At 36.3% G+C, this 144179-nt stretch overlaps 3 protein-coding genes across 7 annotated transcripts in view; 2 read left to right on the top strand and 1 right to left on the bottom strand.

Moving 5' to 3' along the window:
• LOC139145705 (calcium-transporting ATPase sarcoplasmic/endoplasmic reticulum type-like) overlaps positions 1-53205 on the top strand; it is a 77446-nt gene extending 24241 nt beyond the window's left edge. Inside the window, exons 5-26 of one of the 2 annotated variants that reach the window (XM_070717017.1) lie at positions 6405-6543; positions 17533-17613; positions 25636-25721; positions 26987-27053; positions 30355-30443; positions 33993-34170; positions 34781-34911; positions 35451-35539; positions 36083-36185; positions 36693-36938; positions 37457-37574; positions 38265-38365; positions 39162-39345; positions 39841-39992; positions 40258-40351; positions 40786-40912; positions 41714-41916; positions 42308-42393; positions 43207-43340; positions 43784-43901; positions 45842-45959; positions 49936-53205. In XM_070717017.1, coding sequence (XP_070573118.1) covers positions 6405-6543; positions 17533-17613; positions 25636-25721; positions 26987-27053; positions 30355-30443; positions 33993-34170; positions 34781-34911; positions 35451-35539; positions 36083-36185; positions 36693-36938; positions 37457-37574; positions 38265-38365; positions 39162-39345; positions 39841-39992; positions 40258-40351; positions 40786-40912; positions 41714-41916; positions 42308-42393; positions 43207-43340; positions 43784-43901; positions 45842-45959; positions 49936-49970 — 2679 coding nt within the window. In that variant the 3' untranslated portion in view covers positions 49971-53205. Of the gene's footprint in view, positions 1-6404; positions 6544-17532; positions 17614-25635; positions 25722-26986; positions 27054-30354; positions 30444-33992; positions 34171-34780; positions 34912-35450; positions 35540-36082; positions 36186-36692; positions 36939-37456; positions 37575-38264; positions 38366-39161; positions 39346-39840; positions 39993-40257; positions 40352-40785; positions 40913-41713; positions 41917-42307; positions 42394-43206; positions 43341-43783; positions 43902-45841; positions 47749-49935 lie in introns of those variants that run through there. The other variant, XM_070717016.1, reaches the window with a different exon arrangement.
• Positions 53206-60769: 7564 nt separating this feature from the next.
• Positions 60770-69065, bottom strand: LOC139145704 (GTP-binding nuclear protein Ran). 3 transcript variants are annotated; one of them, XM_070717014.1, is made up of 7 exons: positions 68755-69065; positions 67260-67342; positions 66727-66811; positions 65664-65789; positions 63462-63649; positions 62712-62882; positions 60770-62020 (listed from the first exon to the last, which is right to left on the bottom strand). In XM_070717014.1, exons 2-7 carry the CDS (start codon positions 67305-67307, stop codon positions 61976-61978), a joined length of 663 nt encoding a protein of 220 aa, XP_070573115.1. In that variant the 5' UTR covers positions 67308-67342; positions 68755-69065; the 3' UTR covers positions 60770-61975. The 3 variants fall into 3 exon arrangements, with proteins under 3 accessions (XP_070573115.1, XP_070573116.1, XP_070573114.1); XM_070717015.1 differs by having other exon boundaries at positions 68759-69062; XM_070717013.1 differs by having other exon boundaries at positions 68696-68882.
• Positions 69066-69293: 228 nt separating this feature from the next.
• On the top strand, positions 69294-143109 carry LOC139145703 (syntaxin-like). Of its 2 annotated transcripts, none has more exons than XM_070717012.1 (10): positions 69294-69514; positions 69648-69731; positions 70014-70113; positions 115431-115505; positions 115958-116025; positions 117025-117133; positions 117834-117907; positions 118350-118487; positions 119135-119245; positions 137965-143109. In XM_070717012.1, the coding sequence occupies exons 1-10, from the start codon at positions 69485-69487 to the stop codon at positions 138046-138048; spliced, it is 873 nt and encodes a 290-aa protein (XP_070573113.1). In that variant the 5' UTR covers positions 69294-69484; the 3' UTR covers positions 138049-143109. The 2 variants fall into 2 exon arrangements, with proteins under 2 accessions (XP_070573113.1, XP_070573112.1); XM_070717011.1 differs by lacking the exon at positions 137965-143109 and adding an exon at positions 122185-127920 and having other exon boundaries at positions 69310-69514.
• The last annotated feature ends 1070 nt before the right edge of the window (positions 143110-144179 follow it).

Here is a 144179-nt window from a genome sequence, read left to right as displayed (position 1 = left end):
AAAAACCCTGAAAATATCAGTTAGCCCAGCTTATTGAAATCCTCAGAGCATCTTAGCTTTTTAGACAGCCAATAATTGATGCTATCTGTAGTAAAATCTGCCTGTATGCTTTCAAGCTGAAAACTGAATGATATCCATTCACTGAAGGGGAAGAGTGGTGAGAGATTTGTCAGCATCAACTTCAAAGTGGGTTTCAGGATGTTTTTTCTGTGAATTTTTCTCTGGAAAACTGAATGGTTCTTCTGAATTTGGGTTAATAATTACAAGTTCCTCGTTTAGGGTTAAAGTGTCTTTTTCGCCATTAGTAAAAGGAGTATGCAACCCAAGTGTTTTTCATCTCCACTACCACACAGTATATGTTTATACATTGGCATATGAAATAACACTTTCTTCAAGGTTTAAGTTATCTGTTTTGGCTCACTCTTAATGTGTACTTAATTGGATAATAACGAAGTAGTCACTAGGCACAGCATGTTTTTCATGATCTTATTATATAGTCTTTTGGCGATAACCTTTACTAATAATGGGTCATCACTATGACAACCTCATCGCAGCAAACAAGTGAGTTTGAATTGTCCTAACTGGTAGTCAGCCTGACACCATCAGTCAGAACTATATAAATGAAAAATTGGATATACTGTTTGTGATTGATGTATGTTATTTCTTTTCTCCCTGATGGCAGGTAATACAATAACAATATGCTCCAGTTTTTTAGCAAAATGTACCAGCTTTATTTAATTGGCCAGGCATCTTGCATAATTTAGCAATCGTCAGTAGATTTCATTGCATTAATTTGCCGGTTTGTCTTGGCTATTTTGATTTGAACATTGCGTCTTATTTCACATGAATTATCCTTCATTATGTTGATAGACACAGATATTTTTGGCATTTATATCAGTTAATTTGTGCCATTTTGTATGTCCATGAAATTATTAGCAGATGTGGAGTCCAAAGCTTTTCCCATGGTAGATCTACCATATTCATGTACTGTGTGTAGCCCATTTTTAAAACTCAAAATGATGTAGTTGTGAGTTTGAAATTTTGGCTAGATATTATGCCAGACCCGCGTCATAAAATGTCTGTTGGTGTCCATAACACTCAGAAAAGGATCATCTCCAGTTAAATATAAGATTTAGTTTTGGCCAATGTGCCTTGAAAGTTATTACCATACAAGCCCAAAATCTGTGACGCCAATTCAAATTCTGTTATGCAGATACTAAATAATTACCTTAATAATTTGTGGTCTTTGGAATACCTAGTTTCCTCATGCATCATACTCAAACTCAGATTTCAAAAAATACTAGAAAAGAAAGCATAGATTGTACATGTAAAGTAATGATTGTCTTGAGGACCTTACGTTCCTATTGATTTTAACCTTTCCAGTGTGCAATAATGTCTCTTTGATCCAGAGAAAAACAGTGATTTATACGTCTTTTCATATGCTGTGATATATCTGTTGGCTGTTTATGACTGGTACTCTTCCTGTCACACTGAAAAGGTCAGCCTTACTGTACTATTCATTGTGTACATATATATTGCTTCACTGTGTCTTTCTACACAAATGATTTTGTGTGGTCATGTTGTTCAGAGTGTCAGGGGAAAACTGGTCTTCACTGTATCTTCCGACACTGTGATGTTGTGTGGTCATTTTGTTCAGTCTCAGGGAAAACTGATCTAACTGTATCTTCTGACATACAGTGATATTGTGTGGTCATGTTGTTTCATAGTCTCAGGGGAACCTTGTCCTTTCATGATCTGCTGTATCTGTTGGCTGTTCAAGGCAGGTACACATGCATGTATGGCACTCCTGTCACATGCAAGGTTAATTGTTGCTCTGTGTATTCCGCATGTGTGTGTGTATTCTTCTCTGTATCATCTGAATCAAATAATCAAAGTGGACCAGATGTGACAGCGATAAAGCTTTGCTGATCCTGTTTTGAAAACGAAGGTGATTGTAAACTTGCTAGCATTATGAAGGTTGTGGATTGAGAAAAGTGTTATCATTAGACAAAGTGGACAATTGTGTCATTCACATGTAAAAATATTCTCAGTCTTTTTAACTTAAAAAAAGAATGACTGGACTCCCAGTGGACAACCTTGAAGAACATGCAATAGTAATCACTTTATACTGGCTGATTGGTACCTGTGTGCGGTACATGTTGAATCGTAAATCTATATTTAAAGTCTGTTATAAATGTAAAATGGTAATCGTGACAGGTATGAATACTTGGCTATTTATACAGGATGCCAATATAACTGAAGTGAGCAAACACGTATGCGTGCCTGTCAAATGGTGCTATGAGATGGATTTGGTAGATTTTATGTTTCACACTGTATTACTACATGCAGCAATTTTTGATTTTATCCAGTATTGTTTGTATGAAAGCAAGTTACATGTACCTTTGTAAATAACTGGGGAAGACCAACTTTGCAGTCCTCCAGGGACTGTAACGAGGCCAAAAAAAATTGTATGAATTTGATATTGTTCAATAATATTGAACAGATACCGTTCATCTGAAAGTTCCCATACAATAGGGTGTAGGTTCTTAGAGATGACCTCATTCTGATATATTGAGATTATGTGTAAATTTTTGAGCCAGTTGTAGGTCAAGATTCATCTTCATTTTGAAATCTGTTCGAAATTTTTCCACCAAATATAACAAAAAAACAGCTTACCCAGATATTTTCATGTTTGATCTCGTATGTGCTATGCATTCATTTATTTTCCTGAAGCCATACATGCACAGTGTATTGTTATGAAATCACTGTCTTAAAATTTTAAATACAAGTTGTGAATATTAGGCGCCGTTTGGGACTCATTGAAAACTACAGAGCAGCTGTTTATTTTCTTTTTGTTTCTATAAGAATTCCAATACAGCAGTAACAGTTTGTAGGTCACTTGTTTGAGCATTGACTATATTAACATGATCAGAAAAAGTTTTGCTTTCTGAAGGTGGCATATTCATTTCACCTCAGCTATACTGTTACTGGGTTGCTGTGACATATTCCACGCTCTGATACAATTTTGAAAGCGTTTCTCAGAACGCTAATATATCATGAATGTCAGTCCAGTCATTGAGAACATCATTTCAAATAGTTTCATTTATCATTTATTATTATCGCAGCCATTTCATATGTGTCGTGACTATAAGTATATTCACGTTCATAATGCCCAAGGGTAAAACATCTCTTCCTATGCTGGAAAGTCACAGATTCTGAATACTTTCTTTTGTCCAATTCAGATGGCTGAACAATTCCATGCATTAGACAACATGCGTACGCACTATATGTAGCCATGTATTTCCATGGCACTGTTCTCAATTATGTATTGAATTTTAACATTGCATGTGTTGAGTCATACACACAAAGTCAAAGCTTTCTTTGATGTAGGCATACAATCTATTCTGTTCAAGGTTTTGTACGGACAGGAAGAATTGGATTTGCAGCCAGTTTCAGTGAAAATTTGATGATGGGGATACAGAATGACAAATCTAATCACTAATTTAGGACCTTTTCTTTGTTTCCAAATGTGTATAACTATAAGTTGATTAAATATTGCCTGCTAGTTACAATCTTCAAAGACAAAAAATCCCATATCAAAAATGTTGGTTAATCTGAGTACATTGTACATGCTGACTTGGTCGCCTTATCGGCTGACCTTTTCCAATTTCTGAAATAACACATAGTGACACTGTACCATATTGAGAGTTGTTTGGCTTAATTATTTTTCAATCTTGAGGGACACTAATGTGAAATGATTATACGCAGAATGTTTGTATATTGTGAATAAAAATGTCTTGTTGTGTTGTCATTCAGTGTGAATTGCTTCATGTGCTCTTGGAGTTGCACTTTATAGATGAGAACTAAAAAGACTCATTTTGACCAGAGCTGCTTTCTGTATCAAAATAGCTGTTTTATTTTCTGAAATATTGCCATGGAAACACACTCCATTTACACTTGCAGGAATACACACACATGATGTCATACCCTTTACAGTGTGTTGCTATCACAGCATTGAGTAGCTATACTACTGAAAAGAACCATTCTTCTCTCTGAGAGTTAGTATGCCTTATGATATACAGCTCTGGTGATTGTGTTTATGTTAAGGTGAAATTACAGGAGCTGAAGGTTTTTGATGCACCTGATTGTGTAGGGACTGTATGATACCCAATGCTTGCCTGAATCCACAGAGCTATTGTTAACTCGCTCACCTATGAAATGAGACTGTTACTGTAAATGTCGAAGTTTACACTGTCCTAATAAAGTATGAAAGTTCTTTTGTTCTCACTCCTGTAAATTTATGGAAAGATGTGGTGTCCATTTCCCTCTTGGCAAGGTTTATTTCATGTAAATTTCACACCTCTGTGGTGTTACATGTAATGTTTATGGCAAATTTCACCTTGCCCAAAGTGTTACCCAATTTTATCACTCTCACTGCTTGCATGATGAAGTGCTTTCCACATGCATGTGCGCTTGAAACTTCCGGGTCATGGCAAGGCTTCTGCTGTGAACAGATTTCAGGAATTACTGAAGAGAATGATAATGAATTTTTTCCATGTTCGCAGTGCACTATGTGTGATTCTGCAGTTAATAAATATGAAATACAAATAGTACCAGTACTCTGAAAATTGTATTCTCATGTAACGCTTGCATAACAATGAGTTTTGAAGTTTTAGTTCATGTTTTGTTACCTCCATTTATGCTGAACCTGTATGCAAATTGTTGTGACATCATTTTCTCACAGATGTAAAATGTTTGACACTGTGTCAAATCAAAAGAATGTGGTGTTTGAAAAAATGTCAAATGTTTTACAGCGCAGTGTCACAAGGGGTCAGAGGTCAACAGAGGCAATAAACCATTCAAAATTGCATAGCCATTAGTGACACCCAGGGGGATCATTTGTAAACAAGGGCTTTGTTGAGGTTAGAAGCCAACAGCTCTGGTTGCATTTGTAAAAATATGAGAAATAAAACAATTTTGTGGTTTTGTTATGTACAGAAAGGAAACGTTTTTGCTGTATTTTATAAGCAAGGCTACAGTGTTAATACCCTGCTGTTGAATAGAATCTTTCATTCGTGTAACAGCTTTAGGTGAAAGCAGGATAGCATAGGTGGCTTGTAGGAAAGAAGCTGGAGATTATGTCACCCTTAGTATGTAAATCAAGATTCATTTCAGGGTGCTTGAATACCTTCTTGTGGTGGCAATCCCTTTAAATTCCTCCTTGACCTCGTATGTAGCTGTCAACATGAATGCCAGATCCCTGGAAGCATTGCATTGCTGTTGTCATGTTAGCTACTTGAAATGCGACCAGTGAGAAGTGTAAACCTCAGAGACATTTTTCAAAGTGCCAAGCTCTGTTTTACTGTTGACAATCATAGTGTGCCATGAATACTGGAATAACAATGTATTATGCAAAGAATACTGGTAATCACCCACAAAGTAAAAGATAATTACTTGACAGCAGCACTGTGCCAGTTCATAAATCTGAGTGAAATTAGTACATCAATTAATTCTCATGTTTGCTAGTTAATTAAAAAACCATGTTGTCAACCCAAACTTGACATGTAATTAAAAAGGTGTCCAATACTATTCCCTTGCCAATTATCTGTCATCTCACTGAAAAAATTTGTGATATTTTTGAAAAGTAATCTACGTGTATGATTACTTTAATCATATCAATATTCAACTGTGCCACAAACACATTACTGTACATGTTATGAGATTGCAGAAATCGCTTACCTTTTAGCAGCATTGTAGAAATGATAAATTGTATAATATGTATTGTGCCTTGAATGCTTTATTATGTTATTGAAATTGGAACTCAGGAGAATTTTTCTCTGCTTGTGTACAGTTGGAATTTTATATTTGGAACAGTAAATGACACATAAAATGAAAGATTTTATGAGAAATATGAGATGCGTCAACAAAAAGGTTTAAAGGACGTTTCTTGTATGAAAGTCCTCGTAATGAACCTTACATGTCATGTAAATTCCCTCCAAAAGTTAAACAACTGGTGTTTAATCGCTGTTTAGATCAATAAATTGTGATTTTATGTACTAGAGATCACATGATACTTTCATACCCCGTATAACTGTACTCAGATCTGACTGCCCTGTTGGAAATAACTTGTCCAACCAAGGTCTGACGGCTTTACAGTAAAAGTTGAAGAGAACATGTTTATTCCAAAATTGATACATGGAGTGCTAATTTCCATTGAACCATAGAAACTGTATACCATAAAAGATTTTTCCAAGTTTAGTAACATAAACACATTCTGTCATGATTATCTGCAACCTCAATGATAGTTACAGTTTGTAATTTCAACAGTGTGTTCCTTGTTTTAATATGATTGAAAGTTTTGGTGTTAAATTAATTCCCATGTCAACACTTCTTTTCTATCATAGGAAAGGAATGCAGAGAGTGCAATTGAAGCGTTGAAGGAATACGAACCGGAAATTGCCAAAGTGATTCGATCAGATAAATCAACAGTGCAGAGAATTAAAGCCAGAGACCTTGTCCCTGGCGATATTGTTGAAATTTCAGGTGAGTTCTCCTTTCAGTTAAATTACCTCAGAAACATTCCAACAAAACACACCAAAGATTCACTTTACACATTGCCAAGTTTTCTACTAAGATGGGTGTAGATGCAAGCTAAAAGTATAATCGTTACACTGTTGTTTGTCAATGTAAATTTAATGCAGCAGGATTTATTAGAAGGTTGAGCTTTCTGTAAACAAAGAGCAGTTAGAGATGATCACTGCCCTACTTTCTGAGGAGCTGGTGACGTCAAAGGTATGAGCAAAGTGGGACAACACAGTTTGACCAAAGCAGCCGCTATCTTCAAGCATGACAGTGCCCCATGTGAAGGGAATATTAAGAAAAACCTGTGTATTTGACCAAACAGTGTATTCTAGTTAGGAGTAGGACTGTGTTATCCCATTCTTTCAGAAATTTTGATTTATGTCTGACTTGTCCAGAGGCAGAACCTTACACCCATTGCCTGTTCACGTATACATGATAACGTATTCCAAACAGAAAGAATCTCTTGAAATTTGGGTAGCAGAACATTTGTTGTCGGTGTGACTGCTACACAATGGCTCTAACAAACATCAACTGGTAATCCTCTGGAGCAAACAGTTTAATTTATGCCCATGGATTGAAGTGGTGTGAAACGTTGGGCTTTAAAATTCCCAACTGTGTAACTTCATGTTGATAACAGTAATGAAGGTTATCCAGGATAGAAATATTGGACCTCTTTGACAACCCTTCCTTGGCCCAACCCTCCAATAATGACTTTCAATGGTTTGACACAGTAAAGTGTGTGAAAATATTATTTTAATGGTTAGTGTGGATGGCTGGTGTGTTTATGTATCTAACTGTAAGTGGAGGTTTCCTGTTTCTGTCTCTCTGCACTTTTTGAGTGACTGCTCTTTGTTCTTGGTGTGAGTATGACCTGCTAAGGGATCAACCACCAGATGTTGGGAGGGAATCATGTTAAGGGGTCAACCATCAGATAGTGGGAGGGAGTCATGTTAAAGGATCATGCCACCAGATCTTTAGAGGGAGTTCTGTTAAGGGATCAACCAGCAGATAATGGGAGGGAGTTCTGTTAAGGGATCAACCAGCAGATAGTGGGAGGGAGTTCTGTTAAGGGATCAACCAGCAGATAGTGGGAGGGAGTTCTGTTAAGGGATCAACCAGCAGATAGTGGGAGGGAGTTCTGTTAAGGGATCAACCAGCAGATAGTGGGAGGGAGTTCTGTTAAGGGATCAACCAGCAGATAGTGGGAGGGAGTTCTGTTAAGGGATCAAACAGCAGATAGTGGGTGGGAGTCATGCTTAGGGATCAACCATCAGAATGTGTGAGAGAGTGGTTAGGAGATGGAAGAAAGTCTGTACAGCTCTTGCTAAAAAAATTCCCTTGTAGGGTCAAGACATGCACACAATGCAAAATTCATTATCAAATCTATAAACACTTATCAACACCAGATGTTGGGAGGGAGTCGTGCTTGTAGGGATCAACCAACAGATTGTTGGAGGAGTGGTTAAGAAATGGAAGAAAATCTATACAGCTAAAGAAATTTACTCGTGGGAATAAGAAATGCACGTGATGCAAAATCCATTATCAAATCTAAACTTTATAAAATTACATCTCTGTAATTTTGACCAAAGCCTATCAAGATTGAATGGTGCATCGCTAAATTTCACCATTGGTAAGATACTTTTCACATTGAACACTTGGCTAGAACAGAGTCATCACAGCATGCTACTAGGATTTGGTAGATCCACTCAATCATCATATCTGATACCAGTCTGTTCCTAAGCCCAAAGAGACTGTAAACCCAGTTGCTATAGCCTCTTCCATGTTTTTTAGGAAAACATGACAATTACAAGACTCAAAAACTTCTTATTGAATATTAGAAAAGCCAATCAGAAACTGTATACCACATGAATATTTTCTATAGTTATTTCTGACACTCCTGTCAGTACTGATGACCATAAAATGACCTTTGAATAATGATGCCAAATGTTTGATATCATGAATCCCTGAAACAGAATACTTTATTGTCTTCTCAGGATGTATTCACAATTCACATCTGTGCAGTGCTTTAACCCTATGACCCATGTGCTGCATATGTTACAATCATTGTACACAATTTGGTAATTCGAAGTAGAGTTCATGACAGAATTACAGTGAAACTTGTTTTCTTTTACTTGTGTATTCAGGAAATGTTTAGTAATACAAAAACTGTTCTCAATAGTAAGGTATCCTTAATACACAGATAAAATTTATCTTTTGAAATTTTGTATTATTTATTATAAAAAGTCTAGTTATAAAGTGTCCTGATAACACAGATGTCCATGATGATTGGTTTCATAAGATGAAATTCCTATAAATGGTCTAGTTTGATCTGTTTTTCGGAGAATGTTGAAAAGTCAGAGTTCAGTTCAAGAAAAGTGCAGTGCCTGTCATTCGCCCCATATTCTTTGTCATACCCCAGAAATGTGAAGCCTTACAGCATGCTGTAATACGTAAAAAATATGAGAGGAATGCCTTGGTGTACATTACTCTAGCATTGCTTGTAGCTTCAAGACTCCCTAGCATATCAATACGTATCACTCTCAGCTATTCCTGATTCCCCAAGTTGATGGAGTTCTTAACTGTGAATACAGCAATCCATGTCACTGAAAAACCCTAACCCTAAAAAATTGTTATGGAATGGCTGTTTGTTGTGCCAAACCAAAAAGTGTATAGCCAGGTTTTCAATGAAGCTTATGTACAGGATAAAGCCCGAGTATGAGAGTTTTATCCGACTTAACAAACTATCGCCCCTAACTGATATATTTTCGTTTTCAATGTGTTTACGTCAACCGTCCCCTTTGTCAATGTAACATGTTTAGGATATGAATTAAAAACTTTTATTTGTGAAATAGCCTTCCAATGTAATGGAACATCCTATAAATGCCCTAGGGCACATTATATAAATGCCCTAGGGCACAGCAGATTTTGTGTTGCAGCTGGTTTCCGCTGTGTTACCAAATTTGAATATTAAAACGTACCAGATGTCTACAGAATATGACATGTTCACTTTTGATTGGACAGTACCTTACTACGGCGCTGTCATTCGTTTCTGGAATTTGGTGACCAAGGCTTTACGAGTAGATAAAACACCCTGAATTGAGCACTCTGATTGGTCAATCAACAGTAGATAGTTTTATTGATGTTTATGTCATGAAATTTACAGGCACAATTTAATGCCATGAGAATCTCAAAAGAAATTTCTCTTTTCTTCTTATGGTCTCAATAAGATGTGCTACTTTTCCTAACATTTTTCGTAAAAAAGACAAATAATAAAGAAAATATTGCATTCACCTGTTGCACTTTTTACTCCAAGACACAAGTGGAATACTCAGTGACCCTTTAATAATCAAATTTGATGGTCAAATTTATTGATATCCTGTCACTTTAAGAAAGCACCCTTGGGAACCTACATCTATATGCTATCATCATATGCTATATGTCTGTGTATCTCTGTGCATATGAATGTGTACATTATATGCTGGGAATGTATTTAACTCAGGTGAATCATTATCACATGAATTTCAGATCGATGTGAACATTTTACAGCTCTTTGAAGGCTTCCAAGTGGGACTTTAAGGCAAACAGATGATACAGCATGAAAAATACAGTTGTCAATATGTGCTAAGAAATATTAGTTCTGTATTAAATGTGAGTGAACAGGCTTCAGTGAACATTTCCAGCCTGAAATCTCATAGTCTTACACTTAATTTCTGTCTGTCTGTTTTAAACTCAGTACTGATGAAGGAAAAAATATGGATGCTTGTCTTTGAAAAATTTGTCAACAAAATAATGTTTTCTGCCATGAATTAGAATGTGTTTTCAAGCTCTCTAATGTTCGTAATAACTGTACCCTGTAGGTGTTCTGGTTATGAATGCGGTAATGTTTAAGGTCTGTCGTTAATGCTAACTTACCGATGTCCTGAGAAATTTTCACTACAAACTGGTAATTGATATGTCAATGAGTTTCTTTTGTCTTCCCTGATACTTTAACCCTTTCACCCCCAGTTCCCTGTATACAGGTCCAACTTTACCATAGAAAACAATGGATTTGGGACAAACCATGGTGGTGAAAGGGTAATGGTGGCTCTTGGGAGAACAGTTATAGAGTACTCCATACTGCTAAAAATTCATACATGTACATCATTAGGGTTGTTTCAAATGTACCACTACCAGTTGTCATTTTCCACACAAAAAGCAGTTTATTGAAACCATAAAACACTACATGCTTACTCGCCTTAGTAACAGTGGCAGCTGTTTTCTTATTTCCTCACCGATCCTCCAATAAAGAGAAAATGTTGTAATTTTCGGTGTTTTTAATTTGCACACACATGAAGAACGTGACTACATCTACAGCCTGTGTTATCGGTGAATCCCCCCTGCTTGATGAAAATGCTTCCAATGTTAAGTACAGATTCTTGCTGATTAAACATGTCATTAGGTAATGAATCCATGGTTGGATTACAGGCACAGTAATTTCAATCAGACCACTTCGATCCCAACCTTCTCGATAATCAATCAAAGGATTAAGTTTTTAAACCCAGTTTCAAAGATGACTGAAGAGTTTCATCCTCTTAACGCACATCAGGCTACCAAAACTACATCACATTGTGACAGCACAGATTATTTCTCAGAAAATGTATGATTTTGCATCTGCCAGCTATGTTAGTTAGCACTTTTCATTTCATTTCCAATCATACACCTAGCAAGAAAGAAAAATGAAGCCACGTTTTCATGGCAGTCAAGTTTATATGCCAGTTTAATCATGTCATTCTGCCACTCTGATGGTGACAAATTTTCAGGTATTGGAATGACACCTGAATTTGTATTCTGTGTGGAGATTCCTCTGTGATTACAGTCAGTGTCAAGACAGTGAAGCAGGGATTGGCGCTGTGATTTTGTACCATCAGTCAGATTTAATAACATTTTATCAGTGTAGTCTCTGATGTGACTTTGTCTGAAGTAGGTAGCAGCATCATCAAACAGTATTGAAATTCCCTGTCTCAATACTTATCAAATTATTGCCGGCTCCATATCCTGATGGCATTGCAGCCTAGGTTATGCACAGCTAGGATAGTAGGTATAGACCTACTCTATCTGTGTGTATGCATGTTGTAAGCCTAAATAACTATAGATATCTCATCTGTAGTATGTGATCATCATGGATGTCCCACCATCCAATAATTATGGTGGTCTCATTGATATTGGCAGTACTAAAATCTGTACTGAGACAGTGTTATGTGGACATGATTATGTTACTCTGCTTTCTTTAGTGGTTTTAAGAAATGTAAGACTGTGAGAATGGTTTTCAGTTAGTATGCTTCAAAGGTGAAAGACTTAAAACTTTTGCTCAAAATTTCCTCATGGAAATTGGCAATCATTCTCTGTCAAAAATCAAGAATAAAAATCATGGGTCACCGTGCAAATTCTGTCAAAGAGAAACAAATTACTTTACTTCAAATTACTGATATTTATAATTCAAAATGACTTCCATTCCTGTGATAACTCTGCGGGGAAGAAAATTAAATTTTTGATATTCACAAAAACAAGAGAAAGAACATCTTAACTTCATGAGCTTCAAAGTGAGCAACAAAAAACAGGTGCAAAAGTATTGTATAAATTTTAAAGTCAGAATATCAGTCGTGAGTTGCATTCTACCTTAAAAGAAAAAGTGAAGGGACTGGACAGTGATGAAAAAAGGCACTTCATTTGCCAAGATGGCTATTATTTTCTGAGTTCTTTGATTTATCTTTCCATTTAAGAGACTATAGGGAAAGCTACATATCCTCTTTACGATATTAGACTTTTCAACAATATCCAGTTTTAAAACTAATTGTGCAGAAAATATCACAATGTAGCAGCCATCACTTGGGACCTATAAATTTGTTAGCGCACAGATACTTTTAAAGAAAAACTACATTGTACGTAAACAATCTCATAGTTCATCAAAGCCTCTGAAGATTATGTTTATATTACTGATGACTTTTGCTCTGTTATTCATAGAAAACCTGTTGTTATAACCTTAAAAACAAGTCTTAGAATTTCTAATAGAATAAAGAGATGACAAATAGGTCCTGCATTGCGATGTCAGTTGAACTTGTAAATAATAGATTGATTTGAAACCTGTTCTGAGGCAGTGAATATCTCAGCTACATATTGATTGATTTCCTAAACATATTTTTAGCTGTTTTTCCGTTTTCCTGCAATCAGAGTGCATCTACTGTCGCTGTGATAGATGGCTTCTTGGACCACATACTGCGTGCTAAGTCATGCAGAAATTCCTTCATGTAAGTTATTAATGCTTGAGATCCAGCGGACCACACCAATCTGTCCCAATGCTCAGATTAATAATCTGTAAAATCTGATAGATTGTTTGTGCTTCATTTGTGAGATTTACTGGAAGAGGAGGGGGCTTCCAGATTTTGCTCTTGTGTTTTCTTTCATGATAAAAATCCCTGGTAGGTTGAGTATAGTCTAGCACTGTGTTATCTGAATTACGAACGTTTGTGACACAAAATGCAACAGTAGTCTTCTTGGAAGATTACTGAACACTTGTATGATCAATCATTTCTGAAAAATTTTAATTTGTATGGTTCATGCCTTAAAGTTGATATCCTTGCTAACCACCCAAGCTAGCTACAGCATGAAAAAATAGTTTTCAAACGTTCATATATTCTCCTAGGTCAAGTTTAAATGTTGTTAAATATCAGTTTTGCTGATCAAGACACAGAAAAAAAGAATATTATCAATACATTTTAAAACAGCGTAGAATAGTATTATTTTGTTGAAGATTGCTTATTGGTATTGAATATGGTACCCCTTAAATCAAATGGGAGATGTTTTGGACTCAATGTTTGTACAGTATTTTGTTTTTTTCAAGCTAAATTTGACCCAGTAGGACTGAAATAAGCACAATATTTGAGCTAATGTTCATGAATAATAAACAAGCAACCTACAATAATCCCAAAGGTATTGTAGAAAAGTTGATGAAAAACATGTTGCAGATTTGACAAATACAGTGAACAAACGTATTGAAATCAGTGAGAAGAAAAATACCTTGAAATTACCTAATTTATTTATCTATGAAAAAATTACGGTAAGAGATGTCAGTTTTACAAAATAAGATAGCCATAGGCCTCTGTCAGTTAGCAATGATGGTATGATTAATTCCTGGGATAAATCTCATGGGCAACTTGACAGCAAATCTTATCAAGATGAAACCAGCTGAAAATTGACTGGGGAATTATCTTGCAAATGAATATCTGAAAATCATCATCACTTTATCATACGGTCTGTAATCTCCAAGGAGACCCATTTTTCCATTGAGTCCATTTTACTTGCTTCTTTGGAGAGAGTTTTATTCTGGAAATACCTATGTTTGTACATCAGCCCCCAATAAAGATTGATTCAGCTTTTCACTATCACCGAGCAGAAGCTGGTCACCCGTGAAATGATCCATACTGTGTAGCCAGTCTGCATTTAATTTAGCAAATTCTGCTGAATAGCCTGTAAGTTTTTAATCTGGGACATGATTTCATCCAATCTGTTCCTGCTGTGACAAATGGTCCTCTTGATGTTCTGCTAGGGCGAGAAACACTTCTTCAGAATTGAGCATTTCAGGATTGCCAAAGCTTGATGTGCATGTAATTTTGTACTTGTGTGTAGCTGTGTTTTGTTCTGTCTACAACTGTACATCCTCCGGACAATGTCTTTTTTGCCCCAAATCTAGCAAAAGTACTTTTGTATCGTGTACAACCACTAATTCACTTAGTTGTAAACATATGGGGCTCCATCACTGTAAGTGAGTAGTATACAGTCAGAGCTATTAAGGAAAGTAAGTATAGTACCATATGTACTGTATTCATTTAATTATCTTTTTATGCATTGGTGCTTTCTGCAAGACAAGGAGATTTCAGATTTTAGTGTTTTCAGTCTTCATTTGATGGAAAGATCCAACATTTCAAAAATGACAGAAAAAAACAAGGCTTTAATTGGGCTAATTATCCTATTGAGGTGGGTTCCCATCTCATATTTAAGTGAGAAAAATAAGAAGGTCTGTCACCACAACGATATGTTGTGTAGGCATCACCATGGCAACAGGCAGATAAGTGGTTTCCCAATTTGTAGGTGTAATCCTGGAGGATGGCAAATGACCTCCTGTTGATGCTGACAAATCTATTCATTCTGATTTACATTCAGCAGCTGAGCTTGCTATGGATAATGTGACCGTTCTTACACACTTTTCAAGGTTATTGGTGATGTACCTGTTTACATGTACACATACTGAGTTGTTGATTTCAACATTCACAGATCTGCAATATTTTTTAAAGTCAGTAATATAAGGGAAAATTTGTATTGTATGAGCATCTTGTAATTATGTGAAGCTGTATAAAAATATGAAAATCTTGCCTTCTTCCATGATCCATACATTTTGTTTCTCATGAATAAATGTATGACTTACTTGATTTTTTGGTGCAAATTTCGTTGTTGTTTCTGCTTTTTACTTTCATTTTTACAAATGGTTGGTAAGCCCAATAGGAAATTTTTCAACAGATTCACATGTACCATGTAGCACTTAACTATGTTATATACCTCCTGTGGTAAAAATGCATTCATGTATCTTGAGAAAAGGATCAAAGACGTTGGGTCAAACTTCATATCCAAACCATAAAATTTTATTCCATCAAAATGTATGATACACGTTTACACGTGCAAGTGTGGTCCTATCAAATGAAATCAAAGTGCAGTTCCTGTATTTCTCAGTAGATAGTTCCTTTCACTTTCTGCATATAAAATTAAAAGGAGATGAGTTCTATTCTTGCATCCTGCAGAAGCGTTTGTGAGTAGGCGTACAGCCTGGTACAGATAATCTCAGTGATTCTCATTAGTTCTTGTAGTCATTGTTGTGTAGTGAACTTTTCCGCCTCTGACAGGGCTTGACATTTTTTTTCCAGTTCACTTGTCCGTCGGACAAGTGGATTTTCAATTTCACTTGTCCTCTCAAAAATTTTACTTGTCCTCCATTTGTAATAATCAAGACCAAAATACTTGCGACGAATTCCGTAGCGGCTTTCAGGGCTTTCTTATTTTGGTAATTTTCGCCGATGTTGACGCCGATTTTTTTCAAAAGTTTACATTGAAGTAGGCCTGCGTACGGTCTGTGTGTTCTTGGCGTTATACGGCCTCCACCACAAGAGGCCGTATAACGCCGGGAACACACAGACCTGTACGCAGGGCTAACATTGAATTTGAAGGTACATATCATACATTGGCTTCCCGTGTTTGGCAAGCATAAATGCCGTCGTAAAAAGATTGGTCAGTTTCTGTCGCTGGTCCTCGTCATTCGGTTCACGCATTGCGAGTGCATGCGATCGGATTGTTGGCAAGTGAACCGTACTATCGGGCTCAGCGGGACCCACAAAATTTCCACAATCATTGTCCCCGTCACGATCTCATCTGCGATGTGCCAAACAGTCCAAATGCGGTTGACTAAACTCGTGAGACCTTATCGATTCAACGCGAAACATGTCGTATCTGTCAAGCAAAGCATTTCGCTTGGTTTGACCATGGAGGTAGTCTCTTCCTACATCCATGCTTTGGCAATGGTGGGGTATTTGAGACACGACGTACTGAACATTTGGAACCGTCATTTCACCAAGGCCACTGTGCTTTCCAAATTCCATTTCGGAGATAACATCTACGGCGTTTTTCCTCATCATAACGCTTATGTTTAGATCTTTTGTCAGAAACATCGTTCTAAATCATCACATCGAGTCGTCGATCACGCTGGCCCTCGTGGCGCCGTCGTAAATAATCACAATGTCGTTTCTCAGAGTTACACAATGCCCATCGTCGTAAACTACGTGCCTCTTTACGGCAACAACTTTGCTTGATTTTTGCGTAGGTCTGCGGAGCGGAAATTACGTCTCTGGCTCGCGAAAATGCACAATGCCTTGTTTGCATTAGTGGAGATATTACCGTAAAATACTCATATTTACAGCGATCACTCCACAAACTATCTGCCAACAATGTTCGTCTACCTCGCGAGGCCGCATAAATGATTTTTAAGTACTGCACGGTCGATTGCCAATAAGCGCTATGGCATTGGGTTTTGCAATTTTTTACCAATTTGTTGGGGCGGAGCAGTCAGCATACAACAAAGAAATGCTGTTTACGCCAAATTTTAAGCGACTTTTTAATTGGACGATGAAACAATTTCATGTCGATCATCGAAAAATTGCAACATTGTGTGAGTCGGCAAGTGAATCGCAGAAGAACGTCACAATTGTATCTAAAAAGTCAGTGATTGACATTTATTTTGTGTGAACGACAACGCAAATCGGGCGACACGTGCACAAACCTCAACTTAGGTTCGCGTTGATTGCGCCAGAAGTTGTATAAACAACTTGTCCGGCGGGCGACCAGATTTTATTTTTGACTTGCCCGAACGTAATTTCACTTGTCCCGGGCGTCGGGCGATAGGAATTGTCAAGCCCTGTCTGAAGAGGACACTGTGGAAACTTCAATGGTATCGGCAGTTTTTCATCGGCTGCCTAATGACCGTTTAAGCACCAAAGGTTCCAAAACCCATCTGCTCACACTCACTTGGGCGTGTTTTCTTCAAGCATGAAAAGCTTCAGTGTTCTCAGTTGAGATGTTTTCCCGGCTTTTCTATATATATCAGTCACGATTCATCCTGCAATATTAGCAGAATGGCACACCATCAAATGTCATGTACTGACACCCTACTGTGCAAACAATACTGTAACATTTTTTCAAAAGTCAGGTCAGAAGGTGTGCATATGTTATGCACACATTGTGAAAGCTCTCATGGGTCTATTGAAATCATTAATACACATTCACAGTGAAATGAATGAGTAAGGCGTTAACTGAACATGACACAAATACAAAATTTGAAACATTTCAAATATATTTTTTTCTCTTACTTTGCAGTTGGTGACAAGGTTCCAGCTGATATTCGACTTACGACAATCAACTCAACAACTTTACGAACAGATCAGGCTATTCTGACTGGTAAGTCCAATTTCAGGATGTACTTTTGGTGTTCAGGTTGACTTTGCAAGCTCTTCATTTTCCATACCATACAATATAGTAAAAAGACATAGCATTCACAACCCTGTACACAAATATGCACCAGTCAAGTAAGCCATACAGAAAAAACAAGATTATGGTAATTTTGTACTGTTACAGTAAACTTACAGTATATCCCACATGAAACCTCTCTCTATCATATTGCCATAGATGGCTGTAGATCGCTTGACATGAAAATTCATAGCTATGTTTAATGAGGATCTCTCAGCTGCATTTTATAACTATTTGGGTTGACACTCCAACAGTAAATTTTAATGTCATGGTCGGAAGCCTCGGTTTTTTCATTCATATTTGGATAACAAATTTTCATGGTCTCAACATGCGACTGGTTGATCCCTGTGAAGCATTGCTTTTTCATTGCCTTGTGTATAACCTCCTTGTAAACAGACATGAAATGATTACATTTGAAGTGTGCTTTATAGTCAAATGATTGCAATATCAAAAGTTACAAAGCTATAAAAAATAGAAGTTAAAGCTTTGCTATGGAGTTTTATTGATGGTTACACAGCCCCTCAAACATGATGTGTACAGAGTTCTAGCTTGTTTGCTCTCAGTGGTGGTTGAATCAAGTAGGGCCTGCTGTTATCTTTTCTCAGCCTTGTGCTAAGAATAGAAAAAAGCAGTAGTTAAAATCAAACTTGGACATTTCCTGATTTCATGTCAGACAACATTGCAAGATGCTTCATCTATCGAATTTGGTCATTTTCACCGCTAAATACTTGATAATGCAAACTTTGGCTGAATTTTAACCCTTCAAATATTCTGTATATGAATCAACCCACTCAGTTGAAAACTTACATTTTAAATCTCCATCTCAGTATCTCTCAAGAACTGCTTTCCTGGAGAATTATTACCACCTGGCACCAAAAATCATCCATATGGATGCACTACGTAAATTTTAGTATGGCGACTGCTGTCTGGACTTGTGCATGTACGTTGCATAGAGAGTCACCCACTTTTGCACGAAATGTCAAATATTGGGTGATCCGTCAGTTTGATTTCAAATGTCACTTCAAACAGCCTCATTAGAGGCAATCCAGCATTGTCAACTGTCAGTATTATGTTATTGAAGTTAGCTAATGCTATCTAAAAGTGTTCAGTTCCTTCAGTCAGACATCCAGGCTCAAGTTTGCCCGACTGCCTAAATGGCAACAAGGTTCTCTTTCAAATCTTCTCATCTTTCCAATTTTTCAAACTGATGGTCATATATCATGCAGTACTGTACCTGCAGTGGAGAGAAATGAAATCATATCTATCGTCATAATCCTGCAGATCAGTCAAGTGCGCAGTAATAGCTTGTTAAGGGAAAAATTGATGTCTTTAGTCTTATCATATCTTGCTGTAGTCCAAATCACTTCTGATGTACCTGCACTGTATGGAGTCATGCTGGATTGGCTCAAAGTTGTTGGGTAGGGGTTGTCTTGCATGGATGGAATTGGGAAAGTTTGTTGTATGAACATTGAACTTCACTGGCCTATCAAATACAGCACCCAGTCAGTGTAGGATGAAATCAGTGCATGTACTCTTCACAAATTGAATTCATTTTGATGCACATTTTGATGGTGATTCACTGGCTAAGTAGGTACGGTGCTTGAATGGGGATATGCAGACAGACCTCAGTAGGTACGATGCCTGAGAAGGCAACATACATCTACAGATACAGGTCTCTGTAGGTGCAGTGCCTGAATGGAGTTCTAGCAAACATAGACCTGAGTAGGGATGGTAGCTGAATAAAGGGACAATGCAGACACACACCTGAATAGGTTCAGTAGAGGACATGCTTACTTACCTATGTCTATTGTAGGTAGATGCAGACAAACACCGATATTGTAAGTAGGTACGGTATGGCACAGGAATAACTTCATAATTTCTGATATACCTGCATGTCCAGCATTTAATCCAACCTATCATTTGTGGCGTTTTTGCAAAGTTAACAAGGCTTTGTGATTTGGTCTCAGTAGAGAAATGTGATATTTCTTATTCATAGGAGCACATCCATAGGATGGTGTTGACTTTCAGTAATATGTTATGAATATGTTATTGTAATGCCAATGGTCAATATTTTGACCTTAAATTATGTTGGGATCTTGCCAAAATTAATGAAAAAGCAATCAATGCTTTTTTCAGGGAAGTTTGTATTTCCATGGCCCTGTGAAATATTAGATCTGAAGATCAAAAGTAACTCTCTTGCATTTTTGTAATCTGACCTAGGACATGTTCTAAATCTAGTGAGCATATTGTATGCCACAGGGAAGTGGCATGTGCTGTGCCTCTTGTGTACTCATGAGGATTGTATCAATCAAGACAATCACACCATCAGAGGGGTCTACTAAAAATTAGAAAGGGCCATAAAAACATGACAGTCTGAAGGTCTGGCTCCAAATGCATATCTTTTTTCTGAATTTCATGTCAACTATCAATGTAATGGTCAAATATGGAACAGTGGTGTTGTCGAGAATTGTAAAAATTGAACTTGAGATAATACTACTTTGAATAGCCGCAATACAGGACATGTGGTTTAAGTTTGACAGCTAGGAGTGTGGAAAAATTATGAAGGACGATTAGGGCTCTGCCGTTGTCATTACATACGGAACAATTTTTAGCTCCCATAGCCATATGTATATATGGCAATGGAAGCTATTCTTATAGGCTAGGGAATGTCTGTATGTATGTATGTCTGTATGTCTGTATGTCTGTGTGTCTGTATGTCTGTATGTCTGTATGTCTGTCCGTCAACATCAAAAACTCCAAAACCGCTGTACATTTCATCTTGATATTTGGTGTGTACATGGATGATGGGCTGTAGATGAGATTTTGTTCAAATGAAGTTGTCATTGCCAAAAATATGCAAATTAAGTGAAAAAATGTAAAAACAGTCAAAATTGAAAAAACTCAATAACCACTGAGCAGATTACATGAAAAATTAGCATGTAAGTACTTTGGGCTGACATGAAATGATTGTGCACATCTTGGGTCAGTATCTTGGACTTGCTATTTTTCATGAATTTTTTTGTAATTTTCTCCCCATTTTTGGTCAAAAAATCTGCTTCTCTGAAACCAGAAGTCCGATTGATTTAAACTTGGTATGGAAGTGCATAGGAGTACCTTTCCCAAATTTGGGCAAATCGTGGTGAAATTTGCATATTTTTAGTTTACACGTCCATAGACTCCCATGTATAAGGCAGATCTCCATAGACTCCCATGTATAAGGCCACGAAAAATAAAAATGTAGTTTCTCATCGTATTCATATTGCATAAAGGATGCAGTGACACAATTTTTAGTCCCCACGGATGAAGTCCAGTGGGCTTATAGATTGGGTCATGTCCGTCTGTTCGTCCATCCATGAGTCCATCCGTTCACCGCAGATATCTCGGATATTTTGACAAAATGTCATGTGACCTTGATGACCTTTGATCTCAAATATACATATTTGTCCATAACTCAGTAAAAAGATAACACAAACAGTAAACCACAAGTGCTACCACCCTTCATATATGGTATGATGGGACAGCTTATGACGCCACATATTGTACCTCATTAATTATGCACATATCTAATTTTGAGCGAGCCAATAGAGCTAGAGGTCTGATTTTTGGTATATAGGGATAACTTAGCAATACATTTTTTTGACAAAATGTCACGTGACCTCAGTGACCTTTGACCTCAAATATACATATTTGTCCATAATTCAGTAACCACAAGTGCTACAGCCTTCATGTATGGTATGATGGACACCTTATGAGGCCACATGTTGTACCTATTAATTATGCACATATCTAATTTTGAGCGAGCCAATAGAGCTAGAGGTCTGATTTTTGGTATATAGGGATAACTTAGCAATTCAATTTTTTTGACAAAATGTCACGTGACCTCGGTGAGCCTTTGACCTCAAATATACATATTTGTCCATAACTCAGTAACCACAAGTACTACAGTCTTCATGTATGGTATGATGGGACAGCTTATGACGCCACATATAGTATTCATTTATTATGCACATATCTAATTTTGAGCGAGCCAATTGAGCTAGAGGTCTGATTTTTGGTATATAGGGATAACTTAGCAATACAATTTTTTTGACAAAATGTCACGTGACCTCGGTGACCTTTGACCTCAAATATACATATCTGTCCATAATTCAGTAACCACAAGTGCTACACCCTTCATGTATGGTATGATGGGACACCTTATGACGCCACATATTGTACCTCATTAATTATGCACATATCTAATTTTGAGCGAGCCAATAGAGCTAGAGGTCTGATTTTGGTATATAGGGATAACTTAGCAATACAATTTTTTGACAAAATGTCACGTGACCTCGGTGACCTTTGACCTCAAATATACATATTTGTCCATAATTCAGTAACCACAAGTGCTACACCCTTCATGTATGGTATGATGGGACACCTTATGACGCCACATATTGTACCTCATTAATTATGCACATATCTAATTTTGAGCGAGCCAATAGAGCTAGAGGTCTGATTTTTGGTATATAGGGATAACTTAGCAATACAATTTTTTTTTACAAAATGTCACGTGACCTCGGTGACCTTTGACCTCAAATATACATATTTGTCCATAACTCAGTAACCACAAGTGCTACACCCTTCATATTTGGTATGATTGGACACCTTATGACACCACATACTTTACCTCATTAATTATGCACATATCTAATTCTGAGCAAGCCAATAGAGCTGGATGTCTGATTTTTGGCATATAGGGATAACTATAGGAGAGAAATTTTTTGATCAAATGTCATGTGACCTCGATGACCTTTTACCTAAAATATATGTTTATGTCAATAAATAAGTAACCACAAGTGCTATGTCCTTTGTATTTAGTAGGATGGGAGACCTTATGACAACACACGCTTTACCTCATTAATTATGTACACATCTAATTCTGGGCAAGCGAATAGAGCTAGAGATCTGATTTTTGGCATATAGGGATTAATTAGCAATATAATTTTTTTTCTCAAAATGTCATGTGACCTCGATGACCTTTGACCTTGATTATACATATATATGCATATCTCAGTAACCACAAGTTCTATACCCTCCAATTTTGATAGGATATTAGACCTTAAGATGTCACATCTTGTACCTCATTTATAATGCGCATATGTATTTCTTGGCTGGCCAATACTGCTAGAGGTCTGATCTTTTTTCCCGATTTAGAACCATAACTTAGACATGCCTCATGTGTTTCAAATTGGGAACAACGACATAGACCTATGTGCCCATAGATCTCAACATATACACTCCAGTGATACTTCTTAATGACCACATTTTCCTGCCCCATCAAGACTAATACTCCTATTACAAGTGGGGACTATGTCATTGTAAATGCCTTGTTGAGTTAATGGTTGTATCACAGTATTCGATATATCTAATTCTGTATTTTTTCCATTTTATATTCTGAATAAATACATTAAACATATTTCACTGTCTCCAGTACATTTCATTTAAGTATTTTCACTTCATGCACTTTATCCCTTTCACACATGTTCAAATATCTGACCAGAGAACAAACACTAAATAGTCCAGGATGGAGCTACAGTGTCATTGACGCTATTTTTTGAAATTCTTGCAGCAGTTGATATTCAGCAGTTATTAGTTGGTGTTATGGTGTAATTATCTTTGAAATATTTAGATATCCTAAATAACCTAACTGTATGATGAAAACCATGCATTCAAATGTGTTCATATGAAATATTCACAGCAGAATTGTCTCCAGTTCCTTGCAAAACGCTGACAATGGCATACATACCATGGTATTACATTGCTGTGTGTGCACTTGAATATGTAAAATGATCCTGAACAAATGAAAGTCGATGTTTGCCATTGGTTCCCTTTCACTCTAAGAACTTGATTTCCTTGCATGGCACGGAATGTCCATACAAGGCATCCAGTTTTTCCATTCAATGAATGCATTGTCAGCTCCATACATGTATCAGGCAGATAAGACAGCGCATTGTCATGGAAACGCTATCTGCCATTGTCAATACCAATATTCAACATGGCCAATGTTATCAACAAGACGTTGAAACCTTTCATGTTGTGCAGTCATATTTGGGGTGGGATCTGGCATTTCCTTATTGGTTAGAAGCATTTAGGCTATCAGGCATTTCAGGTCACTCTTTATCTGTCTTCCGGATCTTCCCGGTGCTCTTTGTGGACAGTGCCACATACTGCACATAACAGACTGTTAATGGCTGGGTGGAGTTGGTCTGGTCTAAATCATCACTGAGTAGATCCAGGTTTCTCTTGGTCACAGATCTGGGGAATATGTCGGTAACAGTGTCAAGTTGACATTGGTAGACAAGTCAAGTCAAACAGATTCTGATATCCAGAGTTAATATTTCCCATTTTGCAACTTCTGCTTGATGTAAAGGCTGACATCATTTGACTTGTGGCAACGTTAATGAAGAGTTTTAACCCCTGATATTGTGTATAGAAGTGTTGTGGCACAGATTTCAAGTTCCTCTCGTGTTGTAGTTACTCATTAGTTTTGTGTGTAATCTTGTTTTGATTCCAAAGTGTTTACCAATTGGAATTTAAGGTGAGTTGTACTTCTCATGGACACAGCTGTAGCAGTTTGTTTTTATAGTGGTCCTTCCTCATGTACCTGACATCTGCAACTTTTACGTGCAAGTCACAGTGATACATTAGTCCTATTAATTGGTGTCAGAGGTCACATCATTTCAAAATGACTCCTGTAAACACAGCTGTAGCATGTCAAATCATCATTGGCATGACTCTCAATCTCTGACGTCATCCATGTTGAAGAATACATCCCAGTGCTCTGAAAGAAGAAGCCTGCTCTCAGGCAGTCTGTGAGAATTATCTAAGACAAAGACCCATCTAATAGTTACATGTATCTGCAGATAGCTGTGTCTTTCAGTTGTAAGACACTATAAGTGTGAAATCACACAGCTGAGTCTCAATGAAAATCCCTGGACTGTTTGACGTAATGGCTTTCTAAGGTGATTCGGGATTACTCACACTCCAATTCATTTCTTTAAACATTTGTAATCCCCAATTTTAGCAATCCCGCAACCTATTTCTTCACTGTGTGGTTCAGTACCTATTGTGTTGATTATCTATGGTGCACCAATCTGTTTGTTTCCATTTGAGGGGTTCAATCAAATGTAGAGAACAAAAGTAATGGCGACTAACGAAAGTAACCGCTTGAAAGAACTGTAACCACTGCAAACAAGACACAATAATTAAATGTTTGTATGCAGTGATCTGTCTGTGGAAAGGGACTCTGATGAGTTTAACCTGTAAAATGGCATGCCAGTCAGTCCGTCTGTTGATTGGTTTTTGCTGTGGTAATTAGATCTGAAACCTCCTTCCTTATTTGGCCGCTACCATCACATCTTTCAAAATAAATATGTCATGTACCAGTATTATCCTGTGTCCTCAATAAATAATATTCAATACTTTCTCTCACTGCTATGTTGTCATTTGGACAAAAAAATTCAAGTTTTTTACAAACATACCCAAGGAACGTACAGTATGACTATTACAACAACAGTCAAGTTTTGACTTTTAAATTTATATATCACCGGATATCCTTCTCTACATGTACAATCATAGGAAGTGTTGTGTTAATGTTTCAAAGGGCTTATAACACCCACATAGTGTTTAGATTCTTATTTGACATACCCCCGGCACTTTATTCCAAATACTACATTTGAAAGTAGTATTTTGTTTTTACATGCACAGTATTATCCATAAATCGGTTCTCATTTTATATGCGAACAAATTGTGTTCAGTCAGTCAGTATCTTACAGGAGTATTGTTGAGGTACCAATTTTTTGTGCGTATATGGTACTAGCAGTCTATCTCACTGTATCAAAAACATATAAACATAATAAAAAATTCATAATGACAATTTTTCCTCCAATTTTTTTTCTGTCCTATCTTCAGGTGAAAGTGTTAGTGTAATAAAGCATACCCAGCCCATACCAGATGAAAAAGCAGTTAATCAAGACAAGAAGAATATCCTGTTCTCTGTAAGTATTGCAGTAGAGTCTTGGCTGATACTCTGATAGCTTAGTGAATATGAGCACAGTGTGCATGACAAACTCTATTCAAAAGCCAAAAAATCATAAACAACATATTCATTGGTTTTTCTGCCAAAATGCAAACCAATCACTCATTTTGCCAGTTGTGTATTATAGAGCCATTATATAGGGACAGGGCCTGAGTGTTTACCTGATCTCTCAGAGGTCTAAACTTTAACCCTTTGAGGGCGAAAGTCAATTTTTGTCACATTTATGAAATATAGCCCAAACAATTGTTTCAAGTGCAAAGATTTTTTTTATATTTTTCCAAAAATTTTGATCTAAAACTGTAAGCTGCGTAAAGTGATGTTCATTTGGTCCAAAATTATCAAAAGAATCACAGAAAAATTCCTAAAATTGGTAAAATGTTGCACTAAAATTTTGGTGGGAAAAATTGAAGTACTCAAAGGGTTGTGTCATTATGTGTGCTTCTTTATAGTTGTGTGGTACATACTATACTAGCATATTGCAAATTTCCAATTAAATATTTGCAAACTTTACACATGCACAGACACACTGTACACAGAAGTGTGGTATCTGTAATGAGTCGCATTTTGATTTATGAAGGTGTTGACAATATATAAATAGTGGTTTTAATTTTCCAGTGAGGATACTGAAAGAATAACCCTTGGCTTGCAAGTTTTCACCTGAAATGTATGGAAAATGCATTCATTGGAGCACTTTCCCACAAGATAATTTCATTCTGATGAAAACCAGATCACCATTCTATGCTTCGTAATAGTTTTCACTGTGTATTGAAAATGTTAAATAATACGTCACATTGCTTTATCACTTCTCAATGCTGTAAGCCTTGAGATATGTTTTGTCAGTATCTTACACTAATAACAGATGTGATAGCATGCAGAATATTCTACTATTGCTGATATTTCAAATATGCTCGGTTGTGATGATCAAAAAACAACATTATGCAGCTGCCAATGTAGCCTATGGCTATACACCAAGAGGTGTTGATTACAGTCTCTTAGCGACATTGTCACTGCTCTCATCTCTTAAAATAGCATCTTCTGTGAAGTTCTTCACAGAAAATACTTTATGGCAACCCTCAGGCGTGTTAAAACTTAAGAAAATTCCAAGTTACCATAACTTCAGAAATCCATGTCATCCTATGGATCATTGGCACTTGTCGTTTGTATTCAACAATACTTTTGTAACCTATCAGAATTTAATAAAGCTTTTTATTTTTTGAATTGAAGGGTACAAATATTGCACAAGGTAAATGCAAAGGCATCGTCTTTGGCACAGGACTCAATACAGAAATAGGTAAGCGGTAGAACATGTTGTTTCTAGAATTACAATATGGGGTGTTTGAAAAATAGCAAGTATTCAACATATGTCAACATGAAACATATGTGAATGTGTTGTTAATTTCTCATCAAGTGTGCAGGCAAATGACATAATGAGAGACGCCTGAATATAATGGTTATAATCACGAACACAGACTGTCATTATCATCTCATTGTGTTTGATTGCTTCCACCATGGAAGGTTTACACTGATATTCCCCATACGCACCATTCATGATGTGCAAATGCTACGGTCTAGGATGGGAAACACACTAGTAGATACAGTGCCTTACATTGTGTCCGTTTGCCATTTGAGTATATATGTAGCAAAACTTGGCCTTTAGTTACTTTTGTATACATATTTATGTACATATGTATGTGTGCATATTTTAAACAAATGAATGAAAGAACATGAATATGTATGTATGTATGTATAAATGTATAAATGCAATGTATGTATAATGCAATGTATGTATGTGTGTGTGTGTGTGTGTGTGTGTGTGTGTGTGTGTGTGTATGTATGTATGTATGTATGAATATGCATGAATATAAGTAATATTTAAGTCCACATCAAAAAGTGTTAAAACAGGCACACCTATCATAGTCGTGTACATGTCATTATATTTAGGAGTCAGGATATCATTTTAAAATACATGAGAGAATTTCAATTTGAAAAATTTTGAAATGATATTAAAAGTAGTATTATGGTGTTGATTTGTCTTTTGAATTTATGCAAAGTTAGACTGTGGAAAAAAAAAGATTGTTTGCCATGAAATGATCATGATACCTCTAAGAAAGGTTGGCGATCTTTTCAGCGTAATTTCTGTGTTGCCAACATTCCTTGACATTCTCCAATTTCCTCATTAATTGTTCTATGGATTGCAAAATGTTTTTGCTCAGTGTTATAAAGCTCTATGACAAAATATTGAAACTCATTCAAGTTGTTGAAATTGTATGGTATTGCTGGAGTGATTTTGTCAGCCAGAGAGACAAAACGACCGTGAAAATCATCAAGATGAAAGTTGAAAAACAAACCGCTGCTGTATTCCCTCTGACATATGTGCTGCAACTTTTGTCATGTAAATTTATTACCTTGCGCATGGCAGAGGTGGCCCAGGGTCACTTCAGATGCCAATGTGAGTCCACTGTGTTGGTTTTGGCCGTGTGGGGGCGCTTTTCAGAAGGGTGATTTCTGAAGTTAATGTCAGACCAGACCCCATCACAACACTAATACTGTCCAGATAATGTTGTCAGAGGTTACTAGGGTGAGGTGGACTTATGTTAAAGATCAGAGTAAGGTTTGTTGTTTGCATTTATATGCCAGTAGCTGAAAGTATGCAAAATAATGGAAAAGGAAAGATCAAGGCTAACCATTTGATACAAACCACTCTGTATCGCTGCAACAATCTGAGGAAAGTCTTTAGTCAGTATTTAGCATACAGGTAGAAAGTGTGATAGGCAGACAGTGTGTGTCTCTGTTTAACTGCAAGTGACATTCAAAATTGGTTCAAATTTTGGTGGACATGAAGTTAATTCCATGCAAGAGATTTCAAATTTACAGTAGCTGTTTTTACAGTCTGAAAACAGAAGAGGTGTGTTCAGGGGAGGAGCTATTTGAAAAAAGAGAGACATGAAAATGATGTGGACAGATGAACTTAGATGTAGATTAGTTTATTTATGAATATTGCCACCACTGACATTTATCTGTCTTTGTGAAGTAGCCGACTGTACCGATAAAGATAATACTTGCAATCAGTGCAAGCCATGTAGAGGAATTTTCAGTGCCAGTACAGGCACCTGTCAGTGTCAAGCAAAGCTTTGTCAGTTGTAAATTAAAACTAGTCAGGGGTCACAGAGACCAACCCACTACCTCACCAGTTCATATGTATATACGCTGGTAGGGATTCTGTTCAGCAGCAAACAATGTGAATTGTTTTTAAATGAAGTCTGTTTTCGCAGATCACAGCTTTTGTGGATTTATTACTTTATTAAGACAGGGTACATCTCCAGGTGGGTACTTTTAAAGAATGTGAAATTCCATATGCCAGGAAAAAAATATTTTCCTTAGATTTTTTGGCATAGCTGCAGAGGTGGCAAGTGAAATTGTTTTTAAATATTTTATGAACCAGCAAAATCTCCCACTAGTTATATTGTTACTGATGACTTTGAATCTAAATTTTACAAGCTGTCCACAATAATAGAGGCATTATATATACAAGCAGTTTTGACAGAACAAATTCTTAGTGATTCTACATGGTCCCAGAAGAAAAACAAAAACCTGTAAAAATATGCACCACAAAAAATGCCCTACAAGTTGCAATAGGAAAGTATATATTTTCAGCTTTTTCAAAATAATTTCCAAATTAGCTAAATTAAAAGGGCCTTGGGGTCTTTCTTTTCTTCTTCGCTAGCCCAAGTATTGTACAGAAACATTTTGAAGGTGAAAGTAATATTAATAATTGCAGCTGTTCACATCTTCTTACCATTTAGTGTAATAACTGACTTTTTCCATCAAATTGTTCAGTAGCCAATTTGAAAAAACCCTAAATGATATATTCTTGAGGCAGATTTGCTTTAAAGCACTGATGCAGCAACTAGTTTTGCCTTTTTTATTTTATAAAACATTGATACTTTGACGTTTCCCCCAAGGCACAGGGTTAGCAAAGGATGAACCTCCATATTCAGATGTGAATGTTAAACAGAAGGAACAGAGAGATTTTAAACAGATGCTATGGCTTTGCTTTCAAGGTTATATTTTGAATGAATTTAGATATTCACCACCAAGTTCAAGAGTAGGTCTCTTACTTGCTGTCACGCCATTATGCGACAAGAGAGCATTTCTCAGTATCCAGCTGGTCTACATGTATGTCACCATCCAACGTGGAAGCCCTGTGCTTTAAAAATAACAGTAAGCTAAGTGGTCTGAACAGTAGCTGATGATAAGCTGGATGTCAGCTGGCGATGTTCTCAGTCTGTCTGATCAGGTTACCCCCGGGCACATTTCTCTGAACTCTTGTAACCTTGCTGAGTATGTCTATGTCACTGTCCTTATTTGGGCACCTCAAAATTTCTTTACACAGATTCACAAACAGAACACAAGCATAACACACAAAACATTTCAATAAAACTAAAAGGAAGATAATTAGGATGTAGTTGTACGCTAAGCAATCATGTATGAATATTCATAGTTATCAAGTGATGTGATTTGAATATTTATGTTCTGTTTTGCATATTCATTGAGCAAGACTAAGTCTTTTGTATTATAATTTCTTACCACAGGCAAAATCAGAACAACGTTGACAGAAACAGAAACAGAAAGGACACCCCTGCAACAGAAATTAGATGAGTTTGGAGAGCAGCTGTCAAAGGTATTCATGGCTAGACAAATGTTTAAAATTTAAGTCAATGGTGGATTTGGCAAAACTGAAGCAGAATGAATCCACACTTAGCAATTTCACATATAAATTTAACCCTTAGGGATTCAGTCACCCTATAGGACTATGGGAGGGCCTCTTAAAAAACTAATTGCTTTCTTAACCCTTTCACCACCATGGTTTGGCCCAAACCCATTGTTATCAATGGTGAATGTAGATCTGTTTACAAAGAGTGGGGGTGAACAGGTTTAGGCAGATTTGGCCAAGCGTTCTGAAAGATTTTGTTCATTTAAAGATTTCTATCAGGATCGTATCATGACAGCCGAATGTTTAAAATCAACATGTGTTTAAACGTTGCCATATTTGGATTAATTGAGTTCTTTAACCTAGAGGGGTTGTGGAGTTATAGTTTTAAAAGATGCCATATCAAGTATTCATAAAGTCTACCAAATCACGCCATTATCTAATACTGGATGGCATACATATTCACATACATTTAAATAGCTACTTGTTCAGGAATCTTGTATTTTGCTTTTCACCTGTTACAACTGAACTCTTTTGAAGTTTATAGTGATTTTTTTCACTGACCATCTTTACGAAGATAATAGGCAGATATTGAAATTGTTATGGCAACATCTCTCCAGAATTGTAGTCATTCTTGTAAAAATCTATGACCAGTTGTTTCAAGTCCAGTGTGTTTCTATCAAATATTCCAATTTCCCCAGGATATCAAATGGTCCATGCTAAATTTAGTTGACAAAAAAAGATACATTGTTAAAACGTTTACCTTTTTGAAAAACTATACATTAGTTATCCTCTGCAAATAAAAATTTCAACACCAGTGCATAATTGTCCTATTTACAAAGAAATTAAAGTAATATTACAGGGCTGTCAATGCTTTTCAGAATAGAAGGGTACAAGTGAAAGAACAGGAGGGTACAGCCTTGTGCGGAGCGAAGCGGAGCAAGGCGTGCGCGCAAGCGCACGCGGGGGGAGGCCAGGAGGGGGGTGTCCCCCCTCCTGAAGCTGAAGCTTTTCTAATTATTCATCTTCAATTGGTGGCCTGTGGTGGCACTTTTGAGGGCAATTTACTGTCAAGTTTATTGTAACTGAAGTATCAAAAGTAACATGATATTGAATCTTGTGAAATAAATTATGAAAGACAAACAGAAGTATTACAGAGTTTATATGTTTATTGATACACCAGGTTATTATTGTTTGCATACAAATTCTGTTGAATTATAACCTGCTTAATAAAGATCATAATCTGAACCATAATCAGAATCACTGGAGTACTCATCTAAGCCCAAGGCTTGTATGGCAGTACCAGCTGACAATACCTCAATATTGTGCGATTCTCAGGCTGATGAAACAATAGCTTCAGAAACTACATCTGCAAAAACTATTTCCTCAGATGTAGCTTTAGAAACTACACCTGCAGAAACTATTTCTTAAGAAACAACATCTGCAGAAAGCAATTCAATAATTGTAATACGTTCCCATTCAAAAACAGCTAATCGTATTAGAATTTAAAAAAATCTTGTCCCCACTGCAAAAATGTCATAACGTCACGACAAAAAATTCCAATCTACGTCTGGTTGATACTGCTGTAATTTTATTTTGTCTGTTTCAAGACTTCTCCTCAGAGTTACCCGCTATGAATTTCCAGTGTGAAAATTTACAAATGTAATGGGGTAAATACGAGACCATTACCTGAGACAATTTGAGTAGACGCTACGTCATACAAACAATTACAATACTCAAGTTTACATCCGCTGATGACATTGCGTGGCTTCGTTGTCCGTCGGCCTCTCAATCGACAAGATTGAGAATATGTTGATTTATTTACGTAGTAAATCCTTGCGCGTGAAAGTTAACGATCAAATCTTTTCTCCTGATGATTATCTATTCTGATATCCCTCACAGTAGTCCGAGTTTTGTCGAAACCCACGCCGGCCAAGTGGGTATAGGCTCACTACATGCACGATATATCCATATTCAAAAACATGGTTTACCGCCATACGTACGTGCAAGATACCGCGAAAGTATACAGTCAAGCAGAGCTAAATTTTGCGATTGCCCTAAACATTAAAAAATGTTGGTCTTGGTAAATGAGTTTGAAGGATGGAATACCGATATTTGCTTTTGAGGAAAGATTTCGGATGTCGGAAAATATTTATCAAACTTCAACACTCGGGCCTTCGAAACAACCACAGTACAAAGCATGTACTACCGTAAGAATACATTTCATAGAACGGCGGCTTGGTGCAAACAAATTCAGTGGTAGTCAAAACTCACTAAAAATTATGTCAATCCCCACAAAGTTTTTTTTTTGCGCTGAGTAAACGATTCTTACTCATTGTAAAGTGTTCACGATCTGCAAACGGGAAAACAACCAGTCGCTAAATACACGTAATGCTATGGCACTTTGCTCACACGCGGCGTGAAATCTACATTGCATGCTATACCATGGATGGATTGAACCCCCGATCACTGAAATTCTTCAGGAAAATAAAATCATTTACAAATATGAACGTTACTTTTATAGCCAGAGCTAGTGTAAGCCTCTTGGGGTCTTTTTTGGACCCATAAATTCAACGTGGCTGTCGTTCTTTTCGTAGCCATATCGATGTGTACGTCCGAAAACCAATCAGAACACGCAAAGCTTTTTGACAGTACCCATTGAAACCAATCAGAAATCGGCTACCAACGAGCCTTAGGGGCTGCGCCTCTGTAGCACAGCGCAGCCAACGGTAGAATTGGGACAGGAAAGAATTCATAACGTGTGTACTGCAGGCCTTGAACAGGGAAAACAGCCGGCGGCAAGACCCGTGTCAGACGGCGATTTGCCGCCGGTGACCGGCTATAATTGACAGCCCTGATATTAATGTTTTATTAAATTAGTATTATATAGCCTGCTTTATGCAAATTACATACAGGAATGAACAAAGGTCACAAAATTGATGGGTATATGGGAGAATTTAGACGCCTGATTGGTATTTATGTAGCCCCATCAACCAGCGGTATTGCCCTGTTTTGTTTCCAAAGTAATAGCCCTGGCATACTTTGCAAAAGGAAATGAAAAATAAGTGCCGCTCAATTTACCCTAAGGATGTTATCGACAAAATGAGAACGGTTATATGTCAGAATGATTGTGTGGTCTTTAATGTCATTTTAAACTGTGTTTAATGTAAAATTCACCAGTACAAAAAGTGCAGATGGCCTGTTCTGTGAGGTGTATTTAATGGAGTGGAATTAAATCCGTGGGTGAAATTTGTTCAGGTATACTATCACATTTCCAGGGTTAGATTACAAAAGTACAGTCAAGGGCCATTTTCATGCTCTAGAAATCTCAGATGCAAACAACTTCCAGTGTTTACACATGCCTGCCATATATAACATCAACCTCTATCACTTCACCAATACTATTTTTCCTATTGCTTTTTGTGATGAATGTAGACTGAACAGTTGTAGTTTAAATTTGTTTAACACTGTACATATTTGTACATATTTCCTAATGCATCTCTACTTTCATATTTCCAGGTAATTTCAATAATTTGCGTGGCAGTATGGGCTATCAATATTGGACATTTTTCGGACCCCTCACACGGAGGCTCTTGGATCAAGGGTGCTATCTATTATTTCAAGATTGCTGTAGCTTTAGCTGTAGCTGCCATCCCTGAAGGCCTCCCAGCTGTCATTACAACATGCCTTGCATTAGGTATGTGTATGTTTTACCCCTCTGTTTAACAGTAGAAGGCTTCACTCATTATATAACAAATAACAAATTCCATATGAAGGAGATGCATATTGCTGTTGGAACAGAATATGCAATATTATTGACTGCAGCTTGGCAGTGTCTTCATAAAAATAGAAATAATGGCAGAATTAAAGTCAGAAATTTCATCTCTGTTGATCCTACTGTATCTTTTGTTGCACTCTGTAACTACTGTTCATTGTACCAGCTATAGCTATTTTATACTGCCATTTTGTCTTCATCACATTCCACACTCTGCAGTGTTTTCTGTGGTTTCCAGAATCTACTGACTTGTTTAGCCTGAGAAATGATTATGTTCTGTACAAACAAGAGTAATTGATAGACTTATGCATCATTTCTAGCTAAACCACACAACTGTCATAGAAAAAAGTTTCATTTATGTCGTCCTCATCATAACTCTCCCTTTTCTTCATCATAACTCTCCTGAATAATTAGTGTGGATCAAACATCTTAATGTGACTAAGTCTTTGAAATATCATGTATTTCAACAAATTTCAAAGTTTTTGGAATATTTTCAAAAGTAAAATTAACACTGACAATGCTTTCATTGCAGGCACACGCCGTATGGCAAAGAAGAATGCCATAGTTCGTAGCTTACCATCTGTAGAAACACTAGGATGCACCTCAGTCATCTGTTCAGATAAAACTGGTACACTTACCACAAACCAGATGTCAGTCAGTAGGGTAAGTCTAGAGTGCTGTATATTAACCTTTCTAAGAACCTCAGTTCAGTTCCACTCCTGTCTCAGGCTGAAACAATAAAACTTGTCAATTGAGAACATCCATGGTAATAGCTAGTGTCCTAAATATACTGTTTCCATTTGCCATATAGATCGGTAAATTTCCATTCCGCTTGTGATTTTCAGCTTGGAAAAATGTCCTTCACATAGAGATGTCCTGAAAGGAGAGGTTTTTGTACAGGACTGGTTGCTCTGTACTACTGTGTTGACAGTGCTAAGTACAGAGAAATGAAAGTGTCTTGATGAGATTACCTGCTGCATTTCATGAAGTAAAACTTCTTCATGAAGAGGAAATACTTGGGCTTAGTTTCTGTCAGGTCAAACAACACCTGTTTTAGTAAAATGTTATGAATGTGCTTTGAGAATGCAAAATACTAAAGGGCTGAATGTCTATGGTAAATATACAAGTGAATTTTTTACAAGTTGTTTTGACAAGTTCTGGTCACTTGCAGAATTTGATGAATGTGTCCATTTTGCCCACAGATGTTTGTCATTGAGCATGCCAGAGGGGACAAAGTTGATCTTTTAGAGTTCAACATCAGCGGAACGACATATGAACCCAAGGGAGATGTGTGAGTAGAAAATCAATCACTGAAATTACTCATGCCATCTTTGTATGAACAGTTCTTTATCCATACTGAATTCTCATATTTATTTCACAGTGAATTATTATTCCACATTGAATTTACTCTGCCATATTGTCTTTAGTTGGGCCAGGGTTTGGCTAATTAGTTCATAAGTGCTGTGTTAAGGATATTAATATCCTAAATCCAAGCTTGAATGCATAATCAAAATTGTGAAAAAACTATATTTAGAGTGCTTCAGGAATTGTCCAGTTGTTTATTAGATGAATTTATTTGTTTGTTAATGTGTATTTTTGTTTCCAGTTTGCAGTATTGACATCAATTCTTATAAATTATATTTGCATTTGAAGTATCACAAAATTTTATGGAATTGAATATCTGTTTTATGACATCAGAGTTGTATAACAACACTTGAAAAGACTGTTTCTCTTCCTCTAGTCTCTTGCACCGTGTGTTGTGTGTACAGATTGTATGATGATAATGTACAATTTTACCATGTGTATTTTTTTTTGGTGACTTTTTAATTTTCAGAACATTGAATGGATCTAAAATACACACCCCGAATTATGAATCCCTGATTGAACTTGCACAGATTTGTTCACTCTGTAATGATTCAAGTGTGGATTTCAATGATGTAAGTCTTTCCATATTGTTCCCCTAGAGTTAAAGAAAGAGGCCCTTACCAATGCCAAAGTCCAACATACTTACGTTAGACAACATCCTTTGTGTCTGTGTACCAGCTGACATGCCTGTCCTAACCGTACATTTGATACCATAATAGTGAAAAATGATATTTCAATGAGACAGTATTTCTATTCCTTTGCCATTCATTTTCTGGTCATGTGACAGCTGTCCTCATTTAGATGTGAGTAATGTATGAACAGACAGATATCAACAGCCAATAAATGTCCAGATTTAATTTTACTGATGTTTATCTTTGAACTTCTGTCAAAAAAGTACACAAATCAAATACCAGATTCTTCATCAGCCTGTGGACAGTACTGAGGCAGAGTACTTTTAGCTACTTACGACAACAATAATTCAGATGAATTACCATAAGGTCACAATTGAAACCGCATAAGTAGAAAAATAATATCATATGTGTGCTGTGATATATCTGATATTTCATATGCATAAACAGGCAAAGAATGTGTATGAGAAAGTTGGTGAAGCTACAGAGACAGCCCTCACTGTACTGGTGGAGAAGCTCAATGTTTTCGGTGTGGACCTCAGTGGCATGGACAAACACCAGTTGGCCAGTGCCTGCAACCAGATGTTCAGTAAACGATGGACAAAGCAGTTCACCCTGGAGTTCAGCAGGGACCGTAAATCCATGAGTGTGTTCTGTGTACCATCACAGGGAGGGACACCCAAGATGTTTGTCAAGGCAAGAATTTGTCATTGGATATGTTCAGAGATACGTCAGGATGGTATTCTTGCCATCTTACCGTCCTTTGTTTTGCGGATATCATGTTTGCGCATCTGAAATGTATTTCATAGTTGATACTGAAGTGAAACAAAAAGCTAATGTCATCAAACACCCACATGATAGACAAACAGTATTTCACGTAAAGATGGTGAAATTGATAAAAGTAATGTTTATGTTATCATGAACTATATTATGTTTAAGTTGATGTGGCACAAAGTATCTGATACCATGTTATAAATCATAACTTGGCATTTTTTTTACCCTGTAGTTCAAGGGGGCAGTGATTTATGAAACAGAACAAAATGGTACCATCAAAAAAAATCACATACCTTTAACATATATTGTAAGTAGTGTGTGGCCCTCCTTTGAAGACTGACACCAGTCAAGAACCACAGACATGTCAGCACTGTCAATGATTCTAATTTAGCTTTACTGTAAAAGTTAACTCCATATTGTGTCTGTGTCAAACCTTGTAGGGAGCTCCTGAAGGCATACTTGAGAGGTGCACTCACATCCGTGTTGGTAATGACAAAGTTCCCCTCACCTCGGCTATCAAACAACAACTGAAGACAACCATTGAAGGCTATGGCACAGGTAATGCCTATGGACATTGTGTCACACCAAACATCCCACAAACACAACACCCCCCCCCCCCCCCAAAAAAAAAAAACAAAAACAAAAAAACAAAAAAAAACTGTTCTTTGATTCCATTGATTACTAAAGCATAGTTAGGCCTGGTTACCAATTGCATAGGTTATGAAAAGTTAGAGGAGTGTGTGTAAATGAAGGTCACTAACCTCAATAGTGGTAATATATAGTCTTTTGAATTATTTTGGCTTTACCTCTATGCAGAGTAATGCATTCATTGCATCATGGCAATGAATGCATCTCCCCTGTGTGCAAGATGTAGTTTACTGATTTGCGAAATCTTTTACAAAAATTAGCCATAAATGGGGAAGTTTATTTAGTTAAAATGTACCTTTCTGTGACAAGTTTTGAAATCAAATATGACTTTTGTATTTCCATATAAATTATTGGTGAAAGATGGTCAAATTTTGAACTGTTAGTAGAATACCTACGTGTCTGACCATGGTGATATGCCATAGCCTCTTAAATCAGAATAGTTTATATCCAACGCTTACAGCAAATTATAAATTTAATCTCTGTAATATAATCCATACAAACAAGACCAGATTCTGTTATGGTTGCTTACTGAAGAGGGGCTTGAGAGAATATAATGAAAGTTTACATTTTGCAAATGAAGAATTGTTTTTCTACCGATAGGACGAGATACGTTGCGTTGTATCGGACTTGCGACAGTGGATAACCCAGTGAAGAGAGAAGATATGGACCTTGAGAATGCTGCCAATTTCATTCACTATGAGGTGAGATGTCACGACAATGATGACATCATCAACATTGATCATGATCAGCCATTCGTTTTTTGAAAGTAGCTCTTTTTTTACAAACGAGGCGTTACTTTTCCATATTTTCTCTCTTGTATTTTGTACAAACTTTACATAGTGTAAAAGGAGCTGTTTCACATCCTGTATCACAATCTGTCACCTTGAGAGTTGGATCAACCAAATGAGCATTGCATTCATCTTTCTTGCATTGACTATTGTCTAAAAATTCTACATTTCTGAGCATAAGTTGATTTGATTTGCGTCTTACCAAAGTGATATTCAAATTTAGGAATCAAGAAAGGAGTACATGTTAGAGACAAACAAAAAAAATGTTGATACGAGTTATGCTCCATTGTTTCGCTCAGTCACTGTAGAAGTGGCCCTTTGCAGACTGCCACCAGTGCTTGCAGTGTGTGAATGGCCATAACATGATTTTTGAAGTCAACTGTAGAGGGAGCTGTAGCTTAAATATTTTCTGTATATCATAACTATGTTTTCCCTTTGTAATATCATGAAACAAATTGAGGAAATTTCAAAATACTGTAACTGTTTTACTGCCAGATTTTTGGACACTTTTATTGTCCTCAATGATACACTTCAACCTTTACTCAGAAAGACAAGAGTGTAAGCAAACTCTACCAAAAGATAGTGTGACAGGTTAAGCTGAAATCTTCCTAAAATCATTTCACCATGATTTTGCCATTGATGGAGAGCATTTTCCATGGATCTGCAACTTATACACACATTTTATGTTTCATTTTCTTCTAATACACAGAGCAATATGACGTTTGTTGGATGTGTTGGCATGTTAGACCCTCCCCGCAAAGAAGTGATGGCCTCCATCAAGGCTTGTCGTCATGCTGGTATCCGTGTCATAGTCATTACTGGTGACAACAAGGCAACTGCAGAGGCCATCTGCCGCAGGATTGGGGTCTTCACTGAATACGAATCTACTGAAGGTGAGATACCAAATGGCCTAGTTGATTTAAACCTTTCCACCCCAATTCCTTGTAAACAGGTCCGCATTCACCATCGATAACAACTGGATTAGGCCAAACCATGGTTATGAAAGGCTTAGTGAACTAAAGATGTGACTTGTAATTTCAGTAACTATTAAGAGGAGTCTGATGCAATACTGTGTTGGGAAATACCTTTTGTGTGGCCCATTACAAGGACAAGGAGCAACAGAAAACATTGGGAATTCTTTCCTGCTACCAGTATAACAGCAGTGTCATGTTGTCGAACAAGAGGGGTTATAGATGAACAACTACGTTGGTAGAAATTTGGTTGTCTCATGCCTTGAACTGCTTGATTGCTCAACCCAGTTTCCAGTAGAAACTTTCTCAACCCATAGATGAGTTCACCCGCAGAAATTTCATTCTGGAGGGTCTCTGTGGATCTCAGTGTTCTTCCCATTGTTTTGCCTCTGTTAAAAATATTTCCATTTCTTACAGGGCTGTCCTACTCTGGACGAGAGTTTGACGCACTGTCCCCAGTTGAACAGAGAAATGCCGCGATGAGAGCTCGCCTCTTCTCTCGCGTGGAGCCTGCTCACAAGAGTAAGATTGTGGAATATCTCCAAGGAGAAGGAGAGATCTCAGCTATGGTGAGTGAAGGCCATCTCTTATTAACAAATATCAATAATTAAACACTGTGACAATTGCTATGTTGATAATCAGTCTTATTGCAATTTATGGAGTTAAAAATTAGATGATATTTTAGTATTAGGAAGAGGGTATTTTGGTCATCTTGTAAAAGCAATTTTTTTGTGTAGTAATCATGTAGAGTTACAAGAGAATACATAGAAACAGCAGTGATTGTTTTCTTCTAACACATTCTTTGTTTGTTGATTCCGTCTGATGTTTGTATAGACTGGTGATGGTGTGAATGATGCGCCTGCTCTGAAGAAAGCAGAGATTGGTATTGCCATGGGATCTGGAACTGCTGTAGCTAAGACAGCTTCTGATATCCTTTATAGTTTATATGTACACTTTATGATACTCTGTGTGTGTGTGTGTGGGAGTGTGTGTGTGTGTGTGTGATACTGTGTGTGTGTGTGTGTGGCAGAGAGAGAGAGATGGCCTCTAGATCTAGAACTGTAAATAAGACCACTTCTAAAATCTAATATCTGGAATATATACATTTCATAATACCATCTTTGTTTTCTGTGTCTGTGTTTGTCTGTGTATGTGTGTGTCTGTATGTGCTCAGAGTAACGGAACAAGAAATAGTGTAGTTACCCCTGCAATGACTTTGAATTCACAATATGCAAATCAAGTTTTAGAAATAGTACACAACCGATTAAAACTTTAGAAATCCAGAACAGCCAAGCACTATTACATAGAGAGAATGTTGCCCTTGTTAGTTTATTTGGAAAAAAGTCCTTTACTCTTTAGCACAAATGGTATTGGCTGACGATAACTTCTCTACCATTGTGGCTGCTGTAGAAGAGGGACGTGCCATATACAACAACATGAAGCAGTTCATCCGATACCTCATTTCATCAAACATTGGAGAAGTGGTCAGGTGAGATAACAGACATTACAGTGATATTTCAAAGTAGATGTCAATGTCTTGAAACCATTGTTTGATGTCTTCCTTTTATGTTCCCATAAATGTTTTAATCAGAGAGACAACAACTCTCAAAGTGTTCCTCAGTTTTACAGAAGGTGCAATAGATTAATTGTTAAACTCTGTGTTTACTGAAATTTTCATCGTGTCCATACAACTCAGAAGTTGGCAGCGATAAGAATGAACTCTACCCAACAGAGGTGCACAATAGCGTTGATCGCGATTTCGGGTTGTTACTAAATATAGCTACACGCGCGCGACTTTCGGACAAATAAGCTGAAATTCGGACAAGTTTTGTCGTTGTATGCGCGGCTGCTGTTGCAGCTTGTAGTCTCAGTCATCAATTCATACGAATATGTGTGTCGCTAAATAGCCTTTCTAACACTCGCAGGTTTTATTTTCGTCGTTTATGCTGAAAATGCGGACAAATGTTTATTTATGCATATTAATGAGAGAGAACAGTGACGTCATTTGCGATCAGCGCAATTAATTATATGGAGTATGGTGATGTGTTTCCAGGTGGAAGATCAAACCTATCACAGCATACTGCATGTGAAGTCACATCACACATGTGAAAACACAAGCCAGTATAGATCAAACGTCTTACAATCAAAGACATTCAGAGTTTTATACATTCGCTCTATTCTCAAATGCTGGGCTCTACCAGAGGAAATTTGGAGTTGTGCTAAATTTTATGTCAAGCTAGTTAAAAGAAAATGCTCGACATAGAGACTGATCTGTTTTGTGTGTCCACAGCATCTTTTTAACAGCTGCATTAGGTCTGCCAGAAGCTCTCATTCCAGTCCAGCTCTTGTGGGTCAACTTGGTAACTGATGGTCTTCCGGCAACAGCCCTCGGATTCAATCCTCCAGATTTGGACATCATGGAAAAGCTACCCCGTGGTCCCAGGGAACCGCTCATCAGTGGATGGTTGTTTTTCAGATACATGGCCATTGGAAGTAAGTGATCAAATACTAGAAATCTTTTGGTTCATGGTTACAGGCAGCATGTGTATGTCACTTAAATTGATTTGATATGTTTCCACTGGGTTTGCAACCAGGAATTATCCTTGATGCTTGTGTTGTCTTCACAGAAACTTCACATAGATTGCATCTAATACAGCTCTTACTCTATAATACCTTATGCTAACAATACTATGTTCCTTTCCTTTATTATCCACTTGTTTTCAACTTCCTTCTGTAGTGAGCAGGTAAACCATTAGTCAACTGTGAAATATTGAAGTTGAGAATTTTCAATAGGATGATGATACAGTCACTTGTTCTATGGCAAGATCTTGAGGTTTTTTGTAGACCATGAGATTGTACCAACATATTTTGTTTTAATCTACAGTCTATGTGGGTGCTGCAACTGTTGGTGCTTCAGTTTGGTGGTTCATGGCCTATGAAGGTGGACCCAAACTCTCATACTGGCAGCTGGTAAGTCAGTCAGGGATTTTTATTATTCCAACCCAGCCATCATGGCAAGATGGTTGGGCCCTATTGATTTCAGAATTGAATCAGGACTCTGAGATGTAGAATAGGATTGAAAGGGTGATATTTCAGTAGTTACCCTATTTGATACTATTGGTGGACTGTCATACCTAAGATGTACCATTTTGTCAGCAAGGTAAACCATAGTAGTGGATATTACATCTCTAATGAATCATATCGGTATTCCTAACATCTGTATAAAACACTGACGTCAAAACGTGTCAAAACAGTGCAGCATTTCATGTATCAACTCAATAATCTAAGTATGAAATTATACCCAGACTGACAAAGCTGATATGTTTTCACCATCGTATTGTGTTGGTACATCATTCTTTCATTTTCTATTGCTCTGAAATGCCTAATTCCATATATTATACAAATGAGTGAATTCAAGTGTGGACCAAAATTCATCTCTCTGCAAGGTGTATGTACTCAAAGAAAATGTAGCAAGTCTTTCATAGTGAAGCAATCCCACACATTTCAGGTAGCTTGTCACAATAAGTTGGCAAAAAACAAACTCCCCAGAATAATGTTCTATTCTGATAAGTCTGATATGGCTTGGCTTGAACACAGAGTTCTTTAGCCTTGCTCTCCATAAAAAAATATATTACTTTAAAAATTAAAGAAAAGGAACTAACATTACAACAGCTATCTCTCATAATGTAACTTAAATTTTGCTGTTTATAAAGAATAGTGAAGGTCTTGTTGACAGTTGCATGACATATGGTCGTGTGGTGTTTTATTTTCTGTTTCCTTCAGTCACATCATCTGCAGTGTCCTCTGGAACCGGATAACTTCAAGGGCTTGGACTGTGAAATCTTTGAAGATCCCCATCACATGACAATGGCGCTGTCTGTACTGGTCACCATTGAAATGCTCAATGCCCTGAACAGGTACGCATGCAACTCCTTTGTTTTTCCATTTCAAACTGTAGTATGCAAGGTTTTATGTATATTATTTTGCTTTAGAAGACTATGTGAGGAACTTCATGATGGTACCCCATTTAAGACTATTGTTTCTATGTTGTCAAAGGACAGAGTTAATGCCCCGTGACTTTATTCTTGACGTCTTTGTTGTATTTTGGAGGTTATCATGTAGGTAAGAACTTTTACACCTACCGATAGAGAGGCCAAAAAGGATCCATCTTCAAAGCATCTTCTGGACAGAAAATAGAAAGAAAGTAATGACACGATATCCAATATCTATCATAAATGTTTACTACCGTAATAACTTAATCGCTGCTTTCATAAAATCCTAACATCAGAATATGTAAATTCACAAATTTAGTGGCTCTTTTTGTAAATAGTAAAAAATCTGGTATTTTTTCTTTCCCTAGTTTGAGTGAGAACCAGTCATTAATTGCTATGCCACCATGGTCCAACATCTGGTTGCTGATGGCAATTGCCCTCTCCATGTCACTACACTTTGTCATCCTGTATGTTGACTTCATGTCGGTGAGTACTCTGGGTTTATTCTATCTTGCATACCTAAACTTGCCAATCTTCTACTATTTTAAGTACTGTGGATTTATCCACGCAGCAACCATTGAAACAGACTAATTGTATCTGACAAGGTAGTTCTGGGACAAGGCCCCCCCCCACCGGACATCTGCACAAATTTTTATTCTGCCTTATTACTAACTGTCATGGCCACCAAAGTGTGCACTGCTTGAAAGTGACGGACAAATTTAATCATCCCAGGAGCAGTGTTGCGGTTTCATTGTCTGTGACATTATTCACAGTAGCTTCTTCCTCCTAAAAAATGCCTTGTGCATAGTTGAGTGAGTTCCATTGTGGACCCCAGTTTCCATTGCAGTGTGATGTCAAAAATGCTGAGCTTTTATAGCGACAGTCACATTTCTCTACCGTACTCGTCCGAGTATAAGCCCCTGCTCGTGTATAAGCCCCCCTACTGATTTCAAAGGATTTTTGAAAATGCATTACATCCGTGTATAAGCCCCTACCCTAGTGTAACTCAAATACAGAAAGGTTAGGAGAGTATATTTGGTCATTAACTTGGTAAAATTACTTTTAGATGATAAAGAAACTATTAAAAGATGTTAAAACAACGGGAAACTGGATTTCCCTTGACAGCGTCGTAAGGAAAATGACACGTTTTTCCAGTACTTTCTTGAATCTTTGACCCTGCTCACCCCCGTTGCCTAAATGGAATAGTCTCACTCACGTCCGCCATTGTTTATTTTCATTCACGACCACGATATTTTCATCCTCTAAACATGCAGTTTCATTTGTTTGAAGCAATTATCCTTTCATTTGTGAAGACTTTTTCCTAGTGACTATTACAATTTTCACTGCTATGTTGTTGTTTTCACAAGATGTAGACAGTTTGATACTGGAATATTGAGTTGCCTTTCCGTGTAGGCAATGCATGCCAGTTCACATTACTGTTGATCAGCAGCATACATGACGTCTTTGTTTCAAGTTTGGGGATTTTCTCGATGCTGAAATTTCACCAAATTGTCACTTCTGTATTCAGAGATTTTGTAATCACTTTCTTTGGATGTGTAAGTCGATGTTGAAAGCGATAGAAAGATCGAGTGGTGTTGAAAAAATCGTGCATAAACTTAGCATAAATTAAGCGTCCATGGCGGATAACATGGGGTTGCTCGAGTATGAGCCCCTCCCCTAGTTCTACAGCCGTTAAGTGTTGCCGAACACCCGGACGAGTACGGTAATTTTGGCAAGTCCTCTTTTAGGTAGTTCAGGCCTCAAAAATTTAAGACTTAAACTTTTGCTCAAACATTCCTCAAGCAAACATTCAACCCTTCTCTTTCAAAATCAAGAATAAAAATGGGGGTGGGGGGGGGGGGGGGGGGGGTTGGTCACTGTGCAAAATATAGTGCTAGAGAAACAAATTACCCAATATTTACGGATAGTTGAAATTCAATATGGTCACTATGCTTGTTGGGACAATAACATTCATGATTTTCACAAAATTAAGGTTGTGAAAACTTTATTGACTTCATAAGCTTCAAAATGATCCCCAACAAGTGGTTGGCCAAAAAGTGGATAAAATCCATGCCAATATTCGGACTCATCTTGTACCTGAATAATATGCCTGTAAAAGACACTTGTAGTCCGTACCAATCAACATACATGAAATAAAATAAACTTGAAGAATGTATCTGTTGAAATTTGCAATGTTTTACTTATATGACAGAAAAAGCATTGCCTGTTGACAAACTGGTAAAACAATTTTCAAAATGTAAGATGAAATATAGGTAGGTGCTAATTTGTGCTGATAACCATGATAAGATTCCCCGTCTCAGACTCAGACTCAGATGCGGTATTTTGATCAATTCAGCCTTGAAAATGTTTGTTCCATTCCAATGCAGTAGATCTTACATGTATTTTTCTATTTCTATCATAAAAAGTTGGTGTTCCAGATCACGCCACTCAACCTTGCAGAATGGATGGCTGTCATCAAGATATCCTTACCGGTCATTCTACTGGATGAGACGCTCAAGTTTGTCGCTCGTCGTATTGCAGATGGTAAACATCCTTTAGCCGATTTTTATTGGATAATAGCCATCATGATTCCAAGCGTAGCTGTATTGATTTACTTTCCATACTAGTGTCTTTTTATTTTCTCTGTGGCCTTTTATAATTTAACTGTGGTAGTCATATCTTTTGCCAGTAGCAGTGTCAAAGTAGTGACCTTCACTGCCTGAGAAAAAAAAATTACTGATTTTTCATCATCTGTTTTCTGTTCAATAACTTCAAGAAAAGTAATCTTGAATCTAACACTAACTCAAAACTTGCTCATTGTCAAAATAATTTATGATCTGTCTATTGGCCGAACCAACCCAATGAATTAAAATGGCATCCTCTATTAGTTAGTCTCTATGCAGTTTTAAACTCTCTTTATATAAAAAAAAATACAAATATAAAAATATTTCTTTATTTTGGAAAAAAAACGCCAGATTTGTCAATTCAAATGAACTGGACCAGAGAAATGAATTAATTTAAATTAGTGTGATAGGTCTGAGATACCACATTGAAAAAGAAAGTAAATTTCAAAATTAATTGTTTGTGGTGAGTTTTGCAACAACATTGCGCTTACAAAAAACCCAAAACTTTGATCAAGGGGTTCCAAAGGAACTTTTGAAAAAAACTTTTGATGATAAAAAGATTCAGTCTGCAAAACCTGACATTTGGTAGCAAGTGTCATACTAGTGCAATTTTATGGACTGTTTTTAACTTTTCAAGGGCATGGCTGACAGGTCACCATGTACGTTTCATTTCATTTTGGGGGAAGTTGGCCAACACAAAATGTATCTTTTATTATTGTTATATTTGGAACTTTGTAAAGTTGTACTGACCCATGAGGTTATATTTCTTCTAGTTGATAAATATTATTGAAAAAAAAACCTGTAAAGAAGTTTAGGAGATCTTTTCTGAGCTTTTGTAAAGTAATGACTCCAGAGATGAAAGCCCAATGTAAACATGGCAACTTAACATATTGCCAACACTTTCCACTGCAAGCGGCATGTATTGTGTTGTATGTTCCACTGAGATCACGGCAATTTATTTTTTTATTTTCATATCACTCAGATCATAGAAAAACAGTTCACTGCATTTATTTTTCATTGTTGTTTTCACTTTGTGTTGTATGTTTGTAATCCACAATGAAAAAATTGATTCCCGGATAAAACAAAATTTTAAAAAGGCTAAAAATTGTGAGGGTGCATGGGTTGGGAGCTCTTTACAGTGCCTTTTCCCTTGTCAACTTTGATAAGACATATCACAACATCACCTTCTAAAAATTTCTTCACAGAAACTAATTTTTTTGGTAAAATTCACACCTTTTTCTTATTTTACCCCTCCTCCATTTTTAATTATCAAACAAGGCAATATGTTGGTTGTGCATGCCGGATTGATCAAATCTTTTATAAATATTAAAATGTAAAATACTATCAACTAAGCAATCACAAAAGAATAAGAAACAGATCTTTATTACAATCTCTTCTAATTGTCTTATAGATGTGTGTAGATAGTAGTGATGTTGTAATTTCTTTATGTTCCCATCATGCACCTGAGGGTTTGATACGGGCATGCTCATTGGAATAATACATAGTCTGAGCATGTGCAACCTGACAGCTGCATGCTGGGAATTTGTGACTTCTGTAGTTTGTAGAACCTACTGGTAGCTTTCAATTTACAATGTGACAACAAAAGACACTCACTGTTTCTTTTTACAACCCCTGTATTTCCAAACTTTGAAGAAAGTGTAAATAAAAATTCGGGATGGGAACTGCTCATCCGTTGCTTTCTCACCTAACCATATGCTCTCTGTGTTGGCTGTGTTTATGCTTATTCAATCACATGCATCCATGGCTTTGTCTCTGATATCAGAAGTCATTTTCAAAGCATGTCAACATTAACAGATTTATGAACATTTTTGCAGACCACTCACCGTCATGGGATGTGGTTTTCCCTTTGACCCTTGACCCCCCCATGACCCAGTCGTACACCCTACCCTGTGTCACATCGCAAGCGACTCTTCCCCTCATGGACTCCAGGGTCTGTGGGTTCCTGTTTTGTTGCCAGTGTGTGCTTTCAGCTTGAGATGTATGATCTTTTTATACTTTGTTTGGCAGTAGTTGTTGACAAAATTGCCAAGTACAAACAGTATAACTCTGGTTATTCATAATTGTAGGTAGATAAAAAACTTTTTGATGTGTGTCAAACTAACAGCATGTATGATAATCCTGGGTAATTTTTCTCATAACAATAACAACTAGAAGTAACCCTGTGCTCATGGGAGCGGGATATTAAATGTTCTTACCCATCATTGTCTATTGTTGTCACAATGTTTAGCCAATCCAGATCTCTGACAACGACCAATAAAAGCATCAGTACGCTCTCAGCATTCTTGAGACTTCACTGACAGACAAGATGATGACTGATGTCGTTGCCCATTGGTGTTGTCAAATCTGTTAGCACATGTCACCATTGTGTGGTACACTTCCAAGGCAGTTTGGTACTTAATGTCAAAGCATGCTGTTTATTTTTGTTGTCATTCGATTCATACCAGCCTGATCCTGTGCTACAGTTTAGTTCCGCCATGTTTATCAGCTCGGCCAATCCTGTTTGATGCTACAGAGCTGAAACCGCATAGAAGGATCATTTAACAACTGCTGTACCTCAAGACAGTGAATTCAGTGTCTCTTTACAAATAACTGAATAACACACTGGGGGTTAAAAGTGACTGAAACAATGTATATTGCAAAATGAATTGTATAACAAAACTGTAGCACAGGGGGTAACAGACCTAAACATCATTCAAGCACTTCTGCACATTTTGCTCACCAAGGTCATAGGTCATGCTGCATTTGCATATGAAAGTTTCAGCCATGGTCAACGGGAGATACATACACAAATGCAGTATTCTTTGCAAAACGACATCTTCAAATTCTAATTTTCCCGGAATGCCCAAAGTCTGAGTTAATGCCCAATAAATTGGCTAAATCCATGTGCAGTCTATTCCCTTACTGAAGTGAAAAAGGTTTGTAAGAAAGCATATAAAATTTAACAGTACCGTGATTAGGTTGGCCAGTTTAAACGATCAGACATGATCTCAGCAGTCTCATCAGCATAAAATATGACAAAGACAAGCTTTGATTGCAAGAACAGAATGACCTGTATTTCATTGTTGTAAGAATCGTGTCAAATATACCAAGGTTTGTATATTGTGAAATATTTTTCTTTAATTTTTCATAACTCTTTCACAGCTTACCAGTTCTGTCTAATATACTTTGCACTTGTGGTTTCTTAATTTCATCTTTAATTTCTCAGATACTTTCTTCTTTGTGTTCTTTCAAATCTCAGATGGACTTTTTTCTTTCCATTCTTCTCTTATCTAATCTCGTCTGTGTATTTTACATATTTTTGAGTTCTTTGCATCACTCTGTGTGCTGTCACACTTCTTTTGTTTTATACTTCTTTGTAACATGGCTGTTTCTCTGTAAGTAAAAAACCTCTCTTCACTTCTATCAACTTTCTTCCATTAATTTTCATTTATTTTTCAAATAAAGAAACACACTGACTTCCTTCTAAGACTCAGACCTTGAGCTGCTAGAAAATGCAAAATTTAAAAATTAACTGTGGAAAGACATCCCTACCCCCAGTCATTTATGATTGCCCATTATGGCTTATAAATGATACTTACATTGTGATAATTTTTGCATATTTCCATATCAAAAACATAAGACACCGTTCAAAATTTTAACAACTATTACTTTACAGCTGCAGCTCACGGTACTGACTCCCAACACGCGTTCTTTTTCTTCATGAATTATAATTTCCTAGGGATTTTTGGTGTTATTTTTCACTTTTGGTGTAACCCTTTCTCATTTTTTTATTTTTTTTGAACTCCATTGGTTTTGTGTTGTAACTCAGAATTGTATGGTTTTTTTTCTCTCTTTCTTTTTTTTTCTTGTGCTTTCCTTGTGTGTTATATCATCAGTGCCAAGTCCAATCTCGGATAAGAAGTATAAATAAGACTGGTCTGTTAGGCTGAAGAGATGTGATTTGGATTCAACAATAGATGATGTGTGTCAATACGAATGGACCATGGATGGAGAACAGTAAATTGTGGTGTAGGAACGAGTACTGTAGTTCATGAAAACAACAAATACAGGAACTAAGTGTAAATAATGTTTTAAAAAAATGGAGACAGAATGACACATCTTTTAAAGATTTCTTTACTACAATGCAAACTTTCAGCAATAAAGAAAAATTCTACTTACCTGTTTGGATTGTGGTTCCAAATTTCAGCAGCTCTTTTACACAGCTGGTCTTCGGACTAAATGCATGATGGGAAAGAAATCCTTGAAAGTCTGTGACCTCTAACCTTGAAACCAACAATACAATACTGAGAGTAGCAATAGTAGATTATTGAATTATCATTTGTTTGGTTTCTCTAATTTTATTTTCAAGAAAGGAAAGAAGAGGTTTTGTCCTATTTATTATGTGTTGTACCATTTTGAGATGCATTTTACAGGTTATTTTGTTTTCTTTGTTTTTGTTATTTTGTTTTGTTATGTTTTTCATTGTTCCATCTCACAGCTACTTAGTGCCATAATGTTACTTAATGTAGTAATTGACTCCCTTGAATGTGATGTTTGCTAATGGTAATCTTAGAAACAAAATGTTTGGGCCAGTGAGAAGGTCAAAGACAAGATGAAATGCTTTGCGGAATTGCACTACGTAACCAGTGTCTGTAGTCACTTCACATCATATTTCAGCACCCATGATTTGATTTCCAACAATAATTCCTTGGCAGATTATAATCAGTTCATTCCTGGTGTAAGTAAACAATTATGAAGGGGAAAATCATGCATAAAATCTCAAATTGCAATGCGAAATACTACCTTTTCAAAGGCACTAGTCATGTGTAGAGGCGGCCAGTTTAATGCACCAAATCCTATTCTGTTGACTTCTTTTTTTCTCGAGCTGAAATATTCTTGTGTACGTTTAGGGCTTTTGCCTTATGGAGGCAGCCATTTTTTCTCTCTAGTGTGCAGATCATGGATTTTCACTCGTACTGAAATAATCTACTCCAAGTATAAGAGTATGGCAATCAGCTCATGTCAATCGGGGACATAAATGATTTCCACCACAGACTGTTCTGGAACAATGTCTGTGTCCCTTCATGTAGCCAGACTATCAAAACCCAAGTCTGCAGAGCCAACAGCAAAATCACAGCTCACAAAAACTCATAAACTCATCAGTGAAGAGAGACACCACAAAGTATGCCCTGATAGTGTCCAAGCCCAAATACCATAGGCTGGCAGTTTCATGATGTTTTGGACGGATTCATTACCAAAGTCTGAGTCTGAAAATAACATCAAAGGATTCACAAAGACACAGAATTGACAGGAATCTGAATCTGAAAATAGCAGTCAATCAAGCAAACTTTTGACTTAGATTTTTACTTTTCCACTGCCCCCAACATTAGAGTTGCGTCCATAGAAAGGCTTTAACTTAGGAGAAAAAAAGAGGAAACCCCCTCCCCAACTTGAAATGGTGCCATGGAACAATCCAGTTTACTTTTGTTTCCACTCATACACCACTACAACACACAAAAGTGGATGGCAGGGTAATCCTATAACACAGCTGTGTTCTTTTGTATCATAAACTGTACAGCAAACAAGAAAGATATCACCTTGTGTAAATGACATAGTCCATTCCTTTTACATTCATGCCTGGTAATTTTACCTGAAAATAGTAAGTTAGAGATAAAATCGCAAAAAAATTTTAAAAATAGGAAAATTGAATTGATTTTGCTGGGATTGTTTTAGGTGTAAATGATGACTTTTCCATCAGTATTATTATTATACATATGTGTTGTATAGTGTCTCTATTGAAACCGAATTTTTGTAGGAATTTTTAAATGATTACAAATTTGCTTATGCGGATAGTCTTTCACCAAAGTTGTGTCAGGTATGGTAGGTGTAGGTACCATAGGTGTTTTTTTAAATGTAGTTTTCTTCCCTTCTGTAGACGCCAAAGAAAAAAATTCGGGTTACCTATCGTTGGTTTTGTAAATTCCAGAGTCAGTGCGAGACACATTTGACCAGTAGATCACTCGAGCTTGCTTTTACTTCCTCGATATGTAAGATCGTATGGAAGTGAACTTGACCCAAGTTCAGCAACAGAGAAAACTTGCGGCTCAAAAACCCAAACCTTTCATGAGTTTCTACAACAAAAAAGGCATCCTTGAATTTTTTTTACATTTCCCTCAATCATAGCAAATCTTGTTCAACCAGAGTTGTACAGGAGCTAAGCTTTATACATGATCTTGGAGAAAGTGCTGTCTTGAATTCAATTTTCACAATGTACAATTTCAAGTTATTTCACACTTTTTTACAATCTTAAATTAACTGGAAAAATCACTCTTCGATGTTATTTTTTCTAAATATTTTAAATTATTTGTATTTTGATGATGCCTGTAGTTTTATGGAGTAGCTGGCGTGTGTAAATTATTAATGAAGTAGGGTTGTTTGACAATTTGTTATTTTAGTGTAGTGCAAGGGCAGGTTAAAAATTTGTTTTCTTCCCAAAACCTAGATTGTAATCATCGACCTGGTTGAAATATTAAAAATTTCTAGAAATTTTTGCACAATTTTTGTGCAATCGAGTTTGCTGGAATGCTGTTTATTTTTATATTGTAGGCCAGTAGGGAAAAAAAACAATCGTTACCTCAGTGTGTACCAACTTATGACCTGATCTCATTGGTTGTCTTGTAGAGCTACAGGTACAACTGACCAATAACAGACCAGCTTCTAAGCAGGTACACGAGTGTTCTAGCAAAGTCTTCGAATTTTCAAATCCATATTTGACTTTCAACTCAATATAAAGAACAAGTTTCACTCTCAATGTTTCCATTTATAAAAAGTTTAAACTATGACTGACTCCAGTAATGCCCCACTCTCTGCAATAAATGTTTTGGAACAAAAGTTAATTATGTAGGCTGCCACAGAAAACCTGCCACTTGAACCTGAGTTCTTGAATGTTAGCATATACCGGCAATCACTATGCAATATTCCATAAGCCTTATATGTTGTTTCGACTACAACACTCCACCATATCTTTTATTGGTTGGTACCACAACTTGCTTTCCAACACGAGTTTTGTTCGATTTGCGTGTTTGATATGATCTTTGTCTGTAATTGATGCATCAGAACGTGTTGATTTTTTTTTCTCTGTTGTAGAATAAAATTTCTCCTTTGTACATGTTTCGAGTATGAGTGTATCTATAGTTTGTGTTTGAAGCCATGGTCGAACGACTTGGACACAGGGCATATTAATATGCAAATATTCTCATTAATATTCATTAGTCGCTGTCATACTTAAGGCACGCTGCCTGGCACCACAACCGTCCTTCCATATTAAACTGCAATACTACCTTACGGGTCTGCAGTGCTACAGTGCTACTGTAGAAGGTTTCCATTTTGAAGTCGGACCTATGAACAGGTAAATTGAGATAAAAAAGGTTAAAAGTGCAGTTTTCTGGTTTCTCATTACACCCGGGCCTCTCAACATAAGGTTGAGACCATCTACACCTCCCCTCGCCAAGAAGAACGTGATTATGGTGTTTTTGTGTGTAAGGGTTATATTCGTACGAAAATGAAAATTAAGTACGAACCATAACTTTTCCTAGATCCTAAATCTTAGTATTCTTAACAATCTCAAGAAATATTTTTCGAGTAACGATCCCAAAGTATCGTGAAAAAGTTGTGTTGGTGTACACCAAAAGTGTACAGCCCAGCGGGGAACGCTGGGATGGCTGAGAATCAATGCCCGCTTCATTAACCGTTTTCCTGCCAAGTTCATATTTCACCATCCGGTCAAGAGGGTTAAACTAGTGAAGCACAATATGCCCCTTTCGGTGCATTTTAACAAAAAATTGAACAATTGAAGGCCCCCGAAATCACAGATAATGTAAACGCTCGGGTTAAATTTCTGGATTTCATTGACAGGTTCAGAATAAAACTAGTGTTCCATTTCAAAAACTAAGATCATGAAAAGAAAAGCACCGCCTATTCGCAGGAAAAATGGGAAACGTCCAGCTGTCCTCTCCCCTACTATGGAGATGAGCAGTTATTTAAATTTTCTTTCTGCCGATGGGTGCGCTGTCTACTTGTATGTTAGCAGTGAGAGATCGAAGGAGGTGCTGGGTACCAAACAAGACCAGCAGTACGATCAAACAAAACAAAACAAAAAATGTTTGTAATGTTGTACGAGACGATAAAACACAAATATCTTCTTACTTCAGATAAAAAGGATGGCAAAAGAAGGTTGAATTATTTTCCGTTGGTTGCCGATGAAAATTTCCGAGCTTCAATGAATCTCCTGCGCGTTTTGAATCAAAGAAATTCCTACGAGGCCCGTGACTCATCAGTTTTCGTGGAAGAAGGTGTCCAGCCAGCCGTTATTTGTGATATCTGTATCAATCAGTATCTGTTTTAAACTATGCCAGAAAGTTTAAGCCTTAAATCTTACTCACAGAGAGTACACAGATGTTATTTTTAGTACAAAAATGTATGCAAACGATGATAGCGTCCGTCGGTCTGGTGTACGGTATAGCAAAGTTGACACCTACACAGGCGACCCTGAGCTTTGTGCAGGTCATGGTTTCCACTTGCTGCGGTTCCGTAGCCCTACCACTCCCTGGCTGGCTGTTGTGGGAGTGGTAGGGCTACGGAACTGCAGCAAGGTTCCCACTTGATTTGAGGAAATTATTGGTAATTCTTGCGCTTGGCTTTATGGTCAAACGTGGGAAAGTCCTTGAATATATTAAACCGTGCAGTTAAAATTTGAAGACATGATGAAAGTCAAATCGAATAGAGGCGACTTTCGGCCGACAAGACAGCAGCGTAAATGACATGCGACACATTTATTGTGGAAAATCCATGCCAAATCCAAATACAACCCGCCGGACTAGCATGCAACTGACTGCCTGGATGGCACGAAGTCTCCTTTTCTAAAGCAAATATAGAGCATAAAATTAAATCAAATTAAAATCACAGCAATTGGACAGCAAACCTTAAGAGCTAGAGACTGTTTAATGACACCTTCTTAAAAATGAGAAAGAGGCAAAAGTAAGAAATTCTTCATTTTGCGTCCAATCAAAATTCAATGAAAGAAGAAAAAATTAACAGACAAAATAAATTTTCCGTTGTTTGGCAGTTTTCTCATACAATCTCCACACACCTGAAGCTATCTGCTTCGAGAGAATGCCGTTTTACTTCACCACATGGTTTAAAATGGTTCTTAATCATGGCTAATGTTAGGACGCTTTTGACGTAATGTATTGGCATGTTCGGCGACGCCAACGATGGAAAAAAATGCGAAAAATGTTTATTTTACCAAGGAAAAACCCCGATACCTCTGCGCGCGTTGATGCGACCAAAAGAAACAATTTACAAAAAAATTGGCCTCATAATATATCTCAGAATATTTCAGAACAAAATGAACTGACCACGTCAGCTTAATGGGTAAAGAGAGAGAAACAGACAATGTTACTTCAAACCTGTGAGCGGTATTTAGCTTGACAATAAAATTTATCACCAGGAAATGGTTTTGGACTTTTAAATTTTTTGTATTTTTTTTACAATATTCAAATAAAAATTCATGAGAACTGAAGATACCGTACAATCCCTCCGGTCACTATCAGATCACCTGACGGAACAGACAGTATTCTAAGGGGGTTAAAACAACTCTTGCTTTAAAAACACATTTTCGAGGAGTGCTTTGGAGCTAGCACACAACACAAAATGACCATATAATTTGGTATATATAAAAAATGTGTTTCCCGGTAGTACCTTTGGAAATAAATGCCATCTACAAAGCCTAGAATTTATTCCTTCTTTTTTTATTTCTCTTTTGACCGAAAGAAAATGTAAGGAGCAGTACGATTTTGAACCTATGCTAATCGTTGTGCATGGCCATAACCCATATATTTTAAGGAAAAAAGTTCACGGTCATTTTACTGCAAATAATTTAAGCTCTTTACGACCTACAACTGGTAATGCATAATTAATTTGTCTATTTATAGCAGCAACATCACCGAACACACCTTCCTTGGAAGGATTCCTCCTGCCATGCGCTGGTATTAACAGGTGTCCCTAGTGTAAACTCACTAGATAGCATATGTAACCTCCACAAATGTAATAATCTCCACAAATGTAATATCAACCACAATTGTAATAAAATCAACCACAAATGTAATAAAATAGTCAACCATTAATGTAACAACCCGCAACCACAAATGTAATAAACAAATTAACCATAAATGTAATAAAATTCAACCATAAATGTAATAAACTTGAACTGGCATATGTGATCATTTGTTTATCAATGCCATGAGCAATTAATAACTTTAATAAGACTAGTATAATGTTATTGCATACTTTCCTGAAACTAGGTTTCCTTTCCCAAACACAGAATAGAATACTTTGAGAACGCTATCAAAAACGGCGAGGTACTGATCAAACCGTTAGATGATGGAAGTGGAACAGCAGTTCTAGACACTGATAATTACATAATAAGGAAGCGTCAAAATAACTCGGGACGTCAACCAGTGATACCACACAAAGTTTATGACAGATGACTCACAACAAATAACAGAGAAAAAACTATAAAACCTTATAACAGAAACTTACGAATAAAAACATGTTGACGAGAACATATATTTCAATCTTGTAAAAACAATACGAACACTACCTTGAACACAGTAGAACAAAATCAGACATCCTGGCATCCCTAGTGAAGGAACAAACTTCAAGTGGGACAACATTGGAATACAGACAATCTATCGATTATTCACACAATTTATCCACTGAAGACGAATTTGAGGCGATCGATTAAGAAAGTACGGCAATTTTCGAAAAAAAACGGCGTTAAAGGATCGTAGTGTTATACAGTCTTCCCCACTCTGGAGTAGAGACTGACTGCACTGACGTTCAGATTACAGCTGTGTCTAGCCATGGCCAATCAGTTCTGTACACAAAACAGGGAAACGTAAAATACACTTTCAAATATGCAAAACACACTAAACACAAACAATTAAGAAATGAATAATGTGTGAAGTTGCTTTCCTTATTATATAGATCAATATTTAGGGGCTAATTCCTCGATTGCAACGACAAAATAGATTTATTACATTTATGGTTGATAAGTATTACATTTGTGGGTGTTTTTTTATTACATTTATGGTTACCATTTATTACATTTGTGGTTGGTGTTTTTATTACATTTATGGTTGAATTTTGTTACATTTATGGGCGATATTACATTTATGGGTGCATTTTATTACAATTGTGGTTGATATTACATTTGTGGAGATTATTACATTTGTGGAGGTTACAGCATACACTGTTCGGTCCGCACGGCTTGGTGAGGTCGGCCCAGCATAGTCTTCCTATGGAGAGGGTCCCTACCCGGGGAAGCACGAATTTGACTAGCATAGTCCGGACAACGGAGACACGTGATCTTGGCATACAATAAGTACAGTCATTGATGTTCTGACAATGCCCGTCCAAGTCATAAGTTCACCGCAGAGATCATAATAAATGTACAAATAGTAAATGTACAAATTTACAAGTCCAGAATATAGGCCTGGTTCTATGTCAAGAACATATTTCAGCTAACTTATAGGACTTTACTCGGTATTATCCTCAAAATTTTGCACATTTAATGAATCAGTGATGTTAATGTAGATGACTTCCTCCAATGTCGACCATTACATGAATTAATGTCAACTTTCTGATCGATATATTGAGTAATTCTGACAGATAACACTTTCACGAGGCAAGGGGTCTAGCGATTGGGCATCTTACGATTTTTGGTACATAAGGTAAGAACAGATGAGAGTAGATGGTTCGTATTCTATGACGGACGCAGAATTACAAATAAACTTATTACACTAATGTAAGTATCGTGCTCACTTCATATGCGCTGTGTGAAAAATGTAGAAAGCTAACGAAAATGCAACTGAGATGAATCAATAGCTTGATAGATTAAGGTAAATTCTAAAAAGAATGGTGCCAATGCTGTAGAGATGTGGAAAATTGACATGCCAGAAAACTAAAACAAATTGACGGTGAGGAAAGGAAAATGACAAACGTTTAGCCTACTGATGTGTAACATGGGAACTAGAAAATTGCACTTGCCAACGAAAAGGCTGCAATGGTACAAATGACAGTAACATTTGAAGAATGGTATAATATGGTTTTGAATAAAACAAAACAAAACAAATGATTGGGTGTGAAGGATCTCATAACCGCCACAAATTTGCGCATTCGGTATTCTCTTGTGGTGCATCATAGAGAGTCGAGACTTTCTCGACTGTCTATGGGTGAATAGTGAAATCATTAGAGATTTTGTCTTGGCCACGTACGTATCTCTTAATCGCAGCGAACTCGCAAGGAACCGAAGTATAATTTGTTTAGCGGGAAGGTTTGCAGCTGAATATCAAAGTGCAGGATCACCAAGATATTAGTGGACTCACGCTTGAAAGTAAGATATGCAAAAATTAGCCACAGGTGGCGCTACGCATCACCCTTACCTACTATACAAAAGCATTTGATGAATTTGGTGGCACAGTAGTTTCATTTTCTCCCCCAAATTCATTGAACACAACAGTCAGCGTGAGTCGGGGACAGATAGTCGGACTCTCAAATTTCTACAGTTCTTTTTTAATCTGCCACTTGTGAGGGCTCATTTTAAAGCTCTTGGAGAAAGAAAAAAATTTCACCGGCTTAGTTTTTCAAAAGTCCAAAATTTTATTTTTCTTCCATAGAGTTAACACAGGAATGGCGGCCATTTTGAATTTCAAATATCGCAAAATGTTGGGTAATTTGTTTCGCTAGTTCCAAACATTGCACGGTGACCCCTGATTTTTATTGTTGATTTGGTAAGAGAATGGTTGACAGTTTCATTCAGGAAAGTTCGAGCAAAAGTTTAAGTCTTTCACTTTCAAGGCACAAGCTACCTTAATTCCAGAGTAGGCTTATTGAATTGGTCCTATTGGGATACCACTGTCAAAAATGTTTGCCTTCACAATTTTTTTAAGTCATACCAGCTATTCATTCCGTATCTAAGAAATTCTCAACATTTATCGTGTATTTGTCCCGTCAGTCTTTGACAAATTATTGACACAGACCAATTCTCTAGCATTGCTATTGTATATCACACAAGTGCACAATGTTTTTTACTTTATTAGTCCTCATTACTACTAAATATCTATCTTGGTTTGCCTTAATAATATAGTGGCCCTGAGTAGATAGGGCAGCCTGCAGTGGTCTCACAGGTTGACTGTGATTGGTCCATTTCTTTCTTCCCATAGTATGTAAATTTGTTGTGCAGAGGTGTATCATTACATACACTCACACACTATAACTGTATCTGCCAACATGCTGTAAGTCATGTCAGCCCTATACCAAATTGGCTATGCAGAACTAAAAGCTTCCAGAATATTCTGGGCATTGGGGCGCAATCCTAAACTGAACTCTAAAATTGAGTTGGGTTATCAGCATACATTCAAGCAAACTTTGCACTTGGTAATGTACTTTTGCTTTGCCTCGCACCACTTTTCTTGCATCCATCATGGTACAGGAAGGGCGACATTGTGTAAATATTGGGCAATTTGTTTCTCCAGTACCAAAATTCACATCGTGACCTAATGTTTATTCTTGATATTGAAAGAGAATGGATTAAGGTGGTTGGAAAGGCTAGAGCGTCAGTTATAAATTTCAACAAAACTATTGAAATATAAAAGTAGTCAACATTCTCTGTGGAATAAAAAACTAGTCATTTGGGCACAAAGGCATTGCAGAGTTATAGCCTGTTGAAACTTCTGAAAAACTGACCAAATAAGAAGAAGTTGGGGAGTCCTTAGTGTATTAACTATGGTAGAGGTCCCCTAGCTTTTAATAAAATGTTTGAAAAGGGAAAGTCATTATTTGCTGTTTTTCAGGAAAGTTTGACAAGGCGGTGCTGGCATTCAGAGTGAGTGACTGCTATTGTAAATGCATTTTAGATTCTTTGAGTGTCAAAGAGGTGTCAAAAGTGAGATTAAGCAAAAGACTGCTCTATGACTTCAAAAGAGGGGTGCAAATATGGCTTGTTTTCTACATTTTTGACAGAATAAGTTTTCCTACATAATTGTATACCAAATTAATCCAACTTTGAAATGAGATATGGACATGGAATTTTTACAGCCTATTAACAAGGTTACAGATAAGATTTGTACGGCACAATTTTCCTGTATTTGAAGTACTTTTTGAAAAATCACATTTTGAAATTTGAAAGAATTTTAATAATTTTTTGATATATAAACCCATGTAAAATCATAAAAACAAATTTTATTTACAAATCCTGCCGTACAAATCTTACAATAAATAGTGTCAACATATTTATAACTAATTTGGTAATATTAATACTATCCAATTATTATTAAATTCAAATATGTAAAAAAATATATGAAAAATTAAATTTTAATATTTACTGGTGTCATATTTCAAAATCATGGCTGCAAATATACAATTTTTATTTTCTTTGGAGAATATATTAACTAAGGGAGTTATCCTGAAAATTTGAACGAAATATCTTGATTCTAACACTTGAAACTTGACATTAACTCTGAGAAAAGAATTGGTGCAAAATAGCCTTTCCAACCACCTTAAGTTTGCTTGATCAAAGTTTGCGCAAAAGTTTAGTCTCTCATTCGAGGCAACTACTTTATCACTGAACTCTGCTACATGCACACTGTAAGACCACAGACATTGACACAGTTGTAGAATAACCATACAAATGGATTTATTCAGTGAATTAATAACACTATTCACCTTAATTTTTCCATGTTATCCAAGACAGTTGAACACAAAGTTACAAAAGTAATCTACACAGAAACCAATGGTAAATAGTCAGCATGACTGCCTCTCATTTTTTCCTTTTTAACTTCAGACAAAAAAATATGAATTCATGAAAATTCTATCAGTTTTCTTCAAATATCCTTAAACAATTCCCGGACCAGCACATCAGTGGGTCATATCTTGCGGACAAAAAACAGTGACCAGAGAAAGACTCTGTCACCCTTTTGTACTTGTACATACATACATGGCAAGGATTTTGCGTCCTGTAAAAATGGATGAATTTCAGAAAAATACTACGATTTCACTACACATAAAAAAAATCCATTTTAATGTGTGGTTAAACATGGGAAATTACCGCTAAAAAATCCTACATTCACCTCACTTGCGAGTTGCAATCATTCAACATCCTTGAAAATATTCTCAGACTGAAAACATTAGATACAGGTTTGTAAAATATTTTTAGAGGGTTCTCAATGCTTATTTGAACTTTTGCGCCATGCAGGCAAAGGTTTTGCTTCAAGCAGCAAAAAAGTATCAGAGATTTTGTTCAATCATTAGGGTTTGCAATTCAAAATAGGACAAGGACACAAAATCCTGCTCTGAGAGAATTCTCTTTCCTTCCTGATATTTTTTTAAATAACTAATCTGAGGATTGTAGTAGAAATGCCTTAACTAAGGTACATATAATTTAATAGTGGGATGGAAAAATCAGTTTAAAAAAATACAGGGGCCTTTAAGTGTATCTACTTGTACCTGTTATGGTACTTTTCTGCCAATATGCAGATTACAACTCAGGAGTCAAGATCTTGTCCAAAAATAGCAGTATGATTGTGCCAATTACAGAGCTTACAAAGGTTTGAATCAGACTTTTCATTCTCTGGTCTCCGCCAGACATCTGAAAAATACCGCCTCATTAAACTCCTTGTTTGCTCATATACCCTTTTAGACAGGTCTTTTTTACACCTGGAAAAGTTGTTGCGCCAAATGTTATTAATTAATCAGTCTTAAAAAGACACTAATTCTGTCATACAGCAAAGATTACAGCATGGTGTGTTTTTCCAATACAAAGGGATCTTTTGTGTAAATACAGTGACGGCAGACTCAAAATACAATATCTTTAATAATTTAGAGCTCTTCATCTTCGTCAGGAAGGGCTGTGTCTTGCGCTTCCTGTATGCGAGAGAAAGAATGAAATAACAAGGTTAAAACATTGAATTATTTTGCACCATCAGTGGTTCAAGTGACAGTGAATCTACATAGTTGATTCCACAACCTGTAAAAGTGATGTAACACAATACTGGTGATGAAATCAGGGCTACACAACCTACTGAGGTCTTGACCTCTCAACTTTGATCCCATGTCTACAAACATTCCACATGGTGGTGTACTGGTGTGAAACTATTGCATCATGGCAGTGTGCATTAAAGATAATATGTGAAAGTTTGCCTAAATTTGGCATTTTCCTTCTTTGCATACTGTGAAGTGATTTGTTTGATATCCTTACAGATAGTTATTCTTGAGTGAACAGACACTGGTGCTATCTGCTGACTAAAATATTCTTCCCTACCAACTTAAGAACTTTTACTCCTAAGGCCTTGCTCTCTACATGGATTAGCATGACAATATTTGTAGAGAATGTAGTTTCCTGCTAGAAATTGTGTTTCACGTTTTTCGTAATACTAATGTGTAGTGTACGTGTACTTGGTAATCCTCCGTACAAACTACTTCACATATGTATGCTACCAGAATAACACGCCCTCTTGTTTGAAACCACAAATACTGACACACATTTGATCCTATGTGCAATAAATGAAAACTTCACTTTGCAGGGCTTTGAATGGTAAAAGACATGAGTACTCACTTTAAGATCATGTTCATATTTCGCTGCCAATTGGGGATCCATGGGAACTTCTGGAGGAGCCAGCGCTGGCATAGCAACAAACTCCAGGTTTGGTTCTCCACTTAGTTTCCTTGCCAACCACAAGAAAGGTTTCTCAAAGTTGTAGTTACTCTTCGCACTTATATCGTAATACTACAACATACAAAGAAAGATGTGCTTTAATTTTCATCGCAGAGCAGAAACTATTTGTACCATGGCAAACACAGCCCTTCACAATCTGGTCTCTGAACATTTATTATGAAATTCATTTTGTAAAATTTATTAATTAAAATCTCAGCTCAAACACTTTTTTCCAAATTTTCTTCTCAACAGCAATCAAAATTTCAATTAATAGGGGTTGGGGTGAGAAAGCAAATTCATCAGAAAAGTTTTGAAATGCAAGGAGCAAAATACTGGGAAACCAATGGGTATGGGAAATGTTCTCTAACTCCAAGTATCGGTACAGGCACTGGCAGAACTTCATCCCCTTCATTCCTGTATGTTGGGTTACATTTACAGTTATAAACAATAGAGTTGGGCCAAACCATAGTGGTGACGGCGTCCCAGTTTGTATTTTATAAATCCTACATCGAGGTCTGTCATGTTGATCAGTACATCTTGAAACATTCAGACATGATACAGTGAAAACGTTTGTGTTGAGACACGAGTACAGAGATAAGCTGAAGGATTGAATGTTCTTGTTATTACTTGCACAGTAAATCATACACGTACCTGTAAATTCTTCTTTCTGTGGAAAGTTATTGCTTTTGCTTTGACTTTGCGGTCTTTAATGTCGACTTTATTTCCACACAATACAATTGGGATGTTTTCACACACACGCACCAAATCCCTATGCCAGTTTGGAACATTCTTATAGGTTACTCTTGACGTTACATCAAACATGATGATAGCACACTGACCTGAAAGACATGAGTATTTTGTTAAGAAACTTAAACCCAACCAGTGTTCTCCCTAGGCCCTTCAAGCATCACGTCTCCGTGACGCTTGCCTTGATCGCCGTGACGCTTGCTACAATGCCGTGACGCTTCAGATTTTCCCGACACCCTTGATTGACAGCCCCACTTGACAGCTCAGTGTATTCATTGGCATGGGACATCTGCCAAAACTAGCCTTATCAACATCGTTTTTAGTCCTGAATAGACTTTTTCATGTCGATTGACGAGTTTACATTAGTCAATTGACACGTACATAGGTGTTGAAAAAACACCGGACGAGCGGCACATCGGTGTGGCCGTGACTTTGATCATGTTGGTCGAGCGCCGTGTGAATGGCCGTTTATCAAGTTACGTGGGGATTTACAGTGACATCGACGCCGTGAAAATGCTTGTGGTCAAAGCTATCGGTCAAAAAGGTTTATAAGGCGTCTATACCTGATGACGGTTAGTCTACATGAAATCTCCATGGCAGCATTGCGAATGTAAATTTGTATTTTAATTATTTTTCTGTTCTTGTTGTTGAGACAAACGGTGAAAGTATCAGAGCAAGCAAACGGTAGAGTTCGTGGGCTGCAACGTTACGTGTACGTCATATTACGCTACGCTGACTTGACCTAGTTTCTCGATGTTGGGGTCACTGTCATTTTACAAGTTTTTTTTTTGCTAATTCCGCAATCGTTCTTTTGCATTCTTGTCATCTTTTTTTTTATTTCACGCAAAGTTTTTAAAAACATGAGTTCGGATTAACTTTTTGGTCGCGAAATGATGTCTACAGTGCCATGTGACGTGAACAGGTCGAGCGATTTCCAAGATGGCGGTCGATGTGTGGGCTTTGAGCGTTTCGCGCTGTTTTCAAGTTCAGGTCTCGTTTCAGGTTCGCTAAGGAGGCAAGTTACTAAAACGACAGGTGTTTCATAATTTTGGTGACGATCATCCGTGTAAATACGTCTGAATATTCTGTTATGGTAAACCGTAACAGTTCCTCTATTCATTGGGACCGTGACTGTAATTCCGCGTAACGTGTTTATGTGCTAAAAAACTCGCTGGGGTACACAGCCCTGATTGTGTGGCTTTGTTGCTCTGTATAATTTCGTAAACAAGTGACGCAATGTTTCATCGCAAATGTTTCTCCATGCAATGAGAGTATGAGTTGAATTTTTACAACTGAAGTTGGACTGCTGTATGAATTTATTGCAGTTCATGGTGCCCCTGATATGTATGTTCATGCAGCAGTGTGTAAGTAAATAAAAGGCATATTAAATGACTACAATTTGCAGTGACTGTTTTTATGTTTGTATGTATGTATGTATTTAAATATATGTTAATTTATGCAAATTATTATGTAAATATTATGCAAATTTCCGACATGCTTGCCCTTGATCCTAGGGAGAACACTGCCCAACCATTCTTTATGGCTGACTGCCAGTAACATTTTCGGGATGATTTTCTTACTGAGGTAATGCATGCACATAGATTGTAACTTTACCCCTGCTGACAGCAGTGGTGATAATGGTTATCATAACAACTACAATTTATCTAAACTTTCTGTAATGAAAATATTTCTTGTAGAAACAGTTACTGAATCTCACAGTTGAAAAACATATTACCCGCATAATTATTATAAATTTATTTTGTTTCTATACTAATCTGGGTCAGTGCACTCAAAGCCACTTACAATTCACCAACTTTCATGAACACTTTCAGCAATTCTCAAGGACTTTTTGAGGTCAAAAAATACCATTTTCCAAGTAGAGTCATTTTGTATGATATATCAATTTTACAACATCAAGACCAATTATTTTGTGAGTTATGAAAATCACAGGTGGCTTATCAATACTCTAGGACTTTATTTCATTTTCAAAGGCTTTCTTCCAGGCTTTAAAATTCACGGACTCGCCTCAATCTTAACAGAGAATTTGACAACAGGCCATCTGCTTGGAAAAGGAAGAGACACAATCTTTGCAATGACAACTCTTACCTTGTATATAATAACCGTCACGTAAACCCCCAAACTTTTCTTGTCCTGCAGTGTCCCACACATTAAATTTAATAGGACCATGATTCGTGAAGAATGACACTGGATGAACTTCAACACCAAGTGTGGCTGTAGAAATACAGATAATAAATCAATTGTTACAATGTAGGATATTACAGCATACAATGTATACATATAGACCATTTCTATTTAGCCTTTTGAAGCAAGTTAAATCTGGTCAAACTTGAAAAGTCCATTTTCTGTCCTTGACAGTCCCTACAATGTTACAAATTTAAGTTACAGACCATAGTAAACTTTATGTTGATATTTCAATTATAAATATCCATACTCAGGCTACTGAAGGACATTGCATTGATGTAATGATAAACTGAACATATAGCACAGAGTTTGGTTTGCAACTTCCAATACATTATTACAGAGTATCTAGTCTCAGACACATACAGTTAGTGACGATAGACCACCACCAACTTTTCTTTTGCTGCCTGTAGAGCACAATCTCTAACATTTATAATAGACCACCACTAACTTTCCTTTTGCTGCCTACAATATACAACACACAATCTCTACCAGCTACCATGAATGACCGACAACTGATGCAATCCCTGCTGCAATGATAACACTAAAATTCAAATGCCAGGATGTGGTCATTTTGGCACATACACTCTCATTGGTGGGATGGGAACAGAGGGTATCTGAAGTCAAATGTAACTAGTTTGGTTTGTCATGTCTATGAATGGTGCCTAAAAAAAAGAGTGTGTGTGATCTATGAGAATCTGGTTCTCATTTTGATATAAGAACCAAAAGGAGAGTGATCACAGTGGTTTGTTCTAGCAAACAGTTCCACTTGAAAAGCAACTTTGAAATGCTCCCAAAGTGATCAGGTTTGCATGGTTTTCCTCGAGTTGCTGCAAAGATGAAACTGACGTATTTTCACTTGCTATAACAGAAGTCTTTATCATCAAAATACATTGTTTGAATTTTCATAAATGATTTTTATAGTCTATCTTTCAAGAAAATGCTTTGTAAATACTTAGTTTATACTTACCGATATACTTTTTCTCAAATTCTCCTGTCAGATGCCTTTTTACAAATGTTGTTTTCCCAGTACCACCATCACCAACTAGAACAAGCTGAAAAGATCAGAGCGATAAACATTACATATTGCAACAACTTTCACCCGCAACAGTATGCCTGCGTATTAAGAATGTCAATGAGGCTTCCATCAAAGAAGTGGTAAAAAAGACTACCAAACAAACAAACTCAAACTGAATTCTACTACTGCACGAGCATTTGGATAACTATCGCATGTGCCTTACCAACTCATGATTGTAAAGTGAAGCTCTTTATTTACAGTAATGGACATGCAAGAATTTGACTTGCAGCAATCCTTTGCATAAGTACTGTCACTTACACACTCTTCCACGGATAAATTTCTCATTGAAAGGATAAGTGAATCTCCCTGACTGATTCCTAATAATCTTATGAACCATGCAGCTAAGTTGGACATTGTTTTCAACTTGAACTTGTGCACTGGACTATAATAGCATTGTGTCAAAATGTAAGTGTTTGCTGGTTTACCTTGAATGTTGCTGAAGGTGGAACCTGAGGAGCTGCAGGTTGCGACATATTGTCACTCTGATTGTTTTCCAAAAAAAGGTACGCTGAAATTGTAAAAAGACAGAAAACCTTTCATTAGAAACAGGTGAGGATAATGCCCCCAAAGCACAAAAACTAAATTAATTACGTAAACAATAACATACTGCTGACTACAGTTTTGCATGTTTACATTGGTGAAGCAGGTACGTACAAATAAATACGGTGTGGTTTTATTTCACTTGCTGCTATTGAACTATTAAGTTAGGGTTTCGGTTGAAAGTGTCATGACATACTAATATATGTACAGTTCTAATGATACAGTGTTAAAACTGCACAAAATGTACTTTTCCTCCCTCATAATGATAACAAAGATTACACATTTTTAAAAGGTTGATGGATTTCAATAATACCTGGCTAACAATGCATGGGAAATGCCATTTTGCTTTAGTTCCTGGTGTACAGCTTTGAAGAAGGGATCTAACTCTGGCCAGCTCACAAGCTAGAATGACAGGAGTTTACAAACTTCTCAATACTACAGTGAAGACTTCTCCCTACACCTCAATTGGGTGCCAACAAAATGGTAGTTTCAGAAAACTTGACAACAGAGTATTCAGATCAGTTCTACCAAACCTTCAAATCAAGGCACGTGTTGTAATGTATACTGATGTAAATAGCACAGCTTGCCTTAGTTGGTAATTAGCAGACAGCAGTTTCAGCGTCAAAACCCTCAAGAACGCCTATGATCAGTACATCAACATGTACAATCGACAGTCTAGTTTTGTGGTTGCCAAAGGTATATCATAAACAAATGGTTAACGTTCCCTTTTAAGAACTGAACTGGTCAGTGTTATCAGGCACCAACTGGTTTTGGCGAGTTTACATGAATGAAAATTAGGGTTAGGGGTTTTAGCTGTCTCAGCAGGTATACCCACGATAGTGGACGTCTACGCAGCGTTTTCAATATATAAATTTAATGAAAATCATAAAATTCTCACAAACAGGACATGTCCAAGAAAAGCAGTTACGGCATAGTTATTCGTAGCGGTCTCTTGGATGCAAACATTACCGGAAATGAATCGACTTGACGGTTGAGACTGCTATCGTAAACGGGCGATGATTATACATTATACACGGTTTGCTTTTTTATAACAACAGCAAAATAAATTACTTTGGTCCTCGATACCTGCAAACGGTTCCATTTTCCGATAGGAAGTCGGTGGAACTATGAAGGATCAACATATATCACAACTTTACGGATTTTCGAAGAAAAATGGCTTCATTGATATTTGAATATCATGTCTTCCTCGACACTCTGAGGACAATGCACAGTGTCTGGCTATCTTTTTCACGAGAAAGGAGTGACTGGAGTGAAAAATGTGGCCACACATATATTCTTATACATAAACTCAATACTATACCTTAAAAAATTATCTGAAATGCATAGGATGGCGGAGATATTTTACGATGATACACTTACTCACCACGCTGATCTGACCACAAGATGGCGAAGTTCTGAAAGGCGAATATGCAAACCAGTTTGATCTAGCCGAACCGCGCTAGCTGTCACCTGACAAATTTAGGCGCGCAGGATTGCAAGTGAACTGATTTTGCAATTACTCTCAGACGTTAATTTATAAAACGCGTGCATAAAGTTGTGGTCTTTACTTTAGTATCAACTACGTCTATGTATGAGGAAAATGCGACTTCTTCGGTGCAAAAACGACTCCTATGAAGATTCCCGCAAAAAATGTTTTTCAAATTGTGACCCCAAATGTACACATGATACCCACGTGATAATTGTATGACGTATTACAGTTGTCTTTCATTTCGACTCTTCTTGATGTTTGGAATAATTGAATATTCTCTTTTGCACTTTTTGTTGTTTTCTTCACGTTGTGGATGTTTAGTTTGACCGATTCAAGTCTTTTTGGCAAATAATGTAATATGACCAACACTATGCAAGGCGGTTTGCGGCAGTACGTTAATTACGACAATTTGTCGCAACGGTTGTCCTGCGCACTGCCTAAGACTGACTGTGAGGGCGTCTGGGAAAATTGGTTTTGAGAGATTGGTTTAATTTTAATGGGTGTAGGGGATTTGATGTGGAAATATTACCGCGATTTGGACGATTCTTATTGAAAACCACTCCGACTTTCATGTGTCACCAGTCTTATAGGATATAAAGAGCAGTTAGAAGGACATACAATATGAAAGACCGTCTGACTGCGCTCAAAGCGGTGAGTGTGATTACCGTGTACAGATGTGAACTGCTGAATCGGACTCAAACATCCAAATGTAGGGAACTTGTCATTCATTCATTTCAGTGGAATACATTTTTTTACCAGTTCCTATCTGCCACTTTTCTCACAGGCGCAGAGCGACGATGATGATATGCCAGATGATGTCGCCGTCAACATGGACAGTACCGGCTTTATGGACGAATTTTTCAAAGAGGTAGGCCAGTGGCCAGGTCCGTTTATCGTGCATGACTCCCCCTTTTCGAGGGACACGTTTTCGTAAAAATTACATACACACGGAGGGCCTCTCGCTCATTATCATAATTTTTGTAAGCGGTTGACTATGTGTAAAAATGTATTTAATGTACCTTACTCATTTCTACCTTGATCGTCCCGAGAATTCCCCCTGCCGCCGCTCGTTTTATTTGTGTCCCACGGACGCTTTGAGTTTGAAACTGTGATACGTTCACTTTTTATAATATTTTGTTTTGTTCTCCAGGTTGAAGAAATTCGTAATCATATAGACCATATACAAAGTAATGTCGAAGAAATGAAAAAGAAACACAGTCAAATTTTATCATCGCCACAGACAGACGAAAGTATGTACTGTATATTATTATTGTTTAGTATAAGAAAATGAAACCTATTCTTGTTTACATTAATGAAGAGGATTAAAAAGGGCCAATATAACATATCCTGAAAACCATGATCATAATTATTTCGGTCTCCTGACAAATAACATTAGTTTCATTCACAATCTCTGAATTTATGTACATTTCAGTCAGAAAGTGACACTACATGAATGTTAATGACTACTATCTTGGGCAAAGTAAAAATTCCTGAGGATGGTCAGTGTCTTATGTGCATCTCGTGGGGTTGTGGCATAATATGGAAATTTCATGCTTTCTTTCATAACTTTGAAAGAGAGAGAGAGTTCAATGGTTACAGGAAAGTGATCACTTCGTCACAGTATTAACTTTTTTCCATCCAGAAATCCTTCCCTGAGATTTAAATCAGACCTTTACAGACACACCCACATTGTTTGAAATGAAGTGAAACAGACAACATGCAGACACATTTGTGATAACACATCAGATTTCTCAACCTGAAAACCATCATGTCAGCTTTATTGAAATGTACACAAAAGCAGCTGGTGAATCTTAAAATGATGTCATAATTTATACACAGGCTTGCATTTGAGATGACAGTGCACAAAACTCAAGCAGACATGAAATGCAGAGCCAGGCACAAAATAATAACACTTGTACTTTTCCATCCCAAGTTTATTATTTTCCTGCCCAATAATGTGTTTTAGTTCTGTAAAGACTTTGAGTACTAGTGTATAATAGAACATTGATTTGTTCATTTTACATTATATGCCGCTATACAAAAGCAACAATAGTATATTTACATTAGTTTTGCTGTGCATATTCCTGCGTTGTAGAGACTACCAGCTGTCACAATGTGACACAATTTCGTGCAGAAAGAATGAAATAAACCAAAGAATGTGACCCTGAAGTTGGTTTTGAACAACATTCAGAAAATATCATTTGATGTGGATGCATATTTATCCTGTTAATATATAAATGTCTCATATCTCTGATTACAAGTGACCCTTTAAAGTTTTTTTGTTTGTTTTTGTGCCCATTTTTATTTTTCACAATTTTCCATATTATTGCATTTTTGATTGATATGGGCTTTGAAAATTTGTTCTGAAATTTGTGATAACACATCCAACACATCACAAATGAACATTAAGAAGATTAGTTGTGTATTCATGTTTGATATTATCACTGAATCACATCCTGCCATTATTCATGACAATTGGTCCTGTTATTTGCCAGAAATATCTACATTAAAAAAAATTATATCTCATAAATATCTCATGTAAAATTACTAAATTATGTTGCTCATGTGTAAATCCTGCATTAGTTGTTACCTGTGTATTCAGATCAGTTTATTTAGGACAAACATTCTCCATGGGAGACATCATTGATATTTTGCATAAAGAGCATAGCAACAATTATTAAGAAGTTAATCATTATAATTTTTTTTCTTTTCAACCCAGTTCATCAAAGAGGTCACAGTAATAATTTTGGAAACTTCTCTTAAAAAAAAAATTTCCTCAAAGCTTTCAACTCTGATTTTAACACTGTTCTATAGACTAGCCCACAATTTTTTTTCAGCTCAAAATGGCAATCTGTTAATTAATGATTTGTACAACCACACCAGTAATTTGATTTCACAAGCTCTTCAGAGCGATACTTTCTACACTCAACGTGGAAAGTTAAAATCTGGTAGCTACTCAGCTACTTGTTTTATTCCAATTACTCTACACAATAGGAAAGAGATCTTTATGATGGTGAACTTTGACCAGCGCTACTACTTCTCATTTTGAATCACATAGGAATAGCAAAACAACACAATTTAATTTTAACCTAGTTATTCAGTGAAGAACGATAGCATGCTATAATGCAGGATTGTAAACTGCAGCTTTAAAACTTACAAACTCAATTTTTCAAATGAAGAGTCATTGATGCAAACTGAAAATATTCATTTTTATTAGGTCTCATTAATTTGTTAATATGCCAAGTCAAATCCATGTAAAGTTTTTGTTTGTAGTACATGTGTAAATATGTTAAAGGATAATGGCAATATATCAGTAGGACAAAGTTCAGAAGCCATTTAAAATAAATGTTGATTTTCACGTGCCCATAAATATAATGTACAAGTTCTTTTTTCTCGGAAAGACGTGTTATTGAACAACTCTTTTTCAGCTTGTCATGTCATGTTCTGTACAAGACACTTCTTAACAACACTGGAAAAGGGCCCTACCAAGTGGCTGGGCCTAGGGAGGGGGCACCCAGTGGCTAGGCTTGCAGAGGGGTTAGGGAGAGAGGGAAGGGTTTGAAAGGTTACAATAGTATGTACTACTGGTACCATTTAAAATCATGTCGATACCTGTATTGGGAAATTGGAAAAGTTTGATGCTGTAGTACAATAAAATGCTTGGTGTACTTGTTGCAGCTTGTGTACAAACCTTAATTGTCAAGTTAAGATTGATGAGTTTCATATCAGGCTGCACATTCTATGTGCAGTGTTTTTCTCTTTCATCGTCAGTTTGTTTGTACCTTTGGTGATTTATGCACGTTTGTTGACGAGGTCCTCCATTACAATGAATTGCTTTCATGGGCATTATTATTATCAGACAAGTTTTTTTGGCTACATAATACATGATGGTGCTTAAACACAGTGTAGTTATAACAAGTTTACCAGATATGAACTGAATGGCCTCGCGTGCACATTTTGTAAAGTACTTCTTAGGGTATTGGCTTTTATGAAGAAGGAAAATGTGTCAATAGATGACAAAATTTGTTCCCGAATTTCTCAAAATTAGAATAGTTGGACGATAAAATGTTTCAAAGTTATAATATGAATATAGAATGTAAAGTACAGCTTATAAACATTGGAAATTTACAGAATTAAAACTTTTACAAATCTTTTACATTACATTGTTTTTATTCCCGAAATTAATCCAATCTATCTAAATTTGACATTATCCCCACTGTATTACGCAATGAAAAAAAAGAAAAGAAACCATTTGAAAAATTATGATCCACCAATATCTGTCGATGCAAGTGCAAATGGCTGAGCAGGCTCTTGACTGGCAGAGGTCGCGTTTGCGTATAAATTCTGCATATTTCACATAAAATTGCCATGTAGAACGAGTTGACCTACTTCACAGTATCTCAATGCGCCCAAAAACGATACAATCATCTGTGCCGCGCCGTGTAGCAGCAAAATGAGTTCGTGACCTTTGAAGGACGCGTTTCAAAAAATAAATACCCATGGGAACCTGCTCACCATGCCACGCAACTCATGTACAGCTGACTATGGTGCACTTGTCAGGCGATGGTCGATGATTCTGGTTATTGCCTATATTGTCAAGTTCAATGCCTAATTTACGGAAACACGAACTCTGTCTAGTGTATTCGAAGCTCTGCGTACAGGTTGTGCACACGGCCTCTACCACGTGGTGTCCTGTGGACAGTGTGGTACAAGCCATCGGCCTACCACCGTACCGCCGGGAAACGCAGACCTATTGTACGCAGGAGGTAGCCTACTGCTGCTGATTTAACATCAATGCCAACATGGAAATCTCATGAAAAATTTGTCATTGTTGGTTCTGTAGCTAATACAATCTTGAAAAGCAACTTAAAAGACACAGACTGTCAATACATCGCCATAATATTATGCTGATCTCAGCGGAACCATGCCGGAATATAAATTCGCTGACACACACACAAGATTGAAAAGTGTCACTCTACATCTCATTCTCAGAGAAAAATGCATTGATCAAATATTATGACGCTTACCTTCGATAATCTAGCTTTTGGTTCGCTATGTCCAGAGTAACCCACACGATTCTTAAAGTCAAACGTCGACACGACGACATCAACAGTCAAAACTCAAGATTAGCGATCAGCGCGGCCGAGTGACTGGATTCAGAAATCACTTTGTGTAAAATGTTTTAGTATAGCGCCCTCAAACATACTTATTTAGCCTCCCATAGACTTATACAGGCCACAAATTTTCTTTTACTCATAACTTGATAAATTCGCAAAGCACAACCACCAAAAACTAATCAGTTCTTGCAAATTTGAAGAACAAATTGTGTGCGAAATGTGATCGGAATCTGCCAAGCCGTTTTTGAGATATCGTGCTAACAGACAGACACACACACACACACACAGAAACGCCTAAACCATAACCTCGCTGCGCGCATGCGCACGCGAGGTAAAAATAGCACTTATAATGTTGATGCAGTTGTTTTCACAGTGGTTGTGACCAATGCCCCATAGCTTGTATGTGTGTGAGCATATTTGAAGTCTCTCGAGTCAATTTTCAGGTAACACACAATTGCATGAATAATTCACCACGGATTTCTTCAGAAGTGCCATTTTATAAACAAGACCACCAGGTCGTTTCCCACTAACATGGCATTGTCTAATTTTAGTTTTCCAAGAGATCAGAGTGAAGATGACTCATCTATTTAAGATAGCATTGAACTTTACCAATACACTTTTTTCAAAGCAATATTTCTTAAGAAAGATGATTTTAAAGCCCCCTCATACTATATATTTTCTAAAAGTAGAGAATCTTAAGTTTTGTATGGTAGCAATAATTTACTAGAAGGATGAAAGGAGAGTACATATTTTTGGTAGAAAATCTCAATTTTGGTATTAATGATAAAAGGTAATTTAAGTCAAAAACTTGATACTATATGAAATTTAATGTCTCATTTGAAACTGGAGTATATGTAGAAAAAACGACAATTTTTCTTTTGCTTTATCTATTCTCATTCTGTAAATGGCAAATATTGAAAGACTGACATTCAAAAAAGTGATTAAAATCATCATAAGAAAAATTGAAATGGCTCCTATTCAAAATATAACAACTTTACTGCCAAACACAGGTGTTGTTTTGGTATACAATATTTAAAGAATAAAATGTGAAAATGTCACAAAATTTTATCCAGCCAAAGAGGAGCTAATTATTTTTGAATGTTGAAAATGGGAGATTTACACTACTTTCTCACCCAACTTATGGTGCTTGTCATGCTAAAAGGTGAACCCAACCAATATTTTAATCATTAGTAAACAAATTAACGAAAATTGAATGAATCTTTGCAAAATATGTTGTGTTATGTACACCACCTTTAGATATCATGTTCATTGATAATTGTAAAAAAGCAACGATACAGCTGGGGGTCTATTACATTCTTTTGATAAGGTCACCAGGTCTTCTAGGATTAATTAGAAATGAAAGATTGAAATTGCAGGGATAGGTCAGTTGGGAGATGTTGCCCCATTCATGTACTGCACATAGATGAACACCTCCCCTGGTCAGATCACTGATTGCGGTGTTGTAAGTAATTTATGGCGACTAAAACTTTCGTTTGTTGGGTACAAATATGACAATGACAGGCCAGAAAATTTATAAGATATAGAAATGGCGTTGATTGGCATCTATACATATATGCCTGGTGTGTTTGTAACATGCTTCTTTCAAAAGTATTGCATGTTCACCTGGTGGTCTCAGCTAGGCAAACTGATCTGTCTCAAGCTTTTCTCTGCATAATCATATTTCTTTGGCTCTGTCCTCAGTACATGTTCCTGCTTTGAAATTTTGGCCTCTGTGGATTGTTTTCATGGCAATATGGGTCACAGTTACATCAATGATAATGGTGATGACGATGATGATGATGACGATGATGTCAGATGATGATGATGGTAGTTGTTGTGATTATGTTTATGATTGTATGTACTGTTTTAAAAGATGATAATGATGATGATGATAATGACGATGACGATGATGGTGATGATGATGGTGGTGGTGGTGTGATGATTGGGCTGTTATCGTGAGGAGGAAGGAAGGGCCTTTGATGAAAATCATCCCACCTTTGCAAGAAACAGCAACCGCACAGTACTATTAAAGAGTAATCTATACAGACATTGTGCCCAGGCAATTTTACCCCAGTAAGGCTTTGTACTGTACAGAGGAATCTATACAGATGTTGTGTCCAGCCAATATTACCCCAGTAAGGCTTTGTAAGGATGATACCGTGCCCCAGGAATACATCTCAGTGAAAAGTAATTATGGATTTTGACATTTGCCAAGTTGTTTGTCAGAAAGTTCCTCACCCCAGGGTTGGAGATAACACTCATCCCCACTCCCTCTCCTAAGAGCAAAAAATACCAGGGGCAAATTGACTGTCCTGACTGTTGAGTACAAACAAATACATCAAAGTATTCATTGATGGTACTGTTTTAGACAAAGCCCTGTTTTTATCCCAGAAACGTAAATTCCCATCTCTTTCCAGCGGGTATCAAATTCTATTCATAGCAGTGTACAGGTCTTTTTATCCTTTCTTATGAATATGGGATGAATGGTTTTTGAAGAACAAACCCCTAATACCATCTCGAGGGCAATAACCACACATACTGCAAATACCGCTGTTTGGTAGATCAGCTGTTCCGGAAAACTGTGTGCTCTCTTTCAGATTAAATATGATCCTTATCATCATCCTGCGTATTAGTATATAAAAAGTCTATTTATTTTTTTTGCTTGAATCAAGTTACCAATGACAATCATAATATGAAATAATATTCTGATGATCAAGGTAACAGATAAAGAATAGTCTAGTTTACACCTTGTCAGCCTACACATCATAGATATTGCCCCAACTCTGTATACACCAAATGCACTGAGCTGTTACTGTGTGTGGTAGGCGTTTCAGTCCGAGGCAAGTTTGGGTTGGGTTTTATTTATCAGCGTGGCAGTTCAGGTGTGGCATGAACTCTGGACTCTGTCCGTAAAATAGAGATGATGAAAGTGACCAGCAATGACTAGCATCTACAATAAAAAAACTGACCTTTACAGATAACCACAAGTTCATATTCTCTTTCCCCAGCCTCAAAGACATGACATTGATACTTGTAATGTGTGTTGTATCAGTCAAGCTGAAAACAATGGTACGAAATGTTAGTGGTTTCCCATTAAGGCCATTTAAATATTGATTCCTTTCATAAAATCATAGAAGAATCGTCCTGTTCTATAGCACTTTTTGAGCTTGCAAATATAGTAAATTTTTAGCTTTATTGTTTACATATGGGAGCTGTAGTTCTACCACTAGTGTGTCTGTTTATCTCTCAACACAATGTTACAAAAATTGCTTATCAGATTCAAGTGAAGTTTGGTGTGTGGATGTAGATATCAGGTATAAAGAACTAGAAAGAGTTTGGACACTTAGGCTTGCATAATTAGTATTGATTTGCATAATTGCCAGTTTTACATCTGCTGACATCCTGTCAATCTGTATCCAAAATTTTGATGAAATTCAGTTTACGTCTTGCAAGTGATGGAGCAAGTATCTTAGGTATCTTTAAATGATTGCAAATTAAGGAAACTTTTTTCTTTTTTGGTCAAAATGTCTCCAGAGCAACTGGTCCGAGAGCTTTCAAATTTGATGGTTGGATGGTTTAGATGACTTCAATCAGATGTTTACAACAGATGAAAAAATTTGCATATGCAGATTTCTGTGGCCAATGTTCTTATTTTTGGTCCAAATATCAATTTCTCTGAAATCATCTTTTTGAAATTTGCTTTATGGGTATCTAGGAGTGATTTTATTCAGAGATTCTAAAATGATTACAAAATGTCCACATGAAAAATTCTTTTGGCCCATTTTCTCAGGTTTTATTGAAACATTTCCTCTGAAACTCTTGCTCCTGAAGCACGCTCAGTCTAGATCTGGTCAATTTAGCTGTTATTTCCCAGCTACTTTGCCTGTTCTGTCCACAATTATCACTTTTAATTCGGAAACATAGAATATTATGTATATTAAAGGTGGTTATTTAAGATTAAAATGTAGGGACTAATTCAATGCTTTACAAAAGAGCAACTTACTCGTAAATTTGCCGTCTTATATGGTAGGAATATTTATCCACAACATAAGAGAGAGAGAGAGAGAGAGAGAGAGAGAGAGAGAGAGAGAGAGAGAGAGACAGAGAGAGAGAGAGGAGAGAGAGAGGAGAGGAGAGAGAGAGAGAGAGAGAGAGGAGAGAGAGAGCGTGAATGACTGAACAAGATCTGAAAGAAAAAAGATATATTTGTAATTTTGTTCCTATGCTGTCAGTAGTAGTGCGGATTTTTCCCTTTACAATTATTTCTGGAAAGTACACTTATTTTTTCGAGGATATCTCTAATGGAGTCCAGAAAAGGCTTTGTCTATTTTAGCAACACCAATTTAGTGAATTGTCAGCTGCTTGTAAGTGCATAAGTCAACTGATAGCAGGCCATCCCCAAGGGGAGAGACTCGGGGTACATGTCTTATATATGCATTTCTCTGTGAGTGACCTCTTTTTATAACTAGAATGGTGAGGGGATGGGGAAGTAGAGGAGAAGCTGAACATGTTTCCTGTTTCTAATCCCCTGTAATCAAAATGTGAGACTCGAGGGTACAATATAAGCACATCTTTGTGCAAAATAATGGAAGTTCCTCTGATTGGTTAATTTAGAATTTGTTGAATTTTCTAACTGCCAGCTTGCAATTCTGGCAACTATGGATGAGTAATAAATGTGGTTAATAATTATGAAGTCCTGGAGTGTAATTAAAAAAAATATACAATTTGTATTACAGCAAGTGGCATAAAATTATGTTACAGAGGTAACTTACATTTGTGCTTTTAAGGAGCTCATGATATGAGCGGAGATTCTGTCGGAATTTATCGTAGACAAAACATCAGCTGAGCATAATAATCTGCTTGGAATATTTTGCATCGATATAACAGCAGTGAACAACATTTTGTCATACAAACCAGCAAAAACATACAAAGGAAAGCAATTTGGTTGAGTTCTTTGTCCGCAAATTTGTGGGTCGTGAACTTGTGCATCTCTATACAAAATATTTAGTGATAAACTCTGCCAGATAAGACACTCAAAACACTGACCTTGGAAATGTAATAAGGTTATTCAGGGGGTTGCTATGGAATTTGTAGGAACAACTATGGACTCAACATATTGCAATTTTCAGCTGCAATGTTTCATTTCTCATCCAAAATCAGTGACGGTAAATCTGTTTCAGTGTTTAAAATTTTAATTAATTGTCCCTTTAGTGAAAACCGGAGTGAAACATAATTCGCATATGTCTGAAACCGTGCTTAATTAAAACAAAGCTTTCATCGTAGGCTCGTAGCTCGCTGGCTTTATTGTTTTGTTTTTGTACAACCGAGTCATATGTTAAAGGAAACGCTGAGGTGTACATGCCCTCAGTCACAGAGAAGGAAAGAAAAGGAAAAAAAAGAGCTCAAATTCCCTTCTAGAGGGCCTCTTCTGTTAAAAGCATGATTTGACTAATGATTTTTTATGCAGTTTACATACACCCAGCCCCACCCTTTTCTATATTTCACCCGATGATTCAACGCAGCCTCTGCATAAAGCATCTAGTGCTAGGCCCCTGTCAGTTTTGACATTTTCAATAACTCTTTGGAATAATCTCTACCTTTTCAGAAAGGAATCAAGGTGTTGGCAGATGGTGGATTTTGATTTTGTTTTAAAAAAAAATTTTTGTCTCTGTACTGTGTGAGTGTGGATGCAGTGTGCCGGTAGTAGTTGAGCGTAATCCAATTACTACATGTTAAGTATTTTATTTCATGGATATATAGAGAGAGCCTTTTTTAAACCAGCGCTAACGTAATATTGACACTGCCCCTATTGTACATACATTACATCACTAGTGTTTGAAATGTCAAAGACAATTAAAAGATGGGACAATGTAATTGAATTTCACCTAATGATATCAGTATGACCAGCACAAGACCCCGGTTTGTCTTCTGACTGTTTTGCATATTTGTGAGTAAATAATAATTAATGGTATAATTAGAAAATGACAAACGAGATGCATGTAAATAATTACATATACTGAGGGAAATATTGGCTTGTGCATTCCACACAATGTAGAGTACCTGAATTCACCTTGCCTTCATTCCATTCATGATGGTAGCTTCTGCTGGGCATATGTAATTTTGTGGTTGGGTAATTCCATTTCTTCCTCAGGGGTGGTAGCTGCACACATAGTGTTAGAGCTTTGCTGCTGTCTGCGATTGCTATGCCGTAGCTTAAGCCATGGTTGGGGCTAATTTTTGGCAATCGTGCAATGACTTTGTCCTGTTTCCATGCTGACATTGACAACATTGACATTGACAGTGGAATTAATATTTCAATCCCAAGTATTTTCACTGACTGTCACATAGTATCCCCTCCTCCCCCGTTAGTTGTCAAAGCAAATTTCTATGTTTACCTAGCAACATTATTTCAGAGTTTTTTCTAGCTCGAAATGTTAAACAATCTTGTCTGGTTGTAGAGTCATTTATAGAAACAGTGTAATTTTTCCTGTTGAGAGGTTACCTGTTTTATATACCACTGGAAAACATTCACGGAAACCCATTAGAGACTAAATGGTTATTTCCCTGAATAAAATCATTTTGAAGTGTAAGCCTACATAGTGAAATGCCAGACAAATAAATACAGATGCAGCATTATTGCCAATGGGACAGTAATGTACACTGTCTTTATCAGCCACCGTCATCTGTCTGACGATGAGAGAGTTGTCTATTTACTTCAGGTTGGCCACACCCACATCATGTAAACTACACAAGCTCATAAGTAAATGCAAGTTATGTGAATGACTATATACATGTAGATGGTTATCACATTAGCAATGTCACTGGGTCAAAGGGGAAAGGTTGCCACATTGCTTTTAGAACAAGCTTGAAACATTAATCATGGCAAATTCAAGTATATTTATTCCCTGAATCAGCAATTCGGATTTAATTCTGTTATGGTGGCAAATTTGTAACCCCCCACTGTAGTTTGGCTTTTAAAATTTGTAAAATTTCCAACATGGTGGCATGTTTATTTTTCCCAAACTATTTTATTATGTGATTGCAAAAATTCTGTAAATTTTCCATGTCATATTTGCCAAGTCAGCATTTTTGGTGTTTTGAACCCTTCCACTGCCAGGCATGTCACTTTCCAGCAACTGAGTCAGTGAAAAAGCAGTATTGAACCAATAGCAACGCTTATTTTTACCTACATTGTACTTGGCATTGTATAATACAGCTGGTTCAGTCAGTAATATTAATGCGTACAGTATCTGTTTTCATGGGCCTTCAAATGTTAAAATCCTTGTTTGGCTCCTGTTACACTGGTTTTAACCAACTTGACCTGACCTGACCTGTGAACTTTGCAAGATATTTGTCAATTGTGCTTGTCGTTTTCCTGTTGGGTTTTTAACAAATTCATATTGCTCAGTGAATAACTTCTCCAATTTTAGCTACTGTGTGATTGAAATGAAATACCGCTGCACTAACGCCCTGCTACTGGTACAAGGATTCTGTTGCTGTTTACATTTCACTGGTATTTGGAATACAACTTTTATTCAATTTTAGAGCACTTTGAGTTTTAGACAGTAGTCTTACATTCAAATACTTTTACAGTTCGGTTCCTAAGGGAAAGTGTTAATGACAATAAAAGTCCTGGTAAGATTAGTGTAGAAATAGAAAAAAAATTACAATTAGACAAAAGTATATTAGTGTCCTTTCCTAATTCCTTCATAGTTACCTTTTACAGTTCTAAAACTCTGTCTTGTGTACAAATATTGTAACAATGGTTCTACATGACTGTAAGTTTGTCCTTCCTAACTTGGACTGTCTTCTTGCTAAACAGGTTTTCAATGTTAGTTTCAGCATCTAATGATCTATATTACTGAATTTGTTATGCTTTGCATATCTGTTCTGTTGCTTCAGAATGACATTGCAAGGAACGTCTAGGTGGAGTTGTGATTCTGTGCTCCATATTCAGTTGTTGGCCATTAGAACACCAACCTTTTTATAGATACTACATACAGTACAATAGTTTCATTGATCATTAGTTGCGTTTACTACTTGAAAACTGTCAGCCCTCTCGAACAATCTGACGTCTTATTGATTCAATAGCAATCTCCTCGACCCAGGAAAATTCTTGCATTTTTTATATACATGGCTATTGGGCTGCTTTAAGACAGTATTCATAAATTCCTGGAATGTCTTGAAGAGTTTGGAAACCTTGAATGTTAGAGGACACAATGATTTAGAGCACGGTCCCTCCTTTTGTGGAGGGACCGTGTTTAGAGCCTTGATGTATGACCCATCTGTCAGACTTGGTGAAAGTAACCCAATTGAAGATATTCCTGTTTGTATATATGGAGTAGGGTCTTCTGATACCAGTGATTGTATTAGACTAGGAGGAAAAAATGTCCTGAACAGAGTTTGGTCATTACACACTGCCATCATGTGTCCTCATATTGGGGTCAGCCAACTAACTGGCCAACCCCACCCATCAAATTTGGGTTAGTCAACCAATCTGTCAACCCAACCCATCACACTGGGCTCAGTCAACCAACCTGCATACCCCACCCATCACACTGGGCTCAGTCAACCAACCTGCCAGTTCCACCCATCACGTTATAACAAGGTCATTGTCAAATAAGTCTCCCAGGCACATCTTTAAATTTACTGTTTCCAATTATTTGATTTTGATTCTGACAAGGTGGAATCTCATTTGATGTCTGGCGGTGCCAAAAATATCAAAAGTATATCTCCAACTACTTTTCTGAGGACAGAATTGTTCAGTAAGAGCACTGTATGAAAATGGGACGTTATGCATCATACTTGTAAATTGTAGTTTACAAAGAGAGAAAGAGCCAATATGTACATGTAGCCTGTTTAATTAATTCTGCTTTGATATCTTCTATGTAGTTCTGGATTTGTGATTTTACTAAAAACTACCTTTTGGATAATTCTGAAAGTGCACAAAAATTCCTATCTGTGTCAATGAAAATGGTGTAGTCTATCAGGTAAGGGTGTCTGGTTTACTGAATTCAATCCATCTTTGACACGCAACACTGTAAAGGGTGTTCATCTTAGACAGATTACCAAGTGGTCCACTGCCTTATTTCACTGACTTATGTGCAGAATTTTGTCTCCCTGTCAATTTTAATTAAAATCATATATAATGCAGAGACGACAGTGTTACTTCTGTTGGTCATTTTCTTGCTGATCGCATCAAGGTGAGACCAACCAGAAATGACCAAGAATATAACCATCTCTATATCTCATGTTGTTGTCATCACCACATGAATGATCTCATATGTTGTGCTTGTTGTATACTTTGTTTCAAAAGCTGTTAGAGTTATTGTAAATTGTCGACGCTTTGTTGTAAACAGTCTACTCGACAGTACTTTGTTTCTACTTGAGCAACTTATACAGTGGAGTCTTGAGTCTGTTAGAGTTATTGTCAGGGATGAGGTCATAAATACAGTGTTTTAGCAGACACTCACAGTACCATGGGTGTATGATCAGTTCCTTCTCCAATACATCGAAGAAACAATGATGCAAGGTTCATTTAAAGCTGTGGGTGTGAACGTAGTATGTTCAAACTATGGTACAAGTTGTAAATTTCTCTATTGTCATATTGTAGCAAGTGTAACTGTTTCTGATTTCTGCTAAAACCTTGAATTGAGAGCAGTCATTTGTGAGATATGAAATCTTGGATGTAGAGTTCCGCCGGTAGCTCTCAATGAAAACAGCTGTAGTGATTGTAGTCCAGCCCACACTTGCAACTGTAATATTTGATTCTGAGAAACCTTTGAATGTTAAGTGTACTGACTTTAGGGTGAAAGTATGCATCGTAGAGAACCAGTTTCAGTGATTCATAAGATTATATTGTTTGTAACAGCCATGTGTAGGCTGTGACTGTCGCTATATACATGCAATAATAGTCTATGCCATGCTTTGGTTCTGGGAGACTTTTGGAGTCTGCAAGTCTATTTTTCTCCAGGCATTCGCTGAAGAGGCGTTGGATTTGATGGGGGTTTACATTGTACAAGGACACACCTGGAGGGTTTGCACTGTGTGTGATATTCCTTCTCTCTTACATTCCAGCGGATTTTTCTTGGAAGTATCTCTTTAATTTATCATCTTGTATCTGGGCTTAGTATTTTACTCCTTGTCAGCCAACTGACATTGAATGGATATTAAGGTCTGTATTTGACATCTGCATAGTGCCCTGGTTTTCAGGTTCATTTGCGTACACTGACATTGATCGGCATGGAAATGTACACTATGTGTACTTCCTCAGTTCTTTGCCAATTTTTTTTCCCAAACAGACTTCAATCACTTCAAATTGAGAATCCCATTGATTGGAAGAAATGAAATTGCTGTATGCTCCAGATAACCTTCAGAATTTGTTGATTCGTACACAATAGCTTTAGTAGAACTGTGGTGTATAAACATTCGCTGGAATTCTATTAAAATGAAATTGGGGTACCCTAAATATAAACCTTGAGTAATGGGCATGTATTATCTCATCATGTTTTGCATTAACGTCATGAGGAACACTGTATCGCCAAATTTAATACTCTGATGTTATGCAGCTTCATCTTTTCCATGATCCATTTGTTAGCAAATCCACAGCATTGACACATCAACCCCTTCACCAATCAAATCTTGGTACAGCCCCATTGTTTTCAGTGGACTGGCTGGACCTAAATCCAGGAAATGGGGTGAAAGGTTTGTCCCTTTTTTTCAATCCATGATTATTGACAAACAGGCTTCAAAAAGTGGCACTGAAGGGATCAAAATATCAAAATTCTTTTCAATTTTTCAACAGAAAATTTTTAAATTCAGCTTTTCATAAGGCTATGTATAAACATTGAAGTTTTTTCTGCCTGTTACTATCAAAGAGAGTTCTATATAGTGGTAACATATGTACTTTATGGCTTTAGTCTTTAAAATTGCTAAAGTGTTCATAGCTACTCAAATCATCCAATTTTGGTGTTATTAAAAATTATAGGCCGCACATGGCACAAATATTAATTTTACAATGGCTGCTTGATACACACAGGAAAAATTATATACGGCACAAGGGATTGGGGGTAGGGCAGTCATGTGTGCACAATTGACATTACTGACTGGGAAGTTTGTACACATGTACAGCATGTAGAAACATGACTGAATAAATTTAACGTTAAAAATTTATTTGACACTGCTTGCTTTGACATCAAATTACTGTAGTTTGACAAATTTTTGATTTCTATGTTAGTTTCGGCGTTCATAATGGCATTTTGAAATTTGTAATGTAATAATATTGTTACTTTGCATGATGATGGTCAACTCAACGTAAATTGTTAAAATTTATCAACTGATACTTAGTGCACTATTCTTTTAACCCTTTCACCACCATGGTTTGTCCCAAACCTATTGTCATTGGTGATGATTGTGGACCTGCTTACAGTGAATGGGGGTGGATGGGTTAAAGGGGAAATTCATGGCAAGATTGGACCTCAGCAAGTCAACTCTTACAAGCTGATGACTTTATTTATTGAAACAGTGTCATTAAAGATAAGATAAACTTTATGATTGATTACCTTGCATTCTTTCACAAGCAATTCTGGTAGTCAGGGACAGCTGCAAGGAATACTATATTTCTAGAAAACATTCCGTCATATGCAAGTTTAGAACTCAATTGTGTCAAACTAGGGTAAATTCATTCTCAAAATTGACTTGTGTAATCCTGAAGTTATCATATATTTACATGTACAATTAAAATAATAGTAAAATATGCTGATCCAGAGACTGGATACTGTAGTTACACGTATACTTAATGTTTATGTGATGTATTCATTCGGCACAGGAAATTTTAAAATGGTAAGTTTGTCTAACTGTATGCCACTGTCAGTGAATTGAAATGACTGTAGGCTTGCTGTCCTGTCTAGCTGTTCGTAATTCCTGATTTTCAACATTTCCTTCTTCACACGTGAAAGTGCAGGGCAGATTCCATTTTCTTGGTAGTACTGATTTCAGAGACCACAATAACTTCATAGTCTCCATACTTCTATGCAATAGAGTAACTTTGAGTCACTTTTCATGTGCCATTTAATTTTTTCATCGTAAAATCCAATACAATTTGTTTGAAAAGAGTTAAAGTGTAAATTGTACACAATGATGTGACATGTACTTTTATGCAAGTCATGGTGTTATAGGGGTAGTTGTGGATGTACTTGATCCGGACAAAATTCCGTAAAAGTTTGTGAATATACATCCTTTAAAATGTGTATTCACAAACTTCTACGGGAATTTGTTCGGATCAAGTAAATCCACAACATACATGTATATACCACTTCCCTCTCAGAATTTACTATGGTAATTACATACAGGCACTCTCTGTATAAAAACTGACTCTTTGTCACATATATTTACTATATTACTACCTGGTTACACAATTTTTGTTGTCCAGTGAACTGGTGTTTTGAAATCTACAATTCACTTACCATGTACATGTGTCAAACATGGCAGTGTAGCAGTGTGCAAAAGGCTAAGAGTTGCATTATCCAGACGTGCAAATTAAACAAATGAAACACAAATCCAGTACACTGCAAACTGTGTCATTCGTTAGTAGTTATCCGACATCGGCATTCCTGATTTCCACATATCCCATCAGCAGCACATGCCGTACAGCCCAAGGTCACAAACTCTTTTCAAAGGTAATAATTCTCAGACCCAAATGAGGCAGACTTCGTAAATTAGGCAGTATATTAGCTTTAACCCTTTCACCACCATGGTTTGTCCCAAATCCATTGTTTTCTATGGTAAAGTTGGACCTGTATACAGGGAACTGGGGGTGAAAGGGTTAATGTAAATTGTGGCTCAAAACAAAAAGGTCTCCGACACTGAATTTCCTGAATTGAGGTCGTTGCATTTTCCTTCATTCCAACCGTTGTTTTATTCATGAATTTTTCAGAAATCCCTACAAGGTTACAAGTATTGTAATAATGTTGTGGCTCACCATCTGCTCAATGATTCTGAAGCATCCGGAGAGGTCGGGTCAGGAATAACATGTTTCACGGCAACCATTTTTTATCCCCGATGGAATAACTAATCCAGTGTTGGTTTACTTTAGGTACACTTTTAACGTAATTCTAAAGATAGGCATAGAGAGGTGTCATAATTTTGAATTTTGAATCTCCGTTGTTACGATTTAGAGTCTGAAATAAAAATTTGATGTCTGAAAATAATATTTAACCCCTTTGGAATATTTATGTCATAGTGTCTGTGATATAACGCCCCAGGCAATGTAATTTTCTTAAAACCATGTGAGAAGCTGTCGAGGTGAAATTTCACACTCCCAGAATGCCTTGTGTGAGACAGCTGTCAAAGTTGATAGAATATTATCTGTATGTATGATTTTATGATTACCCAGTATGCATGGCTGCTGCCTCCGTTAATGGAAATTTTGTCTCTCACTTATTCTTCAGCTCTTTCCAGCAGATACAAACCTGTCCATTAGTATGTGATGGAAACGTTCTGTATGACAGAACTGTAGCAGCTTATGTTAATTAATACTGTGCCAGAAAATACACCTATGTCATCCTGAGCTGAATGGTTTATGGAGATCAGTACAAGGTCAGGGTGACTTTTTGGGTGGCTCAGCAAATATGTCATAAATTCTTGGATTTCAATGTAAAGGTCAGAGCAGGTCACATAAATAGTGCTACACCTTTGAGACTAACTTTTATTGTATTGTAAAGCAAATGGTTGCTTTATATATGAGTTTCACACTAGCTGTGGTGTGGTTAATTTTGAATCTTGTCGGAAGTACAGTGTTTTGGCCGTATTTTGTTTCTTTGTGTCAACCTGCTGAGCAACAACATTGATTGCTTTTGCACAATTATTTCGAAGCAGTCTTTTGTGCATGTATGATATCATGTTTATAAAGTAACCATGGAGACCCTCTCTAATCAGGTCTTGCTGGTTTGTGGTTGAAATATTAAATCACAGAGTTTGTGTCTATGTCATGCCATGGACGGCACATGCTGAACAGATGTACTGTGAGCTATACACTGCTATAGCTGGTAGACTCCATGTATTACTTTACAGCAGGCAGGCCAAAGATTTTATGAGACATGTTATACAGTCAACAGTCCCTCGAGCCTTTTTTTGCTTAAAATACCAACGTAGCCACTGTGTTAGGGTGCTTTGGAGTGTGGCTTGTCCCTGCAAGTAGATGTCAAAGGCTTGCGTCCATCAAAATGTTTGAACCGTGCTGACCGTTACAAACCATTTACAAGCCATAACAACACAAGTGGCTGTTGACAGTCCAGTCACACATTTAAATTCTATTTTACCTATCCGGAACAGATACAGAACAAATGACACTTACTGAAAACATTTTTTTGACATAGATGATACCCAACTGTTTCAAAGCAAGTGCTGGCTGATAAAGCTTGTAACACTTGTGATGGTTCATATTAGCTTGGTTGTTATATGGTTGCAGTGATTGTGATAATAATCAGGTTCCAATTAATTTCTTTCTTCAAAGCTCATCCAGTATGAAAACTAATTATACATGTGAAATTCAGTTTCTTTTTTACTTGGTGCTGACGCACTCCCTTCTCTAAGTGAAAAATGTTTTTTTGTGAAACTGATTTTCATGAAATATTGTGATATTGCAATCTTCACGTATTGCAAATGAGTTGAGGTTTTATCCACTCCCCATAAAGCAACTGTTTTCTTGTATGTCAGTTTCTATTAGGGAAGGTCCATACTTACACATGGCTGTTGGAAGTTTTTGGATTTCAGCGTATTAAGGTGTTTACTTTTTTTGGCAGATGTGTAATAGCAAAAAAGTTCAATTTTGGTTCTCTCACTCTATCCCAGTAAATCCTCTGTTTCATCTTTCATCTGTCCATACATATACTGTATGACAACAGAAACAATTTTATGAGATGACCATCTTTGTTCAGAAGTACAAGTACTTTCCAAAGGCCCAACACTAAATTCAGATAATTTAGGAATGATAGGCTCGGAAAATGGAAGCAGCAATGGTGGAGTTCCTGCTCTGAGACTTTCAGCTGAATCGTCAAAAAATGTTGACAGCTCCAGTTCTGAAATTGCACTTTTATCCATTTGTGAGCAGCATAGATTTCTTGATATAATGCGAAATGTTCCGTGCTGACCTTATCGGTGTACTCGGTAATATTTTAATATGCATGTGTAGAACAACCAGGTTATCAGACCAGGTAATCTGATTGCCATTCACCGGTAAGACCACACTTCAATGGCAGTGAATGGAACAAAATTAGAATCAGTTATAAGATGAGATTGCCTCCGCCCCCACACTGTGTTATCCGACCAGGAAGTCTTAGCGTGAGTGGTGACGGTGTCGGTCAGCCGGGCCGTGTGTGGGTGTGGAAAGGAGACAGGATAGATGGTATGACATTTCATGGCTTTCAATTGGAGTGGGAGGATGGTGATGACGGAGTACGCTTCAGGGCCAATCCTATTTTCTTTCAAAGAACGGAGAAAAAAGATGACATTCTGTTAACATATTAAACCCTGTACAGTCTCCATGGCCTGAGGGCAGACTAGTGAAATCTCATGAAAGCTTCATCTTCTGTGAATGTTAAATTATTAAGGTTTGGCTCAATGCGTTAATCTCAAGGTTTGATTTTTAGTGCCTGTGTACATGTAAGTCTAATCAGTAATTACAGTTGTGATGTCTTAATTTTGATAGCAGATAAAAGGAGTTAACTTGTATGAACAAGCACACTTTATATGCTCTCATGCTTTCTAAAACAAGTTTCTATACACTATTGTTTGTAGCCATTTTGTCACGGACTTTTCCGCAATGTATTGTTTGGAATTTATACTTTTACAACCTTATCCAGTTAAAAAACCCCAAACTTATAATATTTTTTCAGTCATAAAGGCTATTCTAGCTAAAATGGCTATGTAATGCATTTCGCAGATACTCTGAGAAACCTCAAAGTCCAAGTTTTTTCCCACTCCATAAAATAGGAATGACCATTATTTGTGGGTTTTAACCTACTTCCAGCCACTCAATTTGGAATCAAACTGAAGTTTGTACCAATAACCACTCAAGCATGGCAGTCATTAAAAACTTTGAAATTACATGCTAACATTTGCAGGTATCTGGCCAAAAATAGCAAAAAAAATTGTTTTTAAAAGCTGGCTATTTTCATATATCTTTTGTGAATTTTACTGCATTCGTTTTTGTATAATAGGGGTAACAAACTGGTACATGTAGGAATTGTTCAATTTACCAGGGTTCACCATTTGATATCAATAAATGGTAGTCATATATGGAGACGTCAGCATTATTACTATCACTGTACATTTAGACCCTGAATTGTTTACCAATGGTCCTAAAAATAGCAGACAACAGCAAGTTTATGATGTTACACACTGATGTAAACGCAACAAGAAAGAAAATGAACCCAAACACTCAATGAATGGTACACAGACTTGAAATTGCTGAAAATGAAATGTACAGGGAATTTTGAGGTGAACAAGTTTAGCATGAAATATTCTCTTTTGAATATCCACAGTATGCCTTTGCTTAAAAACAAATAAATGAATAAATAAAAACAACATGCTGAATATAAACACATCCGAAGGACCTTGTGTAGTTGAGTTAAGATATTGCACATAGAAGTGCTCTACAATCTTGTTGTCTCATTTGTGAGAAGTTTTTTTTCAGTTTACAAAACTAGGGAGGCCAGTGTGTCCTCTCATATTATTATAACAGATTGAAACATATAAATTTTACCTGCAGAATTTAACCCTTTGAGTGCTATAATTTTTCCCACCAAAAGTTTACTGCCACATTTTCCAAGGTGTTATAAATTTTTAGCTACTATAGACTATAGTCTACAGAAGCTATTGGGATGGGTATCCGTCCGTCGTCCGTCGTCAGTCTATATGTATGTATGTATGTATGTATGTCCCTTTGTGAGGCGTCCGTCCACTCAAATATCTTGAGAACCGCAATACTTACTGATTTGATATTTGTTGTGTAGATGAAAAGTATGATTTTGAGAAACATTTTTTTTTTAATTTTTGGATATTGTTGAAAATATGCAAATTAGTGCCAAAAAAGGCGTTTTTGGTAAAAATCTTCTTCTTCATAACCACTGATCAGACAGCTTTGTTATTTGGTATACAAGTCCTTAGGGATAACCCAACTGCATTTGTTCAATTTTGATGAAATATGCAAATCTGTATTTTTAAGGAAATTTTTTGTCATTTTTGGTCAAAACTTTATTTCATCAAAACCGCTCATATGACAGCTTTGATATTTGGTATACAGGTTCCTACAGATAAACTAAATATGATGTATTGAATATATGAGGAAATCTGCAATTTTGTATTTTTGGTGCAATTTTTGCCATTTTTGGTCAAAAAATGTATATCTCAAAAACTGCTTGTCTGATGCCTTTGATATTTGGTATACAGGTTCCTAGGGGTTTTCTTAGTGTGATATATTGTAATTTGATGAAATCTTCAACTTTTGTATTTTTGGGTAAATTTTTGCCATTTTTGGTCAAAATATTTGTTTCTCAGAAGTTACTCTTCTGATAGCTTTGATATTTATTATACAGGTTCCTTGGCTTTATCTTAATGTAATATATTGAAATTATGATGAAATCATCAATTTTGTATTTTTGCAGCTAATTTTGCCATTATTGGTCAGGCCATCCTGAAATGAGCTATCAAAGATATCCACCTTCTTCATCAATACATGTGTCTCAAAAAGTTATTCTCCACATAACACAGCAGAGCTCTGTCAACTGTTGGGTCGCTTGTTTTTTCAAAACCGCAGATCAGACCTCTTTAATATTTGGTTTACAGGTCCCTAGGATGACCTTAGTGAGATAATTTCATACAGTCAGGAAATACTTAATTTTGTATCCATGTCTATAGTAGCTTCAGGGACTTTGGCCCTATGTTTCTATAATATTTTTGATAATTTTGGACCAAATGGACATCACATTTCATTGGCTACGGATTTTTACCAAATTTTGGCAAAAATCTGAATAAATTTGACTGAGGTATATTTTATAAAGGTGGCAAAAAATTGACTTTGGCACTCAAAGGGTTAATATTATAGATACTGTTAAAAATTGTGGTAATCATATTGGTGACCTTTTTTCAACGTAAGTTTGGGTGAAGAACTTTGTTGCAAAAAAAAATATCTACAAATATGTGAAACCATTTGAGCTTGTTATCCATGATTGTTCAAGAAATGTTTTATCTTCTCACATTCAAAGTAGAAGGAAAATTTCAAATGTGGTGTCTCTGTGACACGTGTATATGTTCTTGTAGTCTCTGTTGCAGCAAGTCAACTACATTAATAGCTTGCATATACATAATAGAAGAACTGAATATGTGAAGGATCAGTCCTTTGTGAATGTTTAGGTAAACTTTCTCCATCATCTTGAGTATGAATTAAACGCCTGCAAATGGTCTATTCTACGCTTACAGGCACAAAAGTGAAATGCATCAAAAAGTACAAATGACAGTCTTCACCCGTTTGCAATAACCGAAGAGCAGAGTGGCAGCAGTGCGCTTGTACTTTGCTAGGATTTTCTAGTTCGCAGTGTCCTCATCACAAGTTCATATCAGGTCATGCCAGTCCCTTGTAATCTGTTTGACATCCTCACCAGTATATTTCAAGTAATTAAATTGGTAGAAAATCTGTCTATAGTGCTCTTTGAATTTTTTCCCTATTAACTAGCCACACTGCATGTTACCAATGCAGTCATCTGATCAAAGATGATAAAAAAGCTGCTATGTATCTTGGGAAATGATGGCACCTCCATTTTTTTCCTAACTCAGACATTTCGTTGATTTCATGGCAGTTTCTTCCCATTCCATCACTAACAACTCCCTTGATAAATTAATGTTACTGTGCATAATTTTCTCCCTAGCAGTGTACTTGAAAACAGCAACAGAGTATAATGCTCTGTACATTTGTGTTGTTGAAGTCCATTAATGAATAAATCTCGTTCACAAGGAGTTAGGGGCTACATTCAGTTGGTCACAATGATACACTCATCCTTAAAAAGTATACCTGATGAGATTACCAAACTAATCATTGTCTTTTTTATCCCAATTTTAGGACTGCTACCATTTACAAATACTTCTATGTCATTGGTCAAAACCTTGTAACACAAACTTTGTTTCTTCCCTGCAGTTTTACAAGTTCATTCCATGCCCAATAAAACGCTCGAATACTACATGTATAGGTGCCAACCTGTATGGTAGAAGGGGGTTTCAAAAACAAGGGTTTTTCCAAATTTTTAAAAAGTTCTACAATGTGTATAACGTAAGTCTGGAGTGTTGATTGATTGCCAGGTGAAAATTACCCTAGTTTGTCAGAAAACTAGACGCCGAGAGGTCTCTCCTCACTTTGCATGTTATATGCACTTTCAGGAGTATTTGACCTTTCCAATATCATTGAATTTTTGCACAAAAACTGGATGTGATATCAGTAGTGTATAATTCCTGTGCCAGGTAGTGTTGTCAATGTTCAATGTCTGGATCTTGAAACTGTCTGCACACCAATTAAAGTTACATATCAAATTAAAATGGACACCCTTGAAACTCAGTGTAATGCTGTAACAAGATCAGTCTGAGCATGGGACACACCCTGTAAGTAATGAATTTGATAAGGAAAATGATAATGGTGATGATGATGATGATGATGATGATGATGATGATGATGATAATGGTGATGATGATAATGTTGATGATGATGATGATGATGATGATGATGATGATGACCATGGGTATGAAAAAAATGGCATAAAATTTGTGTAATAACTATTTTTTTCATTGATTATAGATACATAGTGCTGTTCAAAATTGATTGTTGTGTCTTTGAAAAGTAATCAAAAATAATAGTTGTTGGTTGAAAAGATAGATTAGGTTTTAAGATTAATCGAAAACAGATACATGAATTTTACCAGCAGAAAGTTGTACGTTTAACCACCTCATTTGGCGTTCTCAATTTTGATATCAAATAAAGTTAGCTGACTATCATTCTAATCTCTGACCAGCTGTACGTGTTTTGTAAGGATAATGGAAGCCTTCATACACTGTACTCTACTGCCACTCCAGTTCCAGCTCTAACTCAAGGCAGGCAAACGTTTATTCTTATCAATTGTTCAATTGTTAATGGATAATGTTGAATAGCTTTGAAAGCAATTAAAGTAGTCCAGCGTTACCTGTAATAGGTAAATGTATACGTGTCCTTAAAAATTAAATATGATGTTTGACTGAAAAACTGACGCGGAGAAATGATTTATAGGTTTTACGCGGATGGGGTTTTTAATATTGTTTGTACAAGTTAAATACTAACTGCACTATGCTGTTAATAATCAGATTGTACAGTGTATTAAATCTAAACAGTGGCCTAATTTTTAGTCATTAATTCACATACATGCAAGTGAACAGCTAGATGTTCAGTAAAGGTTCATAACCTGTAAAGGTTCATAATCAGAAGTGTGTCAAAAGACATGAAGTACAATGTCATGGAGATAGTTTATACAGCAAGTTTTGTGTATGACCAATTTAATGTCTAACCTGTCAATGGGGCAATTGTTTGAACATTTTGGTAAATGGGACAGTGTTTTGACCATTTAAGCATTATTCATTACTTTTACATTCTCCCTGGCCTGAGCTTTATCTCTGCTTCACATAGTCTAGTACCATGGCTCAGTCTTTCAGCCATCATCTATACTACAGTATGGAGTATGGACGAAGGCCATCGTCCATACTATGGAGTATGGATGAAGGCCATCGTCCATACTATGGAGTATGGATGAAGGCCATCGTCCATACTACAGTATGGAGTATGGATGAAGGCCATCGTCCATAATAAGGAGTATGGATGAAGGCCATCGTCCATACTATGGAGTATGGATGAAGGCCATCGTCCATACTACAGTATGGAGTATGGATGAAGGCCATCGTCCATACTATGGAGTATGGATGAAGGCCATCGTCCATACTATGGAGTATGGATGAAGGCCAAAAGACTTGAGTTGAGGTCCTAGATTATGTTCCACAGTGCAATCAAGGCAAGTTTAATATCCTGAGTTGCTGCAACCAACTGTTGCCCCCACAGAGGCAAGTGGGTTACAATGATGATCTCTTTAAGATGTTATGTGCCAGTATGGGGATTGGCATTGTCCTGACAGAAATACTGTTGCAAGTGGAAGTAGTCTGTTGTCAAGTAGCTACTTACATCTTGTTTATATAAAAGAAATAAATACTTTGACCACTTTCGGCCGAAAGGGAAAGGTTTCGTTTCTCGTCCCCAAACGTGTTGATCTACAGAAGCCATGTCAGCCTTTAGTCATGTTTGCCATTTGCTGCTTCCTGTTGCTTGAGATATGAATACCTCAAGGATCACATGAAGGGTTATGTAAAGTCCTGAATCCACTGTGTTGCTGTCATCTTGTTGCATCTCACAATTACCACTGCATGTAAACATTTACACTTTGTTGTTTTTGTGTCAATGGTTGGATTTTCTGAGCTAAAAGCCAGCAGTAAGATAGAAAACCACATCACGGCACCATTTTTGTTAGAAATCAAAAATTAGGTACAAACCAATGACATTTTTGGTCTCAGCTTCTCCCATACACTAAGAATTCCAGGGATAAATCTTATGTTTACCTGTTACCTTAATTTTGCAAAGAGGTAGGAGAGTAAACTTTCAAGGCCGTGTTATTTTCATCACTGTATATTAGGTTTCTTTTTTCATGAATGATACAATAGGATGTCAGAAGATAAGGACTTTGTCTCCGTAAGGTTACACTTTGGGAGCTGACTTTGATGGACCACCAGTTTACATCTACATGGTATCAATTTGAGAACAACCAGTTCATTCAAATTTGTACATTACATGTACATGTAATGTACATTACATGTACATGTAATGTACATTACATGTACATGTAATGTACATTACATGTACATTATACATCAGGAGAGTTTCTGATAGAATGCACCCCAAGCATACACAGTACTGGAAAATAGTGGCAAGGAAAACTGCAAGTGCAAAGCTGGTACTTTTGCTTTTTTTGAATCAAAATGTGAAGACAAATTGTGGTTTTAGAAATTCCTGAAGATCACAACTACTAAAAGCAATTTCAGCACAATACATATACATAAGTGTGTTGAGTCATTGTACAGCCCCATGGAGTTACCAACAGCAATTCAGCTCTTCACATCATTCAAAAATAATATAAATAATTATACTATTGTCTTCAAACCACCTACATGTATTTTTACAGTGCCAACTATAATTATTCTATACAAATGTTTACAACCAGTAAGTTGTAAATACTAACCATCTGTTCTGTACCAGAATACATTTCACACATACATGGTGGTTGTTTGACTTGCTGTCTAGTCAGTAGATGTACAGAAGCTACCTCAGCTAGGTAACACGTCTCCATTCATGCTCTAATGTACTACGGTATTTTTACGCATAAAATATGATATAAGAATGCACCCTCAGTTAGGTTGTTTGATGGTACATACGCAGACTTTTTTGAGAAAACATAATGAAAGCAATGTATCCTGTTACAAATTGCCTTGATGAATTGCTAAAATTAAGGACTGGTCTTTTCCAAGAAAGAAAAACCAAACTTGATTGTCCAACATAAATTTCAAATGATGTGAGATCTACCAGTGGAATGCTTTGATAATCTGATATTAAAGAGGAAGATTTCAAGCAGTTCAAAGCATGAACATTCAGGTCAATCATACACAACAATACATGTATTTCAAATAGTTGTTCACTATGATATTCACATGTACATGTAAAATCAATGGTAGGCAGTTTTTAAACTGTTTGAAAAGCCACCATATATTTGTGTGTAAAGCAATAAAGGTTGTCATAAAATGATTTGCAAGCATCATCTCACATTTGAAGAAATAGAATCACAAAATACATAAGAATACCATATACCTACATGTATGTATATGAATTATAATATGTGTACATATTGACGGCAAACTTTGATCATGAATGTTTTTTTGCTATTTCTTTGGTACTGCTGCTACTGTAAATTGCTTAGTGCAGATTTTCAAGTTTATAGTACTGTATATACCAAGCAGTATAAACTGTGGACCTTAACTTGCATACCTACCCAGCCTGAATCCTTCTTTTCAACTACTTAGCTGATGGTTCATTTTGGAAATTATAACCTTTCTTGTACCTGTATGCTGATATATGGAACAACAAATCTTTTGAGTCCTTTAGAGTTTTCTTCAATACACACAATAACATACACAGTATGTACATGTACTAGTATGTGTTCCAATCATAATGTAAATAGAGTTTTCACAAATCTTTGTCACAACTTTAATATTGACTCATCACTGTAATCATGCAAAACACTATTTACTCTTGAAGACCACAACTTCTCAAACAGCCTGAAATAGGCATGGACTTTTCACCAGCCTTTAAAGTGTACTCACGATATTGAGTAAATGTCCCGTGGCAAACACGCACCAAGAGAGAGAGAGAGAGAGAGAGAGAGAGAGAGAGAGAGAGACAGACAGACAGACAGACAGACAGAGGCAAGGGAGCAAGACCGAAGGCAGAGTGACAAACATACTTACAAATGGATTTATGTGACAATGCACAGACAGTTACTCATAGATCTTTAGAAAAACACACGATTTTCAACATACAGAATGATAATATATGTGTCAGAGCAACCTTTTGATGTCTTGCCATTATCATCAATCAATATGCACTTTTTAATGGTGCTCACATACCTTTTAGTGTGATCTTAATTTAATGATTTTTATCACATCCACATTCTATAAATAGCGAGTTTCCATAGTAACTTGATATTTGCAGCTGACCCATAACCTTTGATGAAGAAATCATGAAAGTTTGATTGAAGAGAGTCTAAAACAAATGCTGCAATTTTCCTCATTTTTGGTACTCTGTTCCGTGTATCAAGTAATCATGTGGTCATCAATTCTTTAATTTGCGACAGTAATCACAATGTTTCCATATATTGCCTAAAGTGCATATGACTGAAAATTCAAGAACACTTCACAAGTTCAGTCCCCATACATTTATGGTCCGGAGCATGTATAGTACTGTAAGAGAGTATTATCAAAGCATTGTTACTACAGTATACATTGCTCTCAGACACCAATCTCAGAAATAACACTGAAAAAATATCAAGACTCAAAGACACAGCCTTGGACTCCGGAAACCAGATTTTCACAAATTGCACGCACTATTCTGATCAATAGCTCATTGCTCTCAATTGAGATTGCTTAATTTCCAACTACTCAAGCTAGATGGAGGTCTCTTATGAGAGGGCAATGATGGGATTTTGTGTTTTCTAAAGAAAAGGAAATTGGTATTTGATTTCCTGAGTTTATAGCTGTGGTGATTGCAAAGAGCCTTCTTTGCTGGAAGTATTGCAACAATCATTGATGTCGTGGCAATCTAACCTCTTACTTTTGTAAGTCCAGTTAAAAAAGTTAAACATAACAATTCTAGCTTTGGTAGAATAAAAAAGCTTAACTAAGCACCAGGCTGTTATCACTTTGTCATTGATATTTGTAGTTTGATTTCGTTTGTACCAAATCCTGCCCAGAAGGTATCTTTCATTTCTGCCATCATGTCCAGAAGGTCTCTTTTCACAAAGTGCTTCCAATGTGATGCTGTGGTCTGTTGATTGATTCATGCCCTGAGAAAGCTCACTGTAATTTCAAGAACCAGCAGATTTAGCCTGGGAACTAGAAACTGGCAAACTTTCTATTTAAATGCAGGGTTGGGTCACTGTACTTCACATGATAAATGTGCATGAAGGGTTCCATGATAAAAGCTAAGATAACACCCTGTGTGTTGGTTCAAGACTGCATTATTGTATAATTTGGATTTTTGATGACCTTCAAAGATAGCATGGTGCTGATGGTTCAGTGTATTATGTTCTTGCTTAAGAGATAATTGGGAAAAAAATATTTTTCTGATCTTTGTTTTCATGACGTATTTTAGTAAATGTCAGATGTTCCAAGATAGCTTACTGAAAATTGGCTCGTATGACTTCATAAAAGCCCTTGGATTTGTTCCATCAACAATCCTGTACCTCAATGAAAGTGATGACACAGATGGAACACTACAGTACACACTTTCAAAAGTATCGCGTCATCGGAAGCCTGACAAGGTCAGAAAGCATATTGCTTATTAAATTTTCATGCTAAGGTTAACAGGGACGCTCATTACGTGTGGTTATTTTATGATGTCAAGTGTTCCAAATGGCAGGCCACTCATGTTTTCACGTTTTTTTCAGAATTATTTCTATATCTATAAATGTTCAAGCATTGTAGAATTGACCCGAGCCATCAATGCACGTATGGTACATGAAATAAATAAATGAATGAATGCCATACACCATATACGTCTAATATGTTTTACTTCTCATTTCTCTGTCCATCCTTTCTTGTCCATATCAATGTTTTGCTAATGAAGGATTGTTAAGTATCAGATGCACAGACATATAGATGCTGCCAACTAGTGGAACATATGGTCTTGAACTTGGTATAGTTGATTTTTTCATGAGAGGATGATGAGCTAGTGTATGGATATTTTTACAAGTGTAGGAAAAGGCATGTGACATGAAGCATGAATTTAACATGAAAGCTGGTCAAATTACTGGTATTATAAATAAGTTAATGGTTATACTTATTGCAAGTAAATATAAATTTGGTGCAAAGAAATCTTGAAGTATTTCCTTTAGTTGGTAAATATCGATATAAGGTATGATTTATAATCAGAATATGTGTATTGCAATTGAAAATTATTATGTTGTTAGATGGGGTTTTAGCTCCAGTTTAATTATTATGGGCAAATTTGCATTATGTTGCACAATATAAACCACACTGTAGCAGTATACTGGTATGTTTAAAACTCAAATCACTCTCCAGTCATTGCTTTGAATGTTCATTGTTCAAAATCCTATCACCAGTGTAAACTTCAAACTGCCTATCTTGGCAATTTATGGTGTTTCGGGGAAGATCAAACAATAATTTCATCATTGATTTTCACACATAAAATCTTTGGTGCAGGGGATGACGATGTTGTATGTGTGGGTCTTAATTACCCACAGTTCCTAAGCAAGATTCAGAAATAGCTTGAAAGTTTTGCAATCAAACTTTGCATAATGTTCTATCACAGTAGTTACTGTCGGAGATGTTAATTGAGATTATTTGTAACACCTCACGTGACATGTGTACTGGAACTGTACCTGTCATGCATGAAATGCTTTCTGATTCTGATCTTAATATTTCCATGTTGTGTAGTAATACCATATTCTTGCATGGTGATTTTCTTTTCATCAACAATTATAATGTCCATCTAAAGCAACATCTGAATTGAAAAAGGGCATCAAGTGTACAGACACTGGTGTGGAACGCAAGGGAATATTAGTGCAATGCCATTCACACTGAACAGTAACACAGCCCTTTCACAAGGCCCCCAAGTCAATGGACTTCAATAAATGATTGTGTTCAGTCTCTACACAGTACAGGTTGATATCATACTCATAGACTTTCATTAGTCCTTGACTTCCCTCCTTTCCATGAAAACAACTGTGACAACTCCATTCAGAGCTGAACTTTGGATTTGGAATAGTAGTCGGTGACTGTGAATTATGTCAAATTAAAATAGTTGCATCCATATCAGCAAGTGTTTATTGTAAGTTGTATTCCAGTCACTTATCAGACGGAGTAACTGAAGAAAAGGTACAATTTGATGTGAGTCATATCTCATCGGTCTAGTTCAGGTGATGTCTCATGGTTAACCTCATTCTGTGCCTCAGCTGCATTTTCACACTATCCACTTTCATCAGGTCATAAGGTCATTGAGAGATCTGAGAAATAAAAATTGTGACACAAGGAGGATTTGAACTGTGTGACATGCCGTCCTATCAGATTTAAGAGTAGCCCCAACATGGTCCCACTGGTGAGTTCTCACCAACAAATCTGCATACCTTGAAACATCAGCCAACCTAGTCACAGAGCTCAAAGACAACCGTGTTGCCAGTTGGTGCTTAATAGTTGTATCAAAGTCTGGAGTCTAGGTCACAGAGTTTTACTTGCTGTGTATTGCCGCTGGGATTCTTAATGGCAGGAAACACTTGTCAGGATATATTTATTCATGAAATTGTCAGTTGATTCTATCCAAATCTCTGATTCTGCCGCCTTCCAGCTTGGCCTCACAGCTGAACTTACAAGAGGTATAAGGCATCAGGCGACTCTGCAATTACTGCATAAATTAACTCTCTTTACTCAAGACTGTGGAAACTTAGTGTGGAAATTAAAACTGAATCTGCTGTACATTTCATGTACATTTGTGTATTGATTTTTAATCCTGGCCTTTGCATAAATCAAATTTGTTTTGACAAATTGATTTCAGGTTGTTAAGATGTCTGCAGGCTATTGACTCACGGCAAGTACCCTATCGGTGCATTGCTTTGATGTGTTTAGTATGGCTGTAGAATTATCACTCTTTAAAATGGTGCTTCTGGCAGTGATAATGTTTTCAAAAATATTGAACCGTATTTGAATTCTCAATATGTTTTTCTAACTAAAGCACTGCTTGGGTCCTATACATGTACAAGAAAGTTTCTGAGCCTCCACTGTTAGGCTACACACAACCTTCAAATTTTAAAACTTTTAAAACACACCACCACCCCACCCAACCCGGTTCTATGTACAAATCTAACATCATCAATAGAAAAAAATAAAGGGCTTTAATTGAACCTTGTAAGTAGATTTTGTATCTGAGATTGAGAATAGATTTCTCAACGTTCCTTTGATTTGATTGCTTGAGCAGAATTAATTATAAGAGGATAAAAATAATTGTAATACGTTATTATTTGAGAAGCTAGTATTGGATGTAATTATTTATGCTACAGATTTTCAAATCAGAGCATTGCCCAGTGACACACAATCTACAGTGTATTGTTTTGTATGTGAAAATTCAACAGCCATAATTCTTCAGAAAAAGTACGTTGACACATGTTATAATGATTGTGTAATAAATTGTGTGTAATTCCTTTCACTGCCATCAGAGAGACTGTATCAGTACGTGTATGTGGAAGTCATTCCATAGCATAGTGCCTCACTGCATAGATTTTGCTGGTTCATAAGAAAATAAAGCATATTTTGCTTGTTGCCTCTGTAGCTTTGACAAAAAAACCTATATGGTAAAACAAAGATACTGAAATTAATAAAAATGATTCAAAATTACTTATTCATGGCGATGAGAGAAGTGTAATCAAACGTATGTTCCGGTTAGCTTTCAATGTCTCACCCAACAGTTTAATCAATGAAATGAAAATGACATAAACAAATAAAAGACATGAAAAGATGAATACTTTTTACAGTTCATGCTTTGCAACTGGATAGAAACTCAAATTTCATCTCATCAATTTTCTATAGGCTAGTAATTTGATAATAAACACTACACTTGCTATGGTACAGTTGTCACAGTCTGTTTTCATCACTTTTCTAGTATACAACACATGTTGTCTTGTTAACACCCACCATATTGAACTAGGAAGCTATTTCCAATTTTCATTCAGATTTACTGGTCTATCCTTTTGTCTCTGTCTTTGATGGTATTGGGGGATGGGGCGGGGAGTTGAACTACTTTAAATAGCAAAATATCAGTACTGATAACCTGCATTCAATGACATCAATAATTATGATAATTATGAAAGTTAGAGTCACTTGGACTGTAATTAAGTGTACAATAGTGATTGTTCATTTGTACTATTATACAATTCTGAAATCAAGTATTCCAAAATTAATTGTATATTATATATTACGATCATTAAATATTTTTAGCATCAGTTGATACCCTTGAGATTAATTGGTTGCATTGACATAATTATTGTCATTTGGTAGCTGTAATTGCCTATGATGGTATTTTGTGGATTTGAGTAATACCCAGGGCTCGAAAATAACTTTTTTCCCTGGTAGTCCCGTTGGGCTACCATTTTCTAAAGTTGGTAGCCCAGTGACAAGGTCTGGTAGCCCATGCATGAATGAAGAGTTTTTTTGTATAGGAAATTTTTATTTACCGGTATATCTAGACAATGAAAGATTTATTTTGCATGATTCTATCCAGGAAGTGAATTTTCTAGTCATTTGACATCAATACCTGCAGATCATAGGAGAACGGTATAGCATGTGTAGTGGACAACGGTGACGCCTCAAAGCTTGACGAGCTATATTCACACATACGCAGAGCTTATGTACAAATTTTGATGTTCGCCATGACAACGACTTTTCACTCAGCACGTGTAAACATAACATGGCTAAAATAGATTGGCTATGAATTTCAGGATGGCAACTTGGTACAGTCACGTTCCTAATACTTTCGTGGCGGCAATTTTGGCTATATTTCTACAGTACACCATAGTACACTATCATGGGATGATCTCGTACACTTTGGAAAGCGTAATTTGTGGATGGCCAGACAGCATTTTCTTTGCAGTTTGAATAATTTTGTGTTTAATTGTGATTGATATATTGTGATTAAATAACTATGAAAATAAATTTTCATTGGTTATCATTCCCCGAGCCTGTCATCCAAGTACATAAGGATAATAACATAATGACACTTTATTGAAAGTTTGTCGCAACAAATTCGACTGCTCTGTCGCCTTTTAATTTTCATAACTGGGTTGACTGTATGAGTGTCGGTCGTCTCACAGCGACCAAAATCATGTCGCTCACTAAGTAAGTTCATGTCCCAGGCTTTGGTAGTCCGTGTGGGCTACCATTTCATGGGTTTTGGTAGCCCCAGAGAAAAGTTGGTAGTCTGTGGACGCGGGACTACCGCTAATTTCGAGCCCTGATACCATCTCACTGTAAGGTCATTTTTTTCCCCTAATTTGCAGCATCTCGGAAGCTGTTATCCAATTGGTTGGCTGAATCGTACAGTTATCACTGAATTATACACAAATAACTTCCTAAGTTGCTGTGAATAGTGACAATTGACCAATCAGATATAACTTTCCGAGCCACTGTCTCCGATAAAAGTATTTTCTCCATGAATTTATTATATCACACGAAAGTTTGGCAAAATTTGTCACAGTGTAGATGCCACAGACCATATACCGGTACATTACATGTTTGTGATACTTTAATGGCTTTGCATTTCGGCCAGCAACATTGTCCAAACAATATTTCTTTATTTGGCCCTCTATTTGTGCATCCTTAATATTCATTAGAGAGTGGGCAGTGTGATTGCACAACGTACTTATTTTGGCAAGCCACGACCCAAACTATCAAACATTCAAGTTGAATTATTACGCACCAGAATGTCAGCATATCATGAAACTTGATGTTCACTGCTGGTAAAGACACTGTACTCATAATTAGACAAGTATATGGGACAGCAACTCTTCCAATAGATTTTATCTCATAGACTTAAAAGTTAAAGTTGTGAAAGTGGTTTTCAAAACTAATTTCATTGTATTATGGGCTGAACAGTGTCAGGTATAATCAGCATCAAGGTAAAGTTTGTAAGTAAAGTCATTACACTGTGTATGTATTGCATACTATAAGTACATGAAATCATAGATCTGCCTGATAATTCTACATGTCAGTCTCCTTTGAAATTGTTTCAAGGGCGTTTAAATCAAGGATACTGGATCTTTTATCTATAAATATATCATTACCTATGTTAGAAAGAATACATACTGGTAAATGTACAATGAAAGCAATGTTCATTCATTGAACCTTCTTGAATCAAGCACAGTGTACATGCTACTGGTTTCTTGTAAAGAATTTTTTTTTCCATGCCCTATTTTTAGTCCCCACGGACAACGTCCCGGGGGACTTATAGGTTTGGTCATGTCCGTGCGTGCGTGCGTGCGTGCGTGCGTGCGTGCGTGCGTGCGTGCGTGCGTCCGTCCGTCCGTTCACGCAGATATCTCAGAGATGCAGGGAGTGATTTCATTCAAACTTGGTACAAGGATTACTTCATATGTCATACAGATGCACGTCGATTTGTTTTGTGATGCGATCCAATATGGCCGCCAGGCGGCCATTTTATTACGATTTTTTCATGTACAGAGCCATAACTCAGACATGTTTCAACTGATTTTATTCAAAGTTGGTACAAGGACATTGACCAATGTCATAGATATGCATGTCGATTTGTTTTGTAATATGATCCAATATGGCCGCCAGGCGGCCATTTTATTACAATTTTTTCATGTACAGAGCCATAACTCAAAAATGTTTCAACCGATTTTATTCAAAGTTGGTACAAGGACATTGACCAATGTCATAGATATGCATGTCAATTTGTTTTGTGATAGGAGCCAATATGGCCGCCAGTCGGCCATTTTATTACAATTTTTTCATGTACAGAGCCATAACTCAGACATGTTTCAACCAATTTTATTCAAAGTTGGTACAAGGACATTGACCAATGTCATATATATGCACGTCGATTTGTTTTGTGATACGATCCAATATGGCTGCCAGGCGGCCATTTTATTACAATTTTTTCATGTACAGAGCCATAACTCAGACATGTTTCAACCGATTTTATTCAAAGTTGGTACAAGGACATTGACCAATGTCATACATATGTATGTCGATTTGTTTTGTGATACGATCCAATATGGCCGCTAGGCAGCCATTTTATTACGATGCTTTCATGTACAGAGCCATAATACTCACACATGTATTAAGCTAATTTATTCAAAGTTGGTACAAGGAGATTGACTAATGTCATACATATGCATGTCAATTTGTTATGTGATACGATCCAATATGGCTGCCATTCGGCCATTTTGTTACGATTTTTTCATGTACAGAACCATTATACTCAGGCATATCTCAAAGTTGGTACAAGGACATTAACCTATGTCATACATATGTAGGTCAATTTGTTTTATGATATGATCCAATATGGCTGCATGGCAGCCATTTCATTACAATTATTTCATGTCCTTAGCCAAAACTTGAGCACGTCTCAACTGATTTTATTCACCAATTTTATGCAAACTTTGTACAAGGACATTGACTTATGTCATGCATATGCACATTGATTTGTTTTGTGATACAATCCAATATGGCCGCCTTGTGGCCATTTTTTCCCGATTTTTTCATGTCTGGAACCATAACTCAGACATGTATCAAGTGAATTTATTCAAAGTTGGTACAAGGACATTGATTTATTTATCTGTATGTATGTGGATTGGTTTCACGAGATGGTCCAATATGGCCACATGGTAGCAATTTTGTTATGGTTGTTTCATGTCGAGAGCCATAACTCTGGCAAGTCTCAACTGATCTTATCCAAAGTTGGTACATGAACATTGATATACTTGTTGATTTTTTAACAGTAAGATCAAATATCGCTGCATGGTGGTGATTTTGTTACAGTTTTCTAATGTACAGAGCCGTAACTCAGACATATTTCCACCAGTATCATTCAAAGTTGGTACAGGACATCGACCTATTTCATACATATGCTCGTCAATTTGTTTCACGTCATGTAGCAGTAACATGTCAATTATTGAAGTTTCGTAAGTAGGCTAATATGTCAAGAAATACTACATCAAATTCATGAAACTTTGTGCAGATGTTAAGCTCACATTGCTTTAACATTGAAAAAGACATTTATCAGTGTCATTTTAATTAATTTGTAATTGCATAAGTAATGGACTTACCTAATTAGAGTGATATAGCCACAAATTAATACAACGTCAAATTTGATGAAACTTGATACAGATGTTGATCTCATAGTTTTGTAGATACTGCATCAAACTTTATGAAATATGGTACCAGTGATAATCTGTTAAGTGTTAGGATTGTATGCAAAAATGTTTTGCAACATCCTGTTGATTAATTCCTAGTTGACTCATTTTATGAACTTTAGGATGGTGCCTACATTGGTTTTATGTTTTCATCACCATGGATCTCATTCTTGGCCATTGAGCGCCATCTCTATCAAAGTATTTTTATCACAAACCTAATTAATGAAGAGGACTCTATCCTCTCTGAGGACATGTAATCAATGTACCCATTAACAAGTGGGGACTGTGTCATCAACGATGACTTGTTTAATTGAGCATTTTGACATGTTTTCCCCAAAGGCAATGTGTACTATCCTTTTGTCTCAGTGCGATGATTTAATCTGTCAAACTGAGGCAGCCCCTTCACAATTTTAATCTGCAGTTGACGAGTTTCTGCTTTGAGTTGTGTAAGGGTGTAGCCTATATAGGGAGTGGAGTTTTTGATCACTTGGCTACAATGCAATGCAATGCAATTCTACCAACTCAGAGTGTACCGTACTTAATGACAGCTTGGTATCACAAATGTTACCAAGTTTAATTTAAAAAATCACATGGGAGTAGTAAAAGGATAATTTAGAGTGCAAGTTCATGTGAAACGGACACGCGTTCAATGAAATCCAATATAGTACCGTATAGTATACCTTTACAAGAGAAAACAGGTAGATATAAAGTTACATGTACCTTCCAGATTTTAAAATGAATTCCCATTTTCATGTATTGCAATTTCAAATTAAGAATTGTTGCAGCCAAATCAATTTTTTGAGTCATCTTCTACAAACTTCTTGTGTCGCTCCTTTTGAGACAAGCCATGATTAAGACAAAAAGACAGGTTTAGACAAAAGAGATAGAAAATCCGTAAGACTCTTGTAATTTTGTAGTAAAAAAAACGCCATTATAAATGATTAAAGTAGTAGTTGTTATCAAAATGTAATGAGAATATAGATGATAACCCTGCCCACACCCATGTAGATGTTGCACTTCACAAATTAAACTTAAACCTTAACATGGCAGTTACCAATTTATAATTACATATAAAATATAATTGTGGTTGTAAAATTTCTGGGAAAGTATTGATTGAAAACAGGTTTATGGATAAAAAATTGAGTTCCACAAGAAACTTTATTATGTTTTGTAAGTACTGTATAGCTTTACAGAAAATTTCACACAACCTGGTACTGTTAACATATCTGCAGTAGTAAGACTTGTCACAGGCAGGGATATGTCATTGAAATGGACACACATATATTTTTTAATGATGAACATGATACTAGTTCACTGACAAATTGACCTAGGACTGTACCGACAGTGAGTGGGTGGGTACAATTTAATGCAGTACTAGTTGTTCAGGTCATATGATCCCTTATGAAACATTTCAGCTTCAGGGTGAAAGTATTTTTGCTCAAAAACAGTAAATGACAACTAGCTCACGGGGAATTGAGTCCACTGCCTTGTCGCCAAATGTGCGTAACAAAGCGCCTGGCTCAACTATTAGGTATAATGAAACACAGAATATTCCTCTTCCCAAGACTACATTTCAGTGGACTCCAACTCTATCTTGTGACAAAGTGAACAAAAAGAAATTAGTCAAAGCAAGCAGGTGGAATAACTGTTTCATGATCAATACACTTGGCCATGCACTTGATTCATCGACTTCTCCAGTATATGACTGCATCATTTATCCATCAAGATCATGTTCAACCTTGTTCAGTATATCAATCAGAAATAGATGGTAATTGGATTTTTCAACATATTGCAGGGAAGTATAATACGTGACATTATCCAAACCACAACTATTGGGCAGTGTCTATAACCATGAATCCACTGACAACACCTGCTGATTTTAACAATCCATTGTCTTGTAGGTAAGAGTCTAGCTGTCCAGAAAGCCACACCTAAAAATTGACTTATTTATATCCGTAAAGCTATCTCTGTGTAGGCTATGGCACACTGTACCGGTACACACGAGACAAAGCTAAAAGGAACCCCTTAGAGTTCAAAGGGCCCCGTATATTTCTACTCAGTCACATTATTTATTCATACTTTATTGATTTGGTCCATTAGCCACATGACCAAAAAAAACTAAGAAATCAATGTGAGAGTAAAGCATACCTGGATATCTGATATGCTAAAATCTAATAGGAAGTTTTAATTTCCAAGTGGAGAGCAGTGTTTATAGATCGAGGAAATAAAAGGAATTTAAAAGTTCAGCTAATTTACTGTGAGTGCATTTCCTTTCTCAGCATACATCTCATTCATATTTTATTTGTATGTTTACCTTAAGTTACAAGGGTTTTTTTATTCATATGACTTGAGGTAGTGTTTTTGTACATAAATAATGTAGTGAGATGAGAACTATATCATACTCCTGCCCACATGATCTTGGTTTAATAACCTGCTTGTGAACTTTGCATCAAATCTGTTGAAATGCTGCCGTGATGGTACGTCTGCTTGGGAATTTATCGTGAAAAGTACTGCATCAATCAACCAGTTCTAGTAACGGCATGTTACCACATTCTTTCCGTCGGTGTTCGGAGCTGTGTTTTGAATTGAGCATCGTTTCTCAGGAATGGGTCATCAGAATCCATCCTTTAATCATATGCAGGTACAAAGCACAGATAGGATTCCATGGATGAATTGATGTATCTCATCCAGGAGATAGGCCCTATGAAAAACACATAGACACTCATATTATAATATATTGCAATGCATAATATGTGTTTTTGGGACATTGATGGTGTATATGGACCGAAGTCCTAGCTTCTCTGTCACTCTAAAACGTATCTTTCTGACTTTGTTTGCCTTTATTGATAACAACCCTGTAATTCTTGATAAGGATGATCTGTCATTTTAAATGAATAGCAGCAGATTTACATCTCAGGGTTTTAATGTTGTTCACAGTGAATGAAATTTTTCCACTTTATTACAATCAGTGAAATTTTAACACCAGCATTTCTCACCTTACTGGCACAGCATCAAAAATTTGCTGATTGCTATCTGTGAAATTATTTACCAATAAGTAAAACAAGGGACATCTGACAGAATCTTTTGATCAGCCATATCCTAAAATCACAATGTATGACGGTAATAAAGTAAGACAGTGTTAACCCATGACAGAAAAGTGATTCTAAAAACCAGATTTGGTTGCATTGACACCAGAAGCAAATATCCAAGTACAGCCTTCTGTGTATTTTGTGAAATAACCTTTTAAGCACTTACTGCCTGGGCAGTAACCAGAAATGACTCTTCAAGAAGTTGTGTATCGATAACATCATTCATTGCTTTAATAATTAAGTACACAGTAATAGATGGCAGCATGTTGTACAAGATTTTACTAGTATGTCATGTTTTCAGCAACATATACATGTACTGTACCAACATTTGATGAGAACATGTTTGAGAAATTGAATGATAAAATGTGCAATGAGTATAGTTCCCTATACTGCCAATACAATCACAAACATATGGCTCTTCTGTCAGTTGTCACAAAGAAACCAATTTTCTAATCTCATTAATATGGTGTGCTTTAATAAATACCATGTATGAGGTAGACCATTGTAATTGAAGCAGTTACCTAGGATTGCAAATTCCATGTGAGTTTACTTTTGCAGTTTGAAACCAATCCAGTGAAAATTTTTTCACTGGCATGAATGTCGGGTACCCTTTTCTTCTTGACCTTCCTAATTCTGTCACACAGTATACAAAGAATTAATAGACAAGTAGTGTAGTTCATGATCAAGAGCAAAAAATTATTTCTTTTGTAATCAAAGGTACCTGAAGTTTAAGCAGTATGTTCCTGAAATAATTGAAAATAAAAATTCCTCTGAGGACACCGTCTTAATTGTATCCTAAAGCTTGTGCCCACAAATCTTCAATCATGCTTCTAAAAGTTTGCATCCATGACATCATGAACTGTATTGAAATGAGTTCTGGATGACCTTGAAATGACAGCTGTTGATAATGGAGCGTCTTGATCTGTGTTCTGAGATGACACTGATGTACTGACAATCATGGTTAATCTGCTTGTAACCCGGATTGGTGATTGACAGTGTTGTTCCATTGACAGTAATTTGACTCTGCAGTGTCACATGATGTGATGTCATTCACATCAACGGTCCCTCCTCAAAGGACAGTCTTTTGATTGACAGTATCTGCATATTGTGACACTGTCATGATTGATTGACAGTGTTGTTCCATTGACAGTAATTTGACTCTGCAGTGTCACATGATGTGATGTCATTCACACCACGGTCCCTCCTCAAAGGACAGTCTTTTGATTGACAGTATCTGTATATTGTGACACTGTCATGATTGATTGACGTTGCTTGTCAGAATTATGACAGTGTGGTGATTAACAGTTTGCCAACATTAGGACTATGATGTGGGTCTGCCCAGATTGACAGCATTTCAAGGCCACTGTCCTTGACAGACACTTCAAAGTGATATGAAATGATATGCTAGTAGCTCCATAACAGTTTCCCCACGTTAAAGAATCTTTTGAAGCACAACACATCTAATATCATCTTCCTTTTTTGAGATCTTTGGTAAGAATATTATGAACGCATAGTAAGTGATAACATTTTAGAATAACGGAGCATCAACTGAAGGTACTGTTGGCTAATGTCTTTAGAGATCACCTACTCGTGATTTACATGCATAGCTTTTGTCTGCAAGGACCAGCAGATTGCAGCATAGAGTCAGGGAGATTAGCTATAATGAAACGTGTCCTGTCTTGAGGGCAAATTGTCTCAAGGGGATGTTACGGACATCCAAAAATCTCACAAGACAATTTAATTACTAGATCATGCCTGACAGACAAAAGAGAATCTGTATTGAGATGGGCTTCTGTTGACACACAGACAACCCATCATTACATGACTGCCACAGGCTCTAGATGTAGCTTACAGAAAGTTATCCATCACCTATCTGGACTCACCAGCCCTTTAATTGGTACTAGCTATATGCTATCCTTGGTCAAGTGGAAATCAGGGTTTTTAGGGACTTCTGAGCAATATGGCATTGGGTGCACTTTGAGTCAGAAATAGCATTATGATGGACAATTTAGAGACATTGATGAACCATACATTGAACATGGGCTGGCATGTGGTAGGGTGGCCCTTGTCTTGTTCATGACTTGTAAACCTGCACAGCATAGGGCACCGGGGAGTCTATTTTGCCATAAACACTGCTTTGGTTTTTAGATACACTGATTGTAAGTTGAGAAATATACTGGTATAAATTGTGATGAATTCCATACAGCGTATACACATACTGGCTCAAAAATCATAGTGATAATGCTGATTCCTAAGGACACTGTTGTTCCTCGTCAAATTTGTTTGAAATTTTTGATATGACTAACTTGGAAATTATGCATACAGGAATAATGCTGTTTCTCTGACATGGTACTTTATTGTTATTTATTTCAAACCTGACATAAGTGTTCACCCAATGTAGTGTTTTGCTTGGTGATCCAATATGGCTGCCATCGTGTTTCATTTTCTGTCAAACATTGGACAATGACAGTTCTATATCTATTTGCTCATTTGCATAATATGCAGACATAATTTTACTTTAAAAAAGACCAAATGTATATTTGCTGTCTGTATTTTTTCTTCAATATTTGCTGAACTACATTTACAAGGTTAATAAATGTTTATAACAATAAATTTATGCAAAATTCATGTTCCAAATTTTGCCGTGTTATGGTATTTTCGGTTTTCTTTCCTCTTTCCCATTATCTATTCAACATAGAATGCTATTTCACAAGAATATTAGGTATGCACATTCAAGAGCATATTTTTAACGGTATGCTGGAATTTATACTTTGATAAAGACTGGCTTCTTCAATTACTTGCTAATATGGCATTTTCCCTTCAGAATGTCCAAATTACATTGAAGAACAAAATCATATGAAATATGAAGTATACTTGTCAAATTATAATCAACAATTTACAGTTGTTGAGGAATTTTATCTGAAATGAAATGTAGTCAATGACAATAAAAATGACAGAGAACTGTAAATCTGCATTCTTTTAATATCGATTAATCCTGAAACTTTGGCATTGTTGCTCAGGGTGACAGTGTGTGAGAAAGTAGTTGCAAAAAAGTGGCATGTAATTACTGAAATGTCAGATCTTATAACATTGACATGATCATGTATCTCTGATGAACTGGTACAGGTACCCCAAGCCATACTCAACTATGGGGCTTTGTTGTGTCTTTCCTTGTTTGAAAAAGTAAATTACGAGATGGAGAGGGATTACTGAGACCAATCCAAATAGGTCGTGATTCAGGTTTCAGGAAATAGAAATGTCGAAGAAAAATTTAAAGCTTATACAGTTTGCTGTCTGCTTATAGTTGTAGAACCAATCAGAGCATTATAAATTTATGTTTTGATTTTGTATTCTCTCTCATATTTCTCCAACTAACATCAAAAGTCAGATTTAAATAAATTTGATACTCCTTTATACCCAGAACACTGACGTCTGACCTCTGAACTTTGTACCTTGGTGTCATCTTAATGTGTAGCATGTCTATTGATGTAAAATGAGATGAGAAAAAGATATCAGGTTTGTGAAAGTGACCTTGTCCTTGATGGTTTGCATTGATAAGAAAGGTATATGTGACAAAATGATGAATGCTGACTATATTAATTGTGTGACCCACAGTTATGGCAGCTTTTATACGTGACAGGTTTTATCTTTTTCTGATGACCCAACTGACCAGAATGACTGCAGTATGAGCAGATTTGAATGCTTGTCATGGCATTAGATGGGATCTTATTTGAAACCCTGATTTAATGTTTCTTGATTAAAGCCTCTTTTTTCCTGTGTGCGCTGTCTCCTTCACTGCTTTATCTGTCTGGCACCAAATCCAGTCAATTTGAATTGTTCATTATATCTGAAAATTTTCATTATCATAAATTTTTCATGGCGAAAGTGTTTCCAGAAGTCAAAAACTTGTCCAAATCCCACCAGGAAATTGTAAGCAAATTGTGATTGACATGATACTGGTCGTAATAATTGTGTGATATTGAAGCCGTACAACATCATCCTACGTTATATCACAGAGAAAAGGCTGATTGCTTATATCTTTTCTTTGACAATTGATTCTCTTCTAAGGGTTCACGCCAAATTTAACCAAACTGATACTCAGGTACAAGACAAAAGTGGGAGAAAAATTCAGTGTGTGGTGTGTTTATAAAATATTACATTGTGAAAGGGAAAAATGTGAATGTCTAGCAAAATTGTAGAAAAAAACACAGATTTCTCTGAAAAGATTGTGAAATATGTGGCTGTTTTTTGTGTGCGACATCTTTTGCAGCCAAAGATATAATTATGATTAATGCCATTATCTGGTGATATTGGTGTGATTCAGTTAGCTCCTTCCCTGATTCTGATGGATAATATACAACTTGTATTATGAAGTGTACTTGTAACCGTGACTCATACAGCAAACATGTACTGCAATGGAAATGAAAATCTGTGTTAGCAAATTACAAGAACACCAGTGCTAATTATTATATGTACTTTCTAGTGTGTGTGTGTGTTCAGCCGGCATGAATCAGCCCCACTTTATTCAATATTGTCCAGTACGTTAATTGTGTAATAAAGAGCTGATATGTACATAGATCTTGTAAAGGCTTGTTTGCAATTTTATAAAAGGCAGTGCTTTGTGAAGGCCAATTGTGTTAACATAAAGATGTACAGTGATCATGGAAAATTGTGAATAAACACAAAACAAGTTCATGTGTGGTGACCTGGTATGATTGGACCTTCTGTCATCATATCTGTATAATAACTCATCTTTGTGTCATATGTTTGGCATATATATAGTTATGTCTGATTGTTGTGTCGACAAAGTACTTACTGGAACAGTAAACCTTAACTCAAATCTTGCCAAGTTCAGATTGGCACATTAATTCCCTGGTTTGCAGTCAAGTTAATTATCATGATAACATGATTATTGTGTATTTAAATGTTACCATGAAATGTAATTATCATAATTAATATATGTGTACAATTGATTAATTCAAATGTGGTAAGGTCATTTGCAACTCTAAACTGCAAGTTTTAAACTTTTGCTCAAACTTTAATATAAACCATTCTGTTTTCATAATCAAGGGCAAATTTTGGTACTCCTTAGTCCTACAAGAAAAATAATTATCCCAAATTTACCAATATTCAAAATTGAAAATGGCCAGCTGTATGGCAAAAAGTTCTTTTTTGATTTTCACAAAAACAAAACGGTGAAGACTTCATTTGCTGCACAAACTTCAAAAACCGAGTCCACAAAAGCAGCAGACCAACAAATTATATAAAAATTTGACAGTCAGAGTGTCTCTAAGACATTCTGCCATCCTACTGTAAGTAGAATGGCATATTGTTGTATGGTGTCATATTGAAATTCAAATGCCACACTAATTAACATCTGGCAAAAGTAGAATCATATAGTGTTGTATTTGCGTTTTGAATATTTGTCGAATTACCATCTGGCAAAATACATGCATATGTACGGTAGATAGCAAACCGGATGTTCATGCATATGTAAATAGCACACTGACGTCCTCATGTCTGTCTTTTGATGTTACAGAGGTGAAAGAGGAACTAGAGGAACTCATGGCAGATATCAAGAAGACAGCAAACAAAGTTCGTGGAAAGTTAAAGGGTCAGTGTAATAACACACATACTTGTCAGTGATCTAGGCCCATGGTAATGTCATTCACTTTATGTGCCGTGTACGCAGCCCCCTGAAAGAAAAATTGCATCCAATTGTAAGGTGTAGAAGACAAGAAACTAACAGGTCATCAACAAATCTGGTCCTCGGCCTCTTACAAGACGTTTACATGTCTTTAATAAAAAGCATTGTAATAATGTATACTGGTATTTTGAAGTGCTGTAGATTAAGCGTAATACATACAAGTATATGAGAGACGAGTGTTCCTTGAGATCCACAGTTTGATCACTCTGTGATATCATTTGTGCAAACAAAGCGTAGACATATGAGGTTCACAGATTTCACAACAGCATCAACAGGCAAGCATGCTTTGTTAAGGTCCTGTCTCCAAGTCTGTCATTACTGTAGTTGTTCAGAAAGTTCATTTGGTATCTTTTGGACAGTTATTGAAAGTGGAATAGAACAGGAAGATATCAAGTCATCGGCCGACATCAGAATAAGAAAGACACAGGTGAGTTGATTTGTCTTGAAGAAAATGTCACACCATCCAAAGGAAGCAATTTGATACTATTGACTCATTTTCAAAGAAATACACCCTTTCACTCCATGTTTCCCAAACAAGAAAGTAATATCAACCCTCGCGCACCCTTTCAAGCCCCGGCTTGAAAGTCAAAGCAACCCTTCCACACGTAGTAAGATTCACCTTGACCTGCACACATTCTTCATCGCACCCAACATCACAGTCATCTCAACCCTGTATGACAGACTCTTTGAACCCATATTATCTGGAGCAGACCCAGCCTCCATCACATTCTGCATCAAAATCATCGCAACCCATGTACGGTACACTCAGCATGTTTCATGTTGATTCACAAATACCACACTCGACAATTCTTTCAACGAATTGCAAACCCAGCAATGATCATGATAACCCAGACATACCCAGCATCATGCCTGGCACCCTTATATCAACCCAGACATACCAAGCATCACACCTGGCACCCTCATGTCAACCCAGACATACCCAGCATCACACTTGGCACCCTCATGTCAACCCAGACATACCAAGCATCACACTTGGCACCCTCATGTCAACCCAGACATACCCAGCATCACACTTGGCACCCTCATGTCAACCCAGACATACCCAGCATCACACCTGGCACCCTCATATCAACCTCAAACATACCCAGCATCACACCCGAGAACCTCATATCAAGCTCAGTCATATCAAGCTGTACATACATGTACCTAGAGATACATATGCATACCTTGACTCACATGGTAGCTTGGTTCACAATATGGCTGTTTACTAGTTTATTTTGTGTCATTTACTAGTTGTGAGATACATGTAGCTTGCTTTATTGTAGTAAATGTTGAAATGAGCGACAGTCCTTCATCATGATAGAAAAACCATCATTTTTGGGACCATCATTGTTTGGGGTAATGATTGTAAATGTTCTGTGACAAAATACTCAGTCTAACTTGCAAGTCTTTGCTTATCTCCCAGCATTCCACATTGTCACGCAAATTTGTCGAAGTGATGACGGAGTACAACACCACGCAAACAGAATACAGAGAAAGATGTAAAGGACGCATTCAGAGACAACTAGAAATCAGTAAGTACAGGAGTTTGTACCACTTTCAAATCAACAGAAATTTATCAGCTGTCTTGCAAGTTGGATGTCATAACTTTGTTGATGTGATGACAAATCACTTGTAGAAACCAGTTTAAATGGAAATTCAAATATGTATACACAGACAGGTAATAATTGAATATACTCAAACTGTTCAGTTAATTTGTAAAGAGAATCAGCCCTTTGTTGTATCATTTGTTAATATCTCATTCTGAGTGGAGTCGGACTGGATAAGTTGTTCTCAGACTCTTTTCCAACTCCATTTCTGTTTAGTAAGGAATAAATTAATATCGTTATTATTATGTGATGATTTGATAAAGTTTCTGTTTTTGACATTGATCAGGTTATGATATGGATTTATCAGCAATAGTTTCTAGAAGGAATAATTCTTCTTTTCGTTCCAAATACTTTGCGTCCTTCAAAGAGGATACAGTAGAAGCAGCATAGAAAGTACGAAAATAGTGAATCAAAAAGATCATATCTGTACTAAATTTCCTGGACGGTGAAACAAATTACATCTTTTTACTGTTCTTTTTCATAATAATGTCAATCAAACATTCATTTTACAACAATCCCAGATTCAGGGAAAGCTTACTGTTATAGCTTTATGGAGAGAGGTCACACAACATGACCTTTACACTTTGACTCAGCACTAACAGTGATTTTGTCTTCATATTTGTAGCTGGGAAACAGACAACAAATGAAGAATTGGAGGACATGTTAGAGAGCAGTAACCCAGCCATATTTACGTCTGGGGTAAGAATTTTACAACTAAAGAGTTAAAGAAATTGAATAGAAAATTTAATCATACCTATCAGACTTATGCTTTAGGTCACACATCAGTGATTGACTGAAACAAAAGTTACTTAAAATGATAGTGGTTACAATGCAGTTACAGAGTAAAGTCCAAGTGTTTGTTACTTCGTTTAATAATCTATGAGACATTCAGATTGTGAAGTTTTTGACCAAAAGGTGACCCAGTCTGTAGACCTGTTACTCACAGTACATTGTTTCATTTTCAAATTTTACTGCCATTTTGTCAGACATTTTTGTATAGGTTGCATATTATTCAGAAATAATGGAGTCCAAGCTCAAGAAGATTCCTTCCAGGAAATCTGAATAAGCACATAGGTAATCCTGTTATTTCATCTAATACTCTCAGATTCATTCTAAAACTAATTTTTTTCCCATCCTGTAGATTATCATGGATACGCAGCAAGCTAAGCAAGCACTGGGTGACATTGAAGCTAGGCACAATGATATCATCAAACTAGAAAACAGCATCCGAGAGCTTCATGATATGTTTATGGACATGGCAATGTTGGTCGAACAACAAGTGAGTATGCCATAAAAAAATAGCTTTTTCTACTTGAGGGGAACATTATGAATCAAAATTATTTGTGTCAGGTTCTGTTAAAGTTGTTATCAATACATAAAGCAATAATTCATGGAGGCCAATTCTACGAATGTATGGACATGTACGTAATGGTGTTATTCAATATTGTTGTGAATCTATAATTTAAATGTTCAAGGTGATTTTCTGTAAGCCAGTAGTACAGTATGAGCTAACTTAAGACTGCAAAGTAGATATTTCTCATGCCACAATAAAACTGATAGTGTCATATGTATGTGTACACTTGGAAACTCTATCATTTGATATTTTTAATAGACACAAACAGACATTTTAATGCTTTTTTTAGCAAAAAGACAATGAACATGCACTGAGAATCTGTATGTGCCTATCTTCCATAATTTTCAGGTGAAAACCTGTTTAGCAAGCAACTTTCAGTCATACAGTATTTGGTACCAAGCAATTTTTCTGTCTTTGAAGTAATGACAAATAGACACCTTCAGATGAATGAAATATTTTGAGTTGACAGTTTTTCTAAATTTAATTCGTGAATAATTTATTTGAAAGGACTGATTTTATATTATATGGGATTCATTTACATAATTCATGTACACAATACATTTGCTTGACAGGGAGAGATGATAGACAGAATTGAATATAATGTGGAGCAATCAGTGGACTATGTAGAGACGGCCAAGATGGACACAAAGAAAGCTGTCAAATACCAAAGCAAAGCAAGAAGGGTAAGTGCTCAGTCATTTTCATTTGATTACTATTGTGTGGCAGCCACATTGGATGTCATCGCTCTTGTATAGCAGCCATATTGGATTACATCAATCTTGTGTGGCAGCCATATTGGATTACATCAATCTTATGTGGCAGCCATATTGGATTACATCACACTGTGTGGCAGCCCTATTGGATTTTAGCAAGTCAAATTGACTCTAGAAGTTTTGTACAGCCTGTTGATTATTAAATAGATCGAGGAATTGGCAGCTAGAAGTCGATTGCACAGTAGGTTGTTGACCAGTGTGGAAGAGATGTGTTGAGTTGGATAGTCTGTATCAGGAATGAAAGAATACAGTCACAAAATCATGATGTGTATTAACATTCCATTCGTCATGTTTTCTGTCAACTTCAGCATCCATAACTTTGCAACTGTCAATCATCTCCTAGTGCCTGGGGTTAAAGTTGTGTCTCTATGTAACAGGTGTCTGCTTGCATTCAGTGGTGCACTGCACATAGCATCTCACCCTACAACCTTTTCATCCCATTTTTTCCCTGCATATGGGGACAGCCACAATATGGTAAGCAGTAAGGTGATGGTACAGCATTGGGTAAAAGGGGCCAGGGTGATCATTGCATCAACCTCTCTTTATGCCTCACTTTACTGTTGTCTTTGGCTTTGAAACATTTTGCAGTACACAAAAACAGAAAGTAACACATCATAGTACTCTGTGTAGTTATATGGCTTATCAAGACAGAAAGAAGGTCTTAAAGAGTTTGATAATAGTAATAAGAGACATACCAGTAACTTTCCACAGAATTACCTCATAGAGTTACTTTTCTACCACACATCTTCATTTCATAGACAAAGATGGGATCAGATGCAATAGTGACCTCTAACTTGCAGTTCTAGAACAGAAGGACAACCAAAATATTCAAACACACGCTAGTCTAGAATCTTAAAGCCCCAATAGCTGCTAATTTTATGCATTAGTTTGATGATTTTATTTTCAAACCAAAGTTGGTTCATGTAAATGTGCCAACTGAAGGATATGTATTGAAGTATCACTGCCCGCTGATTTGGACCATGCCTACACGTTTTAACAGGCATAATAAACGGGTGCCGCACCCATAAAATGGCCACGAGAGGAAAATACTAAAAAACGAGTATTTCCTGCACATACACATCGTGATCATACCAGAAACAAGCATGATGCCATTTACTTGTATGCACAGCACACGATGGCCAACATTTTGTTGTTTTAATCTTTATTTTCTCTGTCATATGATTAGTTTTTGAAAATGGCGGGAAATCTAAAATGACGTTAAAACTTCTGAATTTGCATGCCACTTTTGACAGTCATGGCAGCGTTATACACCTTTTTAGTCTCTAATGGGTCTTATTCAAAGAAAACTCTTGGAAAACTAAGGATATTTTGAGATCGGTTTGCCAAACACTTGCAGCTATCGGGCCTTTAACAATGGTCACTTCACACTGTCATATCCTGTTAACCCATGGTTACTTCAATAGTTTGTGTAAAGAGGTAATAAGATTACTCTGCTATGGCAGGTTGACCAGGACAAACAAGTACATACAGTGTAAGATATTTATACGACCAGATCCTTAACAAAGGTAGTGAGATATGGAGGATCTCGCTTCATGCATGACACCATCAATGTATTGTTTGTAGACTGAAGACTAATCATACATTGTAAAATTCATCATCTCCAAGTTCAGTTGGAATACAAGTCTCTCAGTGCTTTTGATTTTGACAAGAGCAAGATCAGACCCTATTCCCCCGTTGATGACAATACAGGTCAGGTACATGCACAACAGTTTAAAGGGGAAATACATTGACTTCTAGTAAGATTTTTGATTATCTATCTTTAATTATGTGGCAATCAATGCTAGTTTACGTCAACAAACTAGGTCTTCACCCATCGGTTCAAAACTTTTAGGGGTAGGTTCTTTATCAGCTTTTATATCTCAAATCAAACTGACTGTATGCATATGACTTTTCCCATAGACTATGCATATGACTTTTCCCATAGGGAAAACAACAAACTAATACCATATACATGTAAATGGGTAGGTCAACAAGAATTAATATAAGAGCCAGGGATTGAGGTTTGTGTTTTTAAAATGTCTCTTTGCAAGCTTTATCTAACTCACTCATAGCTCTCACACAACATTCACAATCACTTTCAATACATATACATGTAATTTATGGCCAGGCTGCTGATAGGTGAACACATTTTATTATCCGTCATTAACCATTGCATTATAGTTGGTACTAAGCATTCTTGAACTTCCAAAGAAACCCCATCTGAATCAGTGGGATTGCATCTACTAATCTTTAGAGGCCCAGATAATGTCCATTGTATTTTCAAATATTTACTCACAGCACTGGCAACTATCAACTGTATTTTTTTCGTCTTTTTTTTTTGAACTTTCCAATCTTGCTGTCTTGCTTGCAAGCATTTGTGTGTATGCTTTGCAAATGGTTTAAATTGCATCCATTTTCATCAAACTCACAAACATAACTTGTGCCACAACTCATGAAGGAGAGGTAGAGGGCGCCATTTCTATAGAGGGCGCTCTACCATGTCACACACACACTTTCCACACACGTATTTACGAAAGGAGAAGTACGGTATGTGTGTTTGTAGTGCCAGCAATTTTTATTCCTGCAAATCCTGTTGAAGTTTGTTTCAGAATTATTTCTTTAGTGTATTCACTTTGCTTTGATATTGATCCCAATTATTGAGAATTATTTCCTGTGTTGTTATTTCTTAATTGATTTCCAAACTTTTTTGTATTAATTATGAAATCAATAATTTCTGTCATTTAGATATAATTGTTGTTTGATTTAAAGAAACCCAACCAATGCTCAATTCCTTTCATTCCTCTTTATTGTTTTTTGTTCTTTTTTCTTTATTTTTCTTCTCCCTGCAGAAAAAGTTCATGATTGCAATATGCTGCATAATTCTCCTTGGCGTGCTAGCACTGATAATTGGCCTGAGCGTTGGTCTGGCGTAGTACCCAGTAGCAAGTAGACTGACCTTCCCAGTAATTTGTCATGTTCGTCTGTTATCCCATCATGCCGCAGCTGACCACACCTCTACGGTTCTCGGCCGCGTCCTCCCAGAACCTGACGACATGCCAGGATGACTATCAATACTGATAAACTTGCTTTTGAAACTAAACATCATCTTTTATGCCCATCCTTGGAGTTGCATCCTGTCACCCCCTGATTTTACAAGTGGTTAGGTCCAACCCTTTTGTTGTTGGTAGATTTAATCATGTAAATAGGGGTGGAAAATGTTCAGTTCCTGAAGGCAACAACTCTCAAATAGAGTTATATCGAGTGAATCCATATCCTTACTCTCTTACTATGTAACTTTTTCTCAAATAATTGGTACGATGATATTAAAGGAAAATTGCTGAAAAATTTTCTCAGTGTATTTATGAGTGTTCTAGCATTATTCTGCTGAGACAAAAGCCCTTTCTGATTGAGTGCTGGTTTAGTAAACTATGCAAATCGGAGAGATTTTGCACACAAATATGGAATTGATGTTAGGTGTGTATATCTGAACATGAGTTGAAATAAGAAAACCAAAATTCCAACAAACTGGTGTAATCAACTCAAAACGTGTTATCAAAATCGATGAATGACGGCCACAATACACAAAATCAATTCAAAGGAGAAATGAAAGTTGGCACATGCCAAAAAAAATGTAAAAATCGTCACACAGCTAAGTAAAAAAGTGTGCATACAAAACTGTCAGCGTGGGTTTAGGATATTTCAAACCCCTAGATGCAAAATGTTTGTAAATACAATATACATAATAATGTGCATTTGTTCACTCAATATTTCATAATGCATACTTTGTAAATGTTTGCTCTCGTCAAGTCAGTGTGTATATCAGTTTACATATGTATTAAAGATATTATTATCGGTTGGTGGAAATTTCCTTTGCACGTATTTCATTCAATTCTTGTTTGTATGTATGTATTTATCATTTTATTGTTTAAGATTAGTTTACAGGTTGGAAGATATACTTTTTTTCCTTAATCATAGGAATGATTTAATTTTTTAACTAAAACTATATTCCGACATTATTCTGTCCAAAGCCAGTGGTGAGAAAATCATATCTGAAACAAGTTCAATGAAAATGTAGCAAAACTTTGGGGATTATATCGTGTATGCTGTTATGGAAAAGAAGTGTTGTGAATTCTGATTCGATAATGATATGTTATCCTTGCACTGATAGGAAAGCCTCATTTTAAACAGCCAATGAGAAGATAGAAGGAACTTGTTCCAAATAATATTGTTTATTCTGTGATTTGTTTGCAAGGGAAGTCGGTGTGATGGGTCGTTTCAGTAATTTCTATTTTGAGTCGGTCAGTCGATTATATAAGATGATTATCAGGTAAAATTTCCTTTTGCTCGGCAAGTTATGATTCAATAGGGTTCTTAATGTACAAATCTACAAAGATGTCACAAAGTAGAACACCTTTGACCACCCACCCCTAAAATAAAGTGCATCAGTCCCAGCCCACTTTTAAAAACAACAGGGCTATACCAAGCTGTTGCAGTGACAGGGTCAAGTAAAATAGAAAAATTTTTGGACTTATGTCCATCATTTTTCAATTATCTCGCTAATATGGATGTGGTTGTTGTTTGAAATTGAACTTCTCACACATTAGGATACGTCACAGACACAAAACAAAATGTTCAACAAAATTAAGCTTAATGAGAAAAAGATTAAAAGGGCTTCTAGCATTGTTTGTATGAACACTGTGAGAACACTCACTTTTCTTTTCCTTGATCAAATATAGAAAGCATTATACTTTGTAATAAATCAACTTAAAAGATTTTTTTTTATCTTATACACCCGGTTTTTATAGTCATAAAGTTAGAATTTAGGGAGGCTCATGTAGCAAAATTTTATTTTATTCAACACTAGCAATAATTTTTTGTAAAAAGTTTGTAATAAGTGATATCAGGATCAGATTGCAAAATGTAAGAAATATGATTTTCATTTAGGGGTTGGATTGAATTTTCACAGTCTATAATTCTGTTACCGTAAGCTTTTAGGATTTTTTGTTTTTTGTAACAAAGGAGCAGATCAGCAAACTGTATATTAAATTGCAATGAAATTTTCCAGAATTTGAAATCATTTGTTTTTTTCCATGATGTATATAAAATGAATATGGCAGAAACTCACACTCCTATAAATGTTGAAATTTTACCAGTGCCATGAGAAAATTATTATACGCAAGTATAGTAATGAATAGCCAGACAGTTGTGTGTAGTTCATGAATAATTAGTTGGTGTGATTGGAAGCAGACTGTTTATAGTTGAGCACACTGTGCATAGTTGATACATGACCAGGCACAGTGCACAAGATCTACAGTTATAAGATTTCAGGGATGACATGTCACAAAGGGTTTGTGATCTCTGAACTTTGACCTTCAGTTGGCATCATGGAATAAAACTGATGAACATCATACGTGGTTGTCTATATATCCATCTCAGAGTATATTCCTAATGTATTTGTGAACATCTTTCTCATTTGATTCAAAGTTCCCCTCCCAGTAAACGTATTCCAGTAGAATCAGGTAATGTGTCCATATGTACTTACTGGACATCATGTAGATTTTGTTTTAATATTGAACACAAATTTGTGGGATTTTTTAGACAAGCTAGGAAGAATGAAGACTTTAGATATGCATATGGGGCCAGTTTACTTATTGACTTGTAGTGAAATAATTGTCCTTTAAATAGTTCTTTTTGTGATATAGTCCAGGTATGTAGTTACTGCTTTAGTTTTGTAATTTCAGACATTCATATACCGTATCAGATTTCTTAAATAGCCATAACTATCCATTGCCACTCACCATGTCAAGCATGACATGCCTGGTAGACAAAGCACTCATGAGTACCCAATTTCTATTGGTTGTCACATGTCACATGGGTATATATAAATACCATAGCAACAGCCAATCAGACCATTCCAAACTGTATTAAGGTGGATTGGAGAAGTTGGAATGGTTGATAGATTGAATAGTAGCCAGTGCTTTTCCTCATATAACCTGATGTACAACTCTTCAGTGTCAAGACAGCATAAACCAAAATGGTAGAAAATCACATCAATATATGATGTAACTTTTATGTGTGTGATATCACTTCCTCACTGAGATGTTGCCAAACCTTCAATATTTTCTAATTATGAGAGGAGAAATAAATGATTTTCATCTATCATAAATCAAAGTGCTGTCACACTAAAAAAAAGTATAACTTTAAATTTGAACTATGTTGTATCATGAATAGTGCCCTTTAACCAGTATTGATTGGAAGACAAGCCATGTTTACTTAAATTTTTCTAGAAATAGTAGAACTTTGATTTTGATCAAAACTTTGCATGGTACAATACCGAACATATTTCATTATCATGGTTAGGGACCAATTGCACAATTAGAGGCAACTAAATGACATCAGTAGGAAACTGACCGAGGGTTGTCTCAGAAATTGAAAATACTGTCATCTTTTAGGGTCATTGAAGTCGGTCTGACTTCTTGAGAAATGACAGGACATTTTTATTTGACCATGAAGGGAAATAGCAATCTGGTTTCTAGAAAATGATTTTATGTCAGTTATTGATACTTGTGATCTGATGTTTTCTGAAATAAAAAATAGCTTTCTGATCAAAGTGGGTAAAAACTTTGCATGCTCTGTTCATTTTCATCTACACAATGTGAGCAATCTTTACAAAGATTGCATTTTGGGAAAGGGGGTTGAAAATTATAGGAACTTCTGTATCAAATATGAGATTTAATCAGAAATGGACAAAACATACATCCGTTGAAGTGGGTAATTATTCTAAAAATTATACATTTTTTATGAAAATTTCAAATGCAGGGGTTATAAAATTCAGAAATTGAAATTGTCACAATTGTGAAAACAGAAGAAACACCATCCATGTTTAATATGAATATTCAACAAGTACGTTTGAAGGGTTTAGGTGTTTACTATGTGAAAAAGACTTTTGTTATAACTTGATGTTCTGAGTTCATTGTTTAATCCTGTATGTACAATATGTTGTATCATGTTATGTTTTGAAGGTGATGTATTTTGTCTTTTATGATTTCCCGAGACAATATATTTAGTTAAGTTGCATATGTGAAGTGCCTTTTTGTCTAATTTTATTTCCCAGCAAAATTGTATTTTTGTAGTTTGAGTAAAAAAAGAAGTACCCAACTTTCTTATTGTCCTGCCTTTGCACTCAAAGTCATTGAAAATTTACAATATTTTCAAATATTTGGTAGCTTTGTATGTAGATGCTAACAGAATATTCCATAACTTTTCTGAGTTAGTTTAACAAATAGCACAGTACATATACCGAAAATACATATACCGACAAATTTAATATCAAACAGAGATATCTTATGACTTTGTTTGGAAAACTTCTGAAACGAAAAGGAAAGAAAGATCAAACTTTGTACTTTCTTAGGCACTGTGTAGTTCTATGTTCCACGAATCCAAACAGCTATGCCCATACTTTTATTGTGTATTTTATCTATTCAGTATTGGTTGAAGGTCAGTCTGCAAAAATTCCACAAAAACACTTTTTTGTGTGGCATCCTTTCGTAAATTGTGTCCACAACTGTTATTCTTTTGATGACTATAGAAAGTAAAACTAGTGTAGCCATCTTGTTTATGTTGGTGAAAGACAAAAGTCTACAAAATAATGTTTTATTTTGAGGAAAGAGTTGTGCAGTGTATTTAATTTCAATCAAAATTTATTTGTTGAGCATAACTGCAAATATTTTGATCGGCTTGTTTTGTGAATATGTATTTATTTTTAGTTCAGACGACTTACAGTGTCTTTTTTAAAACTAGTTGTTGGGACTGTGAAGTGCATGTTAAGATCTATCAGGAACATCTTATCTTCCTTGGGACTTTTGAGACAAAAGATTATTTGATGATATAAATGGGATAAACCCAGGAATTCATGTTTAAATTAAGCCTTATGACCCATTGCTGTGTAGATAGATTCAAGATACCCTTCTTCACAGTGTCACACTATTGTAAAGTGACCAATGCTTTCTGAAAGTTCCCTATCACATGGTCAACAGTTTCAGGGTGCCTGTTACAATTCAAAAACATCATAGTCACTGCAAATTAGTCGTTTGAATCGACTACACAATGCCAGGCCCTCTGCTTTGAATGCAACCCTTCTGAAGAAAATTGTTATCCTCTCAATTGATAATTTTTTGTGCAAGTTTATATCGTCTTCTTAAATAATTGTCTAGCGCCCTCTATGGCACCCTATTAAAAGGGAAATAAAATCACTTTAATAATACATGTATACATGAAATGCAGGTTTAACAGTAACTAAGCTTCATCTTGAAGCTCTACACGCTGTCATTCTCAAAAAGAATTGTTTTCTTGAAAGAAAACAATAACTGCTTGTCATCAGGCCGTTTTGCCCTGATCTGCATAGTCTGTCAAGATTCGTGTTGTGCGTGTCTGAGAAATATCCTCACTCTAGTACAGATGTCATTGCTTTCAGGTGATTCCGCTATTGTGATGTGACATTTGTATTTTAATTGTGAATATTGTAACATAAAGAGCCTGGTGGCTCTGTGATGACATTGTGGAATAAATGACGATTATTCACCACATTCCAAATCCAATGTTGATCTTTCTTTGTAAAGTGAAAATCTCGGTCTGTCAATCATACAAATACATAGCCACCCACCTATTGCTGATTGGTAGGTTGTAATTGTTTTCATCAACTTAAGGGGTCTGAAACTAAGGCTTGTGTGAAGTTGATCGGCTGATTTGAAATGATTCTTTGTATATGATTCTTTTTCTATGATATTCAGCCAACCATGAAACTAGAAGCTTTGAAAATGCTGGACATTGCCAGCAAATATTCTTTTTTATCAATGGTCACTCCCACACTTGCGCAAACACGGTTGTGTACAAATCCTGCACTCATATGCACACTGATATTGTTGACAAATAGTACAAATGCAGAATTCTGGCACATAATCAGTTACTTGACCAACCTAGGGAGGCTTCAGTGCAGATCAGAGAATCCTGATCAGCCTAAGGAGACAAATGAAGGTTGGCATATAAAGTATTCTACCGTCTAAGGTTAAAGCCATATCAATAATAGAGATGAGCTTACACAGTAAACGCTTAATTTAGATAAAATGGCAACTTATGCAAATTGACTTATCTCAATCAGCCTAAGTAGCTATTTGAGCCAATCAGTAAAATGCAAAGCAACTAGAGGGTATTTGCACAGTAGATCCAAACTGAAATGTACCAATTTTGCGTTCCAAATGTTCACCAAAAAGAAAGTGAGTGTAGGACTAGGAGAGCATTCAGACATCAATCAAAGATGCCTTGCAGACGGTAATCAGGTGACGTTATAAGATGACTGTTTAATACAGTCAGTGTGTGTCATCTATGTAAGAATCTAAACTCCCATCAATTGAATGTATTCTTTCTGTCAGTCCTTTAATTTTGTTCTAAATACACATCACAATTTAGGCTTGAACTATGCAGATTATAAATGGCCAGGGCCTTATTTGGTATCAAATGATTGATAAATCAGATACAGTGTGCATGTCTTTCACTGCTTGCTGCTGTATCGTTGCCCGGGGCCCAATGCTAGGCGACCTGGTCAAACTCTTCAAAAACCATGACATCACACGGTATACAGTCAAGACGAGGATGTCAAGAGGTCACAGCTGTAAACAGTGTATGAATATTGATAAATTAATCTTTTGATACCAACATGAGGAATTGTTGATGGTCTGTCTCATCTTCACTGTGTACGCTGACGTTGTGGTTTTTGGCAATTTCCATGTGGCCTGGTTGCGACATAGCTGCAAGCAATGATAGAGGCATGTACACTATTGCTTTTTGAAATCTTGATCTATTAATCATATAATACCAAATTAAGGGAATATTTTCTAGACATTTACAAATCTCTGTACTGAAGCTAGAACTCTCTTCACACACCAATATATTTTGCTGTCCTGACACAACTTGATTTTACAATGAACTCAAACATACATATTATTTCTTTGCCTCTTAAGCCTCGCTTCTTGTAACAATTGCTTTTTCTGCCAATTCTAGCAGCTTTATGTCCTCATCCATCTCATCTTTGTATTGCATGAGCTTTATCACCTAAAATTTCCATCCTCAATGTCTGTCTGACCTGTTGATCCTAAATGTCCACATTGAAAATTCCATTGGATTATGAACCTGAAGAATGTTACATTAAACTCTGACCTGTATGGCAAAATCTTTCATCAAAATTTAAGAATTAGACCATGTTGTAATATGGTTTGAAACATTTATTTCAATGCACATTAGCTGTAAGCAGTAGAAGTTTTAAAAGTTCTGGCCGTTGGATTGACATCAAAATACTTGATAAAACTTTGTAAACACTTAATTGCTATGACTGGGTCCATGCCGTGCATAAAATTTCACCTTTTTTCACGGTAAAGGCAACTTTTGCCTCTATCAAAGCAAAATGAATGTAAAAACAACAACCAACAAAAGGTACTAAAAAGCCCCTCAGTGTGAACATCATTCAGATTAGAGTAAATTGCTTTTATCCAAAGAACTTCACAGAGAATGAGAATCAAAGAAAAAGCTATTTTATTTCAGTCGTAATGTGTAGCTCCCAATTCTATAATAGTCGTATAACCAAGGCTTGTTGGACACTATATCATCAAGTTCTGCCACTTATTAATTTTTTGTTCTGTCATTCCAATTTTCTTCCTCCCTCTATCTGATTTGTTTTTTGACAGATGAAAATTGTTATTGCTTCAGTTGCCACTGTCGGAGTGGGTATTGTTGTTCTCATCATTGCGCTACCAGCCGCCATGGCAGCTTCATAAACTCAGCCCTGGACTTGTTTTGCATGCTAATTTATTCATTATGCTAATTTGTTCATTATGCTAATTAATTAATTTATGCCAATATAATAATTTATGCTAATTTATTGGTGTAACACTTCTAAAATGCTAGCTTGTTTCTATCTGTTTCTTAGATTGTCAGAACTTCAATGTTCTTCTTGAGTTGTGTTCACAAATACTAGGGGATTTGGAGGAAACGGTTTCAGTTTTGACCATTCATCTTCTCATATATATATATATAGCCAGTTTAGCAATACCTGTGTATTTCCTTGGAAATTTTGGAAGAAATCTCATTGATTGTGTTCTCCTACATTCTCAGTACTGAAAATTTAGTGTTGATCTCATGTGGGTTAAGAAAGTTGATTGACTTTTTTCATTTTATATTTGATTTCTTTATTTACTTATTTTTTATTTAATTTTTTTGTTTCTTTATTTATTTATTTATCTACTGATAACTAGAAGGTTGAAATCTCATTCTGATAAATGATGCTAAAAAAGAAAGTGTGACACATTTTATCAATCCTGGCATATTTAGTCACACAGATTGGATGGTTGCAAAAATGAAAGACAATAGTAACAGACACTTGACTGAACCCATCAAGTATGAAAGTTCAACCTCTTGTATTCACAAGTCTTCATTTATACCTTCTGAAAATACACTTTTTGGAGTATATCCTGTATACTCTATTCTGTCATTGGTACTCTGCCCCAAGTGTGTTTTTGTGTAGCATCTTTGAGAACACTCCAAGATCCCCCATACCTGGCACAAGACCACAAATTCACTTCCGGGTTTGTTACCTACGAAGATAGTTAGGAAGAAAAATAGTGCAGACTTGGAAGTTTTGATACCTGCATAGATGCTTGTTTAGTTTGAACTTTAATGTCAAGTATTTTTGTAAAGATATTTTTATGCCTGAATCAAAGTGCAGACTGTTGTGAATAATGGCTGAAGCATTGGGTGGTAATATGAGGAGTTCTAGGGCTAATAGAAATCATAACAATAAGGGAGCCTTCAGTAATTACAGGGGGGGTGGGCCGGGGGAATTTCGCGAACACCTGTACCGTAAAATGTGACCCTCCCCCCAATCCTCCCGTCTAAAATGTGACCCTCCCTCTTGTCCGACATTCTAAAACTTGACCCTCCCCCCCCCAACCACTGCGGTATTCTCCCCGGGGATAACTAAAACACTATCAGCTAATTTACATAACAATTGGTTCAATAGTTATGTTAGGGACAAATTACAGAGGGGAGGGCTGGTGTTTTTGGAGGGACAATCGCAATTTATCACGCAAGAATTTTTAAGAGATATGGTATTTCATACAGTTTAGGGAGGGTCACCATATTTTGTGCAACTATAAGAAGGCAAGATGTAGCTGATTTAGTGCTTCATCCAAAAATATCAAATTATAATATATGGAGTCTATCAGGCAAATTATTGACAATTTACCCCCACAAAACATGCTATATCTGTATTTTACATATGTTTGATAATGTATTTAAATGTACTTTGCTTGAATAGGGAAGTAAAATGAACATTTGTGTACAAGAAATTGATTTCTGAATTTCATCTAAAAAGTTGGTTCACTATCCATGGTGTTTATGATGAAATTATGAATAGTTTTTTCCAACACAAAAATAGGTAAAATCTTTGCATTTGTGTACTCTTGATTATTGATATTAATTTTCTTGATTAAACTAGAGTGGTTACAAGTCCATGGTTGTGTAAGAAATTTGATTTTGGAATTTCACCAAAATGTCGATTCACTATGCATTGGGGTCTATGATGAAACTATGATTAATTTTTTTTCAGTACAAAATTAGATAAATCTGTGCATTTATGTATGCTTGATTATTCACATTATTGTTCTTGATAAGACTAGAATGGTTACAAGTCCATGGTTGTGCAAGAAATTTGATTTTGGAATTTCACCAAAATGTCAATTCATATTGGGGTCTATGATGAAACTATGAATAATTTTTTTTCAGTACAAAATTAGATAAATCTGTGCATTTATGTATGCTTGATTATTCACATTATTGTTCTTGATAAGACTAGAGTGGTTACAAGTCCATGGTTGTGCAAGAAATTTGATTTTGGAATTTCACCAAAATGTCAATTCACTATGCATGGCGGTCCATAAGTGTGTGCTTATTTTGTTGGTGATTTCCTATTCAGGAAATATCACACGGACAATCAGAGTTTTGGCCATAAAATCAGCTTCTGTCCAAAGTGACCCTCCCCCCAAGATAGGTTTATAAAAAGTGACCCTCCCCCTTGAACTGTTTTCTAAAAAGTGACTCTCCCCCCAATTCCCCCGGCCCACCCCACCCTGTAATTACTGAAGGCTCCCTCAGCCAGAATTTTGTCAAAAACACCACTGAGGGCGCTATTTTCATCGCTATCACAAAATTTCCGTGGACTTGCCCACACGAAAAATTCATCAGTAGTCAAGCTGGCATTGACCTAACACCTGTTAAGAGGATTCGTGCCGCTGAATGTTTTAAAATAGGAAAATCGAGCTCAACGCCACTGTGGTGGCCTATGGGAAATTAATTAGTGGTCTTGTGCCACCTGTTTTTTTTCACTCTAGAGCTATCCCTCCAGTTTCATATTTTTAGAAACCATGTTTCCTCCATCCCCGGTGCTTTTTTTGTGAACGCATCCCTGTAAAATGTACATCACAACATATCTATTTCATGATTTCTAGAGGGATATGCTGCTGGTTCAGCTGACCCTACAAAGAGAATCTTTTTCATCTGAACATTAATCCTCAGATATTTCTGGAAGAGGCTTCTTGAAATAAACAACGAAGCTATCCCTTCTGCCAAGTTTATTCAACCAAACGTGTTTGTAAAGGGACAAAATCACTCTTTTTTACCTTTTTGTGATATCAAGAAAACATGGAATACTTGCTTAAAGTCACTCGGTGCACAAAAGGACTACGGTACATAAACTTCAAACGTGGCAAAAATTACCCCTTTGCTGAATGCAAACAGGTGATTGTTTGTGACCTTCAGACAAAATGGGTTTTCCTATTCCTACTTGTATTCCTATGATAAATAAAAATGAATTGCCACAAAGGAAAAGGTGGTATCCTCATCTATATGAAAGGCACCAGCATTTAAAATTTCAATACAATTAATAGCTTGCATGAGGTCCAAAGTTTATGTAACAGTGCATGTTCAGGCATGCATGTTAAGAGTTGTGCACGGAGCTTAATTGTTTTGGCACAGATCATAAAATGTTTCACTGAATGTTTACCTTATCTGGCTGCAAGCAGAGTTGAGGTTGTGCACAGTTGACCAGTATTTCAAACTGTTTCAAGAAGTCAAACAACACAAACTGCTTTTCATATCAAATCAAAATTCATGAAAAAAATCTTAAAAAAAGAGCGACCATGTCCCTTTAAGCTCGTCTACATAAAGTGGAAGCACCATTAACAGTTTCTATATCAACTGATTTTACAAATATGTTTTGGGGATTGCTTGCAAAACCATCAAACTATGTTCAGTATGTGTATCATAATTGATGCTGACATCTTCATTTAACGAAAGTACCATTAGCTAATGATTCTTGTCAAGAAGTACTTGAGGACCAAATCAATATATATTGAGATTTGAATATCATGTTTGTTTCTAGTATCTCCAGTCACAGACACAATCTTCAGTGTCTGCTAGAACATATTTACATTCAAGACACACCTGTAGGACACTGGGTCCATCTTCCTTTTGATAATAACCAGTGCTCATCCAAGGGGTCCTTTCGTGATTAATAAAAACAATCAAACCCCGTAAGATTGTGTTTAGCATGAGCGTAGTTCAGTCTTGCTGCACACAAGAACACCCATGCTTGACAAAATTGTAACATATATAGCTGCTATTGCCAACTCCACATACATTATCAGCATAGTATCTGTATGTTGCAATAAGATTGTTATACTGGTATATAAAGGTCTACCATATCACTTTACATTCCAAATCTATTGTACAACTTAGTTGCTTAAAGCAGATGATTAAAATAGCCCATGTAGTCTAGAGCGGCTGAACAACTGTCATCATAAACTATTTAAGTTGGTGAGGTAGCAAAAATCTTAAGTTGTTTAATATTCACTGTTGTAAAGGCTTTTCATTTTGCATGGCCCTTATCATATATAAAGATAATGATAATAATATTATTCATGTACACGTAACGTAGATGAAAGATTCAGCCATGTACGGGCACTCTGGCGCTCAGTGACCTCCGACCTGAGTGTCCATAGACAGCTGAATTTTTTAGTTTACTACAAGAGTATGAATGTGTAATGATGTTTGTGCATATACCCATAAACACATCCTTGGATGTCCTTTTGAACTTCACTTTCATGTCATTCAATTTGAAAACTTAATCATTCAGCAATTGTTCAAGAGTTTCTGACAGGCTCCCCAGTGTAAATAGACTCTTGTAAAGTTTATCCTGATTGGCTGTTTGAAAAATCCTCAAATCTAAAAATGATGCTGATTTGTTGGCCAATCAGTACTGTCATTGTACCATATTTATATATTTATGGCAGAAATAATCATCAAATGAACCAAAATGTTTTCGTAGAAACAGGGTAAGATAATTAAGAAATGTTTTAAAAATAAAACTTGAGGATGCAAGTATGGAAAGTCTTGAACTCTTGCAGCAAATTACTCAGTAATAATAAGTTGAAATTGAAGTTCAAAATGTCTATCATGCTTTTCTTTCAACACTGTAAGCAAAATTTATGGCTCTATTGATTTTCATGGGAATGAGATAAGTACCAACCTATTTGCTTAGCTTTTACAATGAGGCAAAATGGCAAAGAAATGATAACATTTTATGACTCTGATTTTTCTGAACATTCATACCCTATGATATAACCATACTATAAGTTTGTTGACCCCTGTCCCTCTCCATCAAACCCGAAGGCAATATTGGTACGTGAATAGAATATAGCTCAACAAGTCTCATAGATACTCATACATTGGTAAACTTCAACCTTGGGAAACAATTTTTCTTTTGTCATGGATTTGCGTGCAACATTTCTGTAAAATTTGTGAAATAGCCATCTGTGATGTAAGCTTGTCCCGGAAAGGCAACAGAAAGATATAATAATTTGAAATCAGTGTATAAAGAATTTGAATGAGTTGCCTAGGTTTTTGTTTCATCACATGGTATTAGCATTGCTATTTTGAAAATACAGCTTCCTTTGTTGCACCTACTGTTGTAGAGCAGGTAGTGCTAACTCGATATTGTCACACTACTGTACCAGTGTATACTGACTTTATACTTTTCTCTTTACATGATTTTTAATCTTCCATTGTCATTTAGCAAACTTCAAAAATAATACAATGTCAATCATTGAAACACTGCCATCATATTGCTGTATACTATGAAACTGTTTGAATCATGCAAGGATCACACGTTTCAAATTTAACATCAAAACTTTAGCATGTCACCATGGCCATGTATGATATTCCGGTGCATAAAACTCTGCAAAACTGGAACAAAATTGTCCTAACAATATGCACCTTTAATCTTTTTGTAGTGCTCCTATATAATCAAAAACTTTGCATCGTAAATTTACACAATAGTAACATAGGTGCATGTGTTACATTACCGTATATTGCTTTTTTCAGTGCCATGTTGTCGTCGCTGCTTCATGTTCGTTTTCAGTTCCGCTAGGAATTTCACTCTTCTGTCATTCTTATTTCATGTCAACAGTACAAGTGACTTATTAGCACTCCGAGGAAGTAGTTTTAAAATCAGTTAAAGGATAGTGTTGGAAGAGTCCTACAATCATTGCCAATGTTGCAACAGCAAACAGTATTTTGACAAGGGTGCTGTGTAGCGCCCTCACTTGTTATCTGGTGGCGTGACTTTTGTTTTACCAAACATCACCTTCCTTATTACTTTGCACCTATTGTGCCCTTTCAACTTCTCAAATAACCAAGAGAATCATGTAGCAAATATATATTATAATTGAATAATAAGATAGAAGTGTGTGTATTATATGTAAAATTCGATAATGAATCTACTGAAGATATTTACTGAAATATGTCTTTGAGAAGCTTTTGGTTGTTTGTTAGATGCAATAATTAGTACTAGTGTTATTAAAATGTATATTCCGGATGAAAAGTAAAAATTGTTGTAAATAGTTGTATTGAAAAGATCGATTGATGTATATTATTTATGTCATGTAATGTAGAAAAAAATAAAGTTCATGAGCACAAACTCGGACAGTTTGGTGTTTTTCTCTGGAGTGAGTCAAAGTACTGATACTGTATCGGGAAACCTGAGTCATATAACTTTGCAGCAAATGATCAAAGCATACACCAGTCATCTACACACATCAAGCCAAGGTTGGAGTAATTGACTGTTCTGTATCTTGTTCATCATCTCAAGCACTGTCAAATGTGAGACAGGGGATTCTTGGTATCTTTGTGTGATACAGTTTCACCCCTATTTCCAAGTGTACTGTTCCAGGCATGCTTTCAGAAACAATGGGTGCTAACCAATATTTGTGGTTGAGAAGGTAAACAGACAGAGTTATCTTCAGATGAGATGAATCACACAACATATACTGAGAGGTATCACAATTTGACTTACTTATGTAGATTTAAAATTGTAGCCTTGTACACACAGGCGTATCAAGTAGTAAAATTACTTTCAACCTTGCAAAACAGTAAATATACAAATACAGTTGTCCTCAACACCTGGTATGAAGTGGTTTCCACCAAAAATTGTGTGGACTGAAGATAAAGTTTGGTCCGAAGAGGTATGAAGATTTTAAAGGGGCATATTTCTTACAAGGTGCAGTTACTCTCAGTAACTCCCAAATATGTCTGTCTGGAGTACAAGAATTTCTGCTTTATCCATTTTTTGGTTATCTACAAGTTACCAAACTTAAGTTGTGTTGATAACACCGTAAATATCTCATTCCAAGTAACTTTTCAGCTGTAGATAATGTGGGGAATTTTTTTCATGGTTAATGGAACCATTTTGCATGAATCCTCCATCCATTACACATATCCATACAATAATTCACAAAATCCTTTGCCGTGTATCCCAGATATCATAGTGCAACCTACCTTTCACCTCAGTGCAGTAGATATGTAGGGAAGGCAAAGAATTTACCACAAATACCAGAACAAATATGATGATAAGTTCATAAACACCTTTAATCATTAATCCAGCTGCACTCTTTGTTTCCTACTGTATTGAGTTTCTTGGCAGCCAATTTTACAGAGCAGGTCAACATCAGATACATTTTAGGTTGCCAATATTCCCTTCAATGTTAAGTTGAATGTACATTGAACTTGGAATCCACCATTCAGATTCATTTCTGCTTCATAACAAAATTCAGAAATAAGTTCATTGTACGACCAGTCGTGTTCATGTCAATTTTGTGGCTGGTGGATACCTTCAGCAAAGCCGAGACGATTTTTGTGCTTATTCTTCAAGCTTTTGATAATTATTATGCTAAATCATCCCATTGCAGAACATCAAAATGAATTGTCACTGCACAACAACATATGCAAAGTAGAAAGCACTTGAGAAAAACAAATCAAAGTTATCCAAACAAATATTGTAAAACAACTTACTATGTAGGATTTAATCTTTTTGCAGAACTTTTATTATCTCAGAATTTTTATTTTGAAGTGCATTTCTTGGCCATCATCTCCAAATAAGATAGCAAGTACTAATGTCACAATCTTTTTTTTCTCTATTTCTCTCCCCTTTTTTCTCTCCCTTTTCTTCATGCTTTCACGGAACATTGCAGAAGAAAATAATGATAATAATATGCTGCGCCGTTTTAATAGTGGTGCTTGTGGCGACATTTGGTGGCGTGTTTGGCGGTAAATGAGACGCAGCCCCTCTGGGAGCTTACTTAGAATTTCCTACCATTCCCTTCCATAGCATGGTGCAAACTTCATCTAACCACGCTTTCACACTTTGTCTTGTGCGACTGAAACGCTTTCCTTTCTGTACAAAACAAACCTAAAAAGGCAAAAAAATTGCTCTTTTTTCCCAACCTTGTCAACCTGTCTGTAAATTTGTCATCGATGTCCTTTCCTTTTTGTAGATTTCACTCATTAAAGAAACTTCATTTCTTTTATAGTTTTCCCCAGAAGATTCTAATTTCTTTTTCATTCTTTGTTTTGTGTCCAAATTTTATAAACAACTGGGTTTAAATGCAATAATATGTACTAACACACCACAAATTTAAAAGTAATGTAAAAAAAAAACAAGAGAAAGACCCTAGGCTGTTGTGTGAATGATAAATGTACGGTGCATTTTACCTCAACTTGTATTTGGAGTAGCTTGTAGCTCATTTTTATAGATTGAGAAGTTTTCAGCGAAAGCTTTGTTGTCTCTAGAAAATTACTGTTGGTAACATAGTGATAAGTGTCCATGTAGAGTCTGAGTGCTTCCTTCTCTTATTGCCATCTGAAAATTTCTCATCTCAAACGTCTGTAGATATCATTCGTCACCAAAATTTTGACTTCTGAAAGCTTCTACTGATTTACATCTTAGCATGCACCCAGAATTCCATACTTTTCCCTCAGTCTACAAACACTGAAGAGTAAAATGAATGGTTTAAAGTCATCGGAAGATGCTTGTATACAACATCACAATTATTCTGCAATGTTTTGCGGCATTTCCATTTTAGTAGAGAACTTGTCTACCTTCAGACACAACGCTGAAGCTTTTCTGACATGGTGAAATGAAGGCTAAAATATATTGTCTCAAGACTCATCAGAACAAAGGTTCATGGTAACTGTCAAGGTCACCACTAGGAAATGTTTGGAAAATGTCAGAAATTTCTTGTATTTCAAGATGAAGTTTGCTGCCTGGTTAAGCTCCAAAGTTTGCAACAGATTTACTGATTAATTTCAGTGATGATAGCCACAGTAAAACGATACAAAATTCAAAAGTGAGTTCTGATTGGACATTTTAATAAATAAATTACCTACTTGAGTATGTGTATATCAAATGTCATTATCATAAGATCTTGTAAAATACAAGTATGTCTGACTTTTGGTCAAGAAATCTAACTGTACAGTAAGAGCACTGAAATGTAAGCATGTGGACAAAAGTTCACCCAAACGTTTTGATTATTCGTGTGAAAGCAACAAAGTGGATTCAATTTCACAATATTGTGTTTAATTGTCAGGTGAAACAACCCTTGACAAGTTTTTAAATTATTATTATAATCATAATTACTGAGGGTACACTTGTATCTCTGTGTCAGTGAGATAATCAAGAAGGTAAAATATCTGACAAAACTTCATATTCGTGACTGTAAAAAAATATGTGGATATGTGACTGTGAGAAACGTCTCTTTCTGGCTCTTATTCTAATTTCTGCATGTCAAATGAAAAGTTTGTCATTTTTTCCCATTTTGACATTTCTGTCATATGTTCTTTCCTTACACATAACAAGAAAAAATACAAGATTTTTGCCCATGGTACCGTTTGACATGATCTGGGTAGTATATATTCCTCCATGTACCATTTTGCCAACTAGCATGAATACACCAGAAACAGAAAATTACAACACCTTACTTTTACGAAGAGGAAAACAACATTTTAGTGATTGGAAATTATGTACAATTAATTCGGTATTTGTATGTGATGATTCACTGTTTCCATAGCAACAAATGACACTCTAAATAGAATCTCAATCTGAATGAAGTTTCATTTGGTGCAGAACATGTCATGATATCATAAGAGATATATCAACAGCGTGTGCATATTTTCAACAAATTAAAGTGTCAAGCTCTACAAATCATTCTAGAAGAATATAAAAGTTGTATGCATCGCAAGTGAGGTGCAGGATATTTTGCAAAGTTTTTTCCGGTATCCTGATGGGTGCCCTATTGGGACTTCATGGGAATGGAGTGTCTTCATTCCTGTGACGAAACTATGAGATATAAATTATTTAAGTTGCAGGACATCTCAGCTTTAACAGCCGAAGCATTTATATCGAACAAAAACCACAAACTAAGTTTCACTCGATTTTGATTTGAACAGATTCTGTGCAGTGAAACGCTTAAGGACAATATGACATGTGAATTTCTTAATGGGAATATCTGGCAAACCCATCTAGTTTGCTCTATAAGAGCATTAGTGTTTTTGCAAATGTCACTGGACTTGACAGCCAGTCCCTCCTTCCCTCCTCCTCTCTGTCTCCCTAGCCCTGTCACTATCCTCCCCTCTATTACTTCTGACTGACCAGCAGAACAAAAAAAGGTTCAGCAGTGTTGATAGCTAGAGTTTCAGAATGGTATAGGTGAAAATATCAGCATATTTAATGCTGCTACAATCTTGTAAATTTATAAATGTCAATATGCATTTTTTTGGTGTTTTAATGAAGACTTAAGAATGATGTGTATTGGCGAGATTTAATAATTGTAGAAAGTATACTGTACAGAATAATAGAAAGACATAATGTATGGTGATATTTATGTGATCACACAAAATTACTCAGAAAATTCAATCACTGCGTGTGAATTTTTTACCCACATATGAAATTGTATCGTTGTGAATGATGTAACATTTGTTAAGTGATTTAAAAGCAATATATTGCCAGCAGCAGGAGCTAAAAATGTTCTATCCCAGATTGCATTGCAAACAAGTTTCATTGAAAAAGTTGTACTACACCATGCCATGGAAATATGCTTTCAAACACTGCAATTTTTAAATTTTGAGTTATGTGGAGACATGCATTTCAGTAAATTCTTTACAGTATGAGCCTAAAGATTTCCAGTATATTTGAAAAATTCCACTACCGATGATTAAAAAAAAATCAAGAAGGATTGTTTCAGATCAGAAAAGACAACTCGTAACTGTTTTTTAAAACAACCATCTTAAAGTTGAAATTTACTAGAAATTGACTGGTATTCCAGGTTTCTGTTGCAATGCATCATGGGATACATACTGTTCCTCACTGGTGTCTGGCAACATTTTAAGGGTCATTTCATCATTTTTTGTAAGAGATTATTTCTGCAGCTTTCATCCAAATTTCTTGCAGTTATCTTGTCTTTGAAATGTGTTTTTCAGTGCAATCTATCATACCCCTGTCATTGACTGAAATTTCACAAAATATTCACACTGACATCAATATGGCGATTCTGATCAAAATCTTGTAATTTAGTTTGTGTATCTAGTTATACAAGCTTGAAAATTCATTATTTCCAGCCTGTATATAAAAAAACATTTACGAGTACGGCTATTTCCAGACTATTAAGTAATTGTAATGTTGTTTATGAACTTTGTAAAGGTCAATTTGTCTTGGTCAATTTTACGATTGACCAGATTCTTTTGGTGAAGTTGAGATAAAGAATTATTGACAAGCAAAATTGATGACATAGTTCGCAAGCAAAACTGGATACATTGACAAACGCAACTGATAACATCATTGATAAGCAAGACTAGCGACATCATTGACAAGCAAAGCTGATGACATCATTGACAAGCACAACTGATGACATCATTGACAAGCAAAGCTGATGACATCATTGACAAGCACAACTGATGACATCATTGACAAGCACAACTGATGACATCATTAACAAGCACAACTGATGACATCATTGACAAGCACAACTGATGAGATCATTGACAAGCAAAGCTGATGTCATGACATAATTACAAAGGAGAAACTAGCTGAGTATAAGCTTAGGCCAGAAAGAAATAATACATTGTTCATCGGAATTGCCTCTTCTATTCTGCCCGATTTTGATTTTTTTTTTGATTGGGCAAATTCATACTTCTGCAAAGCAAATACTTTAGTACCGCCGCTGGCGGCGCCCTACACTTCGTCGGGTTTTCGCAGGCATGTCAGATTCTGAATGATTTTGAGACTTCCGATGTGTCTGCGCTGAACTCTGTCAACACGTTGTTGCGACGTCTGAATTCTGCAACTCACGACACAAACTGGGTCAATTTTTGGCCGAAATTTCTCCGTTTTGTCAACCCTAAATGAATAAAAAATTTTCGCTCGCCGCTCTTGAACCTTGGTCCAAAAAATCCGATGAACAAGATTTTTTTTTTCTCTGGCATTAGAGAAATTTTATCAGCAAAGGTATCGGTTCTGGAATGAAAGACCAACTCCACTGTATGTGATCAGCTCACCAAGGAGAATAGTCCCAAGTCTGACGTTTCTGATCGTTTTAACATTAAGATATTCAGTTTTCATGCTGTATCTTCTATTTGGCAGAAGAGCCATAGCGTTAAACCCTATACATCTATTGAACACAACATGCATGTATAATGCATTGAATGACAAACAAATAACCAGGGCTGTTTCACAGACATATTGTAAGTGTCTGAAAATTTCAACAGAGAAATTGGAGAGAGATCTAAAAATGCAATTTGATCAATTAATTTTACATCAGCAGAGATGTGGTTTAAACAAACGCCAGATGTACACTGTGTATTTGGTGAATTTTCATTCAAGTCTTGCCCCTTACCTTTGACCTTTCCTCACAGTGGGTGACCAATAAAATGAGTAGAAATTATGTGAAAGAAAAGAGACCGCAGTATTTCTCTTCGGACCAAAGTAATTTTCTGTATGACATTAACGATAGACAGTAAGTACATTCGCTGTAAGAATTGAACGGTTTTTATCACTTCATGTAAAATAAATGGACAGTTAAAAATTTAAAAGATGTTCTGGCATGGTACTGTAGTCTGTTGCCATAGAGACTAAAATAATGAGGGGTTTATGAAAAACACAGCCATAATTTTTAACCGAATTATGAAATAATTATGCAATACCTAGAAATATTTGTTCAGAGTTGACTGAGTATCGTTTGGAGTTCTAGTGCAAATTTGTTTGTATCATTCAAATAGTTTTCTCCTTGTATGGAGAAGTTGTAGCTTTTAAAACAAGTTTGAATATTAAATATGATGTGCAGAGACTTGTTTAACTTTTACTAGATTTTAGATAAGTTCATTTCAGTTTTTAATGGTGACATTTTTATAGAATTGAATACCTGTAATTTAGAACTAAGTTTCTCTTCTCATGATGAACGGTGGACAAATTATTGTTTATAGAGCATGAGCTGGTTAAAATTTAAACCTCTCCCATTAGTTAGTGGCTTTAATACTTTATATTGAGGTTTGACCAATCAGAGATGCACTACGTCATCATGTGATCGGTGAAAGCCGATAAGCTTTGTCCTACCGTATGAAAATCAATCAGCTTTGTCCTACCGTAGGTACCAAAATGTCTGCACCGGTATGAGTCTTTGTCATGCCTGACATCCGCATAAAGTTTCAAATGATTAGCTTTCATATTTCACTCTGCTTGACTGTATTTCTTCTGTAGAAATAATTAATGTAGCCTAACTGTTAACCCAAAGTTGACAGTGTCTCTTCTGAGAAGCTTTCAATATTCTTCAGAAAGATAGAACTGTTCTGAATGTAATATGTATGAATTTAGAAAGGAGACAATTTGCCACCGTGGCTGCAGTTTTTTTTGCATTCCACAAAGTGACATAGCTAACTCTGGCGCCCTCTATAATTGAAACCTTTACATAATCCTCTCTCCCTGCAGACCCCAGAAGCAAAACCTCTTTTGATCATGTGGAAGAATGCATTATCAGAATTGAATTGTGATAAAAATCTGGAAATATTTTATACCAATTTAAGACTTTCTGACCTATGTTTGCATAAATATAGGATACGGGACTGTGAGGGTACTCTTTCAAATTGTTAATGAATCATATTTTTGAAAAAAAAAAAACACTGAATGATTGGTGCAGGGTTTTGTCAATGTTGGAAACTCTCTTAATATGCGAACAGAATATAAACCTCGTCACACGTTACTAAAAAAGACTGTGGTCACGGTAGCATAGTGAAAAGTTGCCAACACTGGCAAGTTTAATGAGAGAAACGTAACACATAGAAATCGTAGAAGGAATCTTTGGATTAAGGTCCGCCAATAAATTTGAAATTTTGAAATGTTGAATTTTTTAGCTGATTTTGT

Source organism: Ptychodera flava, chromosome 12, assembly GCF_041260155.1.
Source record: "Ptychodera flava strain L36383 chromosome 12, AS_Pfla_20210202, whole genome shotgun sequence".
NCBI classification, from domain to species: domain Eukaryota; kingdom Metazoa; phylum Hemichordata; class Enteropneusta; family Ptychoderidae; genus Ptychodera; species Ptychodera flava.
This window is presented reverse-complemented; position numbering and strand designations above follow the sequence as displayed.

Excerpts from the sequence above, each read along its gene's own strand:
- LOC139145704 (XM_070717014.1), bottom strand. The coding sequence starts at position 67,307 with ATGTCGCAACCTGCAGCTCCTCAGGTTCCACCTTCAGCAACATTCAAG. Across the intron at positions 66,812-67,259 it reads CACCTTCAGCAACATTCAAG|CTTGTTCTAGTTGGTGATGG; the intron begins GTAAACCAGCAA and ends TGATCTTTTCAG. Across the intron at positions 62,021-62,711 it reads AATATGAACATGATCTTAAA|GAAGCGCAAGACACAGCCCT; the intron begins GTGAGTACTCAT and ends TCTCGCATACAG.
- LOC139145703 (XM_070717012.1), top strand. The coding sequence starts at position 69,485 with ATGAAAGACCGTCTGACTGCGCTCAAAGCG. Across the intron at positions 70,114-115,430 it reads ATCGCCACAGACAGACGAAA|AGGTGAAAGAGGAACTAGAG; the intron begins GTATGTACTGTA and ends TTGATGTTACAG. Across the intron at positions 118,488-119,134 it reads CAATGTTGGTCGAACAACAA|GGAGAGATGATAGACAGAAT; the intron begins GTGAGTATGCCA and ends TTTGCTTGACAG.